Here is a 125,971-nt window from a genome sequence, read left to right on the forward strand (position 1 = left end):
TGACCTAGGTCTTCTTCCCCTCTCACTCTGCATCTCCACTCTTGGAAGTCTCATTTATCTCTTATGGTTTCAATGACCCTCTATAGTCTCATGACTTCTAATCATCACTTTCAGCCCAGACTTCTCTGAAATCCAGACCCCTATATACTGATGTGCATCTGTGTTTGTGTGCTAAGTTGCTTCAGTAGTGTCTGACTCTGCAATTTCATGAACTGTAGCCTGCCAGGCTCCTCAGTCCATGGGGATTCTCCAGGCAACAATACTGAAGTGGGTAGCCATTCTCTTCTCCAGGGTATTTTCCCCACCCAGGGATCAAACCCAGGTCTCTTGTGTCTCCAGCATTGGCAGGTGGGTTCTTTACCACTAACACCAACTGGGAAGCCCATGCCACCTGGAAACATCTCCATTTAAATACCTCAAAAGCATCTCAAAATCAGCATGTTCAAAATTGTATCCTGGATTGCCTTTGAACTAAAACCAATCCTCCCTCAGTTTTTTCCTTTGTAAAAAGCTAGCTGTTTAAGCCAGAAACCTCAGAGTTAATCTCACTCTTTTCTCTCTCTCTGACCCTCCACACCCCGTTGCATCTGATCTTTAAATCCTTCCAACCCTATCCCCTCTGAAATCCAGACCCTTATATACTGATGTACATGCGTGTGTGTGTGCTAAGTCGCTTTAGTCGTGTCTGACTCTCTGTGATTCCATGAACTGTAGCCTGCCAGGCTCCTCTGTCCATGGGGATTCTCCAGGCAAGAATACTGGAGTGGGTAGCCATTCCCTTCTCCAGGGGATCTTCCCGACCCAGGGATCTGCCTGCAATGCAGGAGACCCAGGTTTGATTCCTGGGTCACGAAGATCCGCTGGAGAAGGAAATGGCAACCCACTCCAGTATTCTTGCTTAGAGAATCCCATGGACAGTGGAGCCTGGCAGGTTATAGTCCATGGTATCACAAACAGTTGGACATGACTGAGCAACTAAGCACATACACACATATCCATCCCAAACTCCCTAACTATCCCTTCCCCCATCCTTCCCTCTGGCATCCATAAGTCTGTTCTCCTTAGATAATCCATTTATGTTTTTTTTTAAATTTTTTATTTTTTATTTTTCAGTGGGTTTTGTCATACATTGATATGAATCAGCCATAGAGTTACACGTATTCCCCATCCCGGTCCCCCATCTCACCTCCCTCTCCACCCGATTCCTCTGGGTCTTCCCAGCCCACCAGGCCTGAGCACTTGACTCATGCATCCCACCTGACCTGGTGGTCTGTTTCACCACAGATAATATACATGCTGTTCTTTCGAAACATCCCACCCTCACCTTCTCCCACAGAGTTCAAAAGTCTGTTCTGTACTTCTGCGTCTCTTCTTCTGCCCTGCATATAGGGCCATAGTTGCCATCTTTCTAAATTCCGTATATATGTGTTAGTATACTGCAATGTTCTTTATCTTTCTGGCTTACTTCACTCTGTATAATGGGCTCCAGTTTCATCCATCTCATTAGAACTAATTCAAATGAATTCTTTTTAATGGCTGAGTAATATTCCATGGTATATATGTACCACAGCTTCCTTATCCATTCATCTGCTGATGGGCATCTAGGTTGCTTCCATGATAATCCATTTATGTTTTGTAAGTAAATTCCTTTGCATCATTTCTTTTTAGATTCCACATATAAGACCACTTTAAACTTTTAAAAACTATTTAGGAAACAACTCAATGTCTTTCAGCTACTGAATGGATAAATAAACTATGGCACATCTGTACAATGGAATACTCTGTGTATGTGTCTGTATTCTTAGTCGAGTCTGATTCTTTGTGACTGCCCCCCTCCAACTGTAGCATGCCAGGCTCCTCTGTCCATGGAATTTTCCAGGCAAGAATACTGGAGAGAGTTGCCATTTCTTCCTCCAGGGGATCTTCCCAACCCAGGGATTGAAACTGCGTCTCCAGCATCTCCTGCATTGGCAGGCAGATTCTTTACCGTTGTGCCACCTGGGAACTCCACAACGGAATACTACTCAGCAATAAAAAGGATGTATTAATAACACTGATACAGGCAACCACATGCATGAAGCTCATATGTATTATGCTGAGTGAAAGAAGCCAGATTCAAAAGGCCTCTTACTGTGTGATTCCCTTTATATGACATTCTTCAAATGACAAGGCTACTGGAATGCAGAACAGATTAGTGGTTGACTGGGACTGGGAGTAGGGACAGCAGTTGACTACAATGATGTGGCACAGGGAATTGTTTTGGATGTTGTAACTGTAAAGATTGTTGTATAAGTCTACAATTCATGGAACTGTACACCAAAAAGAATGAATTTTAAGTATCTTTTCACATTTGGTCACACGATATAGAATGACATGTATGTCAATTTAACAATAAATAAATTAAAAGTACTAGCTAAAAAACTATTTAAAAAAACTATTAAAGATTCCATGTTACATCCCAGCCTAAATGGGAGAGGAGTTTGAGGGAGAATGGATACATGTATATGTATGGCTGAGTACCTTTTCTGTTTACCTGAAACTACCACAACACTGTTAATCAGCTATACCCCAATAAAAAATAAAAAGTTTAAAGTTTGAAAAAAATTATTAAAGACTCCAAAAAAGCTTTACTATTAATGGGTTATATCATTTGATATTTAACATAATAGAAATTAAAATGGACAAAATTTAAAACTCTTTTTTAATTCAAAATCACAATAATAACGCTGTTGCATGTTAACATATATTTAATAAATCAGGAAAGGAGTACGTCAAGGCTGTATATTGTCACCCTGCTTATTTAATTTATATGCAGAGTACATCATGAGAAATGCTGGGTTGGAAGAAGCACAAGCTGGAATCAAGATTGCCGGGAGAAATATCAATAACCTCAGATATGCAGATGACACCACCCTGATGGCAGAAAGCAAAGAAGAACTAAAGAGCCTCTTGATGAAAGTGAAAGAGGAGAGTGAAAAAGTTGGCTTAAAACTAAGATCATGGCATCCGGCCCCATCACTTCACGGCAAATAGATGGAGAAGCAATGGAAATAGTGAGAGACTTTATTTTGGGGGGCTCGAAAATCATTGCAGATGATGATTGCAACCATGAAATTAAAAGACGCTTACTCCTTGGAAGAAAAGTTATGACCAATCTAGATAGCATATTAACAAAGCAGAGACATTACTTTGCGCTAACAAAGGTCCGTCTAGTCAAAGCTGTGGTTTTTCCAGTAGTCATGTATGGATGTGAGAGTTGGACTATAAAGAAAGCTGAGCGCCAAAGAATTGCTTCTTTTGAACTGTGGTGTTGGAGAAGACTCTTGAGAGTCCCTTGGACTGCAAGGAGACCCAACCAGTCCATCCTAAAGGAAATCAGTCCTGAATATTCATTGGAAGGACTGATGTTGAAGCTGAAACTCCAATACTTTGGTCACCTGATGAGAAGAACTGACTCATTGGAAAAAACCCTGATGCTGGGAAAGATTGAAGGCAGGAGGAGAAGTGGATGACAGAGGATGAGATGATTGGATGGCATCACCAACTCAGTGGACATGAGTTTGAGTCAACTCTGGGAGTTGGTGATGGACAGGGAGGCCTGGTGTGCTGCAGTCCATGGGGTCGAAAAGAGTCGGACACAACTGAGTGACTAAACTGAACTGATTTAATGAAAAATTACTATTTTCCAAAAAAAAATATTAGCAAGAAAACTGGCATTGTACTACATTTTTACAAATCTCTTTAATATCCGATGGTATAAAAAACAGCTGGATTCTCATACCTGCTTCTGTATTCAGTCTGTTGCAATATGTTGTTTTGGTTAAAGTATATGAGGAGAATATAGCCTCACAAATATATGTAGTTAGAGAAGGGAGTTATTTAATAGTTTTTAGGTAGAATTCTAAGAATGATCCCCAAAATGACCCTCACCTGTGAATAAATGTCCTCTCCTTTGAGAGTGGGTGTTAACGATGTTTATCACTCCCATGGTTATGTTAGTTATTTGGCAAAGAGAGAGTCTCAGTGGGACTCATCTAATCATATAAATCCTTTAAAAGCAGATTGCTTTCTCTGGCTAGGGGCAGAGAAGGAAGAGAGAGTGGAAGCATGACAAAGTGCCATTGATGGTTTGAACATGGAAGGGGCCACATGAGAGGAAATGTGGGCAGCCTCTGGGAGCAGAGAGTGGCTTTTAGAAGACAAGTCAGCAAGGCAACAAGGACCTCAAACCTACAACCTGAAGGAACTAAGCTTTTCTAATGTTCTGAGTGAGCTTGGGAGCAGAAAATTTCCCCCGAGAGCTTCTAGGTAACAATCCAGCCCAGCTGACAACTTGGCTCAGCAGAGAACTCAGGTGAAACCCCCTGGACTTCTGACCTACAGAAGTGTGAAATAATAAATGGTTATCATATTAAGTTGTTAAGTTTGTGGTATCTTGTTATGGCAGCAATATAAAACTAATACACTGTGAATATTCTTCTTTGATGCTACACCTAAACTTCACAAGTGGTAATTTCTTAACGTTTATTGGCAGTGTTGAATCTGAAACCATATCAATGAACCTTTTGTACTCTGTTACATTAAAATCCATTGGTCTAGCTTGCACTTTGAATGGATCTATTATCCATGATTTTGTAACCTCATACGTTAGTCATTTGGAAAATGACTCACCCAGTTATACAGATCTTCCAATTGTTGACTCATTTTGTGATAATACAATATAAACACTCACATTCATTAATATAACTATTAATCTTATCAAAAATGTCTTTATGGTATTGAGAAATTCTCAACCTTACAGTAACAGTTATAGGTTTTCCAAAATTTGACTTCTTACTTGAAAGATTAGAGTTTATCATTGACAACAGATATTATCAGTTATTTCCCTTGAGATGACAGGATCACTTGATTCATTTTCAACAAAATGTTGGCCAAATACTGAAGTCTAAATAACCATAGTTTTCATGTCAATTGTTCTTTCAAGGTAAAAAAAAATGTTCCATGAAAAACTGGATTGTTTAGCTTGCAATTCAATCAAACAAGTGCTTTTCCTCAAGCCAACATCATACTACAATACAAGGTAGAAGTGTCTTAGATATCCTTCCTATTCGTCATGCAAACTGTTAAAAACAAAATATACTCAAAGGGTTGAGATTTATTATAATAAAATGAAATTTCATTGTTCAATCAAAGCTTTTTTTTTTACCTTTTTGATCATACCTTGTGGCATTCAGTATCTTAGGTCCCTATCCTGGGATCAAACTCAACCCCTGCATTGGAAGGCAGAGTCTTAACCACTGAACTGCCAGGGAAGTCCCCCAGAACATTCTCCCCCACCCCTGCTCCCAGAACATTCTTAAGTGAAACTCACATTTCTTTTACAAGGAATATATTGATGATGAAAAACATGAATGCAGTTTAGTGCCACTGCCTTGATCCATGCTTAGGTACTTTGACCCACTATTGCTTTTGTTCCATCAGTGCAAATGTCAACACAAAGAAAATGGCTAATAATGTCTCCATATTACCAAGCAAGTAGCTTTGACTGAACCCCCTGATAGAATTTTCAGTTCAGTTCAGTTCAGTTGTTCAGTCATGTCCGACTCTTTTGCGAACCCATGAATTGCAGCATGCCAGGCCTCCCTGTCCATCACCAACTCCCAGAGTCTACCCAAACCTATGCCCATCGAGTCAGCGATGCCATCCAGCCATCCCATCCTCTGTCTGACACTGTTTCCACTGTTCCCCATCTATTTCCCATGAGGTGATGGGACCAGATGCCATGATCTTAGTTTTCTGAATGTTAAGCTTTAAGCCAACTTTTTCACTCTCCTCTTTCACTTTCATCAAGAGGCTTTTTAGTTTCTCTTCACTTTCTGGCATAAGGGTGGTGTCATCTGCATATCTGACTTATTGATATTTCTCCCAGCAATCTTGATTCCAGCTTGTGCTTCATCCACCCCAGCGTTTCTCATGATGTACTGTGCATATAAGTTAAATAAGCAGGGTGGCAATATACAGCTTTGACGTACTCCTTTTCCTATTTGGAACCAGTCTGTTGTCCCATGTCCAGTTCTAACTGTTGCTTCCTGACCTGCATACAGGTTTCTCAAGAGGCAGGTCAGGTGGTCTGGTATTCCCATCTCCTTCAGAATTTTCCACAGATTATTGTGATCCACAGAGTCAAAGGCTTTGGCATAGTCAATAAAGCAGAAATAGATGTTTTTCTGGAACTCTCTTGCTTTTTCGATGATCCAGGAGGTATTGGCAATTTGATCTCTGGTTCCTCTGCCTTTTCTAAAACCAGCTTGAACATCTGGAAGTTCACGGTTCACGTATTGCTGAAGCCTGGCTTGGAGAATTTTGAGCATTACTTTACTAGCGTGTGAGATGAGTGCAATTGTGCGGTAGTTTGAGCATTCTTTGGGATTGCCTTTCTTAGGGATTGGAATGAAAACTGACCTTTTCCAGTCCTGTGGCCACTGCTGAGTTTTCCAAATTTGCTGGCATATTGAGTGCAGCACTTTCACAGCATCATCTTTTAGGATTTGAAATAGCTCAATTTTAATTCCATCACATCCACTAGCTTTGTTCATAGTAATGCTTCCTAAGGCCCACTTGACTTCACATTCCAGGATGTCTGGTTCTAGGTGAGTGATCGCACCATTGTGATTATCTGGGTCGTGAAGATGTTTTTTATACAATTCTTCTGTGTATTCTTGCCACCTCTTCTTAATATCTTCTGCTTCTGTTAGATCCATATCATTTCTGTCCTTTATCGAACCCATCTTTGCGTGAAATGTTCTCTTGGTATCTCTAATTTTCTTGAAGAGATCTCTAGTCTTTCCCATTCTGTTATTTTCCTCTATTTCTTTGCATTGATTGCTGAGGAAGGCTTTCTTGTCTCTCTTTGCTATTCTTTGGAACTTTGCATTCTAATGGGAATATCTTTCCTTTTCTCCTTGCTTTTCACTTCTGTTCTTTTCACAGCTATTTGTAAGGCCTCCTCAGACAACCATTTAGCCTTTTTGCATTTCTTTTCCATGGGAATGGTCTTGATCCCTATCTCCTGTACAATGTCACGAACCTCCGTCCATAGTTCATCAGGCTCTCTATCAGATCTAGTCCCTTAAATCTATTTCTCACTTCCACTGTATAGTTAAGGGATTTGATGTAGGTCATACCTGAATGGTCTAGTGGTTTTCTCCACTTTCTTCAGTTTAAGTCTGAATTTGGCAATAAGGAGTTCATGATCTGAGCCACAGTTAGCTCCCGGTCTTCTTTTTGCTGACTGTATGGAGCTTCTCCATCTTTGGCTGTAAAGAATATAATCAGTCTGATTTGGGTGTTGACCATCTGGTGATGTCCATGTGTAGAGTCTTCTCTTGTGTTGTTGGAAGAGGGTGTTTGCTATGATCAGTGAGTTCTCTTGGCAAAACTCTTTTAGCCTTTGCCCTGCTTTATTCCGTACTCCAAGGCCAAATTTGCCTGTTACTCCAGGTGTTTCTTGACTCCCTACTTTTGCATTTCAGTCCCCTATAATGAAAAGGACATCTTTTTTGGGTGTTAGTTCTAAAAGGTCTTGTAGGTCTTCATAGAACCGTTCAACTTCAGCTTCTTCAGCGTTACTGGTTGGGGCATAGGCTTGGATTACCGTGATATTGAATGGTTTGCCTTGGAAATGAACAGAGATCATTCCGTCATTTTTGAGATTGCATCCAAGTACTACATTTCGGACTCTTTTGTTGACTATGATGGCCACTCCATTTCTTCTAAGGGATTCCTGCCCACAGTAGTCGATATAATGGTCATCTGAGTTAAATTCACCCATTGCAGTCCATTTTAGTTCACTGATCCTGGAATGTCGACATTCGCTCTTGCCATCTCCTGTTTGACCACTTCCAATTTGCCTTGATTCATGGACCTAACATTCCAGGTTCCTATGCAATATTGCTCTTTACAGCATCAGACCTTGCTTCTATCACCAGTCACATCCACAACTGGGTATTGTTTTTGCTTTGGCTCCATCCCTTCACTCTTTCTGGAGTTATTTCTCCACTGATCTCCAGTAGCATATTGGGCTCCTACTGACCTGGGGAGTTCCTCTTTCAGTATCCTGTCATTTTGCCTTCTCATACTGCTCATGGGGTTCTCAAGGCAAGAATACTGAAGTGGTTTGCCATTCCCTTCTCCAGTGGACCACATGCTGTCAGACCTCTCCACCATGACCCAACCGTCTTGGGTGGCCCCACACGGTATGGCTTAGTTCCATTGAGTTAGACAAGGCTGTGGTCCATGTGATCAGATTGGCTAGTTTTCTGTGATTATGGTTTCAGTGTGTCTGCCCTCTGATGCCCTTTCGCAACACCTACCGTCTTACTTGGGTTTCTCTTACCTTGGACGTGGGGTATCTCTTCACAGCTGCTCCAGCAAAGCGCAACCGCTGCTCCTTACCTTGGACGAGGCGTATCTTCTCACGGCCGCCCCTCCTGACCTTGAATGTGGCGTAGCTCCTCTCGGCCCTCCTGTGCCCGTGCAGCAGCCGCTCCTTGTAGGTGGGGTTGCTCCTCTCGGCTGCTGCCCCTGACCTCGGACGTGGGGAACCTCCTCTGCGCGGCTCCTGTGCTGTCGCAGCCTGGCGCTCTCGGTTGCTACCCCTTCCCTTAGGCGAGGGGTAGCTCCTCACGGGCCACGCTTGTGCGTGGTCCTTCGCAGCCGGCGCGCTTCTGATAGAATCTTAGGAGTCCCCAGATGTTTTTGGATCACACTTTTAGGCCTGCTGGTCTAGGCTGAGGCTAGAGGAGAGGGAAAGAAGGAGGGTGGAGGTGAAACTTTAAACATGCTTATAAATGTTCTGTCAATCGAGGAGATAACTGGCGATAAGGTGGAGAGAATTTCTAGATTCCTTCCCTCCAAGGACCTCTGCTGTGCTCCTTTTACTTCTGACCTGCCTTGCTCCTGAGCTGCTCCAACCAAGTCAACAGCTACCTTCTAAACTCCCCCATCCTGGGATCATGGATACTCTGTCTTACAAGGCCAAAATACAAACAGAGAAACCCATCCTGGCCTGTGCACCTGTCATGGCTGTTTGTCCCCCTACCCTACAGTCCCTAAGGCTCTGCTAGGCTGACTAAAATTAGTCTTCTCAGACCAATTACCCTGTGTTGCATGGCTTCCTAGTCACATGGAATGAGTGCCCTCTGTGTACCCAGTCCTGTGCCGGGTGCTGATAGGGGGTGTGGGGAGATGACAAAGACACAGCCCCTCCCCTGATCACTTCAATAGGATGCCTTGCTTCACATCTGAGAAAGGAGCATAGATGATAAAGCCACGGAAGTAAGTGGATATTGGCATGTCCTGGAATAACTGTGGGTCAAAGGGGCAGGGAGAGGTAGAATATGAGACATGGGGAAAGAGACGTAGGCAGGCAGGAGTAGAGATGGCCATGTGCAGGGCCGGTGTAGTAACAAGACTGCTGGAAGTGAGAGGAGGAACTGGGTGGCATTGGAAGTGAGGCTAAAGTTACAGGGGAAATTGTGAATGCCTGACTTATCTGGTCATGGGTTGCCAGTGCAGATGTATGAGCAGCCTGGAAGGTGTGTTTTAGAAAGCTGAATCTTGCTGTGTGTACAGAAAACACCTGAAAGTGTGTGGGAGAAAAATAATTAATACCAGTTTACCTATACTATTTCACTCTATCTTCACTCCAACCCTATGAGATGGGTACTATTGTTTTCATCTCTAGGAATTTGAGGCTCATAGAGATTGGTTAATTCACCCAAGACCACCTGAATGGTAAACTACAGAGGAGGGATTCCAACCCAGGCCTGCTTCCGAAGCTGATATTCTGAATAACTACAGTGGTGAGGAGAAAAACAGAATAATTACAATAACTGATTACAGCCAACATATACTGGGTCCTAAATATGTGTCAGGTTGAACAATCGACACATTCTTTCATTCAGCCTTCACTACAACCCTGTGAGATAGGCACCATTATTATCTCATTTCACAGATGGGAAAATTGAGATATGAAAAGTTATTTGCCCCAGGCCACACAGCTAAGTGCCAGAGCTGGGACACACACTAAATTGATCCAACTCTAAAGCCCAAACTTTTCACTTTAAGGTCTACTGCAAAAATACTGACATTAGAGGATAAGGGCCTGAGCTAGAGTGGTAACCAAACCATTATATAACAATGGCTACTGAAGTCTGAATACAGAACTCTCATGAAGCAAGTAAGGACAGCACTTCTGGTGGTCCCCATTTCCTAGTCAAGAAGCAGTGCCGTTGACAGGTCAGGTCGAGTCTCAGAGCACTGGTGATGGCCATGATGGAGTTGTATTAGGCTTATGGCACCAGTCACCCACCTCCACTGGCCCCCTCTGCCATCTGCTTAACTTCATAGCAGCACAAGGGCCTCAAAGTGGGGCACCCGGGGCAACTGTCACAAGGACCATACCCTACCATACCCTACAGAGATGAATTCTAAAGTCTCAGACAGCACTGAAACAAAACAGACTTAAATTTCAATCTCAGATCTTTCCCTCACTAGCTATTTGCTAAGTCACTTAATCTTCTGTGCCCCAGTTTCCTGCATGTCTTTAAATGGGAGGAATCATAGTATCCACCTCCTAATATTTCCATAGGAGCAAATGAAATAATAAAGCAATAAAGTGCTTAGCACAGTGCCTGGCACATCACAAGTGCTCCATAGTAGTAGTGTTATTTGCTCAGTCGTGTCCAACTTTTGGGACCCTATGGACTGTAGCCTACCAGGCTCCCCTGCCTATGGAATTCTCCAGGCAAGAATACAGGAGTGGGTTGCCATTCCCTTCTCCACAGGAAGTGCTCCACGCATGTCACCTACTCAGTGGCTCAGCAGTATTTAATCCTGCAACACAGGATTGCAGTAAAGAATTGCAGTAAAGAAACCTGCAGTCCAGGAGATGCAGGTTCAGTCTCTGAGTGGGGAAGATTCCCTGCAGAAGGAAATGGCAAACCACTCCAATATTCTTGCTGGGAGAATCCCTTGAACAGAGGAACCTGGTGGGTTACAATCCACAGGGTTGCAAAGAGTCAGACACAATTAAGCACAGAACAGAACATTTTTGTTGTGGTGGTGATTATTCTTACTAGTTTGTCAGGACCCACCTCCCAAGAAGATATCTGCCGCTGGTTACCAGTATGTTATTTACCTTAGCAGGATCTGCAGGATGCCAAGACTAAAAAGAAAAGAGAAGAGAATGCACTACTGAGAATTCAGTACTACTGACAATTCGGCATCACTGCATCTTCCCCAGGCCTCAGGCCAGGCTTGGAAAGGAGGCTGGCCAGAGGAGCCAGGGCTGGACAGATTGAATAGAAGAGGGAGTGACGTTCCCAGGCACCTTCCCTCCTGCCCTCCTGCTTCCTCAGTGCTCTGTTTTTCTAAGCCCCTGCCATTCCAAATGAGGAGCAAATGGGGAGCTGTGAGGGGCTCTGCCCAGAGAGCCCAGCACCACATGGGCCACAGGCCCTGGACTGAATGGCAGTCAAGAGGGAAAAAAGTGTAGGAGGAGAGCTGACACAGCAACAAACTGTTCTCCAGAGGGGACCCCCATCCCAGGCACCTAAGGGGCTGGGTCCAAGGCTTGGCACATTTGGGACATTTGGAATTGAAGGCAGAGGCCCCAGGCGCCATTTGCTAGTTTTGCTCTGGGGACAGGCTTGGGTGGGAAGAGAATCGCCCCCATTCCTCCTCTCTCAGAACAGAGGCTGTCTTGCTTCTCACCTCCCTGAGGCCTGCATTCTGGTTTCTAGGCTTCCTGCCTGCGACCCCAGGGACCCTGGGCCAAGAGGCAAAGGCTAGAAGGAACAAGTAACATCTCCTTTCCCGAGGTGAGAGCAGAGCCTTTTCTGGACTTTTCTACCTAGCGTTCTAAGTCCTCCTCTAGTTTCCTGCTGGTGTAGGCTCTCCCTTTACCCTGCTTGGCCCCCTTTCCACACCAGATCCCCAGTAGCAGGGCGGGTCTCAGTGGTTAAGAGAACAGAGACCACCTGAGTTCAAAGTTCAGCCTAGTCACTTTTGGTTCTGTGACCTTGTTGTTGTTTAGTTGCACAGTTGTGTCTGACTCTTTGCCACCCCATGGACTTGTAGCTCACAAGGCTTCTCTGTCTATGGGATTCTCCAGGCAAGAATATTGGAGTGGGTTGCCATGCCCTCGTCCAGGGGATCTTCCCCACCCAGGGGTCAAACCGATGTCTTCTGAATGCGCAGTCGGATTCTTTACCACTGAGCCATCAGGGAAGCTGGGATGTGACCTTAGGCAAGCACCTTAACACATTATTGACCAGAGACGTTTCAATGCCACAGCCATCAGTTTCTGTAATCCTCCCTCAACCCCCAGTCAATAATGTGTTAATCTCACCAATAAATGAGGCTGGAAATTGCATTTTCTTTGCAAGGTTGTTTGTGAGATCAGTTAATCCGTGCAAAATGCTTAGGACAGTGCCTGCTACATAAATGTTTAACAAATGTTCTGTCCTGTTACTATCCACTCCTGTGCCAGGATTACATTCCCTATTCTGTCTGCCCACATAAGCCCCACCCTGCTCAATCATCCCTCTTCCATGAGGCCTCCCTGGCACCACCTGTTCTCCTGACCTCTATTACACTCCCCAGCAAAAGCAAGACTCTGACATGAACAGCACTAATTATATGAGTACCAGAATAACATATAGTCCCTTGCATGCCTGCTTAGTTGTGCTAATCTCAGAAGACAGGCATCAGCAAGCAATACAGACACACACACACACACACACACACACACACACACGTGTATGTGTGTGTGTGTGTGTGTGTGTGTGCTGTGCTTAGTTGCCCAGTCATGTCCAACTCTTTGCGACCCCATGGACCATAGCTCCCCAGGCTCCTCTGTCCATGGAATTCCCCAGGTAAGAGTACTGGAGTGGGTTGCCATTTCCTGCTCCAATCTAGTCCCTCAAGTGTGGTCAAATTTTATGACTGGGACTCACAGTAGGAAATGTTTTTTATGGCATAAACAAAGACATGCATTTATATATCTTTCAATCTAGATCTAGAGATATATGACTAAAACAAAAGTTTCACAGAACAATATATACCCTTACCCTATGTGTTTCACTCTTCCATTTGCTGTTCATTCAATTTGTTAAATGCTGGCTGCAACCCACTAAATCAATTTTAAGCTCTGCCACTGGTTGTGACCCACAGTGTTCCCTGAGATTAACCCTATACCGGATGGGACTGAGACCTTCAGAGGCTCTAAACCATGAAAAGATTACAGGTGAAAGACATGGCCTGTTTATAGAGTAGAGGTCTCTAAAGGGGAGCTGCAGTAGAGGGTGCATGGAGGGCCTTGGAGGCAGAAGGCTGGAGAGGAAGGCTGGGCTTAGGCAGCAAAGGGGTTCAACTGCCACACAAAAGAGATTGGACACTTCCCATAGGCAACTGGGAATCACTGTAAGTGTTCAAGCCCAGAAAGAGCAAAGTTCGTCCCATATTATAGAAAGATCACAGATGAACTGGGAGGAGGATGATTGGAAAGACCAAGTCAAGAATGGGGGAATCTATCTGGAAGCTGCTTCCAGCATCCATGTGAGAGAGGATGGATGAGACCGTAATTGAAGAAACAACCAGAAGAATGGGGAGCACAGAGGAGACAAACGTGAGAAATGGTTTTCTCATTTTCTCAAGCCCAAAATCAATAGGACTTGGCGGCTGAGGCTTTTAGCTTGAGTGACTGGGCCAGTATGATACTGGTTATCGAGGCAGGTACAGAGGAGGTTGGTGGGAACAAAATCAGTTCAGTTTTGGAACAGATTTGAGACACCTTCAAGAACATTTCAGGCTGGAAATATATTTCAATTTTTCATTCATTGAATAACACATTAATGGGACTGGACATTTCTATCTTGACAAATAGGGATGTTAAAGAAATAAATTAATATACGCCATTGCCATCATTTCAGGAAAGAGAGAATATTTTGCCACCAAAAAGTTTTAAAAAGGCAGAATGTCAGAATAAAGGACAATCATTTATAATTAAATACATTGAGATTATTGAAAAACTCTACTTTTGATGTTTTTCCCATTTTGCCATGACCCATTGAAAATATTACTGTGTATCAGCTTTGTTTGTGGATTGTAATTGACAGCCACATATTTGAGGACTGAGCAGAAGAAAAGTCAGCAAAAGATACACAGGGGGGTGGTTCCAGATGTAGGAAGGAAAACCAGCAGATAGTGACCAAGAAAGAAAGGAGAGCCTCAGAAATAAGGACTTGGCCAAGAGTGCCTTTGGCCACCCAGAGTTCAAAGAGATCATTGAACTTGGCACTTGAGTGGTCGTTAGTGATCTTTGGTAGTGCCCTTTCACAAGGAGGATGGGTCTGAAGCCAAATGGCAGTTGGTTGAAGTATGAAGGGGAAGTTGGGAAAAGTATAGAATCTACATTCAACAAATTTAAGGGTGAAGGAAAGAAAAGAGAGAAAAGGAGGGAGGGGAAGAGAGAGAAAGATACTGAGAGTTAGGGGAGCAAGAGAATACTTTTAGGAAAGGAGGGACTTAATTCTGGGGGATAACAGAGACAGTTACTTTATAATCATGAGGGAAAGAGCTGGTATAAAGAAGCCAAAGTTTCCTGAAGAGAAGGGTCATAATGTCCAGAGGAAGGCCCCAGAGAAGGAGGGGTGGATGAGGCCAAGGCCTGGGTGAACAGATTAGCCTTTAACGAGAGGGGCACCTTGTCCCCTGAGAAGGGAGGGCTGGAGGGGAAGGAAATTGGAGAGGCAGGCCAGTTTGGGGGGAGTGGGGCAGGGCACTGAGGTAATTCACACTTCAAAGCCTGTGTTTTCTCAGGGAAGTGGGAGGAGAGGTTGTTCTGTGGGCAGAGGGGCGGGGCAGGAACGTGGTAGGAGTTGAAGCAAGTTTGGAATGTGGCTCGGGGAATGGGGACACTCGAGCTGGGGAGAGCTGAGGAGTGGACAAGGGAACATGCTCCAGGGTGGTAGGGAGTACCAGGCACCACTGACATTGAGCCTATCCCATACAGGTCTTGTGTCCCTCCCTAACTGTCAGCACCGTGAGGCAGAGTCTGTTCCTCTTGATAGTTCATTCTCTTGCCTGACAAGGTCCAGAAGTATCTGGCCCAGAGGAGGCACCAAGCCCTCTCTGAATGCTCTGGCAAAGCAATCATTGACAAAACCCAGAGGCACCATTAGGCTGTTAGGGGTAAGAGAGGTAGAATCATAACTGCCGTGACAGGAAATTCTTCATTTTGATTATTCCAGACCTTTCTTGCCACCTTGCTGGCCACCTCACTCCTTTTATGTGCTGAGGGCTAAGGAGAACAGCCAGGTTCCCATTCTTACCCAGCAACCCTTGTGGTTCTTAAATCCTTCAGAATGAGGAGGAGTCCCCAAAGGGGCCTGTGGCTTCACCTCCCACAAGCTAAATGAGGCTGAGGCAATTCTTAGGGAGGTAGTGAGACACAGCAGCTGTACAGCTGGAGAAGAAAGATCCACAGACACAGGCCTGAATGCTACCTGAGCTCTAGGAGAAGATATCAGGAACTGACATGAGGGGAACCCCCAGGCCTGCAGTTCAGGGGAGTGAAGGGGCTGGATGACCCTGATTGTGAAAGATTGTGGCTGAATGGACACAAGTTCAAGATGGTTGGGCATGAGCCCTGGGCTCTGGAGGAATATCTACCTCTTCTCTCTTTCCCCGCTCCTGACCATTTTCAGGTCACCTAGAAGTCAAAAAGATCCTCAGGTTTGACAATAGGTCAGCTTCTATCTCCTTCACGTGCCATCTCCTTCCAGCCCAGTCTCTTCATCCTGGTTAACTCTCAGCCTCGTCCCCTCCTTTGAGCCAGTGGCACAATACATGCATATTTTCATCTCCTGGAGGTAAATTTAGCAAGAACCCTCAGAGACTGACAAACTCGGGCTCCCCATCAGCTCTGCTCGCCATCCCTCCACTCCCCCCTTCCTCTAGATTTTCCACTCCAAGATCCAGGATCCGGGATCCAGCCCATACTTACACAATTCAGGGACAGAGGGCTTAGCCCAGTCCAAGACTCCACTCATTTCACCACATATAATAAAGCTCTGTTTATGGAGAACCGATACAGTGCCAGGTCTCTGGGTTAGGTGGCGGCTGGGCTGTTACAAAGTTTTCCTTCGACTGAGCCAAAATGTGTCACCCTGTAGCTTCTACCCATGGGCCTCAGTCCTGCCCTTTGAAGTCACACAGAACAAGTGTAATCTCATTTCAGTCAAATCCTCAGATATTTGAAAATAGCTGTCATTTCCCCAGCAGTTTTCTCTCTGTGGATAAACATTTCTTTCTTTCTTTTTAATTTTGTGTCTTTACTTTTTATTACCCAAACAGTATCAGGGCTTGTGGAACTTTCAGGAAAACTCAGAAAAGCCTAAAGAAGGAAGTAAAAGTCTACCATAATCTTATTCCCAAAAACCACTGTAACTTTCTCCTTTCTTCTAACCAGACTTTTTTCCCCCCTGCATACTGTATATTCTACACTTCCTTTTTTCTTACTAAAACAGGATCATCCTCCAAGTTATATGGTGAAGGCTCCTTTTTTTCACTCTTCAATATATTAACCTTTTCCCAATCTTCTACCATGCCAGTTTTAATATGAACCTGTGTAACTGCTCAATGATTTATTTAACTGGCTTTCTAAAGTAAGACATTTGGCTTGTTTCCAGTTTTCCTTTGCTACAAAGAACACAGTGGGGTTTAAACTGGAAATGGGGGTTATGTGAACAGAGAAAAAAACAGCCCTGGAATCAAATTATTCACACTTTTAGCATCTTTTTTCCCTAAAATTTCTGTGTTGATAATTATACTTCCTAGAACATAATCATGAGTGCCTGCTTAGTATTCGGTGGTAAGGACTTACCCTAAATAATCTAACTTGTTTCCTATCAGTGGACATTGAGGTGGTTTCTAATTTTTGATGATTACGCACCCGGCTGTGATGAATATCCAAGAAGCTAAATAAATCCGCATCGATGCTTGACACTGAGGTCAGTAGTCATATTTTCAAACCTCTGAAGCATAAGGAACCTGCCAGTAGTTATAACTGCAAACTTTTTGGCAAAGGCCCAGAAGACTGGCTGAGGCTGAGAGGATTGTGACCCAGGTGCTGGGCTTGCCTGGGGTCAGTACCCATTTACCCAGCGCCCTTCACAGAGTGTTCAGCCTGACAGGGCCCTTTGGGACCACTGGGCTTGCATCGTCCTCTCACACTAGAGGGAACTGAGGCACTGGGAACTCAGGCGCTGGGGCCAGAGACGGTCTTTCAGCAGACCTCCCCCCAGCACCCTGGCGCCGGGACTGGAAGCTGAGCTTTGAGATCAGCAATCTGACCTGGAAACCCCGCAAATGCTGCCTGTGCTCCCTTCTCAAACCACTGATGGCTGAGGCTGGAGAGGGGATTCAGTCAGGCACTTCTGCAAATGTACTGCCCAGTAAAAGGGAGGGCATGGAAAGAAGACTTGAGGTCCAACCCACAGGCAGCCAGACCAGCCCCACCCAGACTCACCATTTTTCTCTAACCCGGGGGATATGCTTCATAGTAGTCACCCCGTATCAGGTCCACCTGGCCAATCTATTTGGGGTTTGAACTGAAATAACGTGAGTCTCACTTGCCTCAGCTGAGTCAGTTGTCCCTCCTCACTGGAAACCAGCTTTGCTGCAGGTCTCTCTCCCCAGCACCTGACAGCTTTCTGTGGTTTCTAAGGCACTTCCCTGTTCCCTTCCCTCAGGCCTTGCTACCACCTGGGGAATTCGCACAAATGGTGTTTGATTTGCCCCTTTTGTGTTTTCCTTTCTGACTTGGAGGTAAAGAAACAACCCCCCCCCCCCCACCATTGACTCTCTGTTTATTCAACTGGGAGAAATTTCACACCCAGGAACACGGGTATCCCTCCCCAAGGCCCTTTTCCTAAATCTTCACATACACACACACACACACACACACACACCCACTGCTCCCCAGGTATCTCATCCCGGCATGTTCCTGAATAATTTATGAGTCCAGGCAGGCCTTATAAAAAGGTCTCCCAGGAAAAGCCAGAAAAGTGCAGGACAGTCTGAGGAATCGCAGCCCCCACAGCCTGCCTGGCCTTTACACCCTAAGGATGGACCCTCCTGCCCCCGCTGCTGTCACCCCTGCCCTGGCCTCAGCTCCAGCCCTAGCACAGGGCTCCCTGGCACTGCCCTATCTGGGAAACCCATCGCCCCTTCTCTCCTCTGGACAAGAAGTAAATAAACATGAACGGTAAGTGGAACTTGGCCTTTGGTCATTTGAACTCAAGCTTAGTGGGGTCCCTGGGACAACAAAGGAAATGAGAAGTCCAGGGCCCCCCTGTTTTCTGTGCTCCCTCCACAGCTCAGACTCTAATATCTCAACTGGCTCTTCACCTCACTAATCCCTCTGATTGACAAGAGGAGACTTGGGGACAATGGGCAAAGCTGAAAACTGAGCAGCCAGGCCCTCACGTGCCAAGTTGCTCAGTCCACTGAGGGGCAAAGGGGAGACTACCAGGAAATCTGGATTGATCAGGACCTAGGCTGAAGAGTAGGCAAGGAGGTTCAAAGTGCCAAGAGGCTGATGACCAAGGGACTGTCTCTTTCCTGACCACACCATTAGCTTTCCATTTGCTTTTTTTCTTACCTTTTGAAGTCTAGTGAGGAAGCAGTGAACCCAGAAATATATTTGGCCTCTTTCCCCATCCCAGGAAGAGGGCAGAACTGTGAGCTCTACTTTTGGGGGCAGGAGGTAGGGGGCAAGATAGTTTCTACCCAACACTCATTCATTCTTCCAAATGTTTAACCGTTCACTAAACATTGACCAAGACACCTACTGTGTACCAGGCATTATGCTTAGGTGTTGGGGATTCAGATACCATCCAACATAAATCTGCCCTTAAGAAGCTCTAAGGTAACTAAACAGATAATCATACAACGGGTATGATAACATTGTTGAAGCAGAGGAGGGCCATCTGTCTTGACCTGGACTCAGGGTCCTTAGGAAAGTCTTCCTGCAGGAGATGGAATCCGAGTCAAGTTTTTGGAGGGCCTCTTCTCTTATCTCAGGGAGCCCGGACTCTTTCTCCTCCACCAGCTAATCTCTCCTCTTTGTCCTAGAGGAGCTTGTCTCTGGAGACCCTGGCTGTCCTCTACAAATCACCTCCCCAGGCAGGTGAGGAAACATGTGGATTTGGTGAGTTGGAGCCCCTATCCTACGTGTTCATGCACACACATGACTACGTGCAGGCACGCAGACCTGGTCCCTTCCCAGAGAGGCCCCCAACCTCTGACCTTCGACTCGGGCTGCAGACCTAGAAAAGCACTTTCCCAGCCTTGCCCACTTTTGATTCCCACAACAGCTCTAGGAGGAAGGCAGGGAGCCCTCTGGGGCAATTTAGCTGTGCAGAAAGCTGAGCCCCAGAGCATGAGAGGGATATGAGCAGGCTCCACAGTGCATGTGCAGTGGGGCTGGTGCTAGAATCATGGTCTCCTGGCACCCAACCCTGGCATTCTTTGCCACCCCCACCCCACCCCCATGTCTTTGCTGCTCCAGTAGAACTCTGTCCCCTGGGCCATCTCCAAACAGGTGTTAGAACAAGGACAGGAAAGCAAACAACCCCCCGGACTCTATCCACTTGTTGTTCAACTAGAACCAGGACAGATCCCCTAATGTGGGAGTACTGAAACCCAGAGATGTCTAAGGTCTCTTCTAGATCATCTTACCTACAGGTTGCTGACCCCTGATACAGAAGAGGCAGTTATCTGACCATGCACTTTGAGCCACATGCTAACTTTTTGCTTTGAACAGGCCGCCAGTGGGACAACAGGTGCCAAGGTCACCAAGGTTGACTTTGAGTTCCATCACCCAGTCAGGTAAGCTTCTGGCACCAGGCACAGAGCCTGATGTAGATCTATTAGCCTTTTAAATCCTCACAACAGAACTATAAGGCAGGAGGAGGGAGGTACTGCTATGATCACTCTTTCACAGACAAGGAAATGGAAGCTCAGAGAGGTTAAGGGACTTGGATAAGGTTGCCTTCCCTGGAGTCACTGTCAGTGACCCCTAAGAATGAGCCCCTGTGGAGAGATCAGTGAAGAAAGCCTTAGTAGGAGATGGAGGATATGGGGCTAGAAAATTCTTGGCTGCAGGCCTTCTGGGGTGGGGAGTATGGAGTGGGATCAGTTTCAGGATTGATACACGCCCGGCCTGGGTCTCTTCACAACTATAGGCCCACCAGGCATGACCTTCCTGCCATTTTGAGAGCCATTTTGTAACACTCCAGAAGGTTCTGTTTCAAAGCTCCCTTTCTTCTTTTTCCATCTCACCCCATTACTACAAAATAGAAGGAGTTTAGGGGCTGGTTTCCTTCTTGGCCCTACTGACACTCCTGCACATGGCAGCCTATCTAAGTTGGGGCCATATTTCTTCTCTGTCCACAGACTCTTCTGGCCTAAATCCTGCTCCTTTGACTACCTGTACAGTGATGGGGAGATTTTACTGCAGAACTTCCCTGTTCAGGCAACCATCAACCTCTATGAGGACTCAACCAGTGAGGAGGAGGAGGAAGTGGAGGACAGAGAAGAGGAGAAGAAAGAGGAAGCAGATGGAAAGGGGCCAGAAGGGTGTGTGAAGGTACCAGGGTCAGCACCATACAGAGCCACAGCTCATTCTCCCTCCCTGCCCCTGATCTGTCCCAACTGAACCAGTCAGTCTGATGGGGTTCATTATGCCTGGAAGCATTCCAGGGCATTGATTAGCCAGGAATCCCCAGGAACAGTTCTCTGGATTGAAAGTTGGGTCCTCAAGTTACCAGCTCACCCTGGCTACACCCAATAGGTCTGTGAGCCCAGCCCTCTGGCATCTCATTGGGTTGCTGTTGTGTTGCCAGTGAGAGGGTCCTAGGAGCTCTAGGGGAAGGAAAACTTGCTTTCTGAACCCCCCAGGGAGCAGATGAGCATGAAGAATGCCTATGCAGAGAACTTTCACTCTTCAGGGCTCTTTGACTCCCCAACCATTCAGGTGGCCATGAAGTCCTGTCTTTCTGTGGTAAGCCCAATTTCTGGCTTCACTTCCACGGATGCAATACCAACACCAGGTGGGGTGCCTTTCTGGCGGACCTTGCAGGAAGGAAAGGGGGCATCTAAAACATCAGTCAACTTTGGGGACCTCTTCCCTTTTGGCCGTTATCTACTGGAGTCTGTATTTTGGCATGAGGCAAATCAGAAGAAAAATAAACTAGATGATGTTTACCTTTTTTCCTGGAACTGGACTGATTTCTTAACTGAACTCTGCCCATGTTGTGAAGTCATGGGCAGAGGGTCAGAAACCAGCTCAAGGCCAATCCATTGCTCTATCTGAGGTCAATTGACAGATCTTTCTTCACAGGGATGTACCATGGGAGGCCCAACATGGGGTGAGGCCTTTTTGGTCAACTTGTGCAATCAGGTTTGATTAAACCTTAAAGACAGCTTGGAAAGGGAACAAAAAGGACCTCAGAGGGCAGCTTAAAAGTCAGAGGCAGAGCTGGAGATGGGGGAAGGTGAGAGATGCAACATCAGCTGAACCTTGGTGATGAGCCTGTGCGTGTGGGGAGTGGCCTTGAGAGGTGACCAAGTCCTAACAATGTTACCTTCTCAAATCCCTTTGTATCTGCCATAGCTCAGCTCCTCAGGCCCACCCCTGTTCCAAACAGCCTTTGAGTCATTTTCTTGCCTCCAGCATGTCCCGCTGCAATTCATCCTCCACGGGCATGCATGTGTGCTAAGTTGCTTCAGTTGTGTCTGACTCTGTGTGACCCTATGGACTGTAGCCCACCAGGCTTCTCTGTCCATGGGATTATCCAGGCAAGAATAGTGGAGTGGGTTGCCATGCCCTTCTCTGAGGGATCTTCCTCAACCCAGGGATCAAACCCTTGTCTCTGCATCTCCTGCATTGGCAGGAGGATTCTTTACCACTAGTGCCCCTGGGAAACTTACAGGCCACTAGATCAAAGACTGTGCTCCCTGCTCAAAGCCCTACCACAGCTTTTCATTGCCTCAGCAATAGTTGGACTTTGTTTTTTAAGTCACAGATCTTCCTGGGAATCTGTAGCTTCTCTACTAAGACATTCACAAATCAAGTCCTCAACTTGATATTCTAGGCTGTTCAATTGCCTGGTTCTGCTAGTCTCTTTAGACTTATCCCTCAACACTTGAAGCTCATGCTTCCTGTCTTTGAATGTGTCATGGATTCTAATCCCTCTGTGGCTTTAATGCTGTCTGGGACGCTTTTTCACTTTTGTGTCTGATAAGCTCCCATGCATCCAACAGGATTAGCTCAGACACGTCTCCTGTGATAAGTCTCCCCAGACTCCCAAGCCCAGGCTGGGTGCCCCCATTATTCAGTACCTCAACCATCTACCATAGCATCTACCTCTCTTCCTCTGCAGTAAAATGGGGCTGTGTTTGATATCACCATGTGGCTTGTTTGCACAGCACACTGTCTGGCACAAGAGAGATGCCCAGAAAATGTTGAAGGAAAAAGGTTTGCAGATCTTCTCACTTGTTGACTTCCCATGTCTTTGCTGAGCTACAGACAGGACAGGGTAGCATTATCTGATTCAGGGGCAGAACACTGCCCATCTTTCTTTCTCTCCTCTCTCAACTTAAGACAGGTTGCTTCAGTTCTGAGCCTTCATTGGGACTTCCCTTAATTGGACACAGCCTTGGGCAACCCACTAAACATACACTGGTGCCATCTATTGGTCAAAATTTAACTTCACTCCTTAATTAAGGCTGCCAGGCAGTTGACCTTTGATCACTTTAATTCTTTTAGGCCATTCTGTTTCTGCTTGTAGGTAAAGTGGAATTTACCAATCTTCTAACTGTATAACCTTGGGCTAGTTACTTATCCACTCTGAACCCCAGTCTCCTCATCTGTAAAATGGGATAAGTCATGATATTTCCTCTCAGGGTTGTTGTAAGGATTCAGTGAGATAATATATTTAAAGTACTTAGCACAACTCCTGGCACATAGTAAAAGCACACAATAAGTAATGGTATTCATAGTAATCATAGTTGTAGCAGTGGTTATCATTAATTTTTTGATAGAAATCAGCTAGTAGGCTAGAGTCAGCTAATGACTGGATTTATTCAACTAAAGATTGATTTATCAGGCATCTCCACCAGATCTCCCTGGCACCATTTGATGGTTTACCAATCACATCATGTATTGTTTGTCCCCCATTAAGCAAACAAACAAAAGGAAACAGAGGGCAAATATGACTTCATCTTATCTTCTGAGCTTCAGCAGGAACACCCTTCTTTTGAATTGAATGCAGAGGGCCAACATACAAGCCAGATAAAGATGGAGCTGCCCTGGGAATTATAATGGGAGACACAGAACTCCTACTTTGGTGTCCTTTCTATGTAAACAAACTCTCTTCACTCCCTTTTTGTGAGGTACCATCAGAGGTCTCTAGATGGTGTGAAAGACTATTTGAAACTACTATCCCAAGGGTTAAACCAAGGTTGATTTGAGGTTGAAGAGGAATTAGTATTTTTAACATGTCCAGTGTTCAGATTAAAATCCTTGTTTTGGGTCCTAGGCTCCCAGGATTTCATTTCATTTGAGCATTTCATAGCTCAAAAATTGCTCAAGTCCTTGTACCATAGGTAGTAGGAATTTAAAATCTTTGGAATCCCAATATCTTTGGTTTTAGGGTATTATGTAGCATAGAATTACAAATCCCTAAATCCCCAGTGGCTTAAAGATCCTAAAACCCTTGGGCCAGTAATTCTTAACTCAATGAGCTCCTCTCACTTCCCTTTCTCCTCCCCTTTACTGAGTGTGTGCAGTGGCAGCCATTTTGTCTCAGTTTCCTCCCAGTCCCTTGCCCTGAAATGGCTTCCAATCCTCTTCCCTTGACATAGTTGCTAAGTGATTGGAAGTCACTGTTCTGACTAATCAGAGTACAGTGTGAGTTGCTTTGTTGTCATGGATGTATCCAGTCATTGTAGCAACGTCAAATCCAGTGCACAGACTAGGGACGGGGTGGAAATCTTTGCAAAACTGAGTCCTTCCTCTGGCTCCACCTAACTGGCCCATCCTAGTTGCCCATACTTCCTCATCCCAGCTCCTGTTTTCCCCATAGCTATGAGAACAGGGTACTTTGGTTGAGTGCAAGTCTTCATTTGAGCTGGGCCTTGAAGGATGGGCCCAGGTAGAGATGGAGAGAGAAAACTCCACAAAGAGGCAGCTGTGTGAATTCCTTCATTAAATGAATGTTTATTGAGCACCTCCTCCATGCCAGGCATTAATATTATAGTGATTAAGAGCATGAGCTTTGGAGGCAGATGTACCTCAGTTCAAATCCCATATCTGACACTGCTGGTTCCATCCATAGGCCCACTCCCCTCAGGTGTCAAGATCAGTTGTTACCAACTCCACCTCTCTCCTATTCTCCCGGACTGTACCTGTGTGGTTATCTAGTGGGCAGTTGGTCTCCTCTTTGACCCAGGCCCCTGTTGTAAAATGGTGGCCAATCCTCTTCCCAAACAAAGTTGTTAGGTGGCCTGAGTTCACTGTTTGGACCTCTCAGGGGCCTGGTGTTGGTTACTATGTTTTGGGTTTACTCCCCAGCTGGCAAGGCTTGTAGCAACCTCTGGGCAAGTGCACAAACCCAGGTAGAAAACCTGGCAAAGAGCGAGTCTTTAGGAAGTGGTAGTCATACATTCTCCAAGGCACTTGCTGCTCACCTTACCCACCATGATCTCCTATGGTACTATAATCACAACAATCCTGAGAGAGACACCACTGTTATGTCCATTTATGAATGATAAACTTAAGGTTAGTAAGGATTTTGTCCCTGGGTTTGTGTGTTTGTGTGGAGGTTACTATGAGTATGGCCACTTCTTAGGATGAGGCACTTTACCCTATTACCTCATTTAACCCTTACAACAACTCTGATGCACAAGTACTGTTATTATCCCCACTTCAGAAATGAACAAACTGAGATTTGGAGAGTTTAAGGAATCTGCCTAAAGTCACACCATGAATCAATGGCTGAGCCCAGATTTGAATGATTACAGCACTTCCCCAGGTTACACCAGTAATAAGCAGCAGAACCAGGCTTCCGGTCTGTCTCACGGCAGAGCCCCAGTGCTTTTAGGAAGTGGAGTCTACAGAGCTTGGTGAAGGATTCAATTTGTGAGAGGGCAAGAGAGAAAATGTTTCAACTCCAGCTAGAGGGAAGTAAATCAGAGATTGGGAACAATTCTGAGCCAGGAAGAGCTGAGGGCTGCTGAAAGGTGTCACCAAGAGAGGGATATTTGAGGGCCTCCTACTGGGCAGTGGCAGCCTCTCACAGAGCCTGGGCTTTTTGGGGCACAGGGCTACCAGAGGCCAGGGCCGGATGAGGGACTTCTGTTCCCACCCCTCAGCGCTGTGCAACCTCTGTGTGGACTCCATTCTGGCTGGGTGAGCTTCCTTCTGGCTGAAGGGTCTGGGCCCAAAAGGAGAAACTTTCAATAGCCCAGCTCTCCTGAGATGCACCAGGCACTGAGCTCAGCACCCCACATGCTTTATTCTGAACAAGGCTCACCAAATCCCAGCAGGGTGGGGTGGGGAGGTGCTATCCTCATGTTTACAGATAGGAAAAGGGGGCTCAGAGAGTTGAGATGACCTCAGCAAGGCCAGAAAGTGGGGAACCTGAGGGAGACCCAGACAGTGTAGGCACAGAGTTCTGGCTGTTAACCACTCGGCTCCTCCTTCTACTCATTTCCCTTCAGAGTTCTGAGAAGACAGGCACCTTGCCTGGTTTCCTGTGGCCTACATGGAAGAGAAGCAATATAAACTGATGTGCAAGGCATTTCTATCTCCATCACTGGGGAAATCTGGGCCCTGGGGCTAAGTGTGAATTAAAAGGGGTTGAGCGAGAACTCAAGAACAACCTGGAGTTGGGCTCTGGGTTCTTCCAGAATTCTTTCCTCCCTGAGAGAGAATAGCCAGCTTTGGCTTCCCTGGTGGCTCAGATGGTAACAAATCTGCTTGCAACGCAGGAGACCCAACTTCATTCCCTGGGTCGGGCATGCCAACCCACTCTAGTATTTTTGCTGGGAGAATCCCATGGACAGAGGAGCCTGGCGGGCTACAGTCCATAGGGTCGCACAGAGTGGGGACACTACTGAAGCGACTTAGCACGCAGCATGCACAAGTCCCCATCAATTCAACTGCTGCCCATTAACAGCATGGGAGGCAGCGCCTTCTGGTGGCTGAGTTCTAAACTGACCCTAAAACCTTTAGCACTGGGTGAGGGATTCAGGAGGTCCAGGCACCCAGGAGATTCTATGGCCAACAATTTAGTGCCGGGTGGTTATACAAACAGTCTGTGGAGTCACACTACACACACTACACCTGGATTGCACATACGGGTTCTTTGCTAGCTAAACAATGACAGCCAAAATAGCAAATTAGTCTCTAAGCCTCAGTTCCTTCATCTATAAGACAGGCATAATACTTTCACAGGGTAATTGTAAAGTTTAAATTAGATAATACATGTAAAATACTTAGCAGAGTACATGGCATGTACTCTGAGACTCAATGTGTCATGTGTTGTGTGTCGTGTGTGTGTTTGTGTGTGTGTGTATAGATAGGTAGATATAGATTTATAAAATGTGTGCATATTTCCAGTTTTTTAAGGAATCTCCACACTGTTTTCCATAGTGGCTATACTAGTTTGCATTCCCACCAACAGTATAAGAGGGTTCCCTTTTCTCCACACCCTCTCCAGCATTTATTGCTTGTATGTTCAGAGAGAACAGCATTGAAACAAGTATACTATCAAGGGTGAAACAGATCACCAGCCCAGGTTGGATGCATGAGACAAGTGCTCAGGGCTGGTGCACTGGGAAGACCCAGAGGGATGGGATGGAGAGGGAGGTGGGAGGGGGGATCAGGATGGGGAACACATGTAAATCCATGGCTGATTCATGTCATTGTATGGCAAAAACCACTACAATATTGTAAAGTAATTAGCCTCCAATGCATAAAAATAAATGGAAAAAAAATGTGTGCATATATATAATCATTTTCCTTTTTGGACACACACTTCAGGGCTCAGTTGAGTCCTACTCTTTGCAACCCCATAGACTGTAGCCTGCCAAACTCCTCTGTCCATGGAATTCTCCAGGCAAGAATGCTGGAGTGGGTAGCCATTTCCTTCTCCAGGGGATCTTCCTGACCCAGGGATTGAACTCAGGTCTCCCACATTGCAGGCAGATTCTTTACCATCTGAGTCACCAGAGAAACCCCATCATGGTATCATTTTGGTAATCACATCCTTGGCTCCCCTTGACTTCCCTTGTTGTTCAGTCACTAAGTCTTGTTCGATTCTTTGCAACCCCATGAACTGCAGCACGCCAGGTTTCCCTGTCTTATCCTATTTGGCTCTATTAGATCCCTGGTGCTTCCAAGCTCGCTGTCTCCCCTGAAGGGAGGCACTGTCAACACTTACCCAAGGCTTATGGGCAAGAAATGGGTTAAAACATTTGTTTTTCTCCATGGATACTTTCAAGTACCTTGGACTGTACATCTTTGTCCTTCACTATCCTGTGAATGTTAGTAAGCTGGCTTTACACACAGGCTGGGCTCTTTCTGCACTTCAGAGCAGCTTGGCATCCATGGTCTCATCTGAGTCTCTAACTACTCCCCATGAGATATTCCTATCTTTCATTAAGGAAATTGAAGATAATGAGAGAAACGATTGGTTCAAGTTTGCCCCACAAGTCAGTACAGGAGCCAAGACTGGACCCCGAAATCTTATGTTGAGTCCAGGGCTTTTCTACTAATCCTTGCAGTCATTCTGAGCTCTGGCTAAACATGAAGCATCTATAATCCAGAATACAGCCTTATTGTGTGGAAGCCACATCACTGCACTCTGACAAAAGGTTTCCTGTTTCTAAGGCCAGGACTGCATCTGCTGTAATCTGTCAAACCATATTATTTTCCTAAAAGAAATGACAGCAACTTCCCTGGACTGGTTATCCAAGATAGCCACATCTCCAACACATGCCAAAAATACATAAATGTCAGATGATAGGTTTGAGGTGAAATGAACATTATCTCCCCTGCCAACCTGTGGGAGAAATTAACTGCTGTTCTGTATTCACAGTCAACTTGGTTAGCCACTTGTGTTGGACTGAACCATCGGGGCCTCAGAAGGACAAATCTTCCCTGAGTCAGTACAAACATTGGGAGGTGCTGATGTGTGTCATCAGTGTGGGTCCTGATTGGTAGCACCTATTTGCAGGCACTAAGGGAAGCAATATTATAATAGCCCTCAGTGTCATCTGACATGAACACAGGCTTGAGTGTCAGTACCAGAGGCTAGGATCCTCTCATTCTGACACATTGGTAGCAACACAAGCCCTGCGGAGATAACAGGTCTTTGAGCCCAAAGACCTCTTCCTCAGACCCTATGTTACTTGGAAGCCCCAGCAAGTTTGGTTCTACTGTGAGGGGAATCTTGTTACTTCCTCCTGGAACACTGCATCTCTGGATGACACTGGATTTCTCTTTATGCTGTCACTTACTCTTCTCTCTGTTATCACCATGGCAACCTGAGAGGGAGCCAACATCAAAATCAACTCCTCCCCAGCAAACATATGTGGAACAGTGAGTGTATTCTCTCTCATATTAGGAAAAGGAACATTTTTAAGCCTCCTCTCCATGCTTCAGCTTTGGTCCATGGTGCAGAGCAAATTCTGTTACCTACAACCTGATGTTTGCCATACCTCTTTCTTAGCTCTTCCTGCATAGAAGCTGCTAATATGGTGGGTCTGAGATCAATCATTACGCTACATCTCACTGGTGAGCAGGGTCATCACAGTGAAAAATGATCTATACATCTGTGACTATATTGTTGGTTCCACCTGTTCAGAATGATTTAAGTTAAAAAGTCACTCAGTCTTGTCCAACTCTGGTCCATGGAATTCTCCAGGCCAGAATACTGGAGTAGGTAGCCTTTCCCCTCTCCAACCCAGGGATCAAACCCAGATCTCCCACATTGCAGGAAGATTCTTTACCAGCTGAGCCACAAGGGAAGCCCAAGAATACTGGGGTGGGTAGCCTATCCCTTCTCCAGCGGATCTTCCTGACCCAGGAATCGAACCAGGGTCTTCTGCATTGCAGGCGGATTCTTTACCAACTGAGCTATCAGGTCAGGCCACGTTTGTTCTGACCACCTTAGATTCTCAGATTCAGAGGAGGAGTAGCTTAAGTTGTGTTTTCTGATTAATTTGTGAAACCAGAGAACCCTCAAACAGAGAGAATGAGGGGAGGAGGGATTATCAAGTGTATCTGAATTCTCATATCAAGCTTTTATTAATAAAAGACACTTTGCTTGCTGTTCTAATCACTCGGTGTGCCTATAGCTTTCTCAGTGGAAACCTTTTTTTTTTTTTACTATTAGTTTTATTTTTTTTTTAATTGGAGGATAATTGCTTTACAATGTTGTGTTAGTTTCATGCAACAATGTGAATCAGCTATAAGTATACATATATCCTCTCCCTCTTGAGCCTTCCTCCCACCCACTCCCCATCCCACCCCTCTAGGTTGTCACAGAGCACCGGGTTGAACTCCCTGTGTTATGCAGCAGCTTCCCACTAGCTAGCTATTTTACACATAATAGTGTATATATGTCAGTGCTACTCTTTCAAATTTGTCCCACCCTCTCCTTCCCCCGTTGTGTCCACAAGTCCATTCTCTATGTCTGTGTCTCCATTTCTTCCTTGTAAATAGGTTCATCAGTAGCTCAGTGGAAAACTTTGAAGAGAAGAAGGGTGGGTGGTGGGATTCGGGCACGAAAACTCCTCCTTGAACCAATGAAACCTAGGAAGATTGGCCTAGGGTCAGCGACTTGTCCTAATCGATGTCTACACTGGACAGAAAGGATGTACTTGTTCCATTTCCTCACATTCCTCTGATCTCTGAGGATGTGGGGGAGAACACTCAACTTAAATTCAAATTTCATAGTGAGTCTGTAGATGTATGTAACTCTTTCATGGACACCCAGGAATGACAGGGCTATGTTGTGAAATTGTGAGCCTGGGGGTAGTGGATTTACCTTGGGCTAACAGTGAAAATGTCCCATGCTCAAAAAGATCCAAGGAAACTTGTTTAATTATCAAAGAACCTTTGGAAAACTGATGACAATTTCCACAGGTAAGAAAAGTTTAAAATAAAAATCCATTGTATGCAAACTTATCAGACATTTTTCTTCTTTTCTTCTGGTTTTACATTTAGGTCTATGATCCATTTTGAGTTAATCTTTGTGTATGGTGCAAGGTATGATCAGTTGCTAAGGTTTTTTTTTGTTGTTGTTGTTGCTGTTTTTTGCATAGAGGTATTCAAGTTTTCTATTGCCATTTGTTGTCCTGCACCACATGACATGTGGGATCTTAGTTCCCCAATCAGGGATCGAACCCATGACCTCTGCACTGGAAGGTGGAGTCTTAACCACTGGACCACCAGTGAAGTTCCTATCAGATCTTATTATGGCAAATATTTTCTGAGGTGGGGGAGCATTATGAGTAGGAGACTTGACTGAGGTACTTGTTCAGGTTTTGTCATTTATTATCTGTAATATGTTGGACTATTGACTTAGTTTCCTCATCTCTAAAAGGGGGGCCAGGCCTTAGCCTATCAACTTCTTTGGGTTTGTTGGAAATGAGGTTTGGGTGGGTGATTATATAATGAAATCACTCTGAAAATTGTAAAAAATTTATATAGAGTTGTATTTTAATAAGCACCGTGAAGGAAACTTCAGTATAATAATAGTCTGCCTTTCAAAATGCAGGCACAAGCCCCAGAAATTTCTAGGAGAAAGCCTTGGAGATCTGGCATAAAAGCCATTCTGGTATATTACTGGAGGAGCTGAAGCTCGTGGCTTTACTCCTAGAGGTAGCTGAAATACTGCCATTTTTACGTCCTGTCCAGTTTTCCTGGAAACTCCATCTCCTGGTCAACTTGGGAAATCTGTCCAAGAGGCTCTGTGCACAAACCTGTGAATATGGGAGCAGAACAGTAGTTTTGCTTGAGTTGCTGGGAGTGGTGACTTTTGGTAGTTGCCATTGGCAAGGGCTTACAAAATCCTCAGTTCATACTATTTCTGCAAATCTAGGCTGCCTTCACGTTTGAGTAAAATGAACATACTATACCACTCCAAATATAGTCAGTGTGTTTGTTAGGAAAATGGATTTTTTTTTCCCCTAGAAGCCATTTTAAGGACTTTTCAAATTCCAAATTTCAAAAAGATACTGAACATTTTTAAAAGTTCTCTAAAATGATGGGAAAACTTAAAAATAATCTATAAAAGAATTGGCATAAGAACAACAGTAAAAATGGTAGGAGACATCTTAACTGACCAAAACGTTTGTTGAAACATAAAAAGTAAGATAAAAGGAGAGTAACGGGAATAAAAATAAAATTATTGAAAGTATCACAGGAAGAGCCATATATAAAGAGTTCGGATTCATGGAAGAACATGAACTTGAGGGATCAACTTCAAAAGTAAGTGAGGAAAAAAATGGAACCAGTCAGGAATGCAGTGAGAGGGCAGATGGCCACGTGTTCCTTGATATGGTCTTTCTCTCATAATATCACAAATCTTGAGGAACAAGACAAAAATCATCAAGTACTTATTGTGTTTTTGTTGCAGGAAAGGAGACCCCTTCCAGGGCCCGAGAGTGGGCTCATGTTTAACACTCAGAAATGAATTGTCCAAGGAGACACACATGCTGAAAAAGCAAGAGACTTTATTGGGAAGGAGTGTGAGGGCAGAGAGCTGCAAGGTAAGGGAACCCAAGAGGACTGTTCTGCCACGTGGTTCACAGCCTCAGGTTTTATGGTAATGTGGTTAATTTCCGGGCTGTCTCTGGCCAATCTTTCTGACTCAGGGTCCTTCCTGGTGTTGCTCAGCCAAGATAGATTCCAGTCAGGAGGATTCTGGGAGGTAGTAGGACACATGGACTGGGATCTCCTCTCTCCTTTTGACCTTTCCTGAATTCTTCCAGTGGTGGTGGCTTGTTAGTTCTGTGTTCCTTACCAGGACATCCTGTCATAAAATAACTCATGCAAATGATTACTGTGGTGCCTGGCCCGGGAGGGTGGTTTCAGTCAGTGTTTCCCCTAACATTTTGATTTCTCTTAGAAGATGGTGAGAGGGCTAAAGTTTTTGGCTAGGTTCTGATTAGAGGCACTAGAAAGTCTGTGTGCACATAGAAGCAGAGAATGATTCAGAGAAACAGAAGAAAATTGAAAGAAGTCTGAGTTTCCTATTATCTTGGAATTGGGATTCAAGCCAAATATACTAAATCTTTCATGAGGGTTAGGATAGGTATGGTAGCTTGGTGTTCAGCTCCATTCCACCCCTGATCCTAGTGTGTCATGCAGTTGATGGAAAGTATAAAAAGACACACCACACTTTCTGGACTTCCTTTCAGCTGAGATTCTGAATATGATTTAGGTTCAGCTAATCAGATGCATAGGCTTCCCTGATGGTTCAGCCAGTAAAGAATCTCCCTACAATGCTTCCTCCTTAAACTAGCTAGAGTGGCTTCTGATCTCTGCAACTGAACCCTGACCAATGAAGGGTGTAGTACCACGAGTGCTCAAAGGCAATAGTGTTAATGCAAGTTTGGGTGCCCAATGCACAGTGAGGCCAAATAAACTGAAACTTTGGAGTTTGAAGAAGAGAAAGGTTTATTGCAGGGCTATGCAAGCAGACAGGTGGCTCAAGCTCTAAAGTCTGGAACTCCCCTAAGAGTTTCAGCAAAGCACTAAGGTCCTACTCTATAGCACAGGGAACTCTGCTCAATGTCATATGGCAGCCTAGATGGGAGGGGAGTTTGGGGGAGAATGGATACATGTATATGGATGGCTGGGTCCCTTCGCCCTCCATCTGAAACTATCACAACATTGTTTTTTAATTGGCTATACCTCAATATGGGCTTCCCAGGTGGTGCTAATGGTAAAGAACCCATCTGCCAATGCAGGAGACTAGGAGACACAGGTTCACTCCCTTGGTCAGGAAGATCCCCTGGAGAAGGGCACGGCAACCCACTGCAGTGTTCTTGCCTGGAGAATCCCATGGACAGAGGAGCATGGTGGGCTATGGTCCATAGGGTCTCAAAGAGTTAGACATGACTGAAGTGACATAGCATGCACACACACATGCCAATACAAAATAAAAAGTTTTTAAAATATAAGACAGGTGAGGGAGGAGGGTCGCAGGGTCTGAGATCAGCTTGTGCACATTTCTCTGACTGGCTGATGGTGAGGCAGCAGGGTGGTATCACAGGGGTTAACATTATCAATCCCTAGGCTCCAGGAAGCCTGGGACTCTGTCAAGTAGTTAACATCTTCCATTCTTGGACAGGGGAAGGTTTTTTACATCCGCAAAACAACTCAGAAAATGTGCATCAAATACTATTATGTAGATACTTCGGAGAGGAACTAAAGCAGAGGATATAGAGGAAGGCCTGTCTCCTCACAGCTCCCTCCCCCACCAAGTCTCCATGGGGTTCTTGCTGTTGTTCAGCTGCTTAGTCTTGTCCGACTCTTTGTGACCCCGTGGACCACAGCACCCCACGTTTCTCTGATCTTCACTATCTCTAGGGGTTTGCTCAAACTCGTGTTCATTGAGGCGATGATGCCATCCAACCATCTCATCCTCTGTCACCCCTTCTCCTCCTGCCTTCAATCTTTCCCAGGATCAGGGGCTTTTCCAATGAGTTGGCTCTTTGCATCAGATGGCCAAAGTTTTGGAGCTGCAACTTCAGCATCAGTCCTTCCACTGAATATTCAGGGTTGATTTCATTTAAGACTGATTGGCTTGATCTCCTTGCAGTCCAAGGGACTCTCAAGAGACTTTTCCAGCACCACAGTTTGAAAGCATCAGTTCTTAGGCACTCAGCTTTCTTTATGGTACAACTCTCACATCTGTACTTGACTACTGGAAAGACCATAACTTTCACTGTACAGATCTTTCTTGACAAAGTGATGTCTCATGCTTTTTAACATGCTGTCTAGGTTTGTCATAGCTTTTATTCTAAGGAGCAAGCATCTTTTAATTTCATGGCTGCAGTCACCATCCACACTGATTTTGGAGCCCAAGAAAATAAAGTCTGTCACTGTTTCCATTGTTTCCCCATCTATTTGCTATGAAGTCATGGGACCAGATGCCATGATCCTAGTTTTCTGAATGTTGACTTTTAAGGCAGCTTTTTCACTCTCTTTCACCATCATCAAGAGACTCTTCAGTTCCTCTTCACTTTCCACCATTAGGGTGGTGTCATCTACATATCCAAGGTTATTGATATTTCTCCTGGCAATCTTGATTCCAGCTTGAGCTTCATCCAGTCCAGCATTTCACAAGATGTACTCTGCATAGAAGTTAAACAAACAGGCTGACAATATACAGCCTTAATGTACTCCTTTCCCAATTTGGAACCAGTCTGTTGTTCCATGTCCAGTTCTAACTGTTGCTTCTTGACCTGCATACAGTTTCTCAGGAGGCAGGTAAGGTGATCTGGTATTCCTATTTCTTTAAGAATTTTCTAGCTTGTTGTGATCCATATTGTCAAAGGCTTTAGCATAGTCCATGAAGCAGAAGTAGATGTTTTTCTGGAATTCCCTTGTGTTTTCTATGAACCAGCTGATGCTCTAAATTTGATCTCTACTCCTTCTGCCTTTTCTAAATCCAGCTTGTACCTTTGGAAGTTATCAGTTCACGTACTGTTGAAACCCAGCTTGAAAGATTTTGGCTAACATGACAGGAGCATAGCTAGAGAAATAATCTGAATGTTCTGACCTGCAGAGAAGTTTGGTAATGGCTAATTATTCTTCAGATGGAAATAGATGAGCAATTTACTAATTCCTACTTGATCTGCATAGCGGAAACAGTTCTACCTGGGGAATAAAGATCTAATTTGAGTTATTATGATGGAGATTCATGGCCTCTTGAAGCCAAATCCAGCCTTTGTACCTCAATACTGAATTAATTCTGAGAGAGAGAGTTTTGGGTGATGTGGAAAAGAATAGCTTTATTGCTTTGCCAGGCAAAAGGGGCCACAATGGGCTAATACCCTCAAAACTGTGTGTGGTAGTGAGGAGTGGGTAGTGAGGAGTTTTATAGTAATGATTAAAAGAGGGCATAATAAGTTCACGGACATTCCTCTGACTGGTTGGTGGTGAGGTAAGTGGGAAAGAACATCATCAACCTTCTGGTTTCAACTGGTCTGAGGTCTATGTGTGTGTGGGCAGCATACTGTTAACTTCTCCCACCCGGTAGGGGTTTCAGTATCTGCAAAACAGCTCAAAGATAGTGCTACGTGTATCCTTTGAGGGGGAACCAGGACTCTGCCCCAAGGCTGCACTACTGTTTCTTTTGCCTATCTTGTCTCTGCATCCTCTTCCTTCCCCAATTAGCAAATGTTTGGACCTGCTCCTTGGATCTCAGGGAAGGTCATGGAGGCCGAATGAAGCCTATTTCACATACCCAGAGGCCCTGAAAGGGAAAGCCAGGTCCTCCTTGAAGAAGGATTCAGCAATACCATAAACACGTGTTGTAGATTTTCTCCCTAGCTTTCCTCTTTCTTTCTAGCTAGAGGGGCCTTTGGTCATTTACCAGGGTAGCCATGCACTAGGAAATTGGAAATGTAACAGGGAAGAACTAAGTCTGACTCCATGTTAGATCTGTTTATTTGACTTTAGCCTTTGCTTTTCATTGATTTTGTTATTATAACCATACATAACGGCCTGCCTCAGGGAACCCTGCCCCTCTGCCTGAATGTTAAAGTGGCTTTGTTCAGCTCACAGGGAGACAATCTGACCCTGCCAACCTGTGAGTGACTGAAGAAAAGACGAACACATCCCCTCCTATTTTGCAAGATAAATGGCCTTTTTACTTTACTTCCTCACCTTCTCTCCCTCTCTGTTCTATAAAAGAATCTAGTGTCCAGACTTCAATAAGAAGCTTTTTTTTGGAGACACTACTCTGCCATCTTCTCAGTCTGCCAGCTTTCCAAATAAAGTCATTATTCCTTGTCTCCTGATTCACTGGCCTGTCATGTCACAAGCAGAGTGAGCTTGGACTCAGTAACAGAAACATTCACACTTTTCAGTGTTTTGAACACTGATTATGAATTCACATTCATCCAGGACCAATGTGGGGGGGTGGTGGGGGGAGAGTTTATAACACAATGGTCATTGATTGGTCAGAGTCAGGGCTTAGGGAGTCCAGAAATAAAATTTTATCCTAAATCCATCTACAATTGATCCAGTAGATCTGCAAATATATCATATGATTCTTAGTTTATGAATGAATATTTGAAATAGTAATACTCAACAACTGGCAGACCTACCACATTTGCTCCCTGACCAGTGTAGTAAGGGCTATTTATAGCAGAAATGGCCAAGTAGAATTCACTGTATCTGTCAGTACTGCACCCCCAGGGAAATCACACAGCTGAGTGCCCACCAAATATCTGAAGGATGTATGTATGTATGGGAGGTGATTTCTATTACATCCTCATTTAATTTGCCTGTTTGGCTTGTGCAAAAAGCATGCAGATCTTGGAGAACGATGGTTGATAATAAAAATTTAATAATGTCAAACATGACTTTTTAAAAAGTTAGATAAATCATAAGAAACTGCAGAACATTGGCAACACCAAGATCTTAAAAGCAGCCATAAAGAAAAAACATTACCCTCAAAGGAAGACAAGTAGATTAGAGAATAGGAAATCTACTGCTTGGTGATTTGGGGATGGGGGAAAAAACTGTAGTTCTGATGACAGAAATGGAAGCTGCAGTAAAATGTGAGATTAAGGATTAAATGCCCTTCTGCCAGTGAGTGTAAGCCTAGGAATGTAGCTACCAGGATAATTTGTTTGCCTGGCCTCAAGGGAGATGGTGCTATAGGGCTCCCAGGGTCACATGTATCAACCTTACTTTAGATAGCCAATGAAATGGATTCTGGCTGGCAAAAGCACAAAGAGACTTTATCGAACTGTTGGGCTCACAGATGTGTTAGGGGAATTGCTGACTGAAACCGCCCAGCCTGGCCGGGTACCGCAATAACCATTTGCATGAATTACCTTACAACAGGAGATCCTGGTAAGGAACATGGAACTAACAAGCCACCACCAACTGGAAGAATTCAGGAAAGGTCAAAAGGTGAGAGGAGATGCTAGTTCATATGTCCTACCAACTTCCAAGAGTCCTTCTCCTTGGAATCCATCTTGGTTGAGCAATATGCCACCAGGAAGGACCCTGAGACAGAATGATTGACCAGAGAAAACCCAGAAACTAACCCTATCACCATAAATTTGAGACTGTGAGCCATGTAGTAGAGCAGTTCTCCTGGGTTCCCTTACTCTGCTGCTCCTTCCCTGGGTGCTCCTTCTCAATAAAGTTTTTGCTTTGTCAGCATGTGTGTCTCCTTGGATAATTCATTTCCAAGGTCAGACAAGAGCCCATTCTTGGGCCCTGCAAGAGATGCACTAAGAAGCTCCTCTCCTTCAAAAAGGGGGGATAAAGTCTGTGCATCCATAAGCAGTTGAAGTCCTACTTCAGAACCAGAGTGTTGATGTGAAGATGTCACTACTGCCACCAGAATGTCTTCTCTGCTTTCTCTCCTGCTCTGCTATAGATTGAGAAATTCAAGCAGAAGCATGTCATTAACCAATTCTTTGTCACATGGCTACAAGGGGCAGGGATTTGGGGAAAGAGAACATCTGGTCTTTTATATATTGGACAAAACCCTGATGATAAGTGGTTATTAGGGGTAGGGAGAGAATGTGACTATGAAAGGACAGACTGCTTCAGGGAGTTTTGGGGGTGATGGAATTCTAATTGTGTTCTGTATTCTAATTGTGGTGATGGTTACAGGAGCACATACCTGTGTTAAAAATTCATATTAAGTGGGACTTCCCTGATGGTACAGCGGATAGGAATCTGCCTGCCAGTGCAGGGGACACAGGTTCAATCTCTGGTCCAAGAAGATCCACATGCCACAGAGCAACCAAGCCCATGTGCCACAGCTACTGAGCCCACGAGCTGCAACTACTGAACCTACGAGCTGCAACTACTGAACCCATGTGCTGCAACTACTGAAGCCTGTGCACCTAGAGCCTGCTCTCCACAAAAAGACAAGCCAACATAATGAGAAGCCTGTGCAGCACAACAAAGAGTAGCTGCTGCTTCCTGCAACTAGAGAAAAGCCCATGTGGAGCAACAAAGACTCTGCACCACCAAAAAAAAAAAAAAAAAACATAGAGGTGTACATCAAAAAAAAAAGCTAATTTATTGTATGATAATTTTTTTAAAAAACAAAAATAAAACACAACTATGGTTGTGTTGTAGAAATGAGGACTACTGTAGCTATCCATAGTTTCTGCCTTTCTTTTTTAGGTACATAATTATATACAGGAGGCAGTGATCAAGACCATCCCCAAGAAAAAGAAATGCAAAAAGGTAAAATGGTTGTCTGAGGAGGCCTTACAAATAGATGAGAAAAGAAGAGAAGTGAAAGGCAAGAGAGAAAAGGATAGATATACCCATTTGAATGCAGAGTTCCAAAGAATAACAAGGAGAGTTAAGAGAGCCTTCCTCAGCAATCAATGCAAAGAAATAGAGGAAAACAATAGAATGGGAAAGACTAGAGATCTCTTCAAGAAAATTAGAGATACAAAGGGAACATTTCATGCAAAGATGGGCACAATAAAGGACAGAAATGGTATGGACCTAAAAGAAGCAGAAGATACTAAGAAGAGGTGGCAAGAATACACAGAAGAACGATACAAAAAAGATCTTCATGACCCAGATAACCACGATGGTGTGATCACTCACCTAAGCCAGACATCCTGGAGTGCAAAGTTAACTGGAATTTAGGAAACATCACTATAAACAAAGCTAGTGGAGGTGATGGAATTCCAGTTGAGCTATTTCAAATCCTAAAACATGATGCTGTGAAAGTGCTGCATTCAATATGCCAGCAAATTTGGAAAACTCAGCAGTGGCCACAGGACTAGGAAAGGTCAGTTTCCATTCCAATCCCTAAGAAAGGCAATCCCAAAGAATGTTCAAACTACCACATAATTGGACTCTTCTCACACTAGCAAAGTAATGCTCAAAACTCTCCAAGCTAGGCTTCAACAGTCCATGAACCGAGAACTTTCAGGTGTTCAAGTTGGATTTAGGAAAGGCAGAGGAACCAGAGATCAAATTGCCAACATCCATTGGATCATGGAAAAAGCAAGAGTTCCAGAAAAACATCTACTTCTGCTTAACTGACTATGCCAAAACCTTTGACGGTGTGGATCACAACAAACTGTGGAAAATTCTTCAAGAGATGGGAATACCAGACCACCTTACCTACCTCCTGAGAAATCTGTATGCAGGTCAAGAAGCAACAGTTAGACCCAGACATGGAACAACAGACTGGTTCCAAATCAGGAAAGGAGTACATCAAGGCTGTATATTGCCACCCTGCTTAATTAACTTATATACAGAGCACATCATGAGAAATGCTGGGCTGGATGAAGCACAAGCTGGAATCAAGATTGCCAGGAGAAATATCAATAACCTCAGATACGCAGATGACACCACCCTTATGGCAGGAAGCAAAGAACTAAACAGCCTCTTGATGAAAGTGAAAGAGGAGAGTGAAAAAAACTGGGTTGAAACTCAACATTCAGAAAACTAAGATCATGGCATCCAGTCCCATCACTTCATGGCAAATAGATGGGGGGAAAATGGAAACAGTGAGAGAATTTATTTTGGGGGGTTCCAAAATCACTGCAGATGGTGATTGCAGCCATGAAAGGCGTCTGCTCCTTGGAAGAAAAGCTGTGACCAATCCAGACAGCATATTAAAAAGCAGAGACATTACATTTCTGACAAAGGTCCGTCTAGTCAAAGCTATGGTTTTTCCAATAGTCATGTATGGATGTGAGAGTTGGATTATAAAGACTGTTGAGCACTGAAGAATTGATGCTTTTGAACTGTGGTATTGGATAAGACTCTTGAGAGTCCCTTGGACTGCAAGGAGATCCAACCAGTCCATCCTAAAGATCAGTCCTGGGTGTTCATTGGAAGGACTGATGCTGAAGCTGAAACTCCAATACTTTGGCCACCTGATGTGAAGAACTGACTCATTGGAAAAGACACTGATGCTGGGAAAGACTGAAGGCAGGAGGAGAAGGGGATGACAGAGGATGAGATGGTTGGCTGGCATCACTGACTCAATGGGCATGAGTTTGAGGAAGCTGCAGGAGTTGGTGATGGACAGGGAAGCCTGGCAAGCTGCACTCCATGGGGTCACAAAGAGTCTGATATGACTGAGCAACTGAACTGAACTCAATTATATACTTCACTTTCTTTCCCTACTTCTCTACTTTATATAAGATGAGTTGATGGTAGTTAACTTTTTGTAGTTCACATGTAAGATGGGATGGAGATTGAATTAAGAATAAAAACTTGGATTCTCCTTTAGGAGAGAGGATTAGTGCATTTTTTTTTGCTATGAGGATTTCTGTTGTGACAGGCAGAAGCATACCACTGATGCTATTAGCTCTTCTGCAGAAGTATGAGAAGAAGGGTGTGGCTGTGTGGGAAAAGAGGTGGGTAACATTGCCAGGAGAAAAATCAATAACCTCAGATATGCAGATGACACCACCCTTATGGCAGAAAGTGAAGAGGAACTAAAGAGCCTCTTGATGAAAGTGAAAGAGAGTGAAAAAGTTGGCTTAAAGCTCAACATTCAGAAAACTAAGATCATGGCATCTGGTCCCATCAGTTCATGGCAAATAGATGGGGAAACAGTGGAAGCAGTGGCTGACTTTATTTTTTGGGGCTTCAAAATCACTGCAGATGGTAATTGCAGCCATGAAATTAAAAGACGCTTACTCATTGGAAGGAAAGTTATGACCAACCTAGATAGCATATTAAAAAGCAGAGACATTACTTTGCCAACAAAGGTCCATCTGGTCAAGGCTATGGTTTTTCCAGTGGTCATGTATGGATGTGAGAGTTGGACTGTGAAGAAAGCTGAGCACTGAAAAATTGGTGCTTTTGAACTATGGTGTTGGAGAAGACTCTTGAGAGTCCCTTGGACTGCAAGGAGATCCAACCAGTCCATCCTAAAGGAGATCAGTCCTGGGTGTTCATTGGAAGGACTGATGCTGAAGCTGAAACTCCAATACTTTGGCCACCTCATGCGAAGAGTTGACTCATTGGGAAAGACCCTGGTGCTGGGAGGGATTGGGGGCAGGAGGAGAAGGGGACGACAGAGGATGAGATGGCTGGATGGCATCACTGACTCGATGGACATGAGTTTGAGTAAACTCTGGGAGTTGGTGATGGACAGGGAGGCCTGGTGTGCTGTGATTCATGGGGTTGCAAAGAGTCAGACACGACTGAGCGGCTGAACTGAACTGAACATAGATTATTGTGGTGAACAGACTCCACAGTGCACTCCCTAGAACCTTTGCCTCCTGATGCTCGTGTGTAACCTTCCCCCTTTGAAAGCGGACAGAACCTGTGACCTACCTTTAATTAACCAACAGAATATGGCAATGGGGATATGTCACACTGTGAGATCATGTGGCATTATATAAGACACTGTCTTGCTAGCAGACTTGCTTCAGAGACTGTCCTTGCTGGACTGATGAAGTAAGTGGCCATCTGGGTGAAGCCCACATGGCAAGGTCAGGAAGCCTGAAGAAGCAGTTGCTGGGAACTGAGTAAAGCCTCTAGGAGCTGAGGGTGGCTTCCAGTCAACCACCTGCAAGAAGCTGGGGCCTTCAGACCTATAACCATATGGAACTAACTCCTGTCAACAGCCTGAGTTAGGCTGGAAGTGGATTCTTCCCCAGTTAAGCCTCTACAATGAGAACCACCTTTGAAAAAAACCTTGGTTTTGCAGCTTGTGAGATCCTAAGCAGAGAAATCAGCTAAGCTGGGCCTGGAGTCCTGACCCATTACAATGGTGAAATAATGTGTATTGAGATAATTTGTTACCCAGCAAGGGAAAGCAAACACAGTGCTCGGTGTCCATTCCAGTCTCTTAGTGTGCCTTTCTGTAATGTCGGGGCTAAGAAACCAAGGACATTTCCCAGATTCCCTCACAACCAGGACTCTGGGCATATTATAGGGCAGTCAGATACACATGTGCGAGATAACTGGCAGAAGGAAGGTGGAGGCTATGCTTCTGCCATTTCTGCTGGTAAACATGGATGTGCAGCTGTTTGATTGTCCTATTGCAATTTAGTTACTAGCTTGTGGGTGCTGAGAGGCAGGATGCTTGGCATCCATTTCACTGGTGTAAATAGTAGCAGGTGGAGTGTGGTTCTGGGGACAGGAACCATACAGCTGGCTTTTCATCATGGAGTAGGAAGTCCAGTTTCCTAATTGGAGAAGAATTAGCAACTCCCTTGGTGACCTGATGCTGTGGTATAGCTTTGGAAGCTGTTCTTGAATGCTCAATTTAGAGTCAGTCCTCTTGATAATTCTATAAGCCACTTAATGTCTGGTAATAAATCTTTTCCTGCCTAAACTAATTAGAGTGAATTCTGTTCTCTGCAACTGAACCTTAACTAATAGGAAGGAAGTCCTCAAGTGATAGAGTTAAATATAAATGCTCATAATAAATAATAGTAAGATCTCTAAGTAAGCCATTTTCATGTTTATTTAATAGATTTATAACGTTTATTTTTAAAAAGACAAGTAAAGCCTACCTTATACCACTTAATTTAATGTATAAGGTACAATGCACTGGTTCAGTGTGACACAACTATATAAGAAAATCCCATTTGTTCAACAAGGTAGTGACTACAAAATTATGTTTCCAGTTTATTTCTCCTACAGACTCAGAAAATAAATGTTTATCTTTTTAACTTGCACTTATAATCTTTTTGCAACTCAAAAATCTCTTTAGGTATTCAATTTTAACTAATCTAGGCTAAAATACAATACTAAGTAATCTTCAATATTCTTAAAATCATATCAAATATTAATAACATATGCTCTTAAGAAAGTATCTTTTTGTAAATACAACTGACAAAATATTGAACAATGTGCAACAGTGCATTTGTATATAAGCACAGAGCCTTGTGTCTTATAGAGCTGCTATAGTATAACAACCATTGCTTAAAAGCAGATGTGTGATAGTTCACATACAAACTATTAACTAAAGTCTAAAATTTGGACACATTTCAGGCAAATCATTTCTGAGAAAAGGCACAGATGTTTATTTAGCAATTATCTCTTTAAGTGGTAATTTCCTTGAAAAGACAAAGCTGACAAAATAATTTTAAAGACATTACTTTAAATTTGGCCAAGTCTAATTTACAAAATTTTCAAGGGGTCAACTTGAAAATTCTTGAATCTCTCTGAAAATAACACATTTTGTGGTGATGAAACCCTCTGGGTTAAGCCTTGTTCACAGTGGATTCTTGCCAAAAGCTGATTATACCAATTCTTTTCCACAAGGGAGACTTCTTGGGTCATTCTTAAAGGATGTCTGCCTTCTCATGGTTTCAAATCTGAAAAGTCAAAAGACTTAAAACAAAAGTCTTTTGTGAAGAAAGAAGTTCCAGTGGATGCCTTCTCCTCAGTTTTCCAAATCAACTGATTTATAAATTGCTTTTATCAGAAACAGCACAGAATATTAGATAGCTATGGGTTTTTTTCCTCTTTAAAGTGCTAACAAAGCCCATTATCTCTAAATGAACTTTCATTGTAATGACTGAAATATAAGCAGCATAAAGTACATAGAAATTATACATTTAAATCAGATAAATTACAGCTTTTTAGATAGATGCCAAAATTCTATACATTATTTTAACAATCCTTATGCACAAGTACAGGCATACCTTGGATGTTGCAGGTTTGGTTCCAGATCACTGGGATAAAAGCAAATATTGCAATAAAGCGAATCACGTGAATTTTTTGGTTTCCCAGGGCATACAAGAGTTATGTTTACACTATAGTGTAGTCTATTAAGTGTACAATAGCATTATGTCTAAAAAAGGAACAAACTTTAATTAAAACTATGTTATCACTAAAAAATGCTAGCCATCATATGAGCCTTCAGTGAGTTGCATTAGTAACATTAAAGATCACTGATCACGGATCACCATGACAAACATAATAATAATGAAAAAGTTCCAAATATTGTGAGAATTACCAAAACGTGACAGAAACACAGTAAGCAAATGCTGTTGGAAAAATGGCACTGATTAGACTTGCTCAATGCAGTGTTGCCACAAGCCTTCATTTTCAATAAACTGTAGTATCTGTGGGAATTTCCTGGTGGTCCAGTGGTTAGGACTCTTCACTTTTTCTGCCAAGGGTCTGGGTTCAATCCCTGTGGGGAACTACCATCCTGTAAGCCTAGATCCCACAAGCCCACCAGTCACAAATCACGTGGTAGCCAAAAACAAAAACACAAAGACAAAAAACTGTAGTATCTGTGGAACACAGTCAAGCAAAGTGCAACAAAACAAGGTATGCGTGTATACTTTATGAACTTGTCAGACTAATACAATAATTCAATCTATCCACTATAACTTAAAATATGACTGGTGAAAATCCAAAATCTAAAATTAGAACCAAACTACTCTGAGAAAAATACCACAAAGAGCAGTGCTCAGAATTTCAAGTAACTTCTCAGTTCAATGAGAGACCTGTACAGAGTTAACTGTACATTTATTTACCCTTCTGAATTGGCTCATTTTAACTAGCTCAAATCCAAATCCAATATCGTTTTTCCTCATATCAGCCCAGTATTTGAGTTTTTTATTTTTGTCAGTAACAGAGCTAGAAATGTGTCAGTGACTTCTGAACTGCTCAGGTTAGGGAGAAGGTAGAATTTACTTTAAAACAAACAAACAAAAAAAAAAACCACGTAATACTAGAAGACTGAGCGAGATTAACTTTAAGAAGTTAGTATTATTTCAGTTAGATAACTTGAAAATGAGGTTCCCATATGGTAATCTTCTAGATAATTAAGGCTACAGATCTAAGAGTCTGATTTTCTAAAGTATTGTAATAGGACTGAGGCAATTCAGAAAGCAAGATTTATCATTATGGCATATCAGCATCACTAATACTCAAACATAACACCACATTTTCAAAAATCATCACTAATTTATATGTAAATAGCAGCACAAACTAGTTATTTCCTTACTAAAAGTGACATGGTGGTGCCCTCTGGTGGTGACATTTAGCATACTCCCCCAATACTGCATATCTTGCGAAATATAAAAAGTATATTTGTATTATAGAATATCAAAATTAGATATTACCCCAAAGGAATAAATCCTTGTGCTTACAATATCTTCTTTTTAACCTTCAAATACGATGGTAACAAGATAAACCCCTGATCCCTATTTCCAGGAATCAAGTTGACGGTTATAAGAATCTTGGTAAAATGCCTGTTAAGAGCTTTACTTCTTGGTTCTAGAACTTAACTGAGAGGTTTTTGCATTTTCTAATTTGGCTTTTAGATCTATGGATTTCTCAAAAAACTTCACCAATGCTGGTTCATTCAACAAAGAGGCAAGAATCTGTTCAAATGCAAATGACCACTGAGGTTCTTCCCTGGGTGAGGAGGGTTCTTTTTCTTTCTCCAAGGGTTTCTCTGCCTGCCCCTCAGTGGGTACTCCAGAAACACAGACTACACCAGACAGTCCTTTCATTGCCGACGTAGGGCTATGGAGTTTCCTTCCAACTTCTTCCATCCTGAGCAAAAGGCTGGTTACAACAGCAATGGCTTGATACAATGACTCTTCTTCAGGGTCCCCATGAAATAAGTTATATAGTGTCTTTGAAAACTGAATAAATTCTGACTAGAAGACACAAGTTAGAAATATCACATTTGATATTAGACTTAGCAAATATATAAAGAGAACTTAGAAGTGAATAGTCTTCTATTTAGAATTTGCACCACATAACTTTCACCATAGAAGTTATAAGAACTGATGATTAATCCCCAAGTAAATTTTGGTTCTAGAAAAATGGGTATGAACTATGAAAGAAAATTTCACTTAAGTTTTCTCATCTGTTGCTTAATAACAGTAAATTATATATATATAGTGTGTAGTGTTAGTCGCTCAGTCATGTCTGACTCTTTGTGACCTCAAGGACTATAGCCCGCCAGTTCGTGTGATTTTCCAGGCAAGAATACTGGAGTGGGTTGCCATTCCCTTCTCCAGGGGATCTTCCTGACCTTGGGATTGAACTCAGGTTTCCTATACTGCAAGCAGATTCTTTACCATCTGAGCCACCAGGGACGCCCCCCAAACAACATATATGTACATATTATATATAAACAATAATTCCTGGGCAGTATCTGCCAGCATTCCTTCAATGTTAGGTGATACTTTTAATTAGGCAAAGTTCCATATTTGCCTACATACAAATAATTAATTCATTAATCAATCTTAATGAACAGACTAGGATGATTTAAATTTAATGAAGAATGTTTTGGAACCAATCCAGTAATACAAGGAGGTCATGTGGACATGTTTCTTTTTAAAGGCTAAGGAGGAGTCCTAGTAAAGAAATAAACTGGATTGTTTGCTAACTGTCCCTAGACAATCCATAGATGTTCCTAGAAGATCCTTGCCAATATAAAATTTTTTTCCCAACACAAAAGTCCTGTAAGTCAATCATCCTACTAGAAAAGTTTATCTGTAAATAAAAAGCAAATAAAAGAGATATACTTTGGGCAGGGGCTGCACTGTAAGGCATGCAGGATCTTAGTTCCCCAACAAGGTATCCAACCTATGCCCCCTGCAGTGGAAGCATGGATTCTTAACTACTGGACTGCCAGAGAAAGGGAAAGTGAAAGTTGCTCAGTCATGTCTGACTCTTTGTGACCCCATGGACTAGACAGTCCATAGAATTCTCCAGGCCAGAATACTGGAGTGGGTAGCCTTTCCCTTTTCCAGGGGGGGTCTTCCCGACCTAGGAATTGAACCGGGGTCTCCTGCAATGCAGGTGGATTCTTTTTTTTTTTTTTTTTTTTAGGCGGATTCTTTACCAACTGAGCTATCAGGGAAGCCCCAGGACCATCAGGGAAGTTCCCCTAAAAGATACACTTTATTAAAATTTACTGTACCAAACTTTAAGCTTTATTTTTCTTTCTTTCTTAGTCTGTAACATTATTTATTAAAATTTTAGTATTAATATATTGATTAAATTTTAAGAAGTACTTATTTAACTATCAAATTACCTACTCCACTGAGAAAAATGAAGTTATTTCATATTTCTCATTTTGGTTAAGTTCTGACAATCCTCAGTATCTGTACCAAAAGAATTTATTTAAAAAATATACAAACATACAATGACTGAATAGTGTGCAAGAAAGAGATGGGTTTATAATTGTGTCAATAGGGAATTCCTTGATGGTCCAGAGCTTAAGACTCTATGCTTCCACAGCAGAGAGTGCGGGTTTGATCCCTGGTCCAGGAACTAAGATCCCACATGCTACATGGCATGGCCAAAAAAAACAAGTTGTGTTAACAGTAGTTGTTAGTACTATCTGAGCAGATTCAAGATGATTAGGAACCAGGGTATAACCTATTTTAGTTATTTCTTATTCCTACTACCTAGTATTGGGCATGTCATCTAGTTGTCACTAAAAATGTCTACTGAATAAATGAACATTTCTAATAAAGCTGGAAGTAGAAAACACTGAAATAACTGTTATACACACATCTTTTCTATAAGTACAAATGTCACAGCAGAGGACTGTACTGAAACTCTAGATGCATTTAAGTGTTTAAAGTAGAAAATCATTTAAAAATTTACTCCCATTCTTATATACTTATCTGAAACTTACAGAGATTATGCAGAGATTATTTTTGTAATAGCATGTTAGTTATTTTAGATTTGGAAACATCCACATTCATTTTAATAAAACACATAAGAAAACCAGAATTTATGAACTGAATACCTGATTCATTCTTGGTAAATCCTTAATGTTTTCTTCTTTTTTTAGAAGTTCATCTTGCCATTGACTTAGATATGCTTGAATATTGACTTTTTCTTTTTCTAAATGAGGGGAATAAAATAACTTCATAATGAACAGCCCACTATATTTTCCCAAATCCTCAAAAGAACTATTATTATTGAAAGATATTTCATTGAAATATAAGATTCCACTTTTTTCTCCAGAAATTGATCTGATTATACCTTTTCTTTCACTTACTGGCTCTCAAAATAGTCTCCATTTCCATTAAACTAAAACTTTTACTTTGAAAACGTTGGGGACTAGAGAAGATGTAAGGTGAGGGGAAGAAGAATGCCTTTTAGATTAAACAGTACACCCTGACATGACGATGTAAATTTCATGTAGATGCTCTCATGTATACCACTAAGTTTAAAATAGCTTCTATATGATGTTCTTAATATGCAGATACCAAAGTGGTCTATGGTGACTCTTTCAAAAATTCAAAACAGTACTTATTCATTCATTCCTTTGAAGAGTTTAATCACAATGATGTTAATGTGACTTTATTAATAATTATTTAGATCTCTTGGAAAACTAGGATATACTGAACAACCTGGTGAAGCGGTCATATCTAAGCAGATCTTCAAAAATTATTTTTTAGCTGTTACTCAAAAACATAAAAAGAATGATGGACTTTTGTAGAACAATTTGACAGTCTCTATCAAAATACTAAATGTGCATATTCTTTGTCACCCAGCATTCTCATACCTCTATGAATTTATCCTATCTTAAATAAATATGCCCCAAAGTATCATTAAAGGTAAGTATAAAAATGTTTGTTGGAGCATAGTTTGCAATATAATTAATTGGAAATAACCTAAAGTGTTCATCAGTATTGAGCTAGTTACTGAAATAAATGACAATACAACCAAACTCTGTACCCCAATACTCAGTACATGTCAGATCCACATGTACTGACATGAAAAGATGTCTATGATATACTATAAAATAAAAAAAACAAGTTATAAATGGTATTAATGAAGTTTTTCTTTTTTAAAAATAGATGTCTATTTATATTTGTTTATATGCAGAAGTAGGTTTGGAAAGAATATAGGCCAAACTGTTTTCACATCTACTTCAGGGTGGGGTTGGGTGGGGATATGAGCATTTCTATACCATTTACATTTCTCTTTTATGAATTATCTATTACTTATGCAATTAAAATAAATATTTTTAAAATAATAAATAAATATGGGTCATTTACTGTTACATTTACTATAACTTCTGAGACTGAAGTATCCAGAGAAGAATAAATTGTTAAACTTACACAAAGGAACTGAAAAAGTTCTAAGGACAAATCAAGAGATTTTAAAAGAAATCCATGCCTCCTCCTTGTGTAGTGAACCTTATTTACAAAAACAATAGCTTAAACTAAATGATACTCCTAAATCATGTACCTTTTTCAGGGCTGTTTTTTGCTGACTTTGCTTCCTTCTCCTTTGCAGGCTTGGAAACTAGAGAAGAGGACAATTGCATTTTGTAAAATATTTAAAAAATACCTTTTGAAAGTAAAATAGTATTTTGATAGACATAAGCACACTTTATTTTCTTCAGTTCAACAAACCAATTATAGCTAATCTGACCTCCTATCATGAGAAGACAAAGTATTCAAGAACTTTAAAAAGAACACTGGGGAAAAAATCCACATTAAAAAATCTTAGATAGAAGTATATGAATTAGTAATTTATTTCTGGGTGGTATGTGATATTTCCTTCCTTGTGATTTTCTTCAAATTGAATAGTATTACTTCTTTTATTAGGAAAAAACATATTGAGAGGCAAAAGACTAAGCTAAAAAAAAAAGACTGAGCTACTAGTCCTAACTTTGGTAAAACCTCATTGAAAAATCTCACAGGAGTCACTTCTCCCTTCTGGGCCTCAATGCCCTCTATATAATTAAGGGACTTGACTAGATGATTTGTAAGGTTGCTTCAAACTTAATGTTCAAACACCATCATACAGTAACCATACACAAGGTTACATAAGGACTTCTAAGATACTTATATTTATGAAAAAGCAGCAAAAGACACAAAAATAAGCCCATACTTCCAAATTTTGTCTCAGAGACAGACTCAACCCTATCTCCTACACCCTCAGTGATTTATAATAAGTATTCACTGTTTGAATAATAGCTATGACCTTCTATCATCAAAGATTCTATTGTCTTCATTGCATTTTAACAAGGCATTTAAAAAGTCTGATACATTTTAGAAATTTCTGCTACAAAAGTAGAAACAAAATGTATTTTCTTTCAAATTCTCCAGTAAACGAGAAATTCCATAAATCAAAATCCAAAATGTAGTTTAGTTAACCAGTCAAATATTTATGGAATACTTACCATGCATTTAGGACTATGCTAAGTGCTATGGTAGCACAAAAGAAGTGTAAGGTATAATTAACTCAAATTTTACTAGTGGTAGCTGGGTAAAGAATGTTTAAACCAGAAAGATCTCTAAGTGACAATCAGCAAAATAGATATATTCAAAACAGATACTTACCATGGAGTTGACTCAAGTGCAGCAATTCTTCCTTGGAAAGTTCATCTCCCTTTGAAGGGTCTTTATACTGCACTTCAGTATAAGCTGAAAATAGATAATCCAGATCATATTTGCAACAATGAGAGACAGAAACAGGTCCTATAATGGATCAATTAAATCTAGGGACAGAGAATTATAACAAAGAGTTCCTGTAAAAGAAAGACATATGTGAAGAAGTATGCAAGTGGTACTACTCTACTGTATAGCAAATATTTTAACAAGAAGTATTTGATCACTTTGAATTCTCTTTTTTCTCCAAATTACTTGCTTTTTAACAGTTTTCCAAGAGCCATTACAAGTTGAAATTTAAAAATATATCATGGGAATCTCTGAAAACGTGACTGCAGTCATTTAGAAACATCATTAATAATAAGGAAAACATGAAACTGAGTGCTCTAACAGATATACAGTGTTTTATCTATTTTTGAGCCTTCTACGGAAAATCATATTCATTCCATTACAATATTAGACAATCTAATGACAATTTGACTTGACAATGTAAAGTCCTTCACAGTTAAATTATTATTTGATTTGTCTTTGGTTTTTAACACTGTGTTTGTGATTTGAGTTTGTGAAGGTTAAACATGACTTTAGATTTTTGGTGTGGTAAAGAATGGTTCCCAGCTATCCTGGCAAGACTTTAAAAGAGACCTCAGGTGTAGTTTTAGACAAATTATGAGGTGCTTTTTTTTTTTCTGGTGAATCTCCCTCTTTAAGCTAAAAGGTACTTTTGCAATGTTCCTTTAAAGTTTAAGACTAGATTCCCAATTATGGATCAGGCTGCCAAAGGCAGCCTCTTGAGCACATAGGGAAACACTTAACTAGAATGGATGTGGTAACAGTAAGGCAGTATGGTAGAATAGAAAGAAATCTGAGTTTTGGAGTCAAACCTTAGTCTGAATTCCAGCTAAGCAATTTATTAGATATGTTGTCTTCAGCAAATTTAATCTTCCTCTTAGTTTCCATATCGTCAAAATTGGACAGCTAATACCACCTTTCAAGGATATCATGAGAATTAAATAAAAGAACTCATATAAATGCCTGAACAGAACAAGTGTTCAATAAATGGTAGTTTTTATTTTGTTTCCTCCTCCAGATGTTTAATATCCCTCGCTGCCTGGTCTCACTTTTCTCAATAATTTGTAGTATTTCACAAGTTTGGCAGTTTGTCTAAAGTTAAATTCTACTGTCTAATGACAACAACAATAAAAATTCAACATTATGCCAATATTCAAATGATAGACAGTTTTTACACATAAACTATTTATTAAATTGACTGACCACTAACAGGAAGGAAACCTATGAACCTATCTGTTGCACAGAATCTCCTCTACAGATTTCAGTGTAACTATATATTAGCAAAAATATTGCTAACATGATTCACAGGCTGACGACCTTATACTATATGGAAAATTATATTATTCATTAAAATGGAATGATATCTGTAATTATACTTGTTAAAAAGTATAATTGATGTATAGAGTCAACTTCTATACATCACTAACAACTATTAAACACTTACCTGGAGAAATATGCAGCTTAAAAAGCAGCTTAAGCTTCTCAGTAAAACTTCCATTGTACATTATGTCTGTTCAATAAAATTAAATTGCAAATAATCACAGCCAAAGAACATTCAATCAATTACAGCAACACAGATTAATTAAGACACAGATATGAGCCAGGATTCAGAAACCTTCTGTTACTTAAACTATCAGTTAACCAACACCCAGTAGGCCAGATTCTCTCCTTGAAGTATATAAGCAAAATAAAGGGATAAATAAAATGCTCTCCTACTGAACTCTCTCCCCAATCCCAATCTAAAATTTACTTTTTCTTTTGAATGTTTCATCAGAAGAGAGAAATCCTTCTTCTTCAAAGGGCAATCCCTGATAAGAAAGCACGTTAGGGTGTCTGGAAAAGCAAAGGAACAATATAACTGGTGGACTATCTACAGGCACAAAATGTTTGTTGACTGTTTCTCTACCACTTTTCTAGGCTATGCAGTTGCATTTTTACTGAGGTAGAACATCCTCCTGAAAAATCCATATGTCTGGAGGTGGGGAAATCAGGACATTCTCTTCCTTCATGTTAACCATTAAAACAACCACATCTAACAGCTTGTTTTTTCTGGGAGGGTTGGGGCAAGATGAGATGAAATATTTAGATTTAGTAACAAAGAAAATGGTCCAGTTATTGCTAAAGCTATAGATAGTGTAAATCAGGCTGATAAAATCTGACTAAATTGGCAATGATAGGTAGTACTAAGTATTTCTAGGGGTACCTTTATTTTTCTGCTTTAAAAAAGAAAAGTTATTGGACATCATCCTACCAATTGCAGAGGAGAATTCTTTGAAGTTGATAAGGCAGTCAGAGTTTTCATCCAACAATCTGAATGTCCATAAAGCTAGTGAATCTCTATTTGCAGAATGAGCCCAGGGACTCAACAAGTGATACAACACTCTGAACTGTTGGCAGTCAATCTGATACTGCTCCAAATACGGCAGACTGGGATCATGGTGCTTCAATATTGGAGAACTCAAACACCAATAATAAGACAAAAACAACTCTTTCTATTTGAAAAATGGAAAAAAAGAGAAAAGTCATTAAATCAGACAAAGGAACTTCATAACATTTTTTTAAACCTGTCCACTAAAATAATTAAAGATAAAATAGTTGGGTGGTTGTGGTAAAATTCTGCTAAAAATATTATTTTTCATTTAAAGAAGAAAAAGAGTACCTTAAAGATGACATAAAGTTCATCCAGTTCATGAAGGCTCAATTTCACATCTTGTGATACAACACGCAACTTTAAAAAGATTAAAAGCAATTTAGAATTTAACACTTTGGTATAGAAATTCTCTTTGAACCCATTTAGAAAACTCCCTCTGCCAGAATACAATATTTTAAATTTTAAGGAATAACAAAAGGTAAATGTACCTATTTTGTCCTTTAAAAAAGCTGTGCATAGAGTATAGTTCAATTCTACTCTGATATGTAATTTGACTTCGTCTCTTCATACCCAGAGATAGCCACCAGAGGACGGCCAGTTAATGTCTGTAAATATAATCCCTTGGATCATCGAAAAAGTAAGAGAGTTCCAGAAAAACATCTATTTCTGCTTTACTGACTATGCCAAAGCCTTTGACTGTGTGGATCACAATAAGCTGTGGAAAATTCTGAAAGAAATGGGCATACCAGATCACCTGACCTGCCCCTTGAGAAACCTGTATGCAGGTCAGGAAGTAACAGTTAGAACTGGACATGGAACAACAGACTGGTTCCAAATAGGAAAAGAAGTATGTCAAGGCTGTATATTGTCACCCTGCTTACTTAACTTATATGCAGAGTACATCATGAGAAACACTGGGCTGGATGAAGCACAAGCTGGAATCAAGACTGCCAGGAGAAATATCAATAACCTCAGATACATAGATGACACCACCCTTATGGCAGAAAGTGAAGAAGAACTAAAGAGCCTCTTGGTGAAAATGAAAGAGAAAAGTGAAAAAGTTGGCTTAAAGCTCAACATTCTGAAAACTAAGATCATGGCATCTGGTCCCATCACTTCATGGCAAATAGATGGGGAAACAGTGGCTGACTTTATTTTTCTGGGCTCCAAAATCACTGCAGATGGTGATTGAAGCCATGAAATTAAAAGACGCTTACTCCTTGGAAGGAAAGTTATGATCAACCTAGACAGCATATTAAAAAGCAGAGACATTACTTTGTCAACAAAGGTTCGTCTAGTCAAAGCTATGGTTTTTCCAGTAGTCATGCATGGATGTGTGAATTGGACTATAAAGAAAGCTGAGCGCCGAAGAATTGATGCTGTTGAACTGTGGTGTTGGAGAAGACTCTTGAGAGTCCCTTGGACTGCAAGGAGATCCAACCAGTCCATCCTAAAGGAGATGAGTCCTGGGTGTTCATTGGAAGGACTGATGTGGAAGCTGAAACTCCAATATTTTGGCCACCTGATGTGAAGAGCTGACTCATTTGAAAAGACCCTGATGTTGGGAAAGATTGAAGGCAGGAGGAGAAGGGGATGACAGAGGATGAGATGATTAGATGGCATCACTGACTCAATGGACATGAGTTTGAGTAAACTCTGGGAGTTGGTGATGGACAGGGAGGCCTGGCATGCTGCAGTTCATGGGGTTGCAAAGAGTCGCACAAGACTGAGCAACTGAACTGAACTAACTGAAATATAACCCACAGTATTCTATGTCTTTTTCCATATATTCCTGTCTTACTACATAGGCAATTTGTCAAGTCACCCTGTGGGGTTGTCATTAAACACTTCAAAGGCACTGGGAGATGTACATTCCCTCTCTGTGCCAAGAAAACGTAACCCAAGAATGAATAATCTCAGAAAATATGCAACATCATTCTACTCCAGGAAGAATAAGCACTGATGGTACAATGATTTTGGTATTTAAGAAATTTTAAAGCAAGGGTAAAGATAAAGGCTAGAATTAATGAAACAGGAGTAACTAAAAAAAAAGTATACTACATAAATAAAACAAAGAGTTTGTAAACTAAAAAAGTAAAATAAATATCTGGCAAGTTTGATAAAAGAAAGCATGAATAAATATCATTGAGAAGGAAAAGAATACTATAAACATAGACATATAAATTATTGTGTCCAGCATATAGAAAGTAACATTAATTATCTGTTCAATGAATTCCACAAGCTGTAAAACAATATATCTGAAAATCTAGATGAAATGGGTAATCTCTATAAAAATATAAATGACTAAAATTAACTCAGGAAGAATAAATTCTGAATAGATAGAACTGAAAAAGTAATCAAATGCCCACCAAAGGCAGCAGATCCAGATGGTTTTACAGGTTCATCTCAAACTTTCAGATACTAGGTAATTTCTATGTAGTTTAAACTATCCCAGCACATAGAAAAATATGATTTGTTCAAAACTCCATTCTATGACAAGAGTACAATTCTAATATGAAAAATAAAGTTAGCACACACACGCTGTAAGTCAATGTCACTTTAACATATGTAAAGAACCTAGCTAAACTATTCAGGAAAACTATCAAAGCAGAATATTAAAAGAATAACACAGGGAGGTGGGAGGGGGGATCGGGATGGGGAATATATATAAATCCATGGCTGATTCATGTCAATGTATGACAAAACCCACTACAATACTGTAAAGTAATTAGCCTCCTAATTACTTTATATTATATATATATATATATTTATATATATAAAAATAAATGAAAAAAAAAAGAATAACACAATATGAACAAATAGGATTCATCTCAAGAATTAAACAGAAGTTCAACCTAGGAATTCTTTAATGTACTTTACTATATTAATAGAGTAGAAAAAAATATAATTTCAAGATATGGAAAAATTATTTGATCAAAGTTAACATTCAATATTGATTTTTTAAATGTCCCAAATCTCTTTACCTAGAAACTAAATGAAACTACTAAACTTGATTAAAAAGAGTCCTTCAAAAATTAACAGCAAACATCATACTTAATAAAATACCAGAGGTACTTCTATTAAATTCCAGAATGAAATAAGGAAGCTTGCTTCTACTGCTATTACTTAATACTTCTCTGAAGATTCTACCTATTACAATAATACAAATAAAAATCTAAAAGAGGTATACATATTAGGAAGGGTCAAAACTCTTAAGCCTAGAAAAGATATGCCTGTCTATTCAGAAATTCAACTGAAAAAAAATCAGAATTAATGAGAGTCAGTAACACAGTCATTAAAAAAGCAACATGTACCAATCAATAGGTTTTATATATACTATAATAAATGAATTAGAAAATATAAAGGAAAAAAGATCTCATTCATATTAGTAACAAAACCATAAACTACACAGGAGATAAATCCAATAATAAATGTGTAAGATCTATATGATGAAAATAATAAAATTTTATACTAAAGTATATTTAAAAAGACATCATTCAAATGGATTTTATTTTATTTTTTTTTTTAAATTTTTTTATTTTTCAGTGGGTTTTGTTATACATTGATGTGAATCAGCCATAGAGTTACACGAATTCCCCATCCCGGTCTCCCATCCCACCTCCCTCTCCACCCGATTCCTCTGGATCTTCCCAGCCCAACAGGCCCGAGCACTTGATACATGCTGTTCTTTCGAAACTTCCCACCCTCCCCTTCTCCCACAGAGTTCAAAAGTCTGTTCTGTACTTCTGCGTCTCTTCTTCTGCCCTGCATATAGGGCCATTGTTACCATCTTTCTAAATTCCGTATATATGTGTTAGTATACTGTAATGTTCTTTATCTTTCTGGCTCACCTCTCAAATGGATTTTAAAAAGGGCTTCCCTGCTGGCTCACTGGTGAAGAATCTGCCTCCCAATGCAGGAGATGCAAGAGACACAAGTTCTATCCCTGGGTCGAGAAGATCCCCTGGAGTAGGAAATGGCAACCCACTCCAGTATTCTTGTCTGGAAAATTCCATGGGCAGAGGAGCCTGGGGGGCTACAGTCCACGGGGCCACAAAGAGTCAAACATGACTGAGTGACTAAGCACACTACCAGATTTCAAAATGGATTATAAAGCCACAATAATTAACAGTGTGGTGTTATAGGGAAAAAAAGAAACTCCAGAAATAAACCCATGTATGTATGTAAGTATTTAGCATATGAAAAAGGCAGAGTATAGAAAGGATGGATTATTTAATAAATGGTATTCAAAAAATGGATTGTTTCAGCTGGAAAAAATACCATTAGAGTCCTGTATCACACTATTAACAAAATATATACTTTAGGTGTATTAAAGATCTAAATGTTTAAAAAAAAGCGATACCAGTATTAAAAGCTAATATGAGAAAGTGTGTTTATAAATTATATAATTTTATATGGGGAAGGCCTTGCTAAGTTTGACATGAAACCCAAAGAATATGTAAGAAGAAAGAGATTTGACTACATAAAATTTTGAAACTAAAAAAAAAAATTTTTTTTGAAACTTACACACCCTGAAATACATCATAAAAAATTAAAGAAACAAGATTGGGGGGAAATATTAGCCACAAATATAACTGACAAAGAATTAACACCACTAATACTTTTTAGTAAGTAACACTAGTGGGGATGTGGGGAAAAGGGCATTTTTACATACTGTCAGTGGGATTATAATTTGATACAAATCTTTTAGAAGACAAGTGAGCAGGACTTGTCAATTTTTAAATGGGCACACCTTTTGACCCAGCTGCCACTTCCAAGAATCCACCTTATAGAAACATTTTTACAAATGTGTAAGATTAGAAATACAGTTGACCCTTGAAAAACATGGGGGTTAAGGGTGCTGACCTTCCACAGTCAAAAATCTGCATATAGGGCTTCCCAGGTGGCTCAGTGGTAAGGAATACACCTGCCAATGCAGGAGACACAGGTTTGATCCCTGATCTGGTAAGATCCCACATGTCTGGAACAACTAAACCCGTGTGCCACAACTACTTAGCCTGTGCTTTAGAGCCCAGTAACTGCAACTTCTTAGCCCATGTGCCACAACTACTAAAACCTAGAGCCCATACTCCACAAGAGAAGCCACTGCAATGAAAAGCCCACATACCACAACTAGAAAAAGCTCACACACAGCAACAAAAACCTAGCAGAGTCAAAAATGAATAAATAAAAAAAAATCTTCATATAACTTTATAGTTGCCCCTTCATATCCATGGTTCTGCATCTGCAGATTCAACCAACCATGGATCCTGTAGTACTAAAGTACATGTTCATTGAAAAAAATCCACATGTAGGTGAATCTGCACAGTTCAAACCCATGTGATTTAAATAAGGTATTACTTGTAAGAGCAAAAAATAAAATAAAATAATATGAAAGGGAGTAGACATACTAAATGCATATCAACAAGGAATAGTTAAGTCAAGTATAGGATATCCATACTGTGGTATACTATTCAGCGCATTAAGAAAAGTGAGTTATACAATGATATGCAATGACTGTGATATATTTCTGAGTGAAAAAAGTTAAGTTGCAGAACATGCAACTAAATGGTATGATCTCACTTAGAAAGCTATATTGTTCCTCTCACCCCTCCCTTACACACATAGATATGTATGTCTATAGATTTTTAGAAAAAAGATCTGGAAGGATACATGCCAAATCATTTTAAATGTCGATTATTCCTAGAGTAGGTAAGTTCTACTTTTTTACATTTCTATATGTTTGAATTATTCACAATGAGTATGTATTCAGAAATGTTAATTTTCCCAGATTTGTATATCTTATGACTTAATCTTTAAGTAGGTTTACAAAAACAATATATTCTCATGATAAAAGCTTGAACAGTACAGAAGATTCATGTGCATATATGCATGTTCAGTTGCTAAGGCATGATTGACTCCTTGCAATCCTATGGTCTGTAACCCGCCAGACTCCTCTGTCCGTGGAATTTTCCAGGCAAAAATACTGAAGTGGGTTGCCATGTTCTACTCCAGAAGAATTCTTTCAACAAAGCAAAATGCTCCCTCTTTGAACCAGCAATCTATTAATCCCACTCACTAGAGAAAATCAATATTAACAGCTTCTAATGTAATCATCCAAATATTAAAAAAAGATTACTTAAAACACATTGTTTTATACCTTTTAAACTTTATCTTAAGTATCCAAGGATAATAATATATACTAGCAACCTAGACTATTATGTAGGTCAGCTGTTCTTCTTGATAAAGTACATCACAAATATGTTATGCTTAAATGCCAACATCATAGCATTCAATATTAAAGGTCAAATAACACAAAACATCTTGGAGAAACCAATATGTTTCAACCAGAAGAAAATCACTTATTTCCTCTCAAAAAATTTACAGTAAGCTAAGCTGTGACAAGACTCTAGCTCAAATGTATAGTTATTTTATTTTCTTCACATGAAATGATAATTTTTTAAAAGAAGTTGAGGAAAAAAAATGTTATTCCAATTGGTTTCCCCCATTCGGTGGATACTCACCACATTCTGCTTTGTCGTTTCCTCTAGGGTCTGTATCACATACAACCTGTTTCGACAGCGCATGCTGTGTATATCTTCATAGCGAATATTACCATATTTCTGTAAGAAATAAGATTTCAGTGGATACTCATTCATAATAAATACCCACTTCTCTTACAGTTGGATTTCATCAGATTCAATTCTCAGAGGCTTTGGTTCTATTTCTAGTTATTTTCCCAACTTGTTCAGTGATTATGCAAATTTTCACTTCCCACATTTCAGTTTTTCTATATATTTGCAGGAGAGCATTCCATCTACTATGGGCCTAGACTAAGTACAAGAACATTGGTAAAAATTCTTAGGCTCTAAGAAGAGAATATTTTTCACCTTTAAATATAGTGATGAATATTTAAAAGTGGTCATTATTTGTGAAATCACGTGAGTAATTTCATTTAATGAAAAGCAAACTGAAGCAGAGGAAGCTATATAACTGAGGAACAGTTCACAGAACTCATTTTTAAAGTGAAGTCAGATTTTAAATTACTAAATCTTTACTTGTATTATTATCTTACTCTCAATATACTACTCTAGATATACTATATAGCTATAGTATCCATCATTTTAAATACACTATGTAATTATATTTATGGAATAAGAAAAACTTACCTCATTAGATTCTCTAATCAAATCTGTAATATCCACTCTAATATGACTGCTTTTTTCATCACTTACATTTGAACCCTGCTGCACACTTGAAGGCAGTGGGCTATCCTTATTAGTGACATTGTTGAAGAACCTATCCAAAAGTGAGAGTAATACAGAATTAGTAAAAGTATGCAGAGAAATGCAGAGAAAATGACAATTAATTTCTCCCTAGTTAGTCAAAGGTTAATTTCAACTGAGAGGACAAGGGACAGTTTGATGAAGAAGTAGAATTTAAAGATGGTTGGGAATTAGGAGGACATGGGAGTGAGAGATGGGATGGTGATGAAATGACTTCAGAGGTAGACTTACTAAGATGGAATTTAGGGCATGTAGAAGCATGTAAGGAGAAATAATTTAAGAAAGATACATTGAAGCCTTAACATTGAGAGTTCTAAATGCCAGAGTGAGGTGTTTATACTTTATTCTGTACATAAATGGAATCTGATGCATCATTACAACAGTTACCCAAATATTCATATATTCATTCATTTAACATATACATAATGTATACACACACACACACACACATCTCCATATATGTGCTTTAATACAAAATAGATTTCACAGAAAAGGCACCAGGAAAATAAAGCTCAGTCTATGTAACTGAAAATACCTAAAAACCAGAACAATTTCCCCCACTGTATATTTAATATTATCAAGCAACTTTCCCCCCTCAAATTACTCTTACACACTTTATAGCTCAAACAGGGACTATGAAAGTCTCAGCATATTGAATCAACAATATTAGCGTAAATGTGTATATAACCTAGCAGTTTCCTTCAAACTGATTTTTGTTATATTCTATTTGGAAACAGAGGAGTGGACTTTAGGCCTAGATTTTTCATTCAACTAGCTAGCTTTGTGACTTTGGACCAATTATTTAATGGTTTTAGGGATCAGTTTCTTCCCCTATAAAATAAAGGGCTTGAGCAACATAATCTCTAAGAGACTCTCCAGATTTAAATGTTATGGTTCCACATTACCTATTTAAAGCTGTCACGGCCTCAGCATCATCTTTACATGCCAGCAGTTTGTCTAAGTTGTAGTCAAGTATTGCCAATCCCAGCTGTAAAATGGCCTTTATTCCATCATAGAAGAAACAGTCCACCACATTCACTGCACTTTCAATAGGGAGCACACTAATAAAAAGTGTGAGGAACCACGAGAGAGAAACTGAGGAGAAGAATGTCATGTCAGTCATATGTTCAGTCAGCTGGGGAAGGTGATCTCTGATAAGTTCTTCAAAGACTGCCTGATCCACCAAGGCACCTGGAGAACATAAAAAGAAATTTAAAAATGAACACCTTTCAAAAGGACTTGTTTTCAATACCTTCCTACTACTATTAGTAGGCTGATCTATCTCATTTCTCTTCCGTAAATTATGAACTTCTTCAGTGTCTTTTCTATATTTCACACATCTCTTTATCTGATAGCAGTACCATACATTAAGAAGCACTTGAGAAACTCAATTCATATTCATTTGACAGTTACTTATAGAATCTTTATTATGTGCAGAAACCTGTACTGGGTGCTATAAGAGATATACCAATTAATTAAAATGTTCTCATCCTCAGAGAGTTTAATCTCTAATCGAACTTAAGATAAATACACAAATAATTATAACACAAGATAATATAATCAGTGACCTAGCCATGATACAGAAGACTTAGTGAAGGTTGCTCAGTTGTGTTTGACTCTTTGGACCATACAGTCCACGGAATTCTCTAGGCCAAAATACTGGAGTGGGTAGCCTTTCCATTCTCTAGGGGATCTTTCCACCCCAGGGATTGAAACCCAGTCTCCTGAATTGCAGGTGGATTCTTTACAAGCTGAGCCATAAGGGAAGCAAACAGAAGGCTTATGAAGGTACAAAGGAAAGACCACCTATGGTTTTAAAGTAAGGGATCACAGATCTATAAATATTTGATGACTGAAGAAAATATTATATAATTAACAAACTAAGAACTTGATCCTTCTTTGCAAGCTTGCATATATCTATAAAATTCATAAAAATGTGGAGATTTTAAGCTGATTAAAATCTCATTCAGGAATCTTAAGAATAGTAAACTTAAAACTTTGATTGTATAAAGAAACAGGCCAGGTACTTTCTTTTTAAAAAGCAATATATTAAAAAAATTAAAAAATAAAAAAATAAATAAATAAAAAGCAATATATTAAGCAATCTTTCCAATCATATGTCGAGTGCAAGAAGCTCATCTCTTGAGCATGTCAGTGAATGTGGTATCTTGATATTGCTTACATTTTATACATTTCAAAAACTTAAATGATCAGTTCTTCCATTTGAAAGGTAACTGGATAGACAAGAGGCCTATAAAGTCTTTAGAAAAGAAATATGTGTTTGTATATGTATACATGTGTGTGTGCTTTTTTTTTTACCAATGATTCGACGATTAAAATAATCAGGTAACATTCGTTCACATACAGCAACCAGAAGCCAAAAAGCCTCTTCCTCTTTTGCATACAGAAGCAACACTGAAGTCAAAATATTCATTGCCTAAAATTCATAGAAAAATAAAACATAAATGTTGCTTGGGTAATAATTACATCTCTTGTTCAAATATAGTAGTTTTCAGCAATAAGAACAATTATGAGAGTAATCATAAGGGAAACATGAGAACTCTGAGCCAGTCCAAAGCAAAACAAGTTGAAGTCAGTCTATCATTTGCTAATCAGTTATTTTACACGGTAAATTCCAGGAAAATGAAATAGTAACATGATGAACATAGAACACAGTTAAGTAAAACCTCTTTAATTCAGACTAATTTCAATGAGTAAAAAGTATAAATTAGCACAAGTCTTAAAAAATACATACTTTCTCAGATCATTGCCAAATTCAGACTTTAATTGAAGAAAGTAGGGAAAACCACTAGACCATTCAGGTATGACCTAAATCAAATCCCTTATGACTATACAGTGGAAGTGAGAAATAGGTTCAAGGGATTAGATCTGATAGAGTGCCTGAAGAACTATGGATGGAGATTCATGATATTGTTCAGGAGACAGGGATCAAGACCATCCCCAAGAGAAAGAAATGCAAAAAGCAAAATGGTTGTCTGAGGAGGCCTTACAAATAGCTGTGAAAAGAAGAGAAACAAAAAGCAAAGGAGAAAAGGAAAGATATACCCATTTGAATGCAGAGTTCCAAAGAATAGCAAGGAGAGATAAGAAAGCCTTCCTCAGTGATCAATGCAAAGAAATAGAGGAAAACAATAGAATGGAAAAGACTAGAGATCTCTTCAAGAAAAGTAGAGATACCAAGGGAACATTTCTTGCAAAGATGGGCACAATAAAGGACAGAAATGGTATGGACCTAACAGAAGCAGAAGATATTAAGAAGAGGTGGCAAGAATACACAGAAGAACTATACAAAAAAGATCTCATGACCCAGATAATCATGATGGTATGATCACTCACCTAGAATCAGACATCCTGGAATGCAAAGTCAAGTGGGCCTTAGGAAGCATCACTATGAACAAAGCTAGTGGATATGATGGAATTCCAGTTGAGCTATTTCAAATCCTAAAAGATGATGCTGTGAAAGTGCTGCACTCAATATGCCAGCAAATTTGGAAAACTCAGCAGTGGCCACAGGACTGGGAAAGGTCCGTTTTCATTCCAATCCCAAAGAAAGGCAATCCCAAAGAATGTTCAAAGTACCGCACGATTGCACTCATCTCACACGCTAGCAAAGTAATGCTCAAAATTCTCCAAGCCAGGCTTCAACAGTATGTGAACCATGAACTTCCAGATGTTCAAGCTGGTTTTAGCAAAGGCAGAGGAACCAGAGATCAAATTGCCACTATCCATTGGATCATAGGCAAAGGAAGGGAATTTCAGAAAAACATCTACTTCTGCTTCATTGACTATGCTAAAGCCTCTGACTATGTGGATCACAACAAACTGTGGAAAATTTTTCAAGAAAATTCTTCAAAATTCTTCACCTGATCTGCCTCTTGAGAAATCAATACGCAGGTCAGGAAGCAACAGTTAGAACTGGACATGGAACAACAGACTGGTTCCAAATCAGGAAAGGAGTACATCAAGGCTGTGTATTGTCATCCTGCTTATTTAACTTATATGCAGAGTACATCATGAGAAACACTGGGCTGGATGAGGCACAAGCTGGAATCAAGATTGCCAGGAGAAATATCAATAACCTCAGATACGCGGATGACGCCACCGTTATGGCAGAAAGCGAAGAAGAACTAAACAGACTCTTGATGAAAATGAAAGAGAAGAGTGAAAAAGTTGGCTTAAAACTCAACATTTAGAAAACTAAGATCATGGCATCTGGTCCCATCACCTCATGGCAAATAGATGGGGAAGCAATGGGAACAGTGACAGACTTTATTTTGTTGGGCTCCAAAATCACTGCAGATGGTGATTGCAGCCATGAAATTAAAAGACGCTTACTCCGTGGGAGAAAAGTTATGACCAACCTAGACAGCATATTAAAAAGCAGAGACATTACTTTGCCAACAAAGGTCCATCTAGTCAAAGCTATGCTTTTTCCAGTAGTCATGCATGGATGTGTGAATTGGACTATAAAGAAAGCTGAGTGCTGAAGAATTGATGCTTTTGAACTGTGGTGTAGGAGAAAACTCTTGAGAGTCCCTTGGACTGCAAGGAGATCCAACCAGTCCATCCTAAAGGAAATCAGTCCTGAATATTCATTGGAAGGGCTGATGTTGACACTGAAACTCCAATACTTTGGCCACCTGATGGGATGAACTGACTCATTGAAAAAGACCCTGATGCTGGGAAAGACTGAAGGCGGGAGAAGGGGACGACAGATGATGAGATGGTTGGATGACATCACTGACTCAATGGACATGAGTTTGAGTAAACTCCAGGAGTTGGTGATGGACAGGGATGCCTGGAGTGCTGCAATTCATGGGGTTGCAAAGAGTTGGACATGATTGAGCAACTGAACTGAACTGAACTGAGGACATATTAAGATTGGAAAAACAAATCTCATCTGTATTTTCATCTACCCACAGTGTAACATCCCTTAAATGTCATTCTCAATTGTGTCTAAAACTAAATCTTCTTTCTTCTATTAAATAGCATTTTCTTTGCTACCTTAATTTTGATCATGTTGCTGCTGCTGCTGCTAAGTTGCTTCAGTCGTGTCTAAGTTTGTGTGATCCCATAGACAGCAGCCCACCAGGCTCTGCCATCACTGGGATTCTCCAGGCAAGAACATTGGAGTGGGTTGCCATTTCCTTCCCCAATGCATTTTATCATGCTAGAAACCCTTTATCTACCACATCCAATTTGTCTTCATAGCCTAGGGTTTCTTCTTATAAGAAGTCTTTTATTTTTATGTACTTATTTTCCTGGCTGCACCGCATGGAATGTGGAATATTACTTCCCCCATCAGGTATTGAACCTGTGCCCCCTGCAGTGGGACTGCAGAGCCGTAACCCCTGGACAACTAGGGAATTCCTAAAATGTCTTTTAGATTTGCTTTAACCTTTCCATTCTCACTACCACCCTAACTTTCTTCTTCTAATCTATCTTCCATACTGATGTCAGCTCATTACTTTTATATAACATTTGGTCATAGCCCCTACTGTCAAGATAATATAATGTATAGAATCTGGAAAGAATGGAAAGGTGTGAAGAAAATCAAACCTCTTGCATCCTACTTAGCCAGAGATCACCACTGTTAATGAGTTGATGTACTTTTTTCTGTGTTTTTATTTTCTTTTTTGCCTTCTAAAATTTAGACCAAACTGTATATTAAAGTTTGGTTTTTTTCACTTAACATTATATTATACATTTTCAATGCCATAAAACCATCAAATAGCTTTTCTAAAATAGTATTTTAATAACTGTAAAAAATCTAGTAAGTGTAATATACTATAAATGATTTAGCTATTCTACTATTATTGGACATCTAGGCTGATTTTAGTGTTTCAGTATTATATATAACACCGTTAGTGAATTTCTCTATATGTAAATCTTCATCCAAGTGGCTTACTATTTGCTCAGTAAAGATACATAGAAATTAAACTATTTGGTCAATTAATATTATTTTTAAATGACTTGATATTACTGCCAAATTGTATTCCAGAAAGACTGTACCAATTTATATTCTTGACTTACAGTATTTGAATGTTTACTTCCCTGTGCCTTTGCCAATACTAAGACCTGTGACAATTCTAATTGCCTTTACTGATTTGATAGTGAAAATAGTATGTCATGGTTTGAATTTGACTTTCTTTGAGATTGAACCTTCCTTTTTTAAACTTCATTATCTGTAATTTTTTTCTGTGACTAATCTTTTCATGTACGTTGCTCATTTTATATAACTCAATACTTTTCTTATAGATTTGTATATTAAGTATATCAATCCTTTGTCAGACCTGGAGCAATATCTGACTTCAAGTTCAGTTTTCACTCCATCACTTTCCTGTTTAAGAAGCCATAATGGGAGGAGCATCAGTGAAAATGGCAGAGTAAGGCCCTCAGAAAAAAGCTTTCCTCAGTAAAAGCAATAAGAACACTAGCAAAAATCATCAAAATCAATTTTTCAGAACTTTGAAAGTTCACCAAAAGCTTACAGCAAGTCAGGAAGCATTAGTTAATAAAATGGCTGAATCTCAGTAAAAACAGTGAACTCTGTGGCATTTTAAATTGTCCAAGTCCCACCCCTCCTGAGCTTCACAGACACCTGAAAAACCAACACTCAGCACCTAGCAGCCATGGGAGGAAACAGAATGGGGTTGAAGTGCCTCCAAAATCCCATTCGCAGTGAACTGTCATTATTTGACCTATCTGGTCAGCACCTAGCAGCCATGGGAGGAAACAGAATGGGGCTGAAGTGCCTCCAACATCCCATTCGCAGTGAACTGTCATTATTTGACCTATCTGGTTGTTCCCTAGAAAACTGCACTCACAAGTCTGTCTTTATTTGACCCAACACAAAGCTTACCCAAGGCAAACAGCCTTTCCTTGAAAAAATCAGAAGCAATTGTTGAACATGTGGCTTTCTGAGGTAATGGATAACAATTGGGCCAAACAACAGGCTAATAATAAGGGGTGAAAATGAAAAGCTGGAGAACGAGACATTCATGGGGGGCTTTGGAAAGCTCTAATTTATTCCTGGGAATCTAGAAGGCCAAGTGCATGATATGGCTTTATGCCTGCCCAGAGCTGTATGCACACTCAGGAAAGAACAGAAAAAGCCCTAAGCTCTTATCCCTGGCTAATCTTGAGGCTCTGTACAAAAAGGAAGTGATAGAGAATAGAAAAAATAGGGAAAACTCAACAAAATCAAAAGCTGGTTCTTTAGAAAGATTTAAAAACCCAAAACACCTTTAGGTAACCTAACCAAAAAGACAAAAAATAGAGACAGAGAGACTAACTCAAATTAAAATCAAGAAATAGAGAACATTACTACCAACATTAACAGAAATAAAAAGGATTATTAAGGGAATACAAGGAACAACTCTATGCTAACAAATTAGACAACCTAGATAAAATGGACAATTTCCTAGAAAAACCAAGACCAACTCAAGAAGAAACAGAAAAATCTGACAATATTTATTACAAGTAAAGATATTGAGCTAATAAAAAAAAACTTTCTACAACAAAATTCTAGGAACAGATAGTTTCATTGGCCAACTCTATCACAATTTAAAGATGAATTAACACCAAATGGGAAGGCAAGAAACATTACCAAGTTCATTCTTTGACGTGCGTACATGCATGCTAAGTCACTTCAGTCATGTTTGACTCTTTGCAGCCTGATGGACTATAGCCTGCCAGGTTCCTCTGTCCATGGGCATTCTCCAGGCAAGAATACTAGAGTGGGTTGCCAATCTTTTCTCCAGGGGATCTTCCTGACCCTGGGATCGAACCTGCCATCTCTTATGTCTCCTGCATTGGCAGGTCGGTTCTTTCTCACTAGCCGCCACCTGGGAAGCCCAATTCTTTGACACCCTGACACACCCTGACACTAAAACCAGACAAAGACATCACAAGAAAATTATTATCAATACATTTTATGAATATAAATGCAAAAATCTCCAACAAAATACTAGAAAATCAAACACAATAGTCTATAAAAGAAAGGATTACACATAATGACCCAGTAAGATTTATCCTGGCAATACAAGTGTGGTGAAACATGACAACAAAAGTAATATACAATGTAAAAAATTAACAAATGGAAACTTCAATTAAAGAGTTTGGAGAACAGAAGGGGGTGCTGTATGCCCTGCAACTACAGCAGAGACTAACAGGAAGAAGACTTTTCTTTCCTGGCAAGGCCAATGCATCGCTATGGACTCTTAGTTTACTATAGCCCTTCCAACTTCCTTTTCTTCTCTATAAAAGTTTTCTCCTCCCCTTGCCATGAGGGGACTTGCCTATGGCTTGCCATGGTTGTACACCCCAAACTGCCAAATCTCTGCTCATCCTAATAAACCCATCTTTGCTGAAGAAATATCTGGTGGTCTATTTGTTTCAGGTTAACAATGATATTACTAACAAAGGGAAAAAGTCACATGATTATCTCAACAGACACAGAAAATTACTTAAAATCCACTACCCTTTCATGATAAAGACACTTAATGAACTAGGAATATAAGGGAATTTCCACAACATGATAAAGAGAATCTATAAAACACCCACATCTAACATCTACTTAATGATGAAAGACTGATTGCTTCCTTTTAAGATAAATAACACCACTTTTCTTCAACATTGTACCTGAAGGTTACAGCCAAGTCAACCAGGCAAGAAAAAGAGGAGAAAAAGACATCCAAGTTGAAATGGAAGAAGTAAAAATATTCACTATTCAGATTCCATGATCTTGTATACAGAAAATCCTAAGAAATCCACAAAAGAAAAAAAAAAAAAAAAGAAAAACTCCACTAGAACTAATAAGCTCAGCAAGATTATAGGATACAAAATCAATATATACAAAAATCAACTGTATTTCTATATAGTGGCAAATGAGCAATCCAAAAATAAAATCAAGAAAACAATTCCATTTATTGCAATGTCAAAAAGAATAAAAAATTTAGAAATAAAATTAACAAAGGAAGTTAGAGTTTAGAGTCTTCCACATAGGAAACTATAAAACAACCTTGAATAAAATCTAAAAAGAATTAAATGGGAAAAGAAAAAAAATCCTGTGTTCATGGATTAGAAGATCAGGATTTTTTTACTTTCTTCAGAAATTGTCAAACAGATCCTAGAATTCATATGGAAATGCAAGAGATCTAAAAAACACAAAATAATTTTTGGAAAAATAGTTAAAGACTCAAATTTCCCAATTTCAAAACTTACTACACAGCTGCAGTAAAAAAAGACAGTGTGATACTGGCATAAGAACAGAAACATAAATCAATAGAACAGAATTTTGAGTCAAGAAATAAACCCTAACATTTATAGTCAATTGATTTTCAGCAGGGTTCCAAGGCAATTCAGTGAGTAAAAGATTGGTTTTTTCAACAAATGGCACTGGGACAACTGGCTATTCACAAGTAAAAGAATGAAGCTGAACCTTTTCCATACACTACACATGAAAATTAAAAGGGTCCAGAAACCTAAATTTAAGCATTAAAGCTATAAAACCCGTAGAAGAAAACATAGGAGTAAATTTTTTAACCTTGGATTAGGCAATGGCTTCTTAGATATGACATCAAAAGCACACACAACAAAAGAAAAACATAAAAGTAAATATTAAAACTTTTGTGCTTCAAAGAGTACCATTAAGAAAATGAAAAGACGATCCACAGAATAGAAGAAAAAATTGCAAATACTATATTTGATAAAGGATTAGTACCCAAAATATATAAAGAACCATTACAACTCAACAATAACAAGATAAACAAAATTTAAAGATGATAAAGAAGGGAGAAAGCCAGTCAGCCAGTCATAATGAGTCAGTATGGTTCACCTGGGTTTTTTATAACAAGCAATAAAACTTGCTTATCATATTAAATTCAAATTTTTCCCAAACTTAAAAGATTCACCATGATCTTGCTTCACACAAACTTACTTACTTCTTGAGTCCAGCATGAACCTAGCCAGTCTGACCTCCATGGCTGACTTATTTTCACATGAATGATAGTGCTCATAGTGTTACCTAACTCAGTAACTTTCCTCTGGCCCTCCAAGTTTCTAACTGTGCTTTCATTTTTTAGAAGTAGAAAATCGAGTACTGCCTACTTTGAAGCTGCCTCTAAAACTACTGCATACAGATAATATCTTGGGCTTTGTGAATGTAAGCTCTTTGAGAAAAGAAGCATTATGCTTCTTTTTTACCTTTCAGAGACCCTAAAACAGGCTAAATACTTGTTATTTAGATAATCCATTCACTTAAATTACTGTTCAAGCTTTCCTCTCTATTGATAAGTTTCAATGGATCGATAGGATTGATATGTAGTCATAATGGTTTGTTGTTGTTGTAGTTGTTTAGTCGATAAGTTGTGTCCAACTTTTTTTGCGCCCCCATGTACTAGAGCCCACCATGCTCCTGTGTCCATGGGATTTCTGAGGCAAAAATACTGGAGTGGGATGCCATTTCCTTTTTCAGGAGATCTTCCCAATCCAAGGATTGAACTCATGTCTCACACACTGGCAGGTGGATTCTTGACCACTGAGCCACGAGAGACTGTAAAACACTGTAATTACCTCTGTAAAAGGCCTGTAATTTTCAAATATCTGAACATATGAGTAGATGTACTGATTCAAATTTTCTTTTGGTTTCTTCACAGAACTATCTAGCCTCTTGCTTCAATCTTTAGTAGCTGGTCTCAAGGCATGTTTCCTTCAGTTCCTTCCCTAGGTTGATGTCCTCTTTCTGAGAATCATCTCTTCCTTTTTTCATCCTCCTCAGCTTATTTTGTGGGCTTCTTCAGGTGGACTCAGTGGTAAAGAAACCACCTGCCAATGCAGGAGACCCTGGAGATATGTGTTCAACCCCTGGGTCAGGAAGATCCCCTGGAGGAGGGCATGGCAACCCACTCCAGTATTCTTGCCTGGAGAATTCCATGGACAGAGGAGCCTGATGGGCTACAATCTATGGGGTTGCAAAGAGTCGGACACAACTGAGTACACATGCAGGCACACAACTTACTTTATAAAATCATACATTCTAGTAGTTTCTTAAGAAAGGATATATGGAAGAAAAATGTTTTAAATGCTTGCGTTTGACATCTAATTGACCATTTGATTAAATATAGAATACCAAGTTAAAGATTTTTTCCTCAAGATTTAAAGGCATCGTTTCACTGTTTACTACCTTAAGAGTTACCGCTGAGGATTCTGGTGACATTCTAACTTTGTTTCCTTTCTGGTGATGTATTTCTCCCTTCTCTGCAAAGTTTAAAGATTTTCTCTTCACTTTTGGAATTCTCAAATTTCACAGAGATGTAACTTGGTCCATTTTCATTCATTTTGATGAGTACTGGATGAGCCTTCATTATAAATAAATGTGTGGCTAAGAGTGCTAGCTAGTCACCATAATCCAGTCTCCCTTTCTCCCATAGTATCTAGATGTACGTGCGTGTAATCGTGCAGGATTTTTGCAGACTTCTTTATAAATATGTGTTACCTGAGACCAAAATCCTCCAATAATATGTGGGTGAAGTGATGTATACAACTTCTAGGCCTGGTCAAAATGATTTCCCATAATTGTTTCTCTGTGCTCTCTCCCTTCTTCCTGTGAGTAGTAATGGCAATGAAAGAGCACCGTGGAAGGCACGTTTTGAAGATGACAGAGTCTGCTGTCATCCTATACCTCTGAATAATCACATGGAGTAGAGCTACCTACTGACCTGAAAACTTGCTCTCCTCTGTTTATTCCTTTAAGTAAATGTCTGTGTTTCATCTATTATGTTTGAAATTATTTGTTAGCAGTCAAGCATGCCCTTTAGTGTCCTCCTAAAGGATTTTTTCAATGATTCCCCCACTGTCTACAAAGTAAAATCAAACTCTTGACTTATCCCAATCTACCTTATTGATTCTCCCCTCTCACCGCCCAATTCTCCCCTCTCACTGTCATTTCATTAACTCTACACTTATACTAAACAGAACATCTGTCTCTGTTAGTCACTCAGTCATGCCCGACTCTTTGCGACCCCATGGACTGCAGCCCACCAGGCTCCTCGGTCCATGGGATTTTCCAGGCAAGGATACTGGAGTGGTTTGCCATCTCCTTCTCCAAAACAGAACATGATCCTACATACATTCCATATTTACCTCTATCTGTGTCTGGTTACACTGATCCCTTCATCTAGAATGGTCTTTCATTCCTTCTCCATATATCCAAAATTCATGGATTTCAAGACCTATAAATGCTACTTCTTCCATGAAGTCTTTTCTGTTCCTCCAACTTATTCCTTTTATGAATCCTGGTGAGACTTTATATTCTCTAATAAACTGTCTCATTTGTTTTTCATTTGCCAATGACTCTGTTTTAATACCTGCCAGTCCAAATATTTTTAAGGGGAGGATTCTAATCTGATTCAGCTTTATGTAGTCCTGAGTACCCAGCACAGTATCTTTCACAGAGCAGGAATTCAATGAATATTTGTTAAATATAAAAGAGAAATGAATTAATGGAATATCAATTCTAAATATTTCTACTACCATTCTTAGGTTAATAATATCCGCTATCAATCACAGCCCAACCTCTGTTCTTATTAGTAGAGCTGGATTTGACATGATTTTATCATTTGGAACATGTAAATAGTTGAGCTCATAATGACATCATACCTGGCAGTATCCAATTTTGGGATTTCTGAATGCATAAGCAGTAAGTACCCGCCTCAGAGCAGATATACCAGTGTCACTCTGAAAGGCTGGATGCTCAGGCAGAGAGCGACGCAAATCACGTTCAATTTCTTCAGTAGCCAAGTTGCAGGTCCCTAAGGACTGCTCAACCACTTCAGCATAATAGCCAGGATTAGCAGCCATGTCATTAACAGCACCTGTATAGATGATTACATTGACACACAAAAGAAGAAGAATATATAAAAGCTACAACTTACATATATACATGAAGAACTGAATTACTTTTAAATTTAGCTCTATGCTCAAGTGTTATCTGAGTACAAACAAAATGAAAAGCTTCACACTATACAGCAATCAGAGAAGAAAAAGAAATTAACGAACTCCAGATCAGAAAAGAAGAAGTAAAGCTCTCACTGTTTGCAGATGACAAGATACTGTACATAGAAAACCCTCAAGATAGTATCAGAACATTACTAGAGCTAATCAGTGAATTTAGCAAAGTTGCAGGATACAAAATCAATACACAGAAATCACTTGCATTTCTATGTACTAACAATGAAAAATCAGAAAGAGAGATTAAGGAATCAATCCTATTTGCCACTGCCACAAAAATAATAAAATATCTAGGAATAAACTTGCCTAAGGAGACAAAAGAACTGTACATAGAAAATTATAAGACACTAATGAAAGAAATCAAAGATGACGTAAACAGATATTCCATGTTCCTGGGTAGGAAGAATCAATACTGTGAAAATGACTATGCTACCAAATGCAATCTACAGATGCAATGTGATTCCTATCAAATTACCGATGGCATTTTTCACAGAAATAGAACAAAAATTTCACAATTCATATGGAAACACAAAAGACCCCAAATAGCCAAAGCAGTCTTGAGAAAGAAGAATGGAGTTGGAATAATCAACCTTCCTGACTTCAGATTATACCACAAAGCTACAGTCATCAAAACAGTATGGTACTGGCAGAAAAACAGAAATATAGACCAATGGAACAAGATAGAAAGCCCAGAAATAAACCCATGCACCTATGGGTACCTTATTTTTTACAAAGGAGGCAAGAATATACAATGGGGCAAAGACAGCCTCTTCAATAATAGGTGCTGGGAAAACTGGACAGCTACATGTAAAAGAATGAAATTAGAATACCTCCTAACACCATACACAAAGATAAACTCAAAATGGATTCAAGACCTAAATGTAAGATCAGAAACCATAAAACTCATAGAGGGAAAAAAAAACATAGGCAGGACACTCAATGACATAAATCAATGCAAGATCCTCTATAACACACCTCCTAGAGTAATGGAAATAAAAACAAAAGTAAACAAGTGGGACCTGATTAAACTTAAAAGCTTTTGCATAGCAAAGGAAACTATAAGCAAGGTTAAAAGACAACTCTCAGAATGGGAGAAAATAATAGCAAATGAAACAACTGACAAACAATTTCCAAAATATACAAGCAGCTCATACAACTCAATACCAGAAAAACAAACAACACAATCAAAAACTGGGGAAAAGACCTAAACAGACATTTTTCCAAAGAAGACATACAGATGGCTAATACATGAAAAGATGCTCAACACTGCTCATTATTAGAGAAATGCAAATCAAAACTACGAGATATCACCTCACATTGGTCAGAATGGCCATCATCAAAAAGTCTACAAGCAATAAATGCTGGAGAGGGTGTGGAGAAAAAGGGAATGCTCTTGCACTGTTGGTGGGAATGTAAATTGATATAGCCACTATGGAAGATGGCATGGAGATTCCTTAAAAAAACTAGGAATAAAACCACCATATGACCCAGCAATCCCACTCCTAGGCCTATACCATGAGGAAACCAAAATTGAAAGAGACACATGTATCCCATTGTTCACTGCAGCACTATTTACAAGAGCTAGAACATGGAAGCAACCTAGATGTCCACTGACAAATGAATGGATAAAGAAGCTGTGGTACATATTCACAATGGAATATTACTCGGCCATTAAAAGGAACACATTTGAGTCAGTTCTAATGAGGTGGATGAACCTAGAACCTATTATACAGAATGAAGTGAGCCAGAAAGAGAAAGATAAATACTGTATTCTAACGTATATATATGGAATCTAGAAAAATGGTATTTAAGAATTTATTAACAGGGCAACATTGGAGAAAGAGACACAGAGAATGGTCTAATGGACATATGGAGAGGAGAGGAGAGGGTGAAATGTATGGAAAGAGTAACATGGAAACTTACACTACCATATGTAAAATTGATACCCAATGGGTATTTGCTCTATGGCTCAGGAAACTCAAACAGGGGCTCTGTATCAGCCTAGAGGGATGGGACGGGGAGGGAGATGGGAGGGAGTTTCAAAAGGGAGGGGATATATGTATACCTATGGCTGATTCATGTTGAGGTTTGACAGAAAACAGCAAAATTCTGTACAGCAATTATCCTTCAACAAAAAATAAATTTAAAAAAAAGGAAAAGCTTCACACTAAAACCTCTAACATCAGGACACCAATCTTATCCAAAAGAATAACATTTTCATGAAATGTCATTTCCCCTTAACTTTCCTCTGATACTAGAGGTTCCCATTCCATCCCTTTCAGTTAGCTATATATTGCCTCATAAACTAATCTGCTCAGGCAATGGATGTATGTATATAAAGGTAAGTACACATAACTATTGTACTCTCTTTGACTAGTCTGAACTCAAGATGGGATAATGAGTAAGACTTTGTTCTAGCCATCTTTATAATTATTTTTATTGGGGCATAGTTAATGTCTGTTAAATGAATAAAGTGAATAAGTGTAATACCTGAAAAAAGCATCCAGAGCTCTCCTCTTAAGGTCTCTGGAATCCCTCTTACAACCAGATCTCGAGTCTTTTTGGTCCGAAACATACTAACACCACGTCCACATTCTGAAAACAGAATGTTCCAAGACTGTTCCTTCATCTTTTCTTTCAACTATAACAAAAAAAATCAAAGCAATTAAACATAGCGAGAAATTAACTTAATTTGAAATTAAGTTTCAAATAACTTGACAACTTTCTTCACCAAGAAACAATACCTATGGAAAATGAGAACATAGAAAGTCAAATTCGGTATTCACAGATGGGCTAACCACTGGAACACTGTCATCACAAAAATCTTCTAAACCCATGTGAGCATAACAGCTTTAATTTACTATTTTAGTTCTTAGCTAAACTCATGTTAAAATGGGAAAATCAGGACACTTAGGAGGTAAAACTTTGAACTATCATTCTCACCAATCACTTCCATTTGGATTGCCTGTCAGAAATCTATGCAAATAAAACCCAAGATTCAACTTTCATCTTAATTCTAGATAACAGTCATATTTTGTATCTGCTAGAAAATCTTTTCAAGATCTAAAAGAAGAATTTTCAGTTGCTATACCTTCTAGTCTAACATTTTTATTTTTAATCAATTGTTTCAACCCATAGATTTAAATATTTTGTTTTCCTACCATTTTGGAATCAAGAGTCTCCAAATTCTGAGGGTGAAATACTGTCATTAAAGCTTCAGTGTTCACAGTTTTGCTGCATTCTCTCTGACATGTCAAAGACTGTACCTCGGTATCATCAGATGGGTCTACAGAATCAGAACTAACAGGAACCTGAAAAGGAAAGAATATAATTGTCCCAAACGTATGCCTAAAAATTTCTGCAAGAGGAAAAAGTACTAATGTTTTATCTGTCATTTACAAACCACAATTTATATACATAATAAATATTAATGCAATGTCTCAGAAGAACATTGTTTTTCTATCAAAATGAGAGATGTCAACAAACCAATGTCAAGAACATCAAACTCAGGACTTTAGTGAATGAATTCCTCTATATGCTCAATTAAATACTGGCAAAATATTAAAAAGCAAAAAACAGTTCAGAACACTGGAAATTAACGGAAGTTACAGAATAAACTAAAACGTATCAATTAAAAAAAAAAAAAAACTATTGAACCTCAGTAGAACACCAGTCTGCTAAGTTTTAACTTGAGGTTATTCCCATCCACCCTCCCTTCCAAGTTCAAAGGCATGGTAGTCATGAAAGTCAGCACTATTACAGCCAATGGATTTTCTGGAGGTTCATTAAAAGCCGCATCCCCAGAACACAGTCAATATTTTCACCGAATTAGTAGCTACCCAGAAAACTCCATTCCCAGGGTGTTCTTACCACTGGATTTGACTCAGAGCTCAGTTCAGTTCAATTCAGTCGCTCAGTCCTGTCTGACTCTTTGCAACCCCATGAATCACAGCACGCCAGGCCTCCCTGTCCATCACAAACTCCCGGAGTTTACTCAGACTCATGCCCAGCGAGTCGGTGATGCCATCCAGCCATCTCATCCTCTGTCATCCCCTTCTCCTCCTGCCCCCAATCCCTCCAAGCATCAGGGTCCTTTCCAATGAGTCAACTCTTCGCATGAGGGGGCCAAAGTATTGGAGTTTCAGCTTCAGCATCAGTCCTTCCAATGAACACCCAGGACTTATCTCCTTCAGGATGGACTGGTTGGATCTCCTTGCAGTCCAAGGGACTCTCAAGAGTCTTCTCCAACACCACAGTTCAAAAGCGTCAATTTTTTGGCACTCAGCTTTCTTCACAGTCCAACTCTCACATCCATACATGACCACTGGAAAAACCATAGCCTTGACCAGACGGACTTTTGTTGGCAAAGTAATGTCTCTGCTTTTCATTTGCTATCTAGGTTGGTCATAACTTTCCTTCCTAGGAGTAAGCATCTTTTAATTTCATGGCTGCAGTGACCATCTGCAGTGATTTTGGAGCCCAAAGAAATAAAGTCTGACACTGTTTCCACTGTCTCCCCATCTATTTCCCATGAGGTGATGGGACCAGATGCCATGATCTTAGTTTTCTGAATGTTGAGCTTTAAGCCAACTTTTTCACTCTCCTCTTTCACTTTCATCAAGAGGCTTTTTAGTTCCTCTTCACTTTCTGCCATAAGGGTGGTGTCATCTGCATATCTGAGGTTATTGATATTTCTCCCGGCAATCTTGATTCCAGCTTGTGCTTCTTCCAGACCAGCATTTCTCGTCATGTACTCTGCATATAAGTTAAATAAGCAGGGTGGCAATATACAACTTTGACGTACTCCTTTTCCTATTTGGAACCAGTCTGTTGTCCCATGTCCAGTTCTAACTGTTGCTTCCTGACCTGCATACAGGTTTCTCAAGAGGCAGGTCAGGTGGTCTGGTATTCCCATCTCCTTCAGAAGTTTCCACTGTTTATTGTGATCCACAGAGTCAAAGGCTTTGGCATAGTCAATAAAGCAGAAATAGATGTTTTTCTGGAACTCTCTTGCTTTTTCGATGATCCAGGAGGTATTGGCAATTTGATCTCTGGTTCCTCTGCCTTTTCTAAAACCAGCTTGAACATCTGGAAGTTCTCGGTTCACATATTGCTGAAGCCTGGCTTGGAGAATTTTGAGCATTACTTTACTAGTGTGTGAGATGAGTGCAATTGTGCGGTACTTTGAACATTCTTTGGGATTGCCTTTCTTAGGGATTGGAATGGAAACTGACCTTTTCCAGTCCTGTGGCCACTGCTGAGTTTTCCAAATTTGCTGGCATATTGAGTGCAGCACTTTCACAGCATCATCTTTCAGGATTTGAAACAGCTCAACTGGAATTCCATCACATTCACTAGCTTTGTTCACAGTGATGTTTTCTAAGGCCCACTAGACTTCCCATTCCATGATGTCTGGCTCTAGATGAGTGATCGCACCATTGTGATTATCTGGGTTGTGAAGTTGTTTTTTGTACAATTCTGCTGTGTATTCTTGCCACCTCTTCTTAATATCTTCTGCTTCCGTTAGGTCCATACCATTTATGTCCTTTATTGAGCCCATTTTTGCATGAAATGTTCCCTTTGTATCTCTAATTTTCTTGAAGAGATCTCTAGTCTTTTCCATTCTGTTGTTTTCCTCTATTTCTTTGCATTGATTGCTGAGGAAGGCTTTCTTATCTCTCCTGGCTATTCTTTGGAACTCTGCATTCAGATGGGAATATCTTTCCTTTTCTCCTTTGCTTTTTGCTTCTCTTCTTTTCACAGCTATTTGTAAGTCCTTCTCAGACAACCATTTTGCCTTTTTGCATTTCTTTTCCATGGGGATGATCTTGATCCCTGTCTCCTGTACAATGTCACGAACCTCCGTCCATAGTTCATCAGGCTCTCTGTCTATCAGATCTAGTCCCTTAAATCTATTTCTCACTTCCACTGTATATTCATAAGGGATTTGATTTAGGTCATACCTGAATGGTCTAGTGGTTATCCCTACCTTCTTCATTTTAAGTCTGAATTTGGCAATAAGGAGTTCATGATCTGCGCCACAGTCAGCTCCTGGTCTTGTTTTTGCTGACTGTATAGAGCTTCTCCATCTTTGGCTGTAAAGAATATAATCAATCTGATTTTGGTGTTGACCCTCTGGTGATGTCCATGTGTAGAGTCTTCTCTTGTGTTGTTGGAAGAGGGTGTTTGCTATGACCTGTGCATTCTCTTGGCAAAACCCTATTAGCCTTTGCCCTGCTTCATTCTGTACTCCAAGGCCAAATTTGCCTGTTACTCCAGGTGTTTCTTCACTTCCTACTTTTGCATTCCAGTCCCCTATACTGAGGAAGGACATCTTCTTTGGGTGTTAGTTCTAAAAGGTCTCGTAGGTCTTCATAGAACCGTTCAACTTCGGCTTCTTCAGTGTTACTGGTTGGGGCATAGGCTTGGATTACCGTGATATTGAATGGTTTGCCTTGGAAACAAACAGAGATCACTCTGTCGTTTTTGAGATTGCATCCAAGTACTGCATTTCGGACTCTTTTGTTGACTATGATGGCCACTCCATTTCTCCTAAGGGATTCCTGCCCACAGTAGTCGATATAATGGTCATCTGAGTTAAATTCACCCATTGCAGTCCATTTTAGTTCGCTGATTCCTAGAATGTCGACATTCGCTCTTGCCATCTCCTGTTTGACCACTTCCAATTTGCCTTGATTCATGGACCTAACATTCCAGGTTCCTATGCAATATTGCTCTTTACAGCATCGGACCTTGCTTCTATCACCAGTCCCATCCACAACTGGGTATTGTTTTTGCTTTGGCTCCATCCCTTCATTCTTTCTGGAGTTATTTCTCCACTGATCTCCAGTAGCATATTGGGCTCCTACCGACCTGGGGAGTTCCTCTTTCAGTATCCTACCATTTTGCCTTCTCATACTGTTCATGGGGTTCTCAAGGCAAGAATACCGAAGTGGTTTGCCATTCCCTTCTCCAGTGGACCACATGCTGTCAGACCTCTCCACCATGACCCGACCGTCTTGGGTGGCCCCACACAGCGCGGCTTAGTTTCACTGAGTTAGCTCAGTTCTTTGTAAAAAGTACTTTGCTCAGGGCATTATAAGAAAACCATAGCAATCTGCTGATAATATCACAGCTGCCTAAGGCTATGATTTCAATTTGGAGCAAGCAAGAGCCTGGCTAAAATGTTAAAGGAAGGCTTTGAAAACCAGATGAACATAAGGGAACTTTGAAAGATTCCAACATATTCTTGGGAATCTGAAAGTATGCATGAGAATACAAGACTGTGAAGCTGCCCAGGATCAAGATGGGACAGAAGGCCCCAGTCACTCAACTCTGGCTGATCTTGGAAATAAGAAATGAAAAGTAAGGCTGACTGATAAACTGCCTAAAGTATGAGGAATACCTTTACACAAAGATCCCCTTGGTAAAAGGTGGAGAACTTAATGGTTCAAGGCACTTAAGGAAATCTCTGACCCATCATTGGCTGACCACTGATTTAGAATGACTGAGGGGGTGATCTGAAGAAGCCAGGCTTAAAAATACAAACAAGGGGCTTCCCTGGTAGCTCAGTGGTAAAGGAGACACAGAAGACAATGCAGGAGACATGGGTTTGATCCCTGATCCAAGAAGATCCCACATGCTGTGGAGCAACTAAGCCTGTGCACCACAACTATCAAGCCTGTGCCACAATGAGAAACCCACACACTGCAATTAGAGAGCAGCCCCTGTACGCCACAACTAGGGAAAAGCCCGTGCAGCAACGAAGACCTAGCACAGCCAAAAAATTAATTATTTTTTAAAATACAAATGAAGTTTTTTTCCAAAAAAAGGCAAACAACAAATGTCCCTGAAGGGCCTCACTTCTTAGATTTTTTTAAACTAAGAATGGAAACCAGCTATTATACATATATTCAAAGAACTAAAGGAAACTGTTTTAAAAAAATAAAGGACTCAGTTAAAAAGTAGGCAAAAGACCTAAGCAGAGATCTCACCAAAAAAAATATAAAGATGACAATCATATGAAAAGATGCTCAATATCATACATCTTTGCTGCTGCTAAGTCACTTCAGTCGTGTCCGACTCTGTGCGACCCCACAGACGGCAGCCCACCAGGCTCCACTGTCCCTCGGATTCTCTAGGCAAGAACACTGAAGTGGGTTGCCATTTCCTTCTCCAATGCATGAAAGTGAAAAGTGAAAGTGAAGTCAGTCAGTCATGTCCGACTCTTTGCAACCCCATGGACTGCAGCCCACCAGGCTCCTCCGTCCATGGGATTTTCCAGGCAAGAGTACTGGAGTGGGTTGCCATTGTCTTCTCCATCATATATGTTTAGGTAACTGCAAAGTTAAAGAGTAAGATACCATTTCATACCTATTAAAATGGGTAAAATCCAGAATACTGGTAACACCAAGGGCTACTGAAGATGTGGAACAAGAACTCATTGCTGATGGGAATACACAGCAGTACAGTTCTTTAAGAGATGGTGTGACAGTTTCTTATAAAGCTAAACATAGGGTTACCTTATGATTCAGCAGCTGTGCTCTGACGGATATACCCAAATAAGCTGAAAACTTACATCCACACAAAAATCTGCACATGAATTAGCAGTTTTATTCATAACTGCCAAAACCTGGAAGCAACTAAGGTATCCTTCAATAGGTGAATGGATAAACATTGCTATATCCATTATATATATATACAAATAGATCAAAAAATGTAATATTTTTCAGCAATAAAAAGACATGAACAATCAACACAACTAAGAGCTGATTTTTCTTAAAGATAAACAAAACCAATAAAACTTTAACAAGATTTATCAAGAAAAAAAGAGAATTCAAGCAAAATTAGAAATGAAAGAGGAGACTTTGTCTGATGACACAGAAATTTAAAAGATCATAAGGACTACTATGACTGATTATATGCCAATAAATGGGATGACACTGAAGAAATGCACAAATTCCCAGAGACATACAATCTACCAAGATGTAATCATAAAAAATAGGAAACCTGAACATAACCAATGATATATAAGGAAACTAAATTCAATACAAAATCTCCCAACAATAACAACAAAAATCCCTGACTTCATGGGTGAAATCTGTCAAATATGTAAAGAAGAATTAATGCTAATCCTCAAACTCTTCCAAAAAATTGAATAGGAGTCAACACTCCCAAACTCCTTTTACAAGGCCAGCAGTCCCCTGAAACCAAAGCCAGATGGGAACACTACAAGAAAAGAAAACTACAGGCCAAAAATCCATGGTGAATACAGATGTAAAAATTCTCAACAAAATACTGGCAAACTGAATTCAACAGCACATTAGAAGGATCATACACCATGATCAACTACGATCTCTGGAAGGCAAGGATAGTTCAAAATATACAAATTAATAAAATGAATAGAATGAAAGGCAAAAACCATATGATCATTTTGATAGATGCAGAAAAATTATTTGACACATATTCAACATCCTTTCACAATAAAAACTTTCAATAAAGTGGATACAGAGAAACATACCTCAATACAATAAAGGCTATGGGTGACAAGCCCAAAGTTAACATCATACTCCATGGTGAAAGGTTAAAAGCTTTCTAAGATTAAGAACAAGAAAAGGGTGCCCACTGTCACTACTACTATTGAACAAAGTATCATACATCTAGGCCAGAGAAAATAAGCAAGAAAAACAAATGAGATATAACTACACACTTATTAGAATGGCTTTTATCAAAAGACAAGAGTTAAGTGTTGGCAAGAATATGGAGGAGCTACCCCACCTCGAAGGAGCGGCTGCTGCACGGGCACAGGAGGGCCGAGAGGAGCTACTCCACGTTCAAGGTCAGGACGGGTGGCCGTGAGAAGATACGCCTCATTCAAGGTAAGGAGCAGTGGCTGTGCTTTGCTGGAGCAGCCGTGAAGAGATACCCCACGTCCAAGGTAAGAGAAACCCAAATAAGATGGTAGGTGTTGTGAGAGGGCATCAGAGGACAGACACACTAAAACGATAATCACAGAAAACAAGCCAATCTGATCACAGGACCACAGTCTTCTCTGACTCAATGAAACTAAGCCATGCCGTGTGGGGCCACCCAAGACGGTCGGGTCATGGTGGAGAGGTCTGACAGCATGTGGTCCACTGGAGAAGGGAATGGCAAACCACTTCAGTTTTCTTGCCTTGAGAACCCCATGAACAGTATGAGAAGGCAAAATGATAGGATACTGAAAGAGGAACTCCCCAGGTCGGTAGGAGCCCAATATGCTACTGGAGATCAGTGGAGAAATAACTCCAGAAAGAATGAAGGGATGGAGCCAAAGCAAAAACAATACCCAGTTGTGGATGGGACTGGTGATAGAAGCAAGGTCCGATGCTGTAAAGAGCAATATTGCATAGGAACCTGGAATGTTAGGTCCATGAATCAAGGCAAATTGGAAGTGGTCAAACAGGAGATGGCAAGAGCGAATGTCGACATTCTAGGAATCAGTGAACTAAAATGGACTGCAATGGGTGAATTTAACTCAGATGACCATTATATCGACTACTGTGGGCAGGAATCCCTTAGGAGAAATGGAGTGGCCATCATAGTCAACAAAAGAGTCCGAAATGCAGTACTTGGATGCAATCTCAAAAACGACAGAGTGATCTCTGTTTGTTTCCAAGGCAAACCATTCAATATCACGGTAATCCAAGCCTATGCCCCAACCAGTAACACTGAAGAAGCCGAAGTTGAATGGTTCTATGAAGACCTACGAGACCTTTTAGAACTAACACCCAAAAAAGATGTCCTTTTCAGTATAGGGGACTGGAATGCAAAAGTAGGAAGTGAAGAAACACCTGGAGTAACAGGCAAATTTGGCCTTGGAGTACAGAATGAAGCAGGGCAAAGGCTAATAGGGTTTTGCCAAGAGAATGCACAGGTCATAGCAAACACCCTCTTCCAACAACACAAGAGAAGACTCTACACATGGACATCACCAGAGGGTCAACACCAAAATCAGATTGATTATATTCTTTACAGCCAAAGATGGAGAAGCTCTATACAGTCAGCAAAAACAAGACCAGGAGCTGACTGTGGCGCAGATCATGAACTCCTTATTGCCAAATTCAGACTTAAAATGAAGAAGGTAGGGATAACCACTAGACCATTCAGGTATGACCTAAATCAAATCCCTTATGAATATACAGTGGAAGTGAGAAATAGATTTAAGGGACTAGATCTGATAGACAGAGAGCCTGATGAACTATGGACGGAGGTTCGTGACATTGTACAGGAGACAGGGATCAAGATCATCCCCATGGAAAAGAAATGCAAAAAGGCAAAATGGTTGTCTGAGAAGGACTTACAAATAGCTGTGAAAAGAAGAGAAGCAAAAAGCAAAGGAGAAAAGGAAAGATATTCCCATCTGAATGCAGAGTTCCAAAGAATAGCCAGGAGAGATAAGAAAGCCTTCCTCAGCAATCAATGCAAAGAAATAGAGGAAAACAACAGAATGGAAAAGACTAGAGATCTCTTCAAGAAAATTAGAGATACCAAGAGAACATTTCATGCAAAAATGGGCTCAATAAAGGACATAAATGGTATGGACCTAACGGAAGCAGAAGATATTAAGAAGAGGTGGCAAGAATACACAGCAGAATTGTACAAAAAACAACTTCACAACCCAGATAATCACAATGGTGTGATCACTCATCTAGAGCCAGACATCATGGAATGGGAAGTCTAGTGGGCCTTAGAAAGCATCACTGTGAACAAAGCTAGTGAATGTGATGGAATTCCAGTTGAGCTGTTTCAAATCCTGAAAGATGATGCTGTGAAAGTGCTGCACTCAATATGCCAGCAAATTTGGAAAACTCAGCAGTGGCCACAGGACTGGAAAAGGTCAGTTTCCATTCCAATCCCTAAGAAAGGCAATCCCAAAGAATGTTCAAAGTACCGCACAATTGCACTCATCTCACACACTAGTAAAGTAATGCTCAAAATTCTCCAAGCCAGGCTTCAGCAATATGTGAACCGAGAACTTCCAGATGTTCAAGCTGGTTTTAGAAAAGGCAGAGGAACCAGAGATCAAATTGCCAATACCTCCTGGATCATCGAAAAAGCAAGAGAGTTCCAGAAAAACATCTATTTCTGCTTTATTGACTATGCCAAAGCCTTTGACTCTGTGGATCACAATAAACAGTGGAAACTTCTGAAGGAGATGGGAATACCAGACCACCTGACCTGCCTCTTGAGAAACCTGTATGCAGGTCAGGAAGCAACAGTTAGAACTGGACATGGGACAACAGACTGGTTCCAAATAGGAAAAGGAGTACGTCAAAGTTGTATATTGCCACCCTGCTTATTTAACTTATATGCAGAGTACATGATGAGAAATGCTGGTCTGGAAGAAGCACAAGCTGGAATCAAGATTGCCGGGAGAAATATCAATAACCTCAGATATGCAGATGACACCACCCTTATGGCAGAAAGTGAAGAGGAACTAAAAAGCCTCTTGATCAAAGTGAAAGAGGAGAGTGAAAAAGTTGGCTTAAAGCTCAACATTCAGAAAACTAAGATCATGGCATCTGGTCCCATCACCTCATGGGAAATAGATGGGGAGACAGTGGAAACAGTGTCAGACTTTATTTCTTTGGGCTCCAAAATCACTGCAGATGGTCACTGCAGCCATGAAATTAAAAGATGCTTACTCCTTGGAAGGAAAGTTATGACCAACCTAGATAGCAAATGAAAAGCAGAGACATTACTTTGCCAACAAAAGTCCGTCTGGTCAAGGCTATGGTTTTTCCAGTGGTCATGTATGGATGTGAGAGTTGGACTGTGAAGAAAGCTGAGTGCCAAAAAATTGACGCTTTTGAACTGTGGTGTTGGAGAAGACTCTTGAGAGTCCCTTGGACTGCAAGGAGATCCAACCAGTCCATCCTGAAGGAGATAAGTCCTGGGTGTTCATTGGAAGGACTGATGCTGAAGCTGAAACTCCAATACTTTGGCCCCCTCATGCGAAGAGTTGACTCATTGGAAAGGACCCTGATGCTTGGAGGGATTGGGGGCAGGAGGAGAAGGGGATGACAGAGGATGAGATGGCTGGATGGCATCACCGACTCGCTGGGCATGAGTTTGAGTAGACTCCAGGTGTTTGTGATGGACAGGGAGGCCTGGCGAGCTGTGATTCATGGGGTTGCAAAGAGTCAGACACAACTTAGTTACTGAACTGAACTGAACTGAGGAACATGGAAATAAAAGAGAGTACAAGCACACTGTTTGTGATGATACAAATTGGTACCACACTATGGAAAATATGTATGAAGGTTCCTCAAAAAAATTAGAACTAGAACTACCACTTCGGGTTTTCCCTGATGATACAGTGGTTAAGAATCTGCCTGCCTCAGTATAATATAGGAAGGGGACACGGGTTTGATCCCTGGTCCGAGAAGATTCCGCATGCCCGAGAGCAACTACTGAGCCTGTCCTCTAGAGCCTGTGTCTGCAAAAAGAGAAGCAGAGAAACCACCACAGTGAGACGCCCATGGACCACAGTGAAGAGTAACCCCTGCTCACTGCAACTAGAGAAAGCGGGAGCGTAGCAATGAAGACCCAGCACAACCAAAAATATAAATAAATAAAGTTTTAAAAAAAGAACTACCACATGATTCAGTAATCCCACTTCTCAGTATATATTTAAAGGAAATGAAGTCACTATCTTCAGGAGATAACTGCACCCCTTATGTTCACTGCAGCATTGTTCACAAAAGCTAAGACAAACCTAAATGTTGACAGGTTAATCAACAAAGAAAATGTATGCAGTTAAACAGAAAATTATTATTCAGCCATAAAAAGGAAGTTTTACAGTGTGCAACAACACTGGCAGACATTAAGGGCACTACACTAAGTGAAATAAATCAGACAGAGAATGACAAATACTGTATGATCTCACTTATATGTGGAATCTAAAATAGCCAGCTTTACAGAAACAGAGTAGAATGGGGGTTTCCAGGGGCTAGGAAAGGGGGAAATGAAAAGATGTTGGTTAATGTGTACATACTTCTAGTTTATATGAGAAATAAACTCTAGAAATCTAATGTACAGCATGATGACTATAGTTATCAATATTGTATATCTGAAAGTTGCTATGAGAGTAGAATTTAAATGTTTTCACTATAACTACAAAATTGTAATTACATGAGTGGGTGATAAGTGAAATAACTTTACTGTGGTAATCATTTAATTGACATATAAATTGTATAAGTTTGAGTTGTATGATGTGATGATTTGATACATAGATATATTAAGGCCCAATTTAATATATCTGTGTATCAAATCATCACATCATACATCTTAAACTTACACAATTTGTCAATTATCACAATAAATCTGGGGGGAAAAAAAAAGAACCTGGCAGTTCCTTATACACATAGTTGAAGTTTAACAAGTATCTGTTGAATTTTTTTTTAATTAAAAAAATGAGATATCAAACCACAAAAAGATATGGAGGAGGAACCTTAAATGCATACTGCCAAGGAGTCAGTCTGAAAAGAATATGTATGTTATATAAAAGTTTGGAAAGGCAACCCCTCATTCATAAAACTAGGATCGTGGCAGTTGGTCCCATCACTTCATGGCAAATAGATGGGGAAACAATAGAAACAGTGAAAGATTTTATCTTCTTGGGCCCCAAAATCACTGTGGACGGTGACTGCAGCCATGAAATTAAAGATGCTTGCTCTTTGGAAGAAAAGCTATGACAAACCTAGACACCATATTAAAAAGCAGAGACATCACTTTGCTGACCAAAGTCGATATAGTCAAAGCTATGGTTTTGTTGGATAAGACTCAAGAGTCCCTCAGACTGCAAGGAGATCAAACCAGTCAATCCTAAAGGAAATCAACCCTGAATATTCATTGGAAGGACTGATGCTGAAGCTGAAGCTCCAATACTTTGGCCACCTGATGCAAACAGCCAGCTCATATCAGAAGAGACCCTGATCCTGGAAAAGACTGAAGGCAGGAGGAGAAGTGGGCAACAGTTGAGAAGATTGGATGGCACTCAGTGAACACGAGTTTGAGCAAGCTCCAGGAGACGGTGAAGGACAGGGAAGCCTGGCGTGCTGCAGCCCATGGGGTCACAGAGTGTTGGACATGACTGAGTGAATGAACACATAACACAGAAGGGTTGAAAGTTAAGAGGATTCAGGGAAAGATTAAAAGGAGTATTCAAAACAATGTCTGAATATAAGGGTAGGACAGAAGAATCTTAGAAAGGAAAAAGAAACAATTAGTGAGTATATGTCCTGTGTTACACTTTCTTTTTTAAAAAAAGCTTGTTTTGACAAGTATGTGTCTGACTCTGTGATCCCATGGACTACAGCTGGCCAGGCTCCTCTGTCCATGGTATTTGCCAAGCAAGAATACTGGAGTGGGTTGCCATCTTCCTTTCTACTTGACAAGTGTACTTTACTATTAATGCTAAATTTTAATGCTCTAATTAGGGATTATGTTTTTCCAAAACCAATTCAAAAATTCATGGTTGTAGTCTGGATCTCAAAGTAAAGTGCATTCTCTTAATTTAGGACATATGACTGAGACTCAAGTTTATCTATTAGTTGTGTATCTAAATTATAGTAAAAGTAACCAAGAAGGAAAATAAAAATAACTCTTATAAAATGCAAAGTATCAACATATAGAACAGATGGCAAGTGTGCTACTTCTCTCCATGATTACCTTTTAAGAATTCACAAAAGCCACATTAACATGCTGCTGCTGCTCAGTTGCTTCAGTTGTGTCCGACTCTTAGTAACCCTATGGACCGTAGCCTGCCAGGCTCCTCTGTCCATGGGATTCTCCAGCCAAGAATACAGGAATGGGTTGCCATTCCCTTCTCCAGGGGATCTTCCCAACCCAGGGATTGAACCTGCATCTCATGTTTCATATTTACCTTCAAAGATGTTTGTTTAAAAGTCAATTTAATATTTGATTTGAAGAGCATAATAAAGAATTAGGAAGATAAGCTTAAATTTCTTAACTTTTATTTTTGTTCTGACACTGTGAAAGGGAGGATTTTACCCCAAGGCCGTAACAATTTTATATATCCATATAGCTATATAGATATGTAGAATATACTGTATATAAATATATGCTCACGCTTATGATGGTTATAAATTTGGCACTCTTCAGACATTTAGTGCCTGAGCAAAATCCAATCACATGAAGAAGCAACATAGGTTGCTGACTTTATAAAGGGAATTCTTAGACTGGTTTGGTTTTTGGTATCTGCTATTGACTTTAGAAATAGCATATGGCTTCTAAAAGTGAAGAAAAGGCAGCGGAAAGATGAATATTCCTGTATGTGTAACTTTAACTTTTCCACAGATTTAAATTAAAATATCTCATTAAACTCAGCATAATAATGATGACTGTAAAATCAAAAACTACAACAAAAATACAAAGAAATACTTCCCTTAGATATCACAAGCTTATCTTAAAATGTGCTCCTGTACATTGCTGTTGTTCAGTCACTCAGTCATCTCTGACTCTTAGAAACCCCATGAACTGCAGCACACCAGGTTTCCCTGTCCTTCACCATCTCCCAGAGGTTGCTCAAACTCATGTCCATTGAATTGGTGATGCCATCCAACATCTCGTCCTCTGTGGTCCCCTTCTCCTCCTGCCTTCTATCTTTCCCAGCTTCAGGGTCTTTTCTAATGTGTCGGCTTTTCACACCAGGTGGCCGAAGTATTGGAGCTTCAGTTTCAGCATCTGTCCTTCTAATGAATATATTCAGGATTGATTTCCTTTAGGATTGACTGGTTTGGACTGTATATTGTACATAACTTTAAATTAGTGCTAATTTTATTTTTAATAAAACTTCTGATTTCCTAATGTTGAAATTCCAGTCCCAAAGAAGGGCAATGCCGAAGAATGTTCTCAAACTACCGCACAATTGCTCTCATTTCACATAACAGCAAGGTAATGCTCAAAATCCTTCAAGCTAGGCTTCAACAGTATGTAAACCAAGGACTCCCAGATGTACAAGCTATATTTAGAAAAGGCAGAAGAACCAGAGATCAAATTGCCAATATCCGTTGGATCATAGAAAAAGGAAGAGAATTCCAGAAAAACATCTACTTCTGCTTCATTGACTATGCTAAAGCCTTTGACTTTGTGGATCACAACAAATTGTGGAAAATTCTTATAAGAGATGGGAATACCAGACCACCTTACCTCTGCTTCCTGAGAAAACTGTATGCAGGTCAAGAAGCAACAATTAGAACTAGACATGAAGCAATGGACTGGTTCCAAATTGGGAAAGGAATACATCAAGGCTGTACTGTCACTCTGCTTATTTAACCTATATGCAGAGTACCTCATGCGAAATGCCAGGCTGGATGAATCACAAGCTTGGAATCAAGATTGCCTGGAGAAATATCAACAATCTCTGATATGCAGATAATACTAAAAGCAGAAGGCAAAGAGCAACTAAAGAGCCTCTTGTTGAGAGTGAAAGAGGAGACTGAAAAAGCTGACTTAAAACTCAACATTCAAAGCAAGATCATGGCATCTGGTCCCATCACTTCATGGCAAATAAATGGGGAAACAATGAAAACAGTGACAGACTTCATTTTCTTGGGCTCCAAAATCACTGCGGATGGTGACTGCAGCCATGAAATTAAGATGCTTACTCCTGGAAGAAAAGCTATGACCAACCTAGACAGCATATTAAAAAGCAGAGACAGCTCTTTCTTTGCCACATCTACTGCAAGAATGAAGACCATTCTCAGCAATCAGACTGTCGACATCTCAGAAAGGGGACGGACAGTTACTGTGAAGGGCTCCAGAGGCACCCTGTGGAGGGACTTCAATCACATCAATGTAGAACTCAATCTCCTTGGAAAGAAAAAGAAGAGGCTCCGTGTTGACAAATGGTGGGGAAACAGAAAGGAACTGGCCACTGTTCGCACAATCTATAGTCACGTACAGAACATGATCAAGGGTGTTACACTGGGCTTCCGTTACAAGATGAGGTCAGTGTATGCCCACTTCCCCATCAACGTTGTTATTCAGGAGAATGGTTCTCTTGTGGAAATCCAAAATTTTTGGGGTGAAAAATACATACGCAGGGTTCGAACAAGGCCAGGGGTTGCCTGTTCAGTATCTCAAGCCCAGAAAGATGAGTTGATTCTTGAAGGAAATGACATTGAACTTGTGTCAAATTCAGCTGCTTTGATTCAGCAAGCCACCACAGTTAAAAACAAGGATATCAGAAAAATTTGGGATAGTATCTATGTTTCTGAAAAAGGAACAGTTCAGTAGGCTGATGAATAAGATCTCAGCGATCCTGCTGCAGAAACAAGATAGCAGATGGTTCTATGGACTCAGTTGTGATATTTTAAAGAGACAATAAAAACTTTTGATTTGAAAAATAAATAAATAAATAAAAAGCAGAGACAACATTTTGCCAACAAAGGTTCGTATAGTCAAAGCTATGGTTTTCCCAGCAGTCATGTACAGATGTGAGAGTTAGACCATAAAGAAGGCTGAGCATCGAAGAATTGATGCTTTTGAGTTGTGGTGCTGGAGAAGACTCCTGAGACAGCAAGGAAATCAAACCAGTCAATCTTAAAGAAAATCACCCCTGATTATTCATTGAAGGATTGATACTGAAGCTCTAATACTTTGGCCACCTGATGCAAAGAGCTGACTCATTGAAAAAGACCCTGAAGCTGGGAAAGATTGAAGGCAGGAGAAGGGGATGACAGAGGATGAGATGGTTGGATGGCATTCAATGGACATGAGTTTAAGCAAACTCCGGGAGATAATGAAGGACAGGGAAGCCTAGCATGTTGCATTCCATGCGGTCACAAAGAGTCAGACATGACTTAGCAACTGAACAACAAGAAATGTTGAAATAAAGCTACTCCACACAGCTTAACCATCTCTAATTCACATTATAGCTACAGAAAATATATTACTTTATTCTGACAAAGCAAGGAAAACATCAGTTGTGTGGGTTAGATTATTCTTTTTTAAGAAATTATTTATTTTTGGCTGTGGTGTGTCTTCATTGCTACATGGACTTTTCTCTAGTTGTAGTGCTCGGGCTTCTCATTACAGTGTTTTCTCCTGTTGCAGAGCATGGGTTCTAGAGCTCCCAGGCTCTGGAGCACAGGCTCAAAAGTCATGGAACTCAGGCTTAGTTGCTCCATGGCATGTGGGATCTTCCCGGATCAGGGGTTGAACCCTTGTCTCCTGCATTGGCAGGCAGATTCTTTACCACTGAGCCACCAGGGAAGTCCTAAAGTATTATTCTTATCTGCATTATCATGGAGGATAAGGAAGCCATTAGATAGGGTTGGTTATGAAAACTAATGAAACAAGCATATTTATAAACACTTCAATAATCTGTAGATTTTGCCCTTTTAAACACTTCAATGCATAGCTCAATTCCTACCTCTTCTTGACATTCTATAGTTCCTATGATCCACTTATAATGTAGTTGCAAAGCATCAAGAATCTTTAGCAGTACTTTCCCTCTTAAGTCACTTTGCTTAAAACTAACCTAAAAGGGCCCATTTTTCTTTCACTTATAATTCTGAAAAATATTTCTTGAGTATATATACGTGTCAATAAAAAAGAAAAGATTAATGTGTTTTCTAAGCATTTGATTGGAAATTTTCAAAACCTGTGTACGCACCCAGATTTTAACTTAACAAAATGCGGAGAATTTTGATTGACATATTTAAAAATTTAGACAGAATTGATACTTAGGCATACTCCCAGTTGTTTCTGGGAGCATTTGTTCTTTGTTTCACAATTTGATATACTCATGGGAAAAATTTCCTAGTCCTTCCTGTACTCATATATAGATTTGTTGATTTAGACTTCTTTGAGATTTAGAATAAAAAGTCTTGTTGTTTGTGTATAATTTTTCAATATAATTTTTTCTTTGTTTCAGTATGCTAGGTGTAGCTATAAAATAACTACAATGTCTGCCATTTAGAAATCAAATGGAACCAGCTCCTCTTTAAAAAACTCTCTTTACTATTTTTAAAAATGTAGTACACATTATAGTAAAACAAGTTAATATTCCTCCTCATTGCAAAGATAAAAATCTTAAGTGAAAATAGAATGTTATGCCAATTAAAAAAAAAACATTTCCAAGCAAGCCAGTTTACTAACTGGTATTTCATACATATCTTTGTTAAAACCTTTAAAAATGGGTAAGAGAAACTAGAAAACCTTAGAACTTTGACATACATCTGAAAAGACGGCAAACTCATTTTGAAACAAAATCCTTTCTTGACAATTGAGCATATTGAACTAAGAATTTTCAGGGGAAAAAAATTCCAGGTATTCAGGTTTAAGAGAAACAGGTAAGTTAAAGGAAAGCAGATAAGCAGAGATTACATCCAACACAGAGACTGAATCTGAAATGGACTTAGGACTGAAAAACAAAAGTGAGATAAGCAAGAATATGTGAGCAAGACTGATCAGTTTACCTATGTCCTCACATCAAACTGTGGTATATTGTGGGTATATATATTTGACGAGAATGAAAGATTAGCAAGTTGGGGCATGAAAACTCTTAATGGACAACATGAAGGTTCTGTGTCTGGAACAGAGATTGTTGTTGTTGTTCGGTCACTAAGTCATGTCCAACTCTTAAACTGAAATATATACATGTTTTTTAATTATATGCTTTCACTGCACTTTTCTATTATCAAGTAGAAAGTCAGTCTTGTCAATTCTGCATTCTAACTGACTTAGCATAATATTTTCAGTCTCTGCTCTAGGGGAAGAAATAAAAGCCTCTATAATCCAATCCAAGTAAAATAATATAGCCAGTGAAGCCAATGTTAATTTTTTCTTTGAATTTTTAATTAAAATAAAGTAGTTATAATGTAATGTTTTATCAATCTATTAAAACATGAGATTGAAAAAGAAACATTAATTTGAATTGAAACTACATTTCCATAAAAGAAAAACATCGAAATCAGGCTTTTAATTATCCTTTGCCAAGAATATTTGCCTTGTCTAATAGTTTACAAGTAAATAGATATGTCACTATTTTGCTTTGGCCCAGATTATATAAATAAGGCTGACCTGTTTGATGTTAAATAAAAAGATTGTCAGACCATCTCCCTACAGCAATAGGAGTCCTTTTTCAATGCCTCACTGAATTCTCAAACATAGTCTGAATTGTTAAAAGCCATGTTATGTGAAAGTACAAGGTATGTATATATGATTAAACAACAAATACAGTCAAGAAAAATAACAAGATAATTTTTTAAAAGTCTAAATTCCTAAAAAATGATAACGTCCCTAATTTTCACTTCTGCTTTATGATGTGACTTAGAGAATACAATTTCTTTGGTATTCATCTTATAAAAACTAAACATAAGTATAAATAGGAAAGGTACTATCAGTTCCTTTTAAAGAGTGGACTGCACGAACATAAATCTTTTTTTCAAAATGATTTGATTGGTATATAATTACCTCTGTGCTAATATTGTGATATTGAGTTGAAGTTGCCCCACACTTGAGCCTGAGTTTTGCCACCAATTGCTCAAATTCTTTTACTTCACTGAAGCGAAAAGCTGTTTTTCCTTTGACGCTAATGATGACAGATTTGCTGGAATCATTTGTCTTATCTATAGCTAAGACCTGGGGGATGAAAACATAAGTGAATCACTTTTTTTTCTCATTTTCAAAAAGGTCAGGCAAAATGGCTTAGCTTATTATTATTTGTTTTTTGTGGCAACAAGTTTTGGTCTGTTGTAGGAATTAGTAAGGAGTAGACTTTGGGTACTAGTAGTATCACTGATACAAGCAATCTCAGCGCAAGTTATTTCACTTCTTAAGGAAAAGGTTAACTAACACGTAAAATGTGTTAGTTTAAAAATGACAAATGTAAAAATTCAACGCTGCAATATTGACAACTGATTTTTGACTTATAGAAAAGCTATCAATTCTATTCTTTCTGACCATGTATATATATCAAATGTGATAGTGTAAGTTTTGGTATTCATGTCATAAATGTCTGAGTAATTATACTCCATGTTGCATCACCCCAAACCCTTATGTTGTATATAAACTTTCAGTTGTTTTCATTTTCAGTAAGAGCTATAAGGTTCTTATCCTAGTACTCCCATCCTTAGGAGTGGTAATCTTATCCTGGAGAATATTATGGAACTTTAAAAAAGATTATTTAAAAATTACTAAAAAGATGCTGCACATTGTTTTTAATAATTTACAAAATTAAAGGGTATTTTACTCTTTGAATGATAACATTTTTGAACTAAAAACTGATATGCAACTAAACTTACTTTACCTCTCGTAATGGAATGATTACACTACACAGATTGCCATCCTGGCTAGCAAAGCAGATATAGTTTTCCGAGATGCACATTTTTCCATGAGTGTTGAAGTGGCTGAATGGTACCCATAAGAAACATTCATGTACTTCTTTCAAAGTCTCTTCTTTGGGCAGCCTAAAAAAAGCATTAAATTGCTCACTGTGGGCTCGGTTTTCCAGACCTCTATAGGAAAGAAAAAAAAGAAGAGGCTCAAATGATGCCTTATAAAGTGTACACATGTCTACACTGATTAAGTGCACTGTAAAACTGAACGATTAAACACTACATGTTACACTCTTCAACAAATTATGGAATGGAAGAAACACATTGATTCCGAACCAATTTGTTTGTTCTCTTTTCCAGTTTTGTATTATTAGTAGATTCCAATGCACAATGGTTAGAGATGATGTAGGTCTTCAAACCATCTGTTAAAGGGTGATTTGCTAGGAGACTACTCTATTATTATATTCATATGTGAATATGGCTAAAACCAATCTTGGAAGACAATAATTTTTACACCTGGTTATCAGGAAAATCAAGAGAGTTACCCAGTTCAAACAAAACGATGAAAATTTACAGCATCAAAATTTAGATGGGAAGACTAGTACATAAAAATAACATTAAAATCAAATGAAGCAAAAATATAAATGAATGTTTAAAAAATTCAAAGTAGAGACACAATAAAACAACATTGCTTGCACAGTTTTTGGCACAGGATGGGTGTCAATAAATACAGATGTCTTGTTAACTGACACATAAATATATAAATAAAAAACAATTGCTTAAAATAGCACAATTTTTCTTGAGGCACTAAACACTTGTGCTAAGCAGCAAAGCCATCTGGGGTAGTGAGTAAATTATGCAAGTTCTAACTCTAAGTCAAAAAAGTTAAAACTAAATTTATCCTTCCAGCATATACTGTTTGAATATGTGGCAGTTCACCATGTCTTTAAAAAATAATTCTGATAAATATGAACAGAAAATCACAATTTTTACCTCACTTAAATTGCAATTTGGTGGGTTTTTCCACTATTATTAAAAAACATAAGATCTTTTTATATGAATGAAAAGATGTCTGTGATATATTATTTTAAGGAGGGAAGTAGTCTGTAGCATAATATGTGATGTTTAATTCTATTCATGCTTTTGGCAAATATTTTTTAATTCCTGCATTAAAAGACCTGGAAGGATATACACTGAATTTAGCTACTATAATACATATTTGTAGAAACAATAAACCAAAGCAATAGATATTCCATTTTATTTTAAAAATGTCATTTGGAGACAAAGACTAAATAATCTATTTTCTTTAATGTACTAGGGAAAAGGATGCCAACAAAGGTCTGTCTAGCCAAGGCTATGGTTTTTCCAGTGGTCATGTATGGATGTGAGAGCTGGACTGTGAAGAAAGCTGAGCGCCGAAAAATTGATGCTTTTGAACTATGGTGTTGGAGAAGACTCTTGAGAGTCCCTTGGACTGCAAGGAGATCCAACCAGTCCATCCTGAAGGAGATAAGTCCTGGGTGTTCATTGGAAGGACTGATGCTGAAGCTGAAACTCCAATACCTTGGCCACCTCATGAGAAGAGTTGACTCATTGGAAAAGACCCTGATGCTAGGAGGGATTGGGGGCAGGAGGAGAAGGGGACGACGGAGGATGAGATGGCTGGATGGCATCACCGATTCGATGGACATGAGTTTGAGTAAACTCCGGGAGTTGGTGATGGACAGGGAGGCCTGGCGTGCTGCAATTCATGGGGTCGCAAAGAGTTGGACATGACTGAGTGAATGAACTGAACTGAACTGACTGAGGGAAAAGGATTTAGATATATATGATTTTCAGTGCGTGTGCTCGTTTACTTCAGTTGTGTCAGATTCTTTGTCACCCGACGGACTACCAGCCCACCATGCTCCTCTGTCCATGGGATTTTCCCAGCAAGAATATTGGAATCGATTGCTATTTCCTCCTCCAGGGGATCTTCCAGACCCAGGGATCAAACCCACATGTCTCCTACATTGAAGGTAGATTTTTTACTGCTGAGTATACAGGGAAAGCCCTAATTTTCAATAGGTTCTTTTAAAAATGCACATAGACAAAAATGAATCTACTATACCTCATTTAAATGCAGACTTGGTAATGAATAACTCATTGATAAGTGGGCTTTTAGGATATTTTAAGGGAAATAAAATAGCTAAAATATTTATGCTTAGGGTGGCCAATCAAAACAACCTATATAAACAAATGCTTCACTATAACATAAATTATACTCTTAATCCTTATAGAGTTCTACTGATAAATCATGCACACTGGGACTTAATTTTGACAGTAAGGTGTAAAACAAATTCACCTTGCTGATCTATTTCCAGAAAAGTAAGAAGGTTCACAAAGGGAACCCTTATGCTACAGATTTTAGGAATGGTTTAAGAATAGGCAAGAGGAACAACTGTACTCAGGTTAGGGCTATGTAACAATCACACAGCATCCAGGTTTTGGTCTATCCACAGGACTGCAGCTTAGTTTCCTCTTATTTACACTTTCCCATACAGTCTATACCCTCATCCTTCTTGCCAGAAGCGGTTCTCACTAGCTATTTCTGGATCCTCTCCCCTTTGGCACACTCATTTCAGTCAACTGTTCTGAGTGTTGAGCAGGATGAAAGGGCTCTGGCTGGTTTCAGCAAACCAAATGTAGTGGCAAACAACTCTAAGACAGATACTTCTGATGCAAGCACTAATAATTGTTACTATTTATCTAGTGCTTTATATTTTACAAAGTGCTTTCACATGTTATATTGCTCATTCCTCACAAGTGCTCTCTGAGGTACAAATGACAGATGAGAAAACTGAGGTCCTGAGAGGTTACAACTTTTCCCATGGTTGCTCTAATCTTATTCTGAAGCTCATGTTCCATTGATTCTACTAACTTATCCTTATACTAAAAAGTGAAACTCTCAGGGGGAGAGGGTTGGGAGAGGGAAAAATTGGGAGTCTGGGATTAGTAGATGCAAGCTATTACATACAGGATGGATAAACAAGATCTTACTGTATAGCACAGGGAACTATATTCAATATCCTCTGATAAACCATAAATGAAAAGAGTATGAAAAAGAATATATGTATAGCCAACTGAGTCACTTGTCTATATAGCAGAAATTAACACAACATTGTAAATCAACTTTATGTCAATAAAATTTTGTAAACAAAGAAAAAATGAAACTACCTATAAAATGTGTTTAAAAATAAACAATACATTTAACAATTTCAGCCTTAAATTTATCTAAGCTACTCCTCAGACTAACCATGCACACAAAAACTTCTATGTTTCTAAAAGCACTCCAGAGCAAATCCTAACTGAGATCTTAAGAAATAATTTTCAAATCCAACTTCTATTACTTCTTAACATTAAATTTCTCATAGAGGATACTATTTGTGAAATGCATATGAATAAACTTTAAAAACTCACACATCAATGATTACTCCAAAGAAAAACTATCATATAACATAGAACAGTTAATTTTTTAAACATTAATCTATTTAACTGGAGGCTAATTACAGTATTGTGGTGGGTTTTGCCATACATTGACATGACTCAGCCATGGGTGTACATGTGACCCCCATCCCAAACCCCCCTCCCACCACCCTTCCCATCCCATCCCTCTGGGTTGTCCCAGTGCACCAGCTCTGAGTGCCCTGTTTCATGCATCAAACTTGGACTGGTCATCGATTTCACATATGGTAATATACATGTTTCAATGCTATTGTCTCAAATCATCCCACCCTCACCTTCTCCCACAAAGTCCAAAAGTCTGTTCTTTATATCTGCATCTCTTTTGCTGTCTCACATATATGGTCATTGTTACCATCTTTCTAAATTCCATATATATGCATTAATATACTGTATTGGTGCTTTTTGTTTCTGACTTACTTCACTCTGTATAATAGGCTCCAGTTTCATCCACTGCATTAGAACTGATTCAAATGAGTTCTTTTTAATAACTGAGTAATATTCCATTGTGTATATGTATCAGAACTTTTTTATCCATTCGTCTTTTAATGTTATTCAATGCCACCATTCTTTGGTCAAACAATACTTTAAAAAATAAATATCAATTAAGCTTTGAATACCTTTTAGTGATTTGTAGAGGATCATCAAGGACTGGGTCATTATCAAACGTTTCCTTATCAAAAATTCTTTTTATAGCATAGCTTGCCAGTTGTTCCATAAGAAGGTATGTTTGGTTAATATGCAAAAACATCGAAAAGTAGTGATTCTCCCCTTGGGAACACACATGAATACTCTCTGTCAGTATGACATTTGAAGTCTTTTCAAGTTTTGAGACTGCATCCCAGGAGATAACGAGTTTGACTGCAAATTAGAGTTATAAGCAGATATGATTAAATTTCTCAATGTTGATTAGTGTTTATCAATCAGGTCTTTCAAAACAAACAATAGTCACTTAAAAATGCTATGAACAACTAAAATGCTTTTGAGTTCAAGATTAGTTTAAATTTTGAAGCATAACAATGAACATACAACAAGTGATTTTAAGAACAGATATAATTCACCAGGGAAGTCCCTAATTTTAAATAATTTTTAATCTTTTTTTTCTGATTTGATATTTAAACCTGATATTAAATTTGGTATTTCAATTTATACAATTATATAACTATTGGTATAAAAGCTATACATGTGCTATGAACAGTACAGCTTGATTCTACTTTGTAGCTGTAGGCCATTAGGTACTATATGATTACTATACATTAGGTACTATTATTATACAACATACATTGTGTATTGTATGTTTAAAACAATTATTTAAATATAGATTGAAGAAAGTGCATAGTTTAGACCAAGGGAAAAAAAGGATATGTTAGATTATCATCATCGTTAAATATTCATTTGCTTCCCACAACAGGCAAGGCATTCTATATACAATTCAAATGGTTCTTATGTTAAACAACCAGTCTTAAAAGTATTCTTCCCCAGATGAAGTGAACTTTTAAATGAATAGTTTAATTACCTTTAATATCTATCCTATTACTTTACATGCAACCTAATACCATCACAAAGTTGATAGGTAAGTTTATAAATTCGAAGTCATGGTAAACAACAGAAACCACTTACTTTCTGATCCTAACAAAAAAGAATAGAAGCTCAGAAAATTGGTGCTAAGATATAGCCAACCCTGACAAGGAACCCGTCCTTTCCAATAACTGCACGAGTAATAGGTCACTAACTTTTCCTGCTCTGGCAAACCAAAACATTTTTCAAATTTCAGAAGGGCTTCTCGAAATTTTTCAGGATCATCTTCTTTTGCAAAAGAATGCTTTCCCTCTTCAGCAATTAATCCCTAAAGGAGACAAAATAATTTCTGAAAATTAGTAATTACCCATCAACAAAAATGTACCTCACATGTTTAAACAGTTCCTTGAATAAAACTGTGTATACACACACACACACACACACATACCTACATCTCTTATGACAGAGGTGGGCAGATCTTCTTTAATTTTGTAATTCAGTTTCTTTAAATTTCCAATTTTGTAACTTAATCTTTTCCTAATGCCTCAAAAGAAGCTACCAAAAATTCAGGTGCTAAATATTATTTTGATTGGGTGAAGGGTTCATTCAAAGAGATTCTGAAATGAAAATATCCCTAAGTGCACTCACAAGGGCACCAAAGACTAACCACTAAGTTTACAACTCTCTTTAGCTCTGATTCTGATATTCATATGTGTGCTTCTGCCAGTCCTGAAAGGTGCCAGTAAAACAATGAGCTTCCATGCAACTTTCATCCTCAAATAAAAGGGTCGAAGAGTTTAGTATTCCATCTAAAAAACTATATCCATGCCACTTACTCTTATCTTTCCTTGTACAAAATTAGTAATATCTTCATTTGAATCGAACACAGATAAGGTCTTCATGATATTTTCTTCTAACCATTCCCAGTGTTTGGTTATTTCTTCTCTGTTGGCTCCTGATTAATAATAAAAGAGAAAGAGAGACTCAAAGAAAACTTCACACACACACAAAACTGCTCTTGATATTTATAAGCTTAGTTTAAAAAGATATAAAATTATATTTGCTCTTTAAAAAAAATGATCATCATAAAGGAACAGGATACAATGTTTATTGTCCATGTCATCCCTAAATGTGAGTATGAACACTAGTTTTCATTATAAATAGAAAGAATAAAATATTTAATGAAAGTGGAGAAAAGTAACTACAACTCATGAGAAAAGATAGAAAATTTTGAAAACAAGGTGCCAGTAACTGGTACCTACAGTAACCAGTTCTTTTAAGAGAATATACCAAGTGTGTGCTCAGTTGCTCAGTCGTATCTGACTCTTTGTGACCCCACGGACTGTAGCCCACAGGCTCCTCTGTCCATGGGATTCTCTAGGCAGGAGTACTGGAGTGGGTTGCCATTCCCTTCTCCAGGGGATCTTCCCAATCAAGGGATTGAACCTGGGTTCCCCACATGGCAGGCAGATTCTTTACCATCTGTGCCACCAGGGAAGCCCAAATACATAGAGTACCAGAATATAAATATACATAATTTAATCTTTGGTCTTCAAATAATAGTCAGCACTGTGCCTGTGTGACTGAAAATAGCATGCATATGACAATTCTATGCACACTGCATAAACATGGATCTCAACTGAGGCAACTCCCAGGAGTATGAAGACTTCTCTCAGTCAACTCTTTCATTAAAAAGCCTAGTCAACTTACAGAAATTTTATGAAAGAGATTAGAAATCCTATAGCAAGGTTAAATCCTTGTGATCTGCTGAATCAAGGTTAGGTGGTTTACCAAGGGTCAGAGTACTTGCATTGACAGTCAGTATTACACTTAACTCTGGGTTGCTTTGGTTTGAAGAACATTTTAATATCTATCAACTTTCCCCTATAACCAACATAGCTTTAAGATCTCCCCAGCACTGTAGATTATACAAATCTCACTCAAAAGAAATACCCTGACTTCTAAGTATGTTTTATGACACATACATTAAAAAATTTATTGATGGACTTCCCTGGTGGTCTAGTGGTTAAGAATTCATTCACCTGCCAATGCAGGGAACATGGGTTCTATCATTAGTCTGGGAAGATACCACATACGTTGGAGCAACTAACCCCATACCTCACAACAACTGAGCTCACGCACTGCAACTACTGAGTCTGCGCACCTAGAGCCTGTACTCCACAATAACAGAAGCCACCACAATGAAAAGTCTGCACTGCAATGAAGAGTAGCCCCTGCTCACTGCTACTAGAGAAAGCCCATACATAGCAACGAAGACCCAGTGGCAGCCAAAAATAATTTTTTTTAAAAAAGTACTGACACTTTTAAAACTGCCTATTTCCTACAGATCAGTTAGAACTATATTCATGTTACTCAAGTCATCATACCATGTGTAATAACTTTCTTTAATGAACCACAAATAAAAGCCATGGGGAAATTTTAAGGCCTTTATTGTGGCCCTTTAGGTATAAAGAAGCTTCACTAATAGATAACTACTATATTTCTGTGCGTTTCCCAAGTGGATCAGAGGTAGAGAATCTGCCTGCCAACGCAGGAGATGCAGGTTCAATCCCTAGGTCAGGAAGCTCTCCTGGAGGAGGAAATGGCAACCCACTCCCATATTCTTGCCTGGAGAATCCCATAGACAGAGGAGCCTGGCAGGCTACAGTCCATAGGGTCACACAGAGTCAGACATGACTGAGTGAATGAACACACATGCACTGTGTTTCTGCATCAGGTTAATTTGGGAAGTAAGTTGTATAATCATCCTTTTTTTTTTTTTTAAAGAAATGAGGGTATAATTTCTTCCAACTCAACTTAGAGTTGAGGTTATAGATGTCTCATGATGTCAGTAAGTATAATATCTTCCATATTTAGTTTAAATGGTATTCAATTTGAAACAGTCAGGAGAAAACACTCATCAGAAACACTAAAGGAAACTGAGAGGGAGATGCAAAAATCAAGCCACACAGTTTTAAAAATTAATTGTATGCTATACATTCACACACATGAACTGTCCAGAAATTCACATGCTTTTGTATTTTTTAAGTATATCTACTTAAAAAAAAGAGAGAGGGAGAAGAGAGAAAGAATAAGAAAAAGGCAACCTTTCAACATTAAAAAATCCCATAAGTCTCAGATTCTAATTTAGACCAACACTGTAATGGCATCAGTAAAGAATGAACAATTGTCACTGTATTTTTTCTTAATTTTGAGTTGCTATGTTAAGAAGAATCATTCTAATTCCTTTTCTACCACAATAGATACATGTGGAAGAATCTGAACCACCTGAATATGGATGCATTTTATTCATGGATGAATATGTTGCACTGCATGTAAGTTATCCCTTCATATTTCAAGGATATGATGCCTTGTTCAGGTTTTCAGGCTTATATTTTCTTAGAGATCAGCCTTTAAGTTTTGGGCTTGATTCTCCTCATCTGCATTATTAGAGATGAAACAAAGAACTTCATGGGGGAGGTTCTCATCTTCCTAGCAGTTGGGTTAAGCAGGAAAGGTGACTTGAAGAAAGGAGTCAGATTAGCAGTAGCACTGACCAAAATTTGCTCAGAATCAACACTGCCAGAACACATGCCTCAGGTCTCACATATTAATGGATTTTAAAAAAATCTGTAATCCTTCTTAAATATTTTTCTAGTCTTTCAAAGTACAGCCACACATTTAACTCAATTCTAAATCAAAACAACTGGGGAGATTCTATTCCCATATAGGTCATTACAAAGTATTGAGTAGAGTTCCCTGTGCTATACAGTAGGTTCTTATTAGTTATCCATTTTGTAGTAGTGTGTATATGTCAATCCCAATCTCCTAATTTATCCTTCACCCTCCCCTATACCTCATTTGTTTTCTACATCTGTGACTCTATTTCTAAGTCAACTATACTCCAATAAAAATTAATTTTAAAAAACTGGGGAGTATAAATAAATTTAAATATTCAGTTTCTTAAGATCCTTATTTGTTTGAATTCTATGTTTTAAAAATCATACTCACCACAGGCAATTGACAGGTAAACTTGAGAATCTGGTGTCTGATGTAGGATGCGAAATGGAGCTACTTTTGCAGTAGAGTCTAAGACTGAATCAAGAGTCCCAACCAAAAGTCCTGTTGTAATAAAGAGACTGTTGAAACAAGGATCTTACAAGAGAGAAAATCAATATTTCTTCACATGATTAACAACCAATGGATTTTTTAAAAAATTTCTAACTCAAAATACAATCGGGATGAAGAGATTAGTGTTCCAATGTCAGTAGTGCTTTAAAAAATTATTTTTCAATATAATAATAATAATTATTATTATTATAATAATTTGTCTAAACCTCATAATATATTTGTAGCACTTATTTACCTCCTTTACAAGGTTATGTATAGAGCAGATAAGAATGTAGATTCTAGTACCAGAGATTTCCTAGGTTTGAATCCTAGTACTAACTTGTGTCAACCTGACCCAGTTGTACTTACCTTTTCTTCATCCTTATTTGTAAAATAATGGGGTAAAACTGGAGCCTACCACAAAAGGTTGTTGGAAAGATAAAATGAGTTATTATTACACATAAAACACTTAGCACAATGTTTAGCACATAGTAAAAGACTCAGTGTTAGCTAATACTATAAGAAAAACAATGAATTTTAACAAGATAAAAATCTTGATTAATTTAAATGCTTAAAGGGGATTTTTTTCTTTTTAACATTTACTTCCTCAATTTCAAATTCAAGGTTTTGATTATTTAGCTTCAATTTAATTATCTGATATTTTCTACTCCTCCTAGAATAAGTTTCCTGTTTTCTTAATTTCTCCCTTAAAGTCTTTGCATAGCAAGTCTGGGCTTCCCTGGTGGCTCAGTGGTAAAAAAATCCACCTGCCAATGCAGGAGACCCCAGTTTTATCCCTGGTCATGGAAGATTCCATGTGCCATGGAGCATCTAAGCTCGTGAGACAACAATTAAGCCAGTGCTCTAGAGCTGGAGAGTTGCAACTACTGAGCCCATGTGCCCTAGAGTCTATGTTCAGCAACAAAAGAAGCCTGGGCACTGCAACTAGAAAGTAGTCTGGGCTCTCTGCAACTAGAGAAAATGCCCACGCAAAGCAACAAAGATTCATTACAGTCAAAAATAAATAAATAAATAAAAACTTAAAAAGTCTCTGCTAAGCAAGTCTCTTTTTTACCTAGAAATGTTAATGGAAGTCTTGTAGCCCAGTGTGGCAAATCTAAATTCTATGTTTTCTTCAAGACCCAATTCCCCTATGAAATCTTCGTGGGCAACCCCAAGCAATTATGCCTTCCCTTGTCTCTGATTACACACAGCACTTAGAGTCTGTATGATACAACCCAGCATTCTGATTATTAGGTTAGTTATTACAACTACTTTCTAAGTACTTCATGTATATTAATTTTGCCTCCTTACTTAGATTATTAATTCCCTGAGGACAATAAACATGTCTTCTACCTCTAGGTTTCTATCCCTAACTTTCGGGAGCAAAATTTGTTGACTTAACTGTATCAATGAGCCAGCTGAGAAACATAAATCAACCTTTCTTTTCTGGAAGCTTTGACTGGTTGAGTGTTGGTTTTACTTTATGAGGCATTCCTCTTTGATTTAGCATACAAACTTGAGAAAAAAATAACTCAACTATAAAACAGGCCTTTGGCTATTTTCCTACCTTTACCCACTTAAAGGGTGTTAAGATTTCAAGCAAGATTTGAATGAGAATATAGGTACATTGGCAGATGTGAGGTAGGGAGTTATTATAAGCATAGAGGGAAGTAAATTAGAAGAGTAGACGATAAAACAAAGAAATAAAGAGAAACTTGGCTCAGTTGAAAGGAAAGGGTGGGAGAGAGATGTAGGAACTGGTAAAAAGTAAAAACAGGGGTCACAAATGCAGCATATCAATTAGCAGTCTTAGAGGCCAGTCTTAGAAGATTTTGGCAATCACAACATGTGCAGCTTATAGAAAAAAAGCAATTATCTGATATGAAAAAGTTATAAAATGAATTGAAGACTAAGAAAAAGAAATATGAACACCCAGACAAATATTATGAAAGAGACGGTACGGGGGAAGAGAGAATGGGAATGAAGACGCGAGACATAGGAAGTTGTAATGAGGGAATTACTGAAGGGCTGTAGATAAAAGGAAAAATAAGTCTATCACTCTCAGTATGAAAAAGTGACTGTGAGAAACTGAAGATCTGGCTAAGAGATTAGGGATAAAGTAAGAAAAGTGGAAGCTGGTGAAAAAGAAAAGTGGGAGTTAAACATATGCAGATAGCTTCTTCAGAGCAACGTAACTGAAATTACTCAGGAAACAGAAAAAAAGGAGGATGTTTTCATTTTGAAGATGGGAAAGTGAAAATACTAAAGATAAAAGAGGCAGTGAAAGAAAACCAAAAGAGGGAACTATCTTCAGGTTGAAAAAATGGAATCATGTATATGAATGCCTGTTTATGTAAATAAACATGCAATGACTTAACAAAACTGTCAAAATAAGGAGTTCAAATAAAAGCATTAATTAAAAACAGCAAAAGCTTTCAATTGCAAGGAGAATTATTTATTGCACATTTTGCCACATTTCAAAGAAAGGGAGCTCAAAGTATATTTCCTTCTTCATATACACTAGAAAAAGCAGTATTAGAAGAATGGGAAAAAGAACAAAGAGGTAAAGAAAAGTTTGGCTCAGCTGAAAGTTAACATGGGAGTGTGGATGTGTAAGGAGGCAGAAAGGAAAGGAGAGACTACAGATCATTATTCCTGAGTAACAAGAAAAATTAGTTCCTTGATAGAAAGTTTGAGACTGGGGACAAAGTAGTCAAAATCACTGTCATGAAAGGTAATTTTTTTGCAACAGAAGTGTTTGCAAGATTATAAGTGCTTTACACTATGCAGAAAGGAAATTGGTCAGTTTTGGTAAGTGCTTTAAATCTGGCAGCTAGTGCAAAACCATGCAACAAATAATTTGGAAGCTAGTGCAATACATTTCAAATCCCTTGGGGAAGTCTTACAGCTCATTAAGCTATAATCATCATCAAGTCCCTGCAAGCCATTCAGGAATTAATATGTACCAAAGTCTGGGTTCTAGAAGTACAAGAAAATGAGCAGAGAACTTTGGGTTGCTTTTCCATATACACAGAGGTTTATCATCTGACAGCCTGAACATCCAAGGTCATGAATCAGCCTACATATGGGAAGGTCTATAGCAATAAAAATGGGCTTCCTTGATGGCTCAGAGGTAAAGAATCTGCCTGCAATGCAGGAGCCTCAGGAGACATGGGTTCGATTCCTAAGTGGGAAGATCCCCTGGAGGAGGGCATGGCAACCTACTCCAGTTTTCTTGCCTGGAGAATCCCATGGGCAGAGGAGCCTAGCAAGCTACAGTCCATAGGGTCGCAGACAGCTGGACATGACTGAAGTGACTTAGTACACATGCATAGCAATAGTAAATTGGGAAAAGAATACTGTCTGTCAGCTGCAGGACAGAACGAGAGAGTTAAAAATATCAAGAAACTCAAATCATTCTTTGAATGTCTATAACTGAGTAAGGTAATGTTCTATACCCTGTTAAAGGTCTGTGCAGTTTATAGCACTCTGCCATATAAGTAGCAACAAACTTCTGAAAGAAACCATCACCACAGTTGATATGAAATATTTTTTATTAAATGATACAGCAAGATAACAAAAAGCAAGGTTCTATGATTTTAAAAAACAGACAACTTGTAGGTAATGAACTGTTCATGAACCAATTATTTTTGGATGGATAGAGATAGACCACCATTGATGTCAGAGATGAAAAAATATCCTAGCATGTCATATAGTCCAACCACCGATACATTCAGCTAGTCTATAGTATCCCTGATAGGAAGCCTAGCTTTTCCCTTTTTAACTCCAGAGTTCTCCCAAGGCAGCCTATTGCATTGGTGGGAATTTCTACTAATTAGAAACTTATTTCTAAAATATTTTTACAATTGACCCGTGAACAACGCAGGGGTTAAAGGAGTCGACCCCACGCAAGTCAAAACTGCATATAACTTCATACTCGGCCCTCCATGTCTGAAGCTCCACATCCGCAGATTCAACAAACTGCAGACTGTATAATACTGTTGTATTTATTAGGGAAAAAAGCCACATAAAGTGGACCCATGCAGTTCAAACTCCATGTTGTTCAATGGTGAACTGTAAATTTCTAGATGTTATATAATTAAAGCTGGTTTCATGAGCTTATGACCTGTCCATAGGGCCTCATGCCAGAAGGGCCCCATGCTTGCTTTAATACTCTGCTGTTACATCTTTAAATTCTTAATTTTTTAACATAGAGCCCTGCACATTTTCTTTTTTCCCCTGCATTTTCATTTTGCACTGAGCCACATACATTAGGTAGCCAATCTGGGTTACAGTGGGTATCTCTGGGCAGCAGGATGATGGGTGGTCATTTTCTTTTTCACACTTATACATATTTTCTGAAATGAACATTTTTTTAACCTTTAAGATAGAAAAATGAAAGTATTTCTTACACACTTTAAAAAAATAGAAAATGATGGTTTTCCTTAGGATAAGTACTACTTTTGCAACTTTGGGGCCATACAAAATATATGCTCTATTCAATATGGTAGGCCTTCAAATATTATTAATATGATTATAGTTCTCTTGTCTCCCTGTGCTTATTCTTCTCATCTTCTGGCTTAAAATATACCTAATTCTTTCATCTGTTTGTTGTAAGAGATTGTCTGAGTCTCTTATTATTTCTTCTGCTATTTTCTTAACATACCTACTTGTCAAAGCCTCATAAAATGTGTCTTTCAAACCTGAATATGAGATAAGATCTGAACAAATGCAGGTTTTTTATGCTGTAGGCTATATGGTTCTATTAATGCTGTCAAAGATCATACTAGCTTTCTAGTTATGATGTCATATTATCATCATACTAACCTTGTGATAATTAACCTACTTTGATCTTTTCCACAAACACAAGCACCAACCTAAGTATTCTCTGTCCTGTACAGCTGATTTAAAAAAAAAAACATAAATGCAGTTTACATTTACGTATGTTAAATTTTATCTCATTGATTTCAACTGAGCTTTTAACTTGTCCAGATCTATTTGAATCTTACTTTATTTTCCATGATAGTGATTCTCAACTGTAAATGCAAGTTTAAATCATTTGGGAGAGTTTTTTTTTAAAGATTTATTTATGTTAATTTATTTTATTTTTGGCTGTTCTGGGTCTTCGTCACTGCACAGGCTTTTCTCTAGTGGCGGCAAGTGGAGGCTACTCTCGTTGTGGTCTGAGAGTTTCTCATTGTGGTGGCTTCTCTTGTTGCAGAGCACAAGCTCTAGCGTGCACGGGCTCAGTAGTTGCAGCTCCCTAGCTCTAGAGCACAGGCTCAGTAGTTATGGCACAAGGGCTTAGTTGCTCGGGGGCATGTGAGATCTTCCCCGCTCAGGGATTAAACCCATGTCTCCTGCATTGGCAGGCAGATTCTTTACCACTGAGGCACCAGGTAAGCCCTGGAGGAGTTTTACAAACTACTCAAGCTCAACTTTTAAAACCACTAAAGCCTGAAGATTCTAATTTAATTCATCTGGGGTAGGGCCCAGGTATTCTATTTTTCCTTAACTGTGTTTTATAAAAATTTTCAAAAAGAGAATAATAAACAAAAACTTCTATGTGCCCATGACATAGCTTCAATAATTATCAACATTTTGCCAATCTTCTATCATTATTCCCTCCTAGAGTATTTTAAAGTAAATCCCAAATATCATATAATTTTACCCATAAATACTCCAGTGTCATTTAGTTTGTTTAAAAAGGGTCTTAGTTGAATCTAACATGCAGCCAGTATTGAGAAAACTGAGCTATGGTATTAACTGTCACTTTCAATTTCCAGACACCTGCAAATTTGATAAACATTTTTTTCTTACATTAGGTTAATAATAATATGAACAAGTAGGCTGAGTGTTGGAGGAAGGGACGCTATATAATAGCCAAAGCTTGAAGATGGTACTCATTATCAATGTGTTAGTTTAGTACACTTTCATTTGACGAGTGGCTTTTTCTGCCTGTACACTGGATTGAGGACATTGTGTAAGGCAACACTGCTCCAGCTGCAGAAGTTATTAAAATGCACTTCCTAATACAAAGAACATATAATTTCCATTCTAAGTAAAACACTCAATTATAAGCTTTGGCCATAGAAATAAATGTCGAAACTTTATAATGGATTCTGTATCTTGTCTTCAGTTGCCAGGTTTACAAAGTCAAACCTTTACTGAATTTTTTATAATCTCAGGTTCATTAAATGTTGATGAACAAACTAACTGGTAAACTTAGTAGGAAATACATTCAAATAGGAGAAAGTAATGTTCTCAGTAAAGGCCACAGGTCTTCCTCTTTCTACTGCTTTTGCTGCCAGTTCTAAGTCCTTAAAACAAGATTGTGAACTCTTCTTTTACAATAATCCAAAGACATAGTTGACATTTTGAAAGCTGGCAACTTTACACTAAAAGCTTTAGAAAACAGTTAATAAAAATAATTCTCTTGCGTTATTTTCCCTCTCCTTGCATTGTTTACAGACATTTACTTGAAAACTAGATATACATAAGCACTCATTTCCTTCCCTAACTGAAAATAAAGCTTTGTTTCATTGAAGGATTTAGAATTTTGTAAAGGTAAGTAACTGAGCATAAATGGCAGATTACAATGTCATGGGGAAAAAAGAATGTAAGAATTATCCATCAAATACAGCTATATTTCTAAAGATTAAAACAGAAAAATACGAGAATTGTTACCATCTTTATTTACAGCACCTTAATACACTTCAAGACTTATGCATCAAGGCACAAAAAGAGTAGCCCTAAGAAAATTAAAGAAAATAACAACATCTGAATTCCTAGGGGCAAAGAAAAAAGCAAGTGTAGCAGCAAATGGAAACTCATATATAGTACAGTATTTTAAAAACATTGTTTAGAAGAACTAAAGCTGGCTATGATTTTGGTTAGTTTAAAACAAGAAAGCAACTAATTTAAGGATAAAAATCAACAAATGTGATTACCTCTTGTTTTAAAACTTCACTTTTTTATACTGGAGTGAAAGAGAAAAAAACAAAACCATCTAGACTGGATTCAAAGGGCAGTGGAGACAAAAAACAACAAAGGTTTCATTCTCAAGTCCTTTTGATTTTCTATCTCCAGTTTTCCAGGTTTTCCTCTTCTATAGATGAGGGTGTTGCTCTTCAACAAACCCTTCTGGTTGCTAAGGGCAATATATCTTGAGTTTTCTATTTTCAGCCACAAATAAGCGAATCTGGAGTACTTACTGTGTCCCCAACAACTGTCATCTTTTGCTTCTGCACTAGCATATTATTCCTCCCGCTTACAACGTCCTCCCCAGTTTTCTCTACCAAGCCACATCCCAGATCTTGTTAGTGCTGAGAGATGGCTGATTTAATTTAAAAAAACAATCCAAACTGGCTTTTGACAAGTTGTTCCACAGATGTCACACTGGAATTCTGCCACCAGAATACCACCTATTGATATTAATCACTGCTTTTAGGAAATCTTTGTATCATTTAACAGGAAATTAGATAAAGCATACTTTATACCAGATCTGGCCCTGGAAAATTGCTTTGGGAGTTTTAAAGACTCCTCATGTGTGACTATTTATAAGCCACTCAAACCAGGCAGATATTATTACTGACTACCCCAATAATTATATATTTGTTTGCTTACTTATTATTTGTCTGTCCTACCAGATTATAAAGTCTGTGGGGGTAGAAACTATTTTTGTTTTATTTACCACTGTATACCCAACACCCAAACCAGTAGCTGGCTACCACCCATTTCTCTGCTTCTTTTCACAGTGAAATTCCTAGACAGAATTATGTATATTCAGTCTGTTTCACAATATCTGCTTGGCTCATGTACTCTAGTCCCTCTGGTCTCTACTCATAGGTCACCTTAAGGAAGCATTCCTAAACCACACTTATCTAAACTATCAATCCCCTCCCCTCTCTATTACTATACCTTATTTTTCTTTATAGTGTTTACTGCTACCAGCCATATAGTAATTTGTCTTCCTCAACTAAACTGTTAGCCCCATGAGAACGGGTTTTTTTTTTTCCATTTATTTTTATTAGTTGGAGGCTAATTACTTTACAATATTGTAGTGGTTTTTGCCATACATTGACATGAATCAGCCATGGATTTACATGTGTTCCCCACCCCAATCCCCCTTCCCGCCTCCCTCTCCATCCCATCCCTCTGGGTCTTCCCAGTGCACCTGCCCTGAGCACTTGTCTCATGCATCCAACCTGGGCTGGTGATCTGTTTCACCCTTGATAGTATACTTGTTTCAATGCTGGAGAATGGGGATTTTGTTTTGCTCACTGCTGTCATCTGTAGCACCTAAAACAGTGCTTGATTTTTAGAAGTCACTTGGTAATTATCTGTTGAGTGAATGCATCCTGTAATATCACATTTCGGATTTACTCTTATCTGTGGTGCTCATATAGCAGCAGCAAAAGGAAGAAAACTGGGCAGATTTTCTAACATAAAAGTAATATAAAATCCATGTCATAGCTGTACAGCAACATGGGAAACAGTATAGTCCCCTTTATTTTATTAATTTTTAGCTTATTTTACATCCATACTCCTTCCACAGCAGTCCACCAGAAGCATGGCCTTTCACCAGCTGAATGGTTATTTCTTCTCCAAGTATTATGTTTTGAAAAACATAACAAAGACAACTAGAGTTACACACACTCTTCAACACCACTCAGAAAGACAAGTGATGCTTGTATCTGTAGAAGCACTGTTTGAGGACCTCTGGGTTTGGGGCAATAATAGATCAAAAAGAAATGCTGTCCTGCTATTTAGTCTAGTCTAAGTCCTGATATTTTAGTTAAATATCACTGTTTTGATTTTGCAGTGTTATCGTTGCATATTGTATAGATCATGGCATTCGGTCACATCACTTCATGGCAAATAGAGGGGAGAAAACTGGAAACAGTGGCAGATTTCATTTTCTTGGGCTCCAAAATCACTGCAGACAGGGGCTGCAGACACAAAATTAAAAGATGCTTGCTCCATGGAAGAAAAGCTATGACAAACCTAGACAGCATATTAAAAAGCAGAGACTTCACTTTGCCAACAAAGGTCCATCTAGTCAAAGCTATTGCTTATCCAGTAGTCATGTATGGATGTGACAGTAGGACCACAAAGAAGGCTGAGCACCAAAGGATTGATGCTTTCGAACTGTGGTGTTGGAGAAGACTCTTGAGAGTCCCTTGGACAACAAGGAGATCAAACCAGTCCATCCTAAAGGAAATCAATCACGAATATTCATTGGAAGGACTGATGCTGAAGCTCCAATACTCTGGCCACCTGATACGAAAAGCTGACTCATTGGAAAAGACCATGATGTTGAGAAAGATTGAAGGCAGGAGGAGAAGGGGGCGACACAGGGTGAGCTGGTTGGATGGCATCATTGGCTCAATGGACCTGAGTTTGAGCAAACTCCGGGAGATGGTGAAAGACAGGAAAGCCTGGCATGCTGCAGTCCATGGGGTTGCAAAGAGTTGGCTATGACTGAGTGACTGAACAAAAACTACTCCAAATCAATTTCTATAATTTGTTGTTCAGTCATGAAGTCATGTCAGGACATGGACGCAACCTAGATGTCCATCGGTAGATGAATGGATAAGGAAGTTGTGGTACATATACACAATGGAATATTATTCAGCTATAAAAAACAATGCATCTGAGTCAGTTCTAATGAGATGGATGAAACTGGAGCCTATGATACAGAGTGAAGTAAGTCAGAAAGAGAAACACCAATACAGTATATTAACACATATATGTGGAATTCAGAAAGATGGTAACAACAATCCTATATGCAAGGCAGCAAAAGAGACACAGGTGTAAATAACAGATTTTTGGACTAGGTGGAAGAAGGGGAGTGTGGGATGATTTGAGAGAATAGCATTGAAACATGTACATTACCATATGTGAAATAGATGGAGAGTGTTAAGTCTGATGCATGATTCAGGGCACTCAAAGCCAGTGAAGGGAGGAAGGGAGGGAGGAAGGGGTTCAGGATCAGGAGGCACATGTGCACCCATGGGTGATTCATGTTGAAGTAAGGCAAAAATCACCACAATATTATAAATAAATTATCTTCTAATTTAAATTAATTAATTAAAAAAAAGAAAATGGCACTAAACAAATCATTCCTTTATTAACAGATAAATGGGTGTCAAATGTTTAATCAGTTGCTCACAAGTTTCAAAACTCATTTAACTCATGTAACATTGCCATGAGATACTGAAGATAAGTTCTGTTCCCATTTTACACGTGACGAAGCTTTTATAAAACAATTACAACTGAACAGACACATAAAAATATTAAAGAATCAGGGAAGATAAATGAAATAGGGTTAATAGGGTACATGGAATTACTGGACTAGGTGGTGCATTCATGCATTTGTGGATTTTGGCTTGTAGTTGACTTACTAAAAAGAAAAATCTCATTAGGGTAACCCCTGGGGAGGGCAAATCACACTGTGCTCACTTCCCTTTCCAGGACATTTTGATACAGGTGAAATTAAGTAAAAATTACCTTCAAAGATCTCTTTGAATGATATGACAACAGGTCTGTAGGTTTTGAAAAATGAAGGTTGGTCAGTGTCATCACCTCTTAGCATTCTTTTTTTCATTAGAATGAAATCTACTTGACAGCAAATATTAATTTCCCACTTACATTATAAACCTCCAATATCTTAACCAAAAAAAAGAAAAGAAATCAACCTCTTTGCACACAATCCACATCATTATCACTTAAACTCTTGAGGATTGAGGATTCATGACCCTAGGGTGAACTGGAGTGATGGTTCTCAGGCTATGCTTAAGGGAGGAAAGATCCTAGCAGCAAGCAGAGGAGGGAAAAGGGCAAGAGAGCAGTGTATTAACAGGTATCTGAAGAAAGGCCTGAAGCTCACAGGTATGCACTCAATAATCCTTCCGTTACTACCTAGAAAAAGTGATGACACTGACCATCCTTTATGTCTCAAAACCTCCTGCAAAGCTGTCCTTCATCATTCTAAGAGATCTTTAAAGGCAACTGTTCCCTGGAGAAGGAAATGGCAACCCACTCCAGTATTCTTGCCTGGAAAATCCCATGGACGGAGGAGCCTGGTGGGCTACAGTCCCTGGGGTCGCAAAGAGTCAGACATAACTGAGCAACTTCACTCACTCGCTCACTTACAGATTAAAGAACTATAATAAAAAAAATAAATAAATAAAGGCAACTGTTCCAGGAAGGGAAGAAGAGAGGGGAGCATACAGTGTGATTTGCCTCCCTAGGGGTTGCCCCATGGGATTTTTCTCTTTAATAAGCCAAAATGATATTTATTAATTTACAGTGTGGTGGGGTGGGGGCGGTGGACTGGGTGGGAGGGTTGATTTTTCCTTATGTAAAATGAAATGTCAAGGCCACTATTTGGCACCTAGGTCCCAGTAATGAGGTATCTGGGAGGCCAAAATTTTGTCAGCTGGTTCCTTTGTAAGTATGGAATGCAGGAATATTTTGCTAAGGAAAACTTGACAACATTTTCAGAGTTGGGTTCTTGAGTTGGGAGTAGGGAAAAGGGAGAGAAAAACCTTGTATTTTTGAGGGATGGTCAAGAAGAACCTTTTTAAAGGCTACCTAATTGATTTTTATGTATGTGCTTATAATAACTCACATAGTGATTTATTAAGTTTATATAAATATCATAAAATGAGAAGCTCATTTCAAATGTTATCATGTTCTACTGCTTACAGATAGTTTAATTTCAAAGTAGCGGTGCCAAGATGCAAGAAGGGATAAGGAAACATCCTCTATTTTCATGTTTTATTTCTTAGTCTAGTTCTACATCACAAAAAAAATAAGGTCTACTGAAGGAGACTGTCAGCCTAACACACAAGAAACTGCTCACACTATTCAGATAAGGAAAATTCAAGAGTAAAATACTGGGACTTCCCTGGTGGTCCAGTGACTAAGACTCAGCTCCCAATGCCAGGGTTCGGACCCTGGTCAGGGAACTAGATCCCACATGCTGCAACTAAGACCCAGTGCAGCCAAATAAATAAAATTAAAAAAAAAAAGAGTAAAATACTCTCAACGAACTATCTAAATTAAAGCTTCCTAATTGGCAGACCTTCCTAGGTCCCATACTAGAGTACTTAATAGACTGTAGCCCCATAATTTTACTCATGTAGTAGCTACCATCTAACAAGCAAATTGTTGATTTGTGCTTAATAAGCCAAATATGCATAAATTATTTTTAATTACATAAAGCCAAGTGGTAAATCTAGGTGCCAGAGAAAAGTCATTACCCTTATCATCCAGGAGGAACAAGTAATACTGCAAGGTAACTGCAAAAATCTAGAAGGGTGAATTACTTCTCTAAATGAAAATCACTTTATCTGAAAAATAATCTTATGTATAAAAAATTTTTCACAAGATATTCCACCCTGCTGGGAACTAGGACAATTAAGTAAGATACAGTTAGGCAAATGCTAAGTAATCTACCAGATATCCACTAGAACTGTTTCAGAAAATTTAGAAAAGGACTTCAGAATTCTAACTTCCAAGTTAGTCACCTGCTAAAATCATCCTAGGGTTCTCTGTTGCTCCAATTCCATTATTAGAATTAAAAAAAGAAACAGAGCCAACTTACTTCACCAAATCCATAGCTAAATTCATTACATTGCTGGTGCTTATTGTCAATTATCATATGGCCAAGAAATGAAATCTTTAAAAAAGTACAATATTAGCATCTCTAGGTGTTCATTTTCTGCATTAAAATAAAATATATAAACAAAACTCTTAAAGGGGGAGCATGTAGCATTGGATTTTAGCAAACAAAATGGACAAAGGCAAGCTTATGCTGGCACAGAATCAATCTCCTATGAGAGTGAATCCAAATGTGTATTTGTGGTAAGGCACAGCAAAGTTGTTGGATTCACAATTTTAAGAATACAGTAATTGAGCAGCCATGAAAATCAGCACACACTTTTGCTCTGGACCAAAAAGAACCAAATAAACCTTAAAAACCCTTCCTTGCTCCACTCTGATCCATTTTAATTTACATGAACTATAATAGTGGTAGCTCTCATGTGGTAATTTCAAGCATTCTACCACACCACAGATGAAAGACAAATATGATGAGATACCAACTGACCACAAAAATGGGGTTATACCTGTTCTCATCATACCGGTGTGACAGAAATCTTGGTTTATTTCTTCAGACAAATCCTCTCTTCTTTTAGAGAGATGGGGCTAGAGTAAATGTGAATGGGTGGGAGAGAGATAAGAAACTGGTGCAACTGATGCATGCTTTAAGAAAAAGCATGTCAAAGGAATTCCCTGGTGGTCCAGTGCTTATGACTCCTGGGCTCTCGATGCCAAGGGGCCTGGGTTCAATCCCCTATCAGGAAACTAAAGTCCCACAAGTCACACAGCAAAAAACAAACAAACAATCAAACAAAACAGCGAGTCAAATGAAAACCCAAATAAAGAAAACAAGGAGTGATTATATAAAGAAAATTTGCAACAAGTAAAAACATATTTACTACATAACAGTGATTTGATTCTCAAAAATATGATTTACCTATTACTTTTCAGGAACACAGTAGTTGTAACAAAGTGAAATAAACTTTGGTAAATGTGGACAGGAGCACCAGAAAAACTCTGGTCAAATAAAATTATGGGGAACCAAAATTTTATGCTGTAACACTGGGCTGGAAAATATATTTTAAATATTCTGATCTGTTTTCAATGGACCCAAATGGGCAAATTACATCACTGGGTAATTATGAACATTGATTCTCAAATTTTAATTTGGAAAATATATACATCTATTAAATGGAAAGGCTCCTCAGCAAAATAACACTTCTAAATTTTGAAAATTATAAAGTGGCAAAACATGAAGTTTAATCAGGCAATTTTTGTGGTGGTATTTTCAAGAAGGCTCTTTTAGAAGCTGAATAGGATGGATAGGTCATGCAAGATATTTTTTTTTAATGTCCCATAGGACCTCAGAATTCTCACCACACTACCCGGATCTTGAAAAAAAAAAAACAAAAACAAAAAGGAAATAATAGCACATGTTCATCACCATCTCAACAATACACTGATTTGGCACCTATAATCTTTCATTTTATCCTCTCAACTCTGAGGTAGACACCATTTAACAGAAGAGAAAAAGCAATGCCTTCAGTTATTTGGTTCTAAGTACAATTTGCCGGGTTTAGCAGTTACAGGTCATAATTATAATTTGCCGGGTTTAGCAGTTACAGGTCATAATTATAATTTGCCTGGTTTGCTGATTATTTCCCTCAAACCCGACCCTCTGCCACTTATCTAGATTATGAATACTTCAAAGACAGGGAACTGAATATTAATTATCTTTGTATACTAGCATTCCACATGGCACACGGTAGGCTCTTAAGATTGAATGAATGAAAGAATTTGTCGAACATCATTCAACAGATTATGATGGGACTAACTAGCAAGTTTTGAGACACTTCCTTCTCGTTCCATCTCGCTGATGAATTAATCCTGGACCATCACTTCAAGGCCACAATATCAAACTAGAAGTTGTCACGAAAATGAGCTCTGGTTTCCCCAGTGACCAAAAGTTTTCACCTGCCCAAGAAGGCTGGTCTCAAAACAAAGTTCCCAGACTAGACCTAAATACAGTTTTTGATTTCTAAATCAAAGAAGTGAAGGCAGGATGGATTAGGCGGGAAGAGAATCTTCCGTTTGTTCAATCGGTTTGCTTTACAACCTTGGCTCTGAAAGAAAGGGCAGCCAGCGCCAAACACTCAACAGAGAAACGAGTACAACGGTTACTTTGGGAGGGGATCCCAAGGATCGAAAACTTGGAGACAAAGTGAAAAACGCTAAACGGACAGAATTAGCAATTCTGAGACCTAATCCTCACCTTCCCCCCGCACTCCGACTCTTCCCCCCCAACCCTGACTCCGGAATCTCTCTTTTGACGCCGATCCCCCTAGATGTGATTGGAGTTCCTCCCTTTCTCCTCATCCGTCCTCCCACACAATTACGCGCCCCCCCCCCCCCGCCACTCCCAGGGTGATGGTTAAAGATGGGGGAGGAGGAGAAGTTGTGGGAAAAAGTTAAGTGCACAACTGCGAACTGGCCCTGATCACTAGCCTAAAACGATCTGCCCACGTCTAATGCTTGTCACCAGCCCCCTCCCCCATGGGAAGCGACAGAGCAGGTACTCTGCCTCTGAAACAGCCCCTCCTTTACCTCAGATTCTTCCTTGGCTTCAGAAAGAACCCCCTCCTCCCTTTCGCCGTCCCACCCAAAGAGCGACTTATGGTACTGGGAGGCATTCTCAGGACTCAGTGAGGGCGACGGAAAGGTGGTGGCGGGGGCAGAAGAATCCGAGTCCCACCCACCCCCACGCTCCCCGCTCAGGGTTTAGGAGCAGGCGGCGTGCGGCGACGAGTAACTGTCCCTCACCTCCTTTTAAGAACCAGCGAACACGAGGGCCCGAGGCAGGGAGGGTGGGGGTAATGGCCACAGCTTACCTGTGAGTCCCCCGCCGCCTTCCTCCCCGTAGCCCCGACGCCGCTGCAGCACGAAGTAGTCATTGGACCTTTCCATCATCCACAGCTTCAGCGCATTTTTCAGGAGCACTTCCTCGGGCTTCAGCCACATCCCAAAGAACTTTATGCCTCCCTGGAGCAGCCACTCAGATGCCCTCCTCACCTCACCCCTCCACTCTTTTCCTCCCCTCTACTTCTCCTCCCACCAAATCTGCCTCAGGCGGCAGCCTCTCGGATTCTGCTTTTCCACACTTCCCCCAACCCTCCCTTCTCTCCCACGTAGGCAGCGAGATTGCCAATTCCCTCCCACAGCGCTAACGCCCGACTGGGAAATAGTCCTGTTCCTTTCCCTTCTGGGAATTGTAGTTTCCTTTTCGCTTTTCTGTACTCAAGTACCCGGAGCGCGGGACTACACTTCCCAAAATCCATTGGGGTGAGAACTGGGTGCGGGTGCTTTCAAAGCGAGTTCAGCCACTAGTTAAGTGGATTTTGCCAATCAAAAGTTTAAAGCGGTGTTTGGAGCGAATAAGTGAGGCCCGGGTATAGAGGTGTTGTTTCTTCTCATCCTTTTACAGCTGAGGGTGTTAAACTGTAGTAAATAGTTTCCGGAATTTGGGAGTAACGAACGGCCATTCTGGGAAGGAGCAGTAGCCGTAACTAACGTTTTGTTGTCAGTAGCTCAATCGTGTCCGACTCTTTGCGACCCCATTGACTGTAGCCCACCAGGCTCCCCTGTCCATGGAATTCTCCAGGCAAGAATACTGGAGTGGGTTGCCATTTCCTTCTCCAGAACTAACGTTTAATGAGCTCTTACTATGTACTAAAGCGATTTCACTTACAGTGTCTCACATAATCCTTACAGAAGTCTCACAATGTGTATCGCATTCCCCACTCTGTACATAAATAAACAATGCGCAGTCGGGTTCGGTGACTTAGCCAAAGTCACACAGAAAGTGGAGTTTGATCATTGATTGAAAAATCTTTCTTGGATTAAGCTCTTTTCTGCCCGTACAATAAAAATATAAAATCTCCAGAAACCATATAGTGTTTTTCACGCCGTGTGCTCCTTCCTTCCCAGATTTGTTCTAAATATTGTAATCAGCCACAGAAAATGTCCAACTTTGCTTTACTGGATATAAACAATTTTTGAGCGATTTTTTCCTTAAGTTCTTTAAAAATCCCTTTCAGGGCAGCCTGTACCTTGTTAATGATACACAGCTGCTTAAACACTTTGAAGTCGGTAGTTTGTGAGACATCATTATGAGAAATTATTTGAGGGACATTTTTATTTACTGATGTCAATAAGCCCACCAGAATTAATGAGGCTTCTCTGGTGGCTCAGATGGTAAAGAATCTGCCTGCGGTGCAGGAGACCTGGGTTCAATCCCTGGGTCGGGAAGATCTTCTGGAGGAGAAAATGGCAACCCACTCCAGTATTATTGCCTGGAGAATTCCTCGGACAGAGGCTACAGTCAATGGGGTCGCAAAGAGTCGAATAAGACTGAGCGACTAACACACAACTGAAAATGAAAACACGTTTATAGGAATGAAAGAGTTGAGAGGCAGAGTTAAAAAAAAAAAAATACAAGGGGCTCTTGGCAAGCTATATTGAGAATGAAGCCTCAAGAATATGACTTAAAAAAAACGGGGAGGGGCACACCCCGATGCCAAGGAGCCATAAAACTCTGCCTCAGAGCAGCGTCTGTGACTTAACCCTCACAAAATGTGGGCCAGCTCAAAGAAAGCAGGCGTGTGCTACAAGCAGGGATTTTTCTTCAAAGTGAAAAAAAGGCCAATATAGGATTCTTTTTTTTTTCTAAAATGCAGTTGTTAGTCCGAAGGCAGCTCTTTGGAGGCGGGGGGGGGGGGGGGGGGGCAGGGGGGGAGTGGTGGCAGTGGACAGCAATCTTTCCAGAGCCCTAACTGCAATGTATCCTTGGGGAAAGCCATCCTAATTTGGATATTTATTAAGGAAGATAATTTCTTAAGTCTTCCTGGTGAAAGATCAGTAAATGTGGCAAAGAAAAAGAGATGTGAAGTATCCTTTATTTTTTACCTTTCCTTCCACTTTTTATTTCCTTCCTCATCAAGCCACGTTCTTTTCCAATACCCTTAAACTGTAAGAGTTGCGGCAAGGGCTGTGCAGAACTGAATGGTTCTTCTGTCTCTTTACTGGGCAACTGTATTCAGATAAACCCACATGCTCCCTGGTACAGAAGTGGATCCACTTTTGGCTCGGAGCAGGGCATTTAGAGAGCTCCTACTGTAGTAAACAAACATTTTGTTGATTATGTGAATAAAACACGTTTAAATTACTCCTGGAACAGAACGTTTTGTCTTAATCATCTACTATATTTCAAGCCTTTGCAAATAGAAGTATTTTTCCTAAAATGACTTAAAAAACAGACCATGTCACCATTCAATTGTGTATATTAGTGTGCATTGTTTTTAGAAAAGAAGGACAAGAATTACAAACTGCCATGAATATCACTGCTGGTATTGTGTGGTAATATCTATATCTCTCTATGACTGGATGCACAGATAGTCATTTGACCCTCATTAGTAAACTTGTACATTTTAACATCCTTAATTTGCAGATGAACAGGAGGCTCAAAGAAATTAACTTGCCTAAAATCAGTTAACTAAATAAATGGTGGAGCTAGGGTTTGAACCTGGGTTTGTCTGAGTACAATATGTCTGACAATATGGTTTATAGATACCTCAAAGACAATATGTCCAAAGCCTAATTTATTTCTCTAATATCCTCCCTGCCTAAAGTTGTCTCTTCTACTACATTCTCATAGTTCCGAGCACCACTGTTTACCAAGTTGCTCAAGCTAGTCACCAGGGAAGCCCAGCCATGATAAACTCTATTTATATATACTATTATTCTCCAACCGGGGCTTCCCTGGTAGCTCAGATGGTAAAGAATCTGCCTGCATTGCAGGAGACCTGGGTTCGATCCCTGGGTCAGGAAGATACCCTGGATAAGGGAATGGCAACTCACTCCAGTATTCTGGCCTGGAGAATTCCAAGGACAGGGGAGACTAGTAGGCTACAGTGATGGGGTCACAAGAGTTGGACACGACTGGGTGACTAACACACACACAAAACACTCTCTGAAGTGAAGTGAAGTGAAAGTCGCTCAGTCGTGTCCAACTCTGAGAACCCATGGACTGTATGGTCCATGGAATTCTCAAGGCCAGAACACTGAAGTGGGTGGCCTTTGCCTCCTCCAGGGGATCATCCCAACCCAGAGATCAAACCCAGGTTTCCGGCATTGCAGGCGGATTCTTTACCAGCTGAACCACCTAACCATCAAAAAATCTAGGTATGTCCACAAGTGTCTCACATTCATGAGATTGTATGTTTCTGGAAGAAAAAAGGTTAAGAATTTGTGAGTAATAGTTTTCAAACTTTTCACTGAATTACCTCTAAGGTAGGAGATAATGAACATTTTTCTCTGGAGGTCAAAGTGCCCACTGTAATAATGAACTTCTTTTAAATCCCATGTAGTATGCAAATCTAAATGTTATATTGTTTAATATGCTTAAAAATATTTTTAATCTACTCTAAATGGAAGATACAATGATTAAGGTAAATAACTGAAAATTTTTATAACCTAAGGTGATAAAATTGATCCAGATATTATAGAACATAGCTAGAATATTTAGTAAATGAACCAAAACCAGATGGAGGGGGGAGAAGTACTGTATATCTAGCATTCCAATTGTATCTTTAAATATATTTTTACTGACTTACCTGGGAACCATGTATATTCTTAATTATAACACAATGTGACTTTCTAAAAAATTTTTTTATTTCTTTTAATTGAAGGATGATTTATTTACAGTGTTGTGGTGTTTTTTGCCTTACTTCAACATGAATCACCCACGGGTGCACATGTGCCTCCTGATCCTGAACCCCCCTCCCTCCTTCCTCCCCACTCCATCCCTCTAGGCTGTCCAGAGCACTGGCTTTGAGTGCCCTGAATCATGCATCAGACTTAACACTCTCCATCTATTTCACATATGGTAATGTACATGTTTCAATGCTATTCTCTCAAATCATCCCACACTCCTCTTCTTCCACCTAGTCCAAAAATCTCTTCTTTACACCTGTGTCTCTTTTGCTGCCTTGCATATAGGATCATTGTTACCATCTTTCTGAATTCCACATATATGTGTTAATATACTGTATTGGTGTTTCTCTTTCTGACTTACTTCACTCTGTATCATAGGCTCCAGTTTCATCCACCTCATTAGAACTGACTCAGATGCATTGTTTTTTATAGCTGAATAATATTCCATTGTGTATATGTACCACAACTTCCTTATCCATTCATCTACCGATGGACATCTAGGTTGCGTCCATGTCCTACCTATTGTAAACAGTGCTGCAATGAACATTGGGGTACATGTGTCTCTTTCAGTTCTGGTTTCCTTGGTGTGTATGCCCAGCAGTGGGATTGCTGGGTCATATGGCAGTTCTATTTCCAGTTTTTTAAGGAATCTCCACATTGTTCTCCATAGTGGCTGTACCAGTTTGCATTCCCACCAGCAGTGTAAGACAGTTCCCTTTCCTCCACACCCTCTCCAGCATTTACTGTTTGTAGACTTTTTGATGGCAGCCATTCTGACCAGCGTGTGATGATACCTCATTGTGGTTTTGATTTGTATTTCTCTAATAATGAGTGATGCTGAGCATCTTTTCATGTGTTTATTAGCCATCTGTATGTCTTTGGAGAAATGTCTGTTTAGTTCTTTGGCCCACTTTTTGATTGGGTTGTTCAATTTTCTGGTATTGAGCTGCATGAGCTGCTTGTATATTTTGAAGATTAATTGTTTGTACATTGTTTTCATTTGCTATTATTTTCTCCCATTCTGAAAGCTGCCTTTTCACCTTGCTTATAGTTTCTGTCATTGTGCAAAAGCTTTTGAGTTTAATAAGGTCCCATTTGTTTATTTTTGTTTTTATTTCCATTACTTTGGGAGGTGGGTGCTAGAGGATCTTGCTGTGATTTATGTCAGAGAGTGTTCTGCCTGTGTTTTCCTCTAAGAGTTTTATAGTTTCTAATCTTACATTTAGATCTTTAATCTAGTTTGAGTTTATCTTTGTGTATGGTGTTAGAAAGTGTCCTGGTTTCATTCTTTTACATGTGGTTGACCAGTTTTCCCAGCACACTTGTTAAAGAGATTGTCTTTCCTCCATTGTATATTTTTGTCTCCTTTGTCAAAGATAAGGTGTCCATAGGTGCGTGGATTTATCTCTGAGCTTTCTATTTTGTTCCATTGATCTATATTCTGTCTTTGTGCCAGTACCATACAGTTTTGATGACTGTAGCTTTGTAGTATAATCTGAAGTCAGGGATGTTGATTCCTCCAGTTCCATTCTTCTTTCTCAAGATTGCTTTGGTTATTCAAGGATTTTTGTGTTTAGTCCATCCTGGGGGAGATCAGTATTGGGTGTTCATTGGATGCACTGATGTTGAAGCTGAAACTCCAAAACTTTGGCCACCTGATGTGAGGAGCT

The 125,971-nt window shown here is 39.6% G+C and overlaps 2 protein-coding genes and 1 pseudogene across 4 annotated transcripts; 2 read left to right on the forward strand and 1 right to left on the reverse strand.

The window, feature by feature from the left end:
- Nucleotides 1-18,142: 18,142 nt before the first annotated feature.
- RIPPLY1 (ripply transcriptional repressor 1) lies at nucleotides 18,143-21,317 on the forward strand. 2 transcript variants are annotated; one of them, XM_065916486.1, is made up of 4 exons: nucleotides 18,143-18,331; nucleotides 19,201-19,276; nucleotides 19,892-19,956; nucleotides 20,524-21,317. In XM_065916486.1, the coding sequence occupies exons 1-4, from the start codon at nucleotides 18,192-18,194 to the stop codon at nucleotides 20,783-20,785; spliced, it is 543 nt and encodes a 180-aa protein (XP_065772558.1). In that variant the 5' UTR covers nucleotides 18,143-18,191; the 3' UTR covers nucleotides 20,786-21,317. The 2 variants fall into 2 exon arrangements, with proteins under 2 accessions (XP_065772558.1, XP_065772559.1); XM_065916487.1 differs by having other exon boundaries at nucleotides 19,201-19,255.
- Nucleotides 21,318-42,791: 21,474 nt separating this feature from the next.
- On the reverse strand, nucleotides 42,792-120,689 carry TBC1D8B (TBC1 domain family member 8B). Of its 2 annotated transcripts, none has more exons than XM_065916474.1 (21): nucleotides 120,422-120,689; nucleotides 104,823-104,933; nucleotides 101,648-101,766; nucleotides 100,914-101,139; nucleotides 99,914-100,154; nucleotides 95,765-95,924; nucleotides 94,930-95,097; nucleotides 76,605-76,754; nucleotides 75,934-76,084; nucleotides 73,093-73,307; nucleotides 62,731-62,848; nucleotides 61,317-61,602; nucleotides 60,295-60,424; nucleotides 59,650-59,748; nucleotides 53,414-53,482; nucleotides 53,006-53,246; nucleotides 52,199-52,264; nucleotides 50,638-50,721; nucleotides 49,538-49,594; nucleotides 48,084-48,181; nucleotides 42,792-45,972 (listed from the first exon to the last, which is right to left on the reverse strand). In XM_065916474.1, the coding sequence occupies exons 1-21, from the start codon at nucleotides 120,549-120,551 to the stop codon at nucleotides 45,571-45,573; spliced, it is 3,321 nt and encodes a 1,106-aa protein (XP_065772546.1). In that variant the 5' UTR covers nucleotides 120,552-120,689; the 3' UTR covers nucleotides 42,792-45,570. The 2 variants fall into 2 exon arrangements, with proteins under 2 accessions (XP_065772546.1, XP_065772545.1); XM_065916473.1 differs by having other exon boundaries at nucleotides 95,765-95,972.
- LOC136154215 (large ribosomal subunit protein uL6 pseudogene) lies at nucleotides 91,198-91,746 on the forward strand (annotated as a pseudogene).
- Nucleotides 120,690-125,971: the final 5,282 nt, after the last annotated feature.

Source organism: Muntiacus reevesi, chromosome X, assembly GCF_963930625.1.
Source record: "Muntiacus reevesi chromosome X, mMunRee1.1, whole genome shotgun sequence".
Lineage (NCBI taxonomy): Eukaryota > Metazoa > Chordata > Mammalia > Artiodactyla > Cervidae > Muntiacus > Muntiacus reevesi.

What these genes read in the sequence shown, in the direction of transcription:
- RIPPLY1 (XM_065916486.1), top strand. Translation starts at nt 18,192, where the DNA reads ATGGACCCTCCTGCCCCCGCTGCTGTCACCCCTGCCCTGGCCTCAGCT. An exon ending in GAAGTAAATAAACATGAACG is followed by an intron (nt 18,332 to 19,200) that starts GTAAGTGGAACT and finishes TCTTTGTCCTAG; the next exon opens with AGGAGCTTGTCTCTGGAGAC. An exon ending in TGAGGAAACATGTGGATTTG is followed by an intron (nt 19,277 to 19,891) that starts GTGAGTTGGAGC and finishes TGCTTTGAACAG; the next exon opens with GCCGCCAGTGGGACAACAGG.
- TBC1D8B (XM_065916473.1), bottom strand. Translation starts at nt 120,551, where the DNA reads ATGTGGCTGAAGCCCGAGGAAGTGCTCCTGAAAAATGCGCTGAAGCTG. An exon ending in TAATCATTCCATTACGAGAG is followed by an intron (nt 95,098 to 95,764) that starts GTAAAGTAAGTT and finishes TTCATCCCCCAG; the next exon opens with GTCTTAGCTATAGATAAGAC. An exon ending in TGATTAGAGAATCTAATGAG is followed by an intron (nt 59,749 to 60,294) that starts GTAAGTTTTTCT and finishes TATTTCTTACAG; the next exon opens with AAATATGGTAATATTCGCTA.